The sequence below is a fragment of the Macrotis lagotis genome, chromosome 1 (assembly GCF_037893015.1).
Source record: "Macrotis lagotis isolate mMagLag1 chromosome 1, bilby.v1.9.chrom.fasta, whole genome shotgun sequence".
Taxonomy (NCBI): Eukaryota; Metazoa; Chordata; class Mammalia; order Peramelemorphia; family Peramelidae; genus Macrotis; species Macrotis lagotis.
Window position 1 is genome coordinate 141,469,061 of NC_133658.1, and position 105,561 is coordinate 141,574,621.

The 105,561-nt window shown below is 35.3% G+C and overlaps 1 protein-coding gene across 2 annotated transcripts; it reads left to right on the forward strand.

Annotated features, from left to right (window-relative positions):
• Positions 1-378: 378 nt before the first annotated feature.
• Positions 379-105,261, forward strand: LOC141504149 (disintegrin and metalloproteinase domain-containing protein 32-like). Of its 2 annotated transcripts, XM_074208975.1 has the most exons (21): positions 379-508; positions 5,516-5,592; positions 8,359-8,420; positions 16,855-16,933; positions 21,111-21,187; positions 22,198-22,375; positions 27,245-27,313; positions 40,122-40,193; positions 40,548-40,714; positions 45,941-46,022; positions 54,718-54,851; positions 59,190-59,394; positions 66,901-66,996; positions 78,018-78,213; positions 82,704-82,812; positions 83,275-83,458; positions 85,625-85,711; positions 95,104-95,212; positions 97,082-97,241; positions 104,436-104,477; positions 104,934-105,261. In XM_074208975.1, the coding sequence occupies exons 1-21, from the start codon at positions 451-453 to the stop codon at positions 104,947-104,949; spliced, it is 2,259 nt and encodes a 752-aa protein (XP_074065076.1). In that variant the 5' UTR covers positions 379-450; the 3' UTR covers positions 104,950-105,261. The 2 variants fall into 2 exon arrangements, with proteins under 2 accessions (XP_074065076.1, XP_074065078.1); XM_074208977.1 differs by lacking the exons at positions 27,245-27,313; positions 40,122-40,193; positions 40,548-40,714; positions 45,941-46,022.
• Positions 105,262-105,561: the final 300 nt, after the last annotated feature.

Sequence of the window (105,561 nt, forward strand, 5' to 3'; positions counted from 1 at the left end):
CCCTCCTGGTTTCCAATAGAACAATAGTGTTCCATGACATACATAACACCACAGTTTGCTAAGCCATTCCCCAACTGAAGGACATTCACTTGATTGCAGTTCTTTGCCACCACAGACAGGGCTGCTAGTTTTTTTTTTTTGTACTAGTGATGTTTTTACCCTTTTTCATTCCCCTCCCATCTTTATAGAACGTAAACTCCTTGAAGGTATTTTTGATCTTGAACTCCAGCAGCACACAAGGAGAGACACCAGTGGGAAAAATGAAGTGGCGAGGGAGCTCGGGCCAGGCGACCTCTCCGAGGGGCTCCCGGCCCCGCCCCTCCCCCTTCCGGCCCCTCCCCTCCCGGCCCCGCCCCTCCCACTTCCGGTCCTGCGCGCCTCGCGGACAGGCGTTCGCGCTGAGGCTCTGGGTGGACTGGGCCGTTGGCTGTGTCCGAGGAGGCCTGTGCCATGCTCTACCTCCTGGCCCTGTCGGCGGGGCTCAGCAGGCTGCTCACGTCGGGCTTCGGTGAGTTCCGGAGGAGTCGGGGACTCGGACCGCTTGTGAAGAAAGCGCTTTGCAGAGAGAGACCCGAAGGCCCGCCCGGCGCCCCCCGGGGCCTTGCTTCGAGGGCCTCCACCCTTGGGGGGGGGGGCGGTGAGAGAGGGGCCAGTGCCCGAGCCTCAGGGCCCCGCTTCTGAGCCTCGGTGACCTTCCACCCCTTAGCGCCAAAGTAGAAAACACTTGTGAAGCTGAAAGTGCTTAGTACCAGTACATTAGAATTAAATCAGGGGCCTCGGTCCGAGACGGGAAACGGGCCTTTTCCGCTGTCCCGGGGGGCGCCCTGGAAGAAGACGCAGGGAGAAGCGGGGGGGGGGGGGGGGGGGGGCTAGGCCGCAGCCGGGATTGGACCTTGGCTTTTCAAGCCCTAAGGAAGACTTCTTGCACCCCGTACCCTGAGGGCCAGTTGACAGTGGCCACCCGGGTGTGCCTGTGAGCACTGGACACAGCTGACCTGCCTTCCTCCTCTCTTGTCTCTCTTCAAATCTCACAAGAAGTCTTTACCAGTCTAACTTAATCATCTTTTTTTTTTTTTTTTTGCAAGGTTTGCCAAGACCACACAGCTAGGTAATTATTAAGTGTCTGTTGAGGTCAGGTTTGAACTCAGGTCCTCCTGACTCCAGGGCCGGTGCTCTATCCACTGCACCACCTAGCCGCCCCCAGTCTTCCTTAATCTCAGTGCCTTTCTTATGAGATTATCAATTCATTCTTTATCCTGTTTGTACGTAGCCGTGCACGTTGTTTCCCTTATTAGAGGGAGCTCCTTGAGAGCAAGGATTTTTTGATTTATTTTATTTGAAAAAAAATTTTGTGTCTGATACATTAATAAATGCTTATTGACTGACAGCTTGAAGTTAGATTTTACTAGTGTCTCTTCCACCTTTTCCCTTTCCTCACTTTTCCACCAGGAACCAGTCCAGGTACTTTTATTCATCAATTTTTTTTTTTTTTAGGTTTTTGCAAGGCAAAGGTGTTAAGTGGCTTGCCCAAGGCCACACAGCTAGGTAGTTATTAAGTGTCTGAGGCTGGATTTGACCTCAGGTACTCCTGACTCCAGGGCCGGTGCTTTATCTACTGCACCAGCTAGCTGCCCCCTATCAATTTTTTTTAATCAATGCTTTGTATTGATTCATATATGGCCTGTTTTTCAAATTCACAAATGACATCAAACTGGGAAGAAGAATTAACAAGTAGGATGACAGAGTCGATAGTCAAAACTTTTCTTAACCTTGTAAATGTTTAATAACCACCTTGAGGGAGGGAGAATATATGTATATATACACACATATATATATATACATACATATAATATATGCACAATGCACTTTTAAATTTAGTTTGCATTAATAACATTTTCTCCAAACAGTAAATCATTTCATGATTTGTAGCAATTTCTTGGGGTTTAATTGCACAAACAGAAAATTTAGCAATCAACTTTCTCAAGTTAGTAGGAGCTGTCTCCAGCTAGCAACAGGCTAAAAAAAAGTGGACCAAAAGAAATTATGACATTTATTAAAGAGAAATATTAAGCAATACATTTTGGTTTAAAAAGTCAACTTTAAGGAATTATGGGATACTTTGACCACTTTCATTGGGTAGCAACTTGAGGATGCCACTACCCAGAGAGAGAGAGCCATACCCAGCATTTCCTGCCTACTTGTCAGGTTGGAAGTTCCAACTTGACAAGTCACGTCCATAATCAGGAAGATTGACAAACCAGAAGGTGAATTTGAACATGATGTGGCTCTTCCCAACAAGATACTCTCCTCTCTTCCCCCTCCCTCTCCACACTTCAGTCCCTTTTGGTCCATTGTTTCCATGAATTCATTTCTGTTCTGGAATGCCCAGGAAGTATATTGTCTTTTTATAACCAATTAAATGTTGTTTTTCTCTGTGGAAAATAAAAAAAAGCGAACTTTACAAGTACAAGATGGAAATCCATGTCTAGATAGCAGTTCCTTTGAAAAAAGATATGGGTGTTTTAATAGTTTGCAAGCTCTTCGTGAGTCATAGGTATTGTTGTTTGTCTTTTGTTCTGGAAGACAACCATGACATCAGGGAGGTTATGCCATGATGTGCAAGTGAATTGGATTTGAGTGAGGAGGTTCTGTGCTAAGGCACCAGCTTCACTTTCTCCCCAGGAGCCATCTGGGTCCAGTGGCTAGATTTGTAGGACTGGAGATGGTCCTGGATGCTGTAGGAGACCTTGACCTTTTAGCACTAGATCTTTCGCAGGTCACAGTGACTTAATGCAAGCCCATTCAATAATTGAAGTAAGAGAGAGATGAGGCAAAGAAGTCAAGATTGACTACTCCCCCCAAAAAAAATTTAATCTGGGAAGGCACATATGTATTATAAGGCAGTCAAAAAATTCAATTCTTGCTTTGTCTCCATTAATTAAAATATAGTGTCCAGAAAAAGGATACTGTATCTATTATATTCAATAATGGTTAGACCACATCTGAAATATTATATTCAGACCTATGTACTGCATTAGAGTAAGGACATAGACAAACTGAAACACAAGTAGAAATGAGTGACCATGTTGGTAGTGAGACTATAAAGAACTTATTGGACAAATATTGATTGAAAATAGTGGAGATTATTTAGCCTGGAAAAGAAAAAAATAGATCACATTTGACTATTCTAAGGAAGCTAATTTCTCTTAGTCTCTGGTACCTCAGGAGTATGGATTAAGATGCCTTTCCAGCTTTAAATCCATGCTCCTGTGAACTGTTTCAAGTACTTGGGCTTTTGTGTGGGAAATAACATTTGACTTGTTTTGCTTTTCTGGAGGGCAAAATTGGATCAAAATGGCATCTTTTTGATTGACAATTAAAGCTATCCAAAACTGAATTTGTACTACCTTGAGAGGTTACTGAGTTTCTCATCATTAGAGGTCTTCAGGTAAAGGTTGCGTGGCCATTTGTTGGTGATATTAGGGGATTCCTATTCAGATGTAGGTTGTATTATATAATCTCTGAGGAGTTGAGAGAGACTAGAGTCATTTATACAGAGATGAGAAACACAAGGGAACAAATGATAGCAATAATAGCATTAAGAGAAAGTCAAGGAGAGAGTCTTAGGAGTCTCTGTGGTGAGAGATGATTGCTGAACCAGCAAGAAAAATGAGGAGTGTTCTGAACAAGTTGGAAAAGAATCAGGAGTGAGTAAATATTATAGAAGAGAAGCTGTTAACTGCTATATCACTCTCTTAGTTAAGTGTTATAAGGAAATAAATTTCTATCCTTTGCCTACCTATACCCTTGATTTTAATCACTGATTCACTGGATTATAGAACTATTAGTAACCTTAATAGTACTCAAATTTGTCTTCTGGACATCTTCACCTGAATGTTCCAATGACATTTCAGATTCAAGATACCTAAAACAGAATCTAGTATGTTGAACTGGGAATTCTGTGACTCAACCACATATTTTGTTGTGCATATCTTTAAGACAGGGATTCCTAATATGTTTCATGTTCCCTTTTGGCAGTCTGGTAAATCCTGTTTATCCCTGTTTATTTTAACTGTTATTAAATGCATAAAATAAAATACATAGACCTGTTACATTGAAATACGTTGGGGGGAAAAAGCAGACAAATTACATTGAAATAAAGTTATTAAAATATTTTTTAAAACAAGTTCATGTACCGCAGTTTAAGAAACCCCTGCATTAGGGTCATTCTTGACCTCTCTCATTCTTCCATATCTAATCTATTATTAATTTCTATCCAACTACTGCAAAATCTCCTGAATCTATCACCTTTTTCCTAATAAACTAACCACTACTCTAGTTTGAGAACTCATCATTCAATTATTATTTTTTTATTTTTAGGTGTTTTTTTTTTTTGCAAGGCAATGGGGTTAAAGTGGCTTGCCCGAGGCCGCACAGCTAGGTAATTATTAAGTGTCTAAGGTTGGATTTGAACTTAGGTACCCCTGACTCCAGGGCCGGTGCTCTATCCACTGCGCCACCTAGCCACCCCCTCATCATTCAGTTATTGCTAGAATTATTGTAACATTCTATGTCCAGCCTCAGATGATTTATTCAACCTGTTTCTCATGCTTAGAATATACTTCTCCCTTCTTTATTGTTTTCAAACCATTAGTGCCCCTACTTTCTCCAGTTACCTTGTGTTGTCTTAATCTGTGTACATGCTATGTATATATAACTTCATATTAGAATATAAAGCCCTTGAGAGTAATGACTTTTATTTTTGTTGTACTCCCGTTGTACAATGTTTTGTACATATTAGGTGCTTCTTGTCTAATTAAATTTCAGTATGGGCACATGAAGTTGGATAATTAAGGAAAAAGAAGCTGGAGATGATAGATTTGAAAAGAATAAGGGAGAACAGAGGGAAGGAAACAATGAGAAATGGAAGATGAAAATAAAATTAATAAAGAGTTAAAGGGAAGCAGTGTTAAGGAAAAAAGGATTGGGCAAATGTTGGAATATTTAATAAACATTTTATTGGACGCCACCATTTATGAAGACACGGTAGGTTCTGCTTTCTAACTACTATAGCTGTGAAAGTAGAAAGTAGAAAGCATCCTTTTTCCTGTTTTTTAATTTGTATTTGACTCTTAATAGCTGTATAGTAGCAGGTGGTGAAGATGTATAATTATAAAAAAGATGCAAGAAAAGTTTAGAGGTAAGGGTGAGTGAGGATAGAGAAAGAACTGCTTGTATCATTTGTAAAGAAGTGGAAGATCACAGACATGGAGAGAGTAGTGGGAAGTAGTCAAAATAAGGGGAAATTATAAGAATCTTGCTTTGACAAATTTTTGGCATTAAAAAAAAATCTAATTTCAGAGACAAATGGGGTTGAAATTTAGAAAAAGTTAAACCGGTTGTATAGGGAAGCTTAGAAATAAGGAATCTTTTGAAACTTATAAATGGAAGCCAGAGAACTGGTAGGTCCTGAAGTTAGATTATTTTAGTAATAAAAAACTTTTGCTTTCTCCAGATCATCAACAGTCATTCGTAGAGATCATAGTTCCAGAGAAGATCCCATCAAATTCAAGTGATTCAGACTCAGAATATGTAAGGAGCAGAATTACTCAGAATTCTAAGAATGATATTCTTACATTTTTAATGGTACTAAGAACCCTAACTTCCATAAGTAAGGTTATCAACATTAGCTATTAGCTTCATTGTGGGTCAGTGAGAATAAATTTATAAATTTTCAAAGTCATTTAGTAAGGTCTCTATTTAGCAAGTAATGTAGAGAACTAAGGTATTACATATTATACATCTTAACTCCCTCCTCCAAAAAGCCTAAAACTTTTCACTGGAAAATCCAGATATTTGAGGGGGAACAATGTTTTAACTTGATTTTATACATGGAATTACTTTAATTCTGTATGTTGCTTTCTAGATCAGGACTGACCAAAGTACAGCCCACAGTGTTATTTTGTGTGCCCCCCCATGGGTTTACTAAATGCTTTAGTAAACATAGCTGAGCTGCCAGAACTCTCATTAAAATGGCTAATCAAACTATATTGTCTACTGTTTCAATAAAAACTTTTAAAAGTAAAGCTGAATAGACTTTCATGAATATTGTAGTACTAATATGTTAAAAGTGTTCTGAAACAGTTAATGTATCTTCATCAATTTCTTATAGGGTGTCATGGCTTTTACTATGTAATTTATTTGCTAGGGAAGATGGAAAAAAAATAATTATTGCACGTTAAAAAAAAAACTTTAATTTTTTCCATATTCACTAAAGCATTTATCCTCTTTTATACCAAAAATACTCTTGTGCCTAAATGTAGGTTTGAGTCAGGTTCATGTGACAGACATTGACTTCCTCATTGTTTTTCTCACTCAGCTGTCCATCTATGACTTCAAACATTCTTCTTGGTCCACCTTCCCTCCCATGCTTGGGACTCTCTCCTCACCTCTGAAGTGTTTCTCAGTCCTTGCTAGTATCTTCTTTCTGCTTAATTATCTTCAACTTAACCTGTGTCTTTCCTCTTTTAGATTGTTGTTTGAGCATTGTCTCTTCCATTAGACTGTGAGCTCCTTGAGAGAAAGAACTATTTAAAAATTTTTTGTTTTGTTTTTTTGTTTTTAGGTTTTTTTTTTTTTGCAAGGCAATGGGGTTAAGTGGCTTGCCCAAAGCCACACAGCTAGGTAATTATTAAATGTCTGAAGCTGGATTTGAACTCAGGTGCTCCTGACTCCAGGGCCAGTGCTCTATCCACCTTGCAACCTAGCCGCTCCTATTTAAAATTTTTTTAAAATTATTTTTATCTTTCTTTGAATCTCCAATACTTGGCACATGATTGGTGCTTAATAAATGCTTGCTGATTTGACTTGGCTTAGCTACCCTCCATGGACTAGTCTAGCTAATTGTGGAGAGGCTTATTTTTAGCTAGTTGGCCACTAAGTGATAATTTATCTTTGTGATCTATACAACAGATAGAGATATATAATGACTTTCAAATCTTATGCCATAAAAATATAGATTTTTTTCCACTTCTTTAAAAATATAAAATGTTCTCCTTTTGTCCCTGTATGATGGAGGCAGAAGGTGAGAAAGTGAGAAGATTCTTAGAGTTTTATAGATTATTCATGGACATTAACTTTTAAATCTTCTAATATGAGGTCTTTGGGAATTGTGAAACCCTTTTAGGAAGAATTCTGTCCTTTTCCCATCTTTATTTTGTCTTTTTATTTCTGATATCATTCTCCTTTAGGAGGAGATTTTAATTTTCCTTCCTTTGTTGTATCATCATAAATATTCAAACTCCTGTATGGATTGTGGATTTTACTCAGGTTTTGGATTCCACATTTCATTTTCATTTCTCTTATAATAAATCTAGCTGCATCACAGTCTCATGGACTTTGATGTTGTGTTTGGTTAACAAGTAGAAAAATTACCTAAAGAACCTGAAAAGATCCTCTAAACTAAATATATACCTTAATATTTAGTAATTTTAAAGAAAATTGAAAAACAGAGTTTAGGACTAAGGATTGAAATGAAAGAGCTCACCACAATGATTCATCAGAATGTCATGAAACCTTTTTTCAAGAAGAAAGTAGGAAGATGTTGGTTTTGGCAAGCATTAAAATAGTATACGGACTGGATCTCTGATTTCACTGATATATAGAACTAAATACAGGTCAACCCTGAACAATCACCAAAAATTAGAATTAGCTGTCAAAAAGATAAGAAACAACTAGTTTGCCTGTTTGGAAGCAATAACATTTAAGATCCAACTCTAGGGGCGGCTAGGTGGCAGTGGATAAAGCACCGGCCCTGGAGTCCTGGAGTCGAGGAGTACCTGGGTTCAAATTCGGCCTCAGACACTTGATAATTACCTGTGTGGCCTTGGGCAAGCCACTTAACCCCATTTGCCTTGCAAAAAAACTTAAAAAAAAAAGATCCAACTCTAAAGCCTTTCAAGATTTTGGCTTGGAAGAGTTCAATTTTTTTTCAGAGCATTTTACATAGATCTCTACTAATAATTATTTTTTATGGTTATTGAAAAATCTCTTAGAGCATATAATCATGGATTTAGAACTGGAAGGGATCTCAGATCAAGTCCAGCTCTCTTATTTTACATTTAAAGAAACTGAGACCAAAACAGTTTAAGTAGTCTGACCAGGATCACATAACTACTAATTGTTTTGAGGCAGAATTTGATTATTTTTAATGAATGAAAAAAACAATTATTAAATACTATGTGTAAAGCACTGTTCTAATGAAGAAAGACATTGTAAATATCTCTTGAGTAATAGTAGATGTAAACATTGTTTTATTCTATAAACTGCTTTATTGACTTCTTGTTCTGGATATTCTAGGAAGGGATTTCTTACAATATTTCAATAGAAGGGAGAGTGTATACTTTACACCTCAAAAAAAGGTAAATGTTTATTCCATTAATTAATTTTAATTACTTTTAATTACATATAAGCCAATCCTACTTTACTGTGAAATGAGTGTTAGTAAAGTATTGAAGGTAACACTAAGATTGGAAACCTTGGTGAGTGGAAAGCTACTGAGAGGTCTAATGGAGGAGGCCTGAGAAAATACCTTTACGTTTGACAATTAAAAAAATGATTGGTAACTTTGAAAAGAATAATTTTAGTTGAATGATATGGTTGGAAGCTAAACTAGAAAAGATTTAGAAGAGGGTGAAAGGAGAAACAGCAGCACTAACTCTTACCTAGATTGCTTTCTTGGGGCAGCTAGGTGGCAATAGTGGATAAAGCACCAGCCCTGGAGTCAGGAGTACCCGGGTTCAAATCTGGTCTCAGACACTTAATATTGACCTAGCTGTGTGGCCTTGGGCAAGCCACTTAACCCCATTTGCCTTGGAAAAAACCTTAAAAAAAACTATAAAGTAGATTGCTTTCTCAAGGAGTTTAGCCACAAAAGAGATGATACGATCAAGTGAGAATTTCCTGAGAATCAGGGAGATGTGGGTGTGTTTATAGACAGCAAGAAAGTAACCAATAGAAATTGAAGATTAGTGAGAGAATGATAGAAGGGATTAGCTAATGAAAAAAGTGAAGAAAGGATGAAATCAAATAAAAGATTTCTTTGTGTGAGAGAAGTGAAGGGGCAAGATGGTATAGGAAGGAATCTGAGATAAGGAAGAAGGAGAAGATGGAAACCTAAGCAAATGGCCACAGTTTTTTCAGTGAAATGAGACAAGGCCCTCAAGAAAATGGGAGTAGGGTACACCATGGGAATCCTGAATGAGGAAGAATTTTAGAACAGCCATTGTGTGAGTGAAACAGTGAATGAATTAGGGAGGTATAAAAGGATTGCTTTGGGCAGTGAGAACCCAATTGAGATTATATAGAAATTTATAGTGGATCTGTCACTTTTATAGTGGAGTCATTACAATTTCATGATTTTCTCCAGTTCCATTCATCAACAAATAGGAAAAAAGACAACAAATGTGTGTGTGTGTGCACACACATGCATGCACACATGTCTTTGTGCTTGTACTTTGGATAATCCCTTTCTTTTTTTATGGCAATAGGGTTAAGTGACTTGCCCAAGGTCACCCAGCTAGGCAATTATTAAGTGTTTGAGGCTGGATTTGAACTCAGGTTCTCCTGACTCCAGGGCTGGTGCTCTATTCACTGTGCTACCTAGCTGCCCAGGTAATCGCTTTCTTTTGTGTAGATGAGGTGGGGTGGAGAATAGGCTTGGGAAATAAGTAAACTAAGGAACTAGGAAGTTTGAGAAGTTTCAGAATGATACCATGATAGGAGGCCAAGAGCATTTTCAGTGATACCAGTGGAGTAAAATGCATTTGGTTTAGTCTATAGCAAGAATGTCAAGATTTACAATTCAGCCTCTCCCTGCCCCCCTCCCCCATGTCTGTACATTGATAAATGGACAAGAATTTTATGTTTCTTGATTATCAACAGACAAATTAAAGATTATTGATATTTTAACAACTGTGTGATTCTTAATCCTTCTGTCCTTTTGTCTTCCACTTTGATGCTATCGCAGAAGCAGAAGGGGGCCCACGTGAAACTGAAGGTCATTTAAACTTTTAAGTTTCATGGGTTGTCGTCAAAAAAAAAAACTATCGCTAGATGACCAGTCTACAAATGCGAAACATTTTGATAATCAGCAAAGTTAGTTTCAGAAAATAGATTCAATATGTTTCGGGGCCCAAATTCAATGTCTTTCTAGCATGGTAGAAACTTTCAGAACTTATGGTCTACTGGCATAGCCTTTGAAAATCCATAGTCATGACAATGCTTCAATAAGACATTTGAGTAAGACTTCATAGACATTTTCTCAATGGAGGAAAGTGATCCATAATACTTAGAACCTAATATTACAGACTCAAATGTGCTTGTTGGTTCTCATCCTATGTTATCAAAGAAGACCAAGATGATATCACTATGTTTGAGACAAATTACAGTGTGTCTGACTATGACTGGTCAGACCAATATGAGCTCAGAGTGCTTTACCATGGGGTGGACACAAACAGTTCATGTGAATACCTGGAGTAGGTATTCTAAAATTATGTCACATTTCCTTTGAACCTTCAGTTGTATTTTCCTCGTAGAGTGTGGCACCCTCACCAATGAGGGCATGCCATACTCAGTAAATCTTGTGCCAGTGTCTTCCATGCTGTACTATTAATTCTGAATTTCTTGAGACCTTCAGGGTGACCCAGTATCACTTCTTCTGACCCCCTTGTGAGCGCTTGCCCTGTGTGAGTTCTTTATAAAATAGTCTTTTTGGCAAGTATGCTTCTGACATTCTAGCAATATGTCCAGCCCATTGTAGTTGCACTCTCTGTAATAATATTGGAATGCTAGGCAGTTAAGCTTGAGAAAGGACCTCAGTGGCTGGTATCTTCTCCTGCCAGGTGATTTCAGAATCTGCCTAAGACAATTTAAATGGAAGCAATTCATTTTCCTGATATGGCGCTGGTAGATTGTCCAAGTTTCACAGGCATATCGCAGTGAGGTTAGCACAATGGCTCTGTAGATTGTCAATTTGGTAGTTAGTCTAATATTTTCTTTCTGGAGCCTCCCAAATATTGAGTTAGCTCTGCAATGCATGTGTCAACTTCATTGTCAATGTGTACTTCCCTGGAAAGGACACTGCTCAGGTAAGTGAATTTGTCCACAGTACTCAAAACTTACCCATTTGCTGTAATTGATGGTTCCACATATGGATGGTGTGGTGTTGGTTAATGGAGCAACTGTGTTTTCTTGGTATTATTTCTTAGACCAAAATTAGTACAAGCAGCAGAGAATTGATCCATACTATATTGTATCTCAGTTTGAAAGGCTGCATTGAGTGTACAATCATCTACAAACAGAAAATCATGCTCCAACACTCCCTCCACTTTGGTCTTGGTTTGTAGCCTTTTCAAGTTGAAGAATTTACCATCAGCAATGGCAGCTGACCTTGAGGCCATGTTCATCCTCAGTGAAAGCTTTGATTACTTGGCTGAAAACATGCAAATAAGCATGGGAGTAAGGACACATCCTTATGTCACTCCATTAGTGACTGGAAAATCTTGAGAGCATTGTCCACTATCCAGAACTTGGACAAGCATGCTGTCATGAAACTGATGAACTTCTCCAAGCCCAAATTTTGACATAATTTTCCATAAGCTCTTGTGACTTAACAGCATTAAAGTCTTTGGTTCAGTTTTCCCTCCAAGTTAGCAACAAACTGTTCCTGCTCAGAGAGAGACATTAATCTCTTGAGATTAGTTCTTCTAATATTCATTTTACCTTGGGGTTACCACTTTGTTTGAATGTGAATATTTAGCTTGGAGAGGATGACTCTGTGATCAGTCTAGCACTCTGCCCTACACATTGCCTTTGTCACTCTCATATCCTGTTTGTCTCTTCTTACAACCACATTTCCAATAGATGCAATGTTTGCTATGAGGGTGCATTTTTGAAGTTTTATTGCATTTAGGTAAATGGAAGGCAGTATTTGTGATGAGAAGGATATGAGATGCACAAATGTTCAGTATTACTGTTGCTGTTTCCAACTCCATTCCTCCCAAAGACTCCTTTCCACGTCTGGTAGTCTGAGTCTAGCAGTACCCAGAATTATAAGCTTATTCTCTTCGTACGTTAATAACATGGATCTCTAGGTTTTCATAAAATTTATCTTTGACTTCATCGTGGTTTGTCATGGTGGGAATATAGGCATTGATGCCGGGAGCATGTCATGAACCTGTTATCCACTCCTTTTGGTAGGTATTGAAGAATGTTGACTAGATTAGTTTTGATTGCAAAACCCAAATCTACAGAAAATCTCCAGCTTCAGTGCACTCCCTTTACTGAGACCACTCCAGAAAAATGTGTGTCCAGCTCTGACCTTCATTTGCCAACCTTGTATCACTCAAGGCTGCTATTTGGATGTGATACCTGCTTGAGTTCTCTTGAAGCAAGAACTTTTCAACTTTTAGGTGTAGTGAATCTTGTGTTGTCTGTGATCACACATTCTGTGAACCAGTGGTGAATGGAATTTTTTTTGAAGAAGTTTTTGTACATTTTTTTTTGTTTCAACTGCACTGCAGGATTCTCCACCTGCAACAGTCATCAGCCCAGGGTTATGTAAGCAGAAAACTTTTAGGGCACCTTTTCTAGCCCCTTTCTCACATCAGGAGGTGAGCAGTGTGATCCTTTAAAGGACTGCTCGGTCACCCAGGGGGCTGCTGAATCTCCCTGCTGCTTTCAGTGGGGCAACAACCCTATGACTTGGACCACCTTGTGTGGTACCGTACCTTCTGCTTTGTCACTTACCTGTTGCCACATGACTTTGAGGAATGGTAAAGTATGAGTGATGTCTTTTGTTGCCTGCTAAATTGGATTTAAGTGAAGTAGAGCTGCATGAAGTCATCTGCCTCTCTCTTCCAAAGTCATCATAATCCAGTGCAGCAAGACAGAGTCAAGACAATTGGTGATGGCTCTAGATGGCAGTGGATGGCCTTGGCATCTTTGATGTTTAACCAAGCTCTAAGCTCTCCAACAGCATCTGCTTCAGCTGCCTTCATGGTGGTTGGAATGAATCCACCTATTCCACCAGAGGAAGACTTCACAGGCTTGGGGTAGACATCCCCCACTACTCATCTATGAATTTGAGACTCCTTCAATCTGGTTTAAGCTGACCTGCAGAAATGTTTACCAGGTATGGCAGCTGTGTATGCTACAGCTTCTTGGAGCCACAGATGAGAGATAACAGACATCAAAGAAGGAAAGCAACCTTGAAAAGGGCTTGGCAGTCTTTATCAGTCCTCATACTGCAGGTCCTAGTCTTCCTTGACCATACCCTACACCCCAAATGTGCTTGTGGAGGGGGTAGAAATGACCAAAAGACAGGAAGGTAGCCATATTGGACCAAGTATGTCTCTGCTAAAGGCAATACAGTTGTGAGGGCATTAAGGAACCAATATATAGGGTACCTGAAGGAGGGAAAGATATTAAAGGATAACAATTTTTGTACCTTATTAATAATAAAAAAAAGACAACCAAAAGAAGTACTGAACTGGTGCCAGGCATCCCATCTGTACAGAGAATTCCTATGAGAATCATTTATACAGGATAGATCCCAGATGGCAGAGAAAATATAGGGACTTGACTGACCTCTTGCAAATTTTCCACCAAACAATTTTAAACAACACCTCAAAATAAATTCTGGAGTGGCAGAACCTACAAAAGGAGGAGGTAAAGAAGACAGCTTAGAAGGTTGTCAGGAAAGATCTATCACAACTGTATGAGAATAGAGCCCAGGTAGTACCTTGGCAAACAGGAGCAGGTATTAGGAGCACCCATATCAACAGAGGCAGGGACTGAACCCCAGACAGGAAAGAATTTCAGGGTCCCTTTGCTAGCATTGGGTGCAGGACTGATGGATTGTCCACACTTGGACCTGGGTCGCAGTTATAGAGTAAAGAAGAGCATTAGTACTCCAGAGCCTGAAACAGCAGGGAACACTGCCATAGTTTTTAATGATATGTTATAAGGACTCATGATACTCATGTCTGATCACTTCAGTTAGAGGCACAATTTCTTGCTCCTAAATGAAGTATACAAGAAATCAGGTAATAAAGAGCTATTACCTCCCACATGAGATTTTTTTATTCCATCAAAATTACTTTATATTCATTTATCTGAAACCTACACTAAAAACAGTGTTTCAAGAGAAGGGATTGCTTTAATTTTTGGTTTTGTATATCTAGCTTCTAGCATAGTACCTGGCATATAATCCTCAAATACTCAAATGAGTCAATGAAATCACAGTATGTAAATAATCCATGCCTCCCTAACCTGCTTTTATTGTTCTCCTCCATTTATTTTACCACTGAGGATCTACTCAGATGTCAGGGAACTAACTCGGGTACCCACCACTGGAATACTCTGAATGTCTATTCATCATCCCTCTCTTGCTACAGCCCATCTTTTTTTTTGACATAAAATCTCATATGTATGTAAAGATGGGGGATAGCTAGTTATAAAAGCACCTGCAAGGTGATATTTTGTTCTACTGTGTCAATTTGTTTTTTATTTTTTGCTTATGATCAATAAAGGAGAGGCACAGTGGAGTGTTAAATTCATTGAGTTAATTTTAACTTTCAGACAATTTCAATTCAGTCAATTCAGTTAATTTTGGAATGCTAATTTCTTTTTTACCTTGGTTCATGTGAGTGGGTTTTTCTGAGAGAATCCTGCTCATTTTTTTAATAGCACAACAGTATTCCATCACAATCATTTGCTACAATTTTTTCCAGACATTTCCCTCTTGATGGACACCTACTCAGTTTTCAATTCTGTCACCACAAAAAAGAACTTCCATAAATATTTTTTTGTCCAGATCCTTTTTTTTTAATCTCTTTGAGATAAAGACCTAGAAGTGGTATTTCTGGGTCAGAAGTATGCATGGTTTTGTAGCCTTTTGGGCATAGTTCCTAATCACTTTAAAGATTAGGTGGATAGTTCACAACTCCACAGTCTCTCAATTTTTCCAAATCCTCTCCAATATTTTTCTTTTCTGTCATATTAGCTAATCTGATAAGTGTGAATGGTACTTCAGAATTCTTTTATTTACATTTCTCTAATAGTGATTTAGAGCATTTTTCTTTTCATATGGCATATCCTTAATTCTTTATCTGAGAAATAAGGCCTTTCTCAGAGAAACTTACTATAATTTTTTTTCACTATGATTGCTATTTCCCTCCATTCCGTTTTCCTCTTTTATTTTCCTCTTTCTCTCCTTTTATGCTGTCCATCCTCAAAAGTGTTTTACTTCTGACTATTACCTTTCTCAATCTATTCTGTCTTCTATTATAACAACTTCCTGCACCCTCCTTCTTTTATACTTTTTCTGTAGAATAACATAGATTTCTGAATCTAGTGAAGTATGTATGTTATCCCTCTCTGAGCCAATTCTGATGAGAGTGAGTTTCAAGTCTTCCTTCCCACACACGCACCTCCATCTTTCCCTCCATGGTATTTTTTTAAATTTGCATTTCTCTAATAAATAATGATTTACAGCATTTATAATATAGATAGCTTTGATTTCTTTGTCTGGAAATTGTTCATATCTTTTGATTGTTTATCAATTGGGGAATGATTTGCATTTTTATAAATTTGTGATCCATAACCTGACATTTATCACTTTCCTTTTTTTTTTCGTTACCTTTGTCAAATTGATAGATAAGATATTCTATCTTAGAGTTGTTTTAGTTTTCATTGTTCTAATTTTTAGTACTTTGGATAGTTTTTTCATATAGTGTTTGATCACTTGGATTTCTTCCTCTGAAGATTGCCTGTTCATATCCTTTGACCATATATCTTTTGGGAAATTACTCTTTTATAAATTTAACCCAGTTCTTTCTATGTTCTAGAAATGAGATCTTCAGAGAATTTGCTGCAAAACTATGAGAGTCTTAGGGATCCCATTGGAAAATATATTGATGGTGGGAGAAGGGGAAGCTGGGTTGGAGGTCCTGAAGTAATTCTAGTAGTGATGGATTGGTTGAGTTTGTCTACAATTATTATTTGTAAAAGTTCTAAGTGTCTTTTTCCACTTCTTGTCATTAATGTGCTTTCTGATTTGGGAGCTTCTAATATGAGAGAATATGGGGAATATGGGAAGCTACTCCCAGGAATCATTTCACTCTGTTATTTTTCTTAGTATTCCCTTTCTATTGATTTTTTTAGGAGAAAATAAAAATATCAGTCCTATTTCATTACTTCAGGGAACTTCCAGTTTTAACTTCTTCAGTGATGATAGCTGGTCTTAGAGAGTTACTTGAGTCACTGAGTGGTTAAGTCATGTGCCCAGGATTATACAACCCTGTACTTGGATACCAGAAATCTTCCTGAGTACAACTCAAGGCTTATCTGTGGAATTCTTGATTATCTTTTCATTAATTATGAAATGAATAATAAAGACATCTAGTGGAATATGATAGAGACTTGAGGCAGCAATCAATTCTAAATTGTCATATTTTGCCACCAGTTACTCTGCCTGGTTTTGACTCCACAATCATCATCATCATTTATTCTAATTTATTCTGTTGGGATAAATAATCCTTCATAAGAAGGGAAGTTGGATTGGAGTGGCAGCATGGAGGAATAAATGAACTGAAATGGTGAGAGATGGGGGGATTTTGGAATGGACAGAATAATAACATGTGGAATATGGAGAGACATGTATCAATATCTCCAGCAATATTATTTGATAATGCAATCAGAAATCTTTTTTTCTTTCTTTGGATAATAAAAACAAATGAATAATGCAGCTTTAACAACTCAAATTTTCTTGTTTTTTGTTTTCCTCATAACCAGATTGTTTTTGCCAGATGATTTTGTTGTCTATATGTACAATCGTGAAGGTGCTTTGTATTCTAATTCCAAAAGTACTATGGTAAGATTCATGCTTTATATCTTATGAATTTTTCATTTCTTTTTGTTTTAGTACTTAGAGTGGGTATTTTTCTAAGAGACAGTATGATGTAGTGGATAGTGGGCCAGAACTGAAAACAGGAAAATCTTGCTTTATCCAGACATTGATATATTGTCTGGGTGACTAAGAGAAAGTTATTTTACCTCATTGGATTTTAGTTCAATTTTCATTCATCTGTAATATGAGAAAATCAAATAAGCTCTAAATAAGAGACTAGATTAGTAATGTCAAATCCAAATGGAGTGACCAAAATAAGGGTCACTGTAGTTTCATATCAGTTTACAAAACCACATGTTAATATTATCTGCATCCTATTGTATTTTAATTTATTTTATCAAAAATTTCCCTATTGAATTTTATTTTGGTTTGATTGGACTCAAAAGAGTCCCACAGGAAAGCACTGGACTAGATAATCTCAAAGGTTGTTTCCATCTTCACATGTTCTCAGGGCCCTATGAGCTTTTAGACTGTAAATCACAGATTAATTGTTGATCTGTATTGATGGAGGAAGTTGTTTAAATAGATAAAAAACCAAATCTTGTACAGAACCCACAACATAATATTTTTATGCAAGGACTAAAAGCATTCACTAACACATAGAAATATTTGGAAATACCCACTGTAAAAATGGTGATGGAAAATAGTATTAGAACATCACTAGCCGGTGTGTAGTTTCATCAAAACTCAATCTCTAATCTGATCAACCATAGATTCATTTTCTTAAACTGGCACTAAGAAATGAACTACCAATAGAATTAAATTTCCCAGTTAGTAGTTATAAAGCATTCATTAAAATCTTTTGGTGGAGTGTATGAGTGACATTTCAAAAATTGACCTCAAACACTTGCTAAATGTAGTATGATTCTATAGATGGTCAATATTATTTGACATCTTAGTCACATCTTTGTCTTTGTTAGCACCTCTGCACCTTTTAGGCCTTACAGAATAATAGATAAGAGAGAGAGAGAGAGAGAGAATATGAATGAAAACAATAAACATTCAAAACAAGGTAGGGAGATTTTATAATACTGCATTTCTGCATGTATAAGATGACTTTTTTTGGAGGCCTAAATTTTGAAAAAAAATTATTACATAAAGTTATTGAACTCCTTTAATTAAATAATTTCTTCTTGCCTCCTGCTGAACCATCTTTGTGGACACAGGAATTCCAATGGCTCTTTGCTCTTCAATCTATCCCTTAAATTCCCTTTGTAAATCAGGCAATTTTGCTGACTTGCCTCTAATGACCTTCTTATGTAGTGGCATTTTCAGTAGGGTTTTTTCTTTCTATTGCCAATTTTGAATTATTTTCTCAGTTGGAGGAAGACCAAACTTACGTTCAGCAGCATGATTTCCCATTCACTTTTGCAACTGAAACAGTAATTGTACAAAACAGTATTGTACAAAAACCTTTTCTGAGCCATTTCTGGACAAAATGTGGCAAAATGTAACCTAATATATGGAAACAATGAGTATAAGACAACAAGGGCAAAAAAGCAGGAAATGCAAGTAAAAAATTCTGCAACCACTGTATAAGATGCTCCCAGTTTTTAGACCCCAAATTTTTCGAACAAGGTTATGTATGTCTTATACATGGGGAAATAAAGTAACTTCTTTATTTTTTTAGAGGGATTATCTGAGTTTCAAGAAAATGAATCTAATCAGTTTTCCGTACAAAAAATACAAAACTACATTACCCTAAATTTCAAACAAATATAGCTTTTTTAGTAGAGACTGGCATATAACATGGGATGTGTGATACATATCTCTTTTAAGAGAGAGAGAAATAAATATTTTTTCTCCTTTTTTAATGTTATTTTATTTTATTTTTTTCTATACATGTAAAAATAATTTTCAGCATTCATCATTTTATAAGATTTTGAGTTCCACATTTTTCTACCTGCTTCCCTTCTCTTCCATCCCCCACTCAATGACAGTGAGCATTCTGATAATGGCAATGCATGTACAATCATGTTTAATCATTAATTATTTAATCATGTTGTCAAAAAAGAATAAGGACTAGAGGGGGGATATATGAGAAAGGAAGAAAAGCAACATAAAACAAGTTTGCAAATATGACCCAGTTCTTTATATATTTTACATATGAGTTCTTTATCAGAAATACTAGCTATGAAAATTGTTTCTCAGCTTTCTGTGTTCCTTCTAATCTTGGCTGCATTGGTTTTATTTGTGCAAAAATTTTTGCATTTTATAATATTCTCTATTTCTTGTTTGGTATAAACTTCTCCCCTCTCCATAAATCGAACAGATAAGCTATTGTTTTCCTAATTAGTTCATGGTATCACCCTTTATGTCTAAATCATATACCTATTTTGACTTTATTTTGGCATAGGAAATGAGATGTTGATCTGCATTATTTTTGTCAATTAGTGATTTCTTATCCCAGAAGCTTGAGTCTTTGGGTTTGTTCATCAATCAGTAGATGACTATACTCATTTACTACTGTTTCTTTTGTCCTTAGTCTAGTCCACTGCTCCACCACTCTGTTCCTTAGCCAATGCCAAACTGTTTTGGTGTCTGCTGCTTTATAAAAGTTTTTTAGATTTGGTTTGGCTTATTTTTTCTCCTTTAGGAAAGAAAATTGAGATCTCATAATGGGAACATTTATTATGTATCGGGTGTTATAAGAGATAAAGAATACAAGACTCATAGGTACAATATAAGAATAAAAGAAAAAATGAATCATGATTCAGACATTGTTATGTGACCTTTTAAGCAAATCATATAACTTTAGTTTCTTTGTAATAATATAAAAATATTTATGTCGCCAGTTTCACAGAGTTGTTCATGAAATGAAAAAAATTCCAAAAAGATACTTTATGTTAGATCCTAGACTTAAAGCTAGAAGGGATCTTAGAGGCCATGTAGTCCAGCCTTCTCATTTTATCAATGAAGAAAGTAGCAAGGACTTTGCCTAAAGTCACACAGGTAGTAATAATTAGAGGTGGCATTTAAACTCAGATCCCCTAACTTATAAGCCAAACCTTTATCTGTTACACCATATTACCTCCTTTTTTTAGCCTTGAAAAAAATGTAGGAGACTTGACTGCTATTATTAAATATTGCAAGAATTGACATGTGGAAGAATTGAAATTGTTTTCCTTCTACCTAAGGAGAACCAAGACTAGAAGTTAGAAATTGTAGGGAAAGATTTTCAATATTTTCAGCATTTACATTTTTAAAAAGTGTAAATAGTTCCTTGGCACTGGAAATTTTGAAGCAAAGATGTGATAACTACTTGGGAATGATGTAAATGACTTTAGATTGGAGTAGGGCAAGTCTAATGATATGGTCATCCAATCCTTCCTGATATAACCCTGTGTGTGATATAGGTAATAGAATTATGCTTCCATTTAGAAAATTTTAGGTTATAGATTGTGACTTAGACAATAAATTTCAGAACTCAGACTTGGGAAGTCACTTCTTTGAATTCCAAGTTGAGCACTTTATAAAGTCTAAATACTTTCTAAAGTATCAGTCTGTTCCTAATCAGAACAAATACACTCAGTCATTTTTATCTAGTTCCACCCTGGAGGTGAAGCAGGTTGGAACTGAAAAGACATGTTTATGTGTTAACCTTGCCATGCTGAATTTTGTGAGTAATCCAAACATCTTAAATTATCTATGTAAAAAGTATGCTTAAATTCATTGTACATTAGTGCAAATTATATTTATTCATTGAGGATTGTGAAATGAATGATTTACTCTGGAGGTGGAAAATGGAATAGGAATCTCAAAAATATTTAAAAAAGAATAATTCTTAGGGGTGGCTAGGTGGCACAGTGGATAGAGCACTGGCCCTGGAGTCAGGAGTACTTGAGTTCAAATCTGGTCTCACACAATTAATAATTATCTAGCTGTGTGGCCTCCTTGCAAAAACCTTAAAAATAAAAAAGAATAAGTCTTAATCTCTAAGAAGATAGTATTAATGACCCATGTGAAACTGTGGGAGATTCTTTGGTTTTAGGGAACCATTACTAGATTAGTTATATAAAAATATAAAATATATAAAATGCATATAAAAATGCAAAAGCATTTGTGAAAGACCCTAAGGGACTGTGAAAGAGCTGGTTAGAACTAGTTTCCAAATAACCTATTTGTCTTTTTTTCCTCCCAGAAATATTGTAACTACCAAGGACACATTGCAGGTTTCCCAAATTCAGTTGTCACACTCCACGCCTGTTCTGGACTCAGGTTCTTTTTCTATATGTGGTTGATTATAAAAACCATAGTGAATTTACTATGCTTAAAGTAGATATATGTGCAGAGTTGTGGTAGTAGTTACAGAATGAAAACCTGGATGAGATTTTCTTAATTATCTTCATCTACCAGAGTAATATCTGAATATTATCAGACTTCCAAGGTTCATTCACCCATTCTCTTGATTTTGAGGGCAAAAAGTTTCACTTGACTTCAATGAAACCATTCAAGAATCCATTGAGTGAACAATTCATGCTCCTTTTTTGTAATTTTAGAGAAATGGAAAAATGATTTTTATGAAAAAAGTGTTGCAATTGCCTCTTTGAAATAATTTCTCTGATCTTCTAAGGCAAATGAGGCCATGCTGGATACATTGTCTCTTGTGGAGTTCTTGGCACATTCTGATCCTAGTTTTAGAGGGGTATGATTTTTCTCTATAGTCTAGAGAACAGGAGAGTTGTCTGTACTGAAGGCAGAAATGCATATATTTTTAACTATCATGTGACTTCTTTCCCAATATTTAGCACCACATATTCCTTTGGACACAAACATGTCACAATGGCTTAATCTCTTGAATATGATTTTTCTCAGAATCTTTTCTGTTTTCTAAGATTCCTTTGATAAGATCATAGGTCTGAAGGGACTTCAGAGGGCACCTTGAATTAGAATTCAAACCCTTTATTTGACAGATGAGTAAACTCATCTTTAAGGATGGTTAAGAGACTTGCTAGTACCTCCCCTAACTATCCTGTATTTAACTTACTTTGCTTTCATTTCTATTTGTCTTTTTTTATATATTTATTTTGTATGTACTTATTATGTGTCCTTATTGTAAATCCCCCCCCCCCCATTTAAAATTTAATCTGTATTGCTTTGGGAATTTTTTTATTCATTGTTTTGGTATTCTCTAAGATAGACAAAAGTATTTGCTGAATTCTTGTCATCTGCAAATCTATCAGAATATGTTTAATTCTTTCTGTTTTTAAACTTCTTTTATTTTACAGAGGATTACTGCAGTTTGAAAATGTTACTTATGGAATAGAGCCCCTTGGATCTACAGGTGGATTTGAGCATCTTATTTATCGATTAAGAAGTGAAAACACAGATCTTGCTGTTTTAAAAGATAATAATAAACATATGGAATCAGAGAACCTGGAATATAAAGTTGTCTCTAGTGTTAAAGTGAGTTCTAGAAAGGTATCATTACTTCCAAAGATTCTATTATTTTTTTTTAAGGTTTTTGCAAGGCAAATGGGGTTAAGTGGCTCAAGGCCACACAGCTAGGTAATTATTATTAAGTGTCTGAGGCCAGGTTTGAACCCAGGTACTCCTGACTCCAAGGCCGGTGCTCTATCCACTGCACCACCTAGCCGCCCCTATATTACTCTTTTACTTAAAATGTTTATGAAATAACTAGGGTGTTGTGATATCTCTTTGTGGTAATCATCCTTTCAGCCTTTATTCACTTTTTGGTGACCAATTTGCCTTTATATTCCTCTTTGTTCCCATCTTTAATTCCTAAGGAACCTTTCTTTAAGCATCTCCTTTGTGGGTCTTTCATCCATATGCTCACAGAGGTCAGCATTTTTTGATTCTGTTTTAAATTGGCTACCTAATATAGTACTGTGTTCAATGTGAACTTAAATACAAGTCATTTTTTAAAAGCATAGTACATTCCTCAAAATACAGTTACAAAGAGGATTGTGATAAAGATGATATTGTAGGGAATTATAGGGGATTCCTAGCATATTCAGCAACTACAAACCTCTGTAGTCATTTAAATGATAGCATTATACTCGAGTAATAAAATCAGTATAAAATATTTTAGACATTGTTTATATGAAGATTTCAAAATTCTTGGCATTTTGTAGATCAGGGGTTCTTATAATTTTTTTACGTGTCATGGATCCCTTTGGCAGTAAGGTGAAAACTATAAACTACTCAGAGTTATGTTTTTAAATAATGGAAGGAAATGCTAAATTTCAGTTAGTGAAATTTAGGTTAGTGAAAGTAAGGATGTAAAGTTTTTTCAATTCAAGTTTGCAAATTCCCTGAAAGCTTAGCTCCATACTAAGAACCTTTGTTGTTGGTAGAGGGCTCAAGGGAATTTCTGGGTGATTCAAAATGACATATAATATATATTTAATCCAACTCTATCGGAATCATAAATTGGACTTAAAACTAATATGCTAGTAATCATAAGCATCTAGTTAATATTGCTTGCTTTTTCTAAGCTTTACAGAGAACCTTGTTCATATTATCTCTAATCCTCATAACTCTGGTAAGTAATATAGGTATTACCTCCATTTTACAGATAAGGAAATTAGGACTCAGAGATTGTTCATGGTCATGAAACAAATAATTTGAACTCAGCACTCTTCCTACTATAGTCTGCTGTCTCTCCAATTATTAGAATTGAAAATTCTGGAGGGGGGACGGAAAAGGAGGGGGGAAAAGGAATGGATTAGGGAGAAAGGGTGGGAGGGATGATTGATGGCCCATGTTTCTTAATGTTATCATAAATAGTATAAATGGATGTGATTTTTTTTTTCAGTTGGGGAGTTTCTCCAGCACAAGAAAGGGTCATTTCAATTAATTCATTGAGATAGCTTTATTAAAAGTAGTAATTTATATATTGATTTGTTAATAACAGGACCTAGAAGTCTTAGCTTGACATTTTATTTTTCCAGTTATATGTTTTGAAAGTTTTTCAACACTTATTCACATACATATGCACATTTATCAGTTACATTATTTCCTTGCACCCTCCCTTCCCCCCCCCTCAGTAGTGAACAGTCTGGTGAACATTGTACATGTATACATTTGTGTTTAACATGTTTACAGATTAATCATTTTCTATATGAGGAATTAGGAGTAGGGGAAAAGAAAGAAAACCATGAGATAGGAAGAAAAAAACAGAAATTTTAAAGAACTGACCATAGTGTTCACTCAGATTTTGTAGTTTATTCTTTTGTTTTGTTTTGTTTTTCTTCATCTGGATTTGATCAACATTGTCCTTAATAGGTTTCCCCTAGCTCCCTGAACTGCTGAGAGCAGCTGCATCCATCAAAGTTGATCAACCCACAATGTTGTTGTTAATGTGTACAGTGCTCTCTTGGTTCTTCTCCCTTCACTCCACATAAGTTCTTGTAATTCTTTCTATGCTTCAACCATTCATGGTTTTTTATAGAACAGTAGTACTCCTTATCATTCATATACCATAACTTGTTCAGCCATTCTCCAATTAATGGGTATGCCCTCAATTTCTAATTATTCTTTGCAACTACAAAAAGGGTTGCTGTGAATATTTTGGAATATGTAGGACTTTCCCCATTTTTTTATGATTTCTTCTGGATAGAGGCCTAATTTTAGTGTTACTGAGTCAAAGGCTATGATCAGTTTTATTGCTCTTTGGGTATAGGTCCATATTGCTTTCCAGAATGGTTAGATTAGTTCACAGTTCTATCAACAGTATATTAATGTCCCAAACCTCCCACAACCTCTCCAACATTGATCATTTTCCCTCCATCTTAGCCAATCTGACATTTCTTCATTTGAAATCTGCCTGTTCATATCCTTTGACCATTTATCAATTGGGGAATGACTTGTAAACCTTATAAATTTGATTCAGTCTCTATATATTTTAGAAAGGAGACCTTTATCAGAACCCCTAAGCTGTGAAAAATTTGTTTCCTACCTTTCCTTTTTCTTCAGTTCTTGGCAGTCTATTTTTAAAAATAGTTTAAGTAGAATTGAAATTAATTGTTCCTGGAATGTTTGGTAAAATTAACTTGTAAATTCATCTGGACCTAGACACTTTTTATTGGGTAGTTTATTGATAGTTTCTTATTTAATTTATTGGCATACAGTTGGGCAAAATAGCTCTGAATTGTCTCTTTAATTTTCTCATTCGTAGTGAGTTCACCCTTTTCATTTGTCAATATGGTTTTCTTCTTCCTTTTTTTTTAAATCAGATTTACCAAAGGTTTATCTAATTTATTGATTTTTTCATAAAAACAGCTCTTAGTTTTATTTATTGGATCAGTGATTTTCTTTCAATTTTATTAATTTCTCCTTTGTTTTTCATAATTTCTAATTTGGTATTTAATTGGGGATCTTTAATTTGTTGTTTTTCTACCTTTTTTGAGTTGCATACCCAACTCCTTGATCTCCTCTTTTTCTAGTTTATTCATATAAGCATTTAGAGATATAAAATTTTCCCTAAAAATTGCCTTTGTCTGCATCCCATAAATTTTGATATGATGTGTCATTGTTATTTTCTTGGATGAATGATTATTTCTATGATTTGTTGATTGACCTATTCATTCTTTAAAATTAAATTGTTTAGTTTCCAATTAATTGACCTGGAGTCAAGAAAACCTGAGTTTATAAATTAGCTTATTAAATGACCCTGGGCAAGTTCTATCTTACTCACTCTCTCCATCTGTAAATTGGGAACAATAATGGTAGCTACCTTACCAGTGTAGTTGTAATGATAAAATGAGTTAGGTTTGCTTTACAAACTTTAAAGCATTATTTAAATGAAGATGATGTTGATGATAATGGTGATGGTGATTTTTTTCATTATTCATTCTTTTTTTCATATCATTTTTTATCATTCCTTATAATGCATTCCATTGCATTCATATATCACAATTTTTCCAGCCATTCCTAAAATGATTGTCAACTACTTTGTATCTAGAACATTGTTACAACAAAAATGCTCCCAAATATATATATACCTTTTTGCAAAGTCACAGAATCTGAATTAGAGGGTTCCTAGTGACTATCTAGATATAATTGTAACTATTATCCAAAATATATATACTGATTTTTTGTGTTGCCTCACTAAGACATCCAGTGATCCTTATTGCCTGCCCTTTCAAATGGAAAGTTGATTTGAGGGTTGCGATTAGGAGAGAGAAGGAAAAATCAGCCCATATAATGATTTTTTTTTAATAATTTTAACTTGAATGACAGGATAAATTATATATTATGATATAGATAGCATTTCCCATACTATTTTGCAAACAAAAATAAATCATCTTTCATGTCCTTCTCTTCAAATTAATGCCCCAATCAGACCATTTTCTAATAGGTAAAGTAACTGGAAGCTAGTAGTGATTGAACTTGAGCCTGCTTTAGACTATTAGGGATGAAGTCAGCAGCCCTAACCCATAGAATAGTTTCTTTCAAAGTCTTGATCATCTGATTAAATTGTGGTTCTTGGCCTCTTCCCTGATACTAATGGAGAATTGTTACCACACTAAAAAAGATTTCCTTTATAGAGTCAAAGTTGAAATTCGACTCTTTTGAGCTGTGATGTTCAATCTCTTGTCCTGACAATAGAATCCCAATTATAGAGCAAATGCATTTTGTCTTTCTATTATACAGATAAATATATATTAAAATATGCTTTTAAAAAATTGTGTCATAGAGGATACCTTGAATTCTCAAAATCCATATAAATGAAGCTGAAGCTCTGCTAGTTCTGACCAAGCTAGAAAGGTTTTGAGGATGGGTTCAGCTGACCTTTATCATGAGAAATTAGAGTGTAACCTACATTAGTAGAGGAAATGTTGATGAAACCATGGGTCCTTGAAGTATTGTAAACCTATGCCACAGAACAAGGAACAATTGAGGCTATAAGAAGCAATGAATTTATTAAGAATTCTTCCTAAAAAAAAAAAAGGGGGCGGCTGGGTGGCATAGTGGATAAAGCATTGGCCTTAGAGTCAGGAGTACCTGGGTTCAAATCCGGTCTAAGACACTTAATAATTACCTAGCTGTGTGGCCTTGGGCAAGCCACTTAACCCCATTTGCCTTGCAAAAAAACTAAAAAGAATTCTTAAGAAATTTGGGTATTTATCCGAAAGAACTTGCATGTTAAACATAGCAAAGAACCTTATAGATAGGGTTTTCCCAAAGTTTTAGTTTTAAAATTTATCTCTACTCTTTCCTTCCCATCTCTATCAATGTTGTCAATGTGATGTTGTTAATGTATAGTGAATTATGAAATTTCTTATTATTTCTAATGTTTGTTTTTCCTAGTCAAGATCATTTGCTCCAAAGCTATCACCTCAGTATGTGGAAATACATATTGTCTTGGACAAAGGTTTGGTATGTCTTTATTTCTTTGATCTTAAAATGGATAACTTTATGGCCTGAAACAAATTATACTGTGGACCCCTTCCACTTCTTCTAACTCCCCTAAAATTTTTTTTCCAGCTAAAATTACTGGAAATGAACATAAAGGGTTGAAGTCAAGACTAATCTAGGACTTGTGCTAGAACAGAAAATTTAGAGGGTACAAAATTTAAAGGTCCTACTTATCCTCTTTCAGTAGAGTGGGGGAGGTGAGAAACACAAGCTCTGAGACTAAGGCCAGAAAAGGATAGATTTGGATGTCTCTATTCCACATAGAATCCTTATCTGTCCAATTCTGTTCCAAGGCTTTTCTCTCTTTTTCAGATAAACTATTTTCATTCCAAAAAGGATTCTAAAAATCCTTCCAGGCACTTTTCCTTCCCCCAGCTTAGAGCAAGTGATAAGCTATAGAACTACTATCTACTTCCCAGACCCTGTGGTAGAGTATTTTCAATGCTATCTGTGATCTTGAGTAAACAACTTAAGTGACCTCTTCAAGCTTCTGATATTGTGCTCTTTGGGTTTCTCTAGTAATTAATTCTACTCCCACTCAATGTAATTTGTATCAGTTAACTCTTTTATTGACATGATTTGCTTTTGCATTATCTGCATTTCCCAGTATATATCCCTCCTCCTAGCCCATACAGAAAACCATTCTTCATATTAAAAATATGAAGAAAGAAAGGAGGAAAAAACTGTACATAACTAAACAAGAGATTAAAAAGTCTTAAGTTAAAGGCAGTACCTTCCCTATGGTTTCTCTCCTCTGCAAAGGAGCTGGGGGTAATATATTCTCTTATCCTTTATTTGGGGGCCATGCTTGGTCCTTTTAATTATAGAACCTTCAATTTCAGTAGTTTATACTGTCATCTTGATTCTACTTTCTTTTATATAAATATTTCTACTTCCAGTTTATATAAATATTTCTTCACTTCTTTGTATTTGTTTTGTTCAATGTTTCTTATAGCACACGAATATAGTTACCTTCACAATCTACTTAGCTATTATCTAATTGATGTATTTTATTTTCTGTACTTTGCTCCAAAAACAAGTGTGTCTATAAATATTTTGCGGTATATAGAGCCTTTTTTCTTTCAGGTATATATGCATATTTGCATAGTGTGGAATTATGAACATTTTACTCATGTTTCTTACATAGTTCCAGATTATTTTCAAAAGTAATTTTACCATTTTGCATGTGGCTTTTGTTTTCAAGAATAATCTTACCATTTTGCATATGGCTTTATTTTAACAATTTTGCCATCTCATTCAATTTTGCTGGGCATGAGGGAAAATATCAGGGTTATTTTGGGACTTATTTTTCTTGTTGCTGACTTAGAAGTGTATGATGATTTAATTTAAAGAGTTTTACTAATAATTCATGGAATTTGACTACATTTTTAATAAAGGATTGTTGATTGAAACTTTGTTAGGTTCTTTTTTTCTGGTAGGTTGATCATCTATGTTCCTAATACGGCAGTCAGTTGGCATTTACTTTATCATAAAAATTCACATTTGGATACCAAAAAATCCAACCAATCCTAAAAAATCTTTTATAAACTACAAACTTGGCAGCCTCTATATTTGAATTCTAAAATTCTGTTCAGTGTGATAATGTAAAGACAAACATCAAAACAAACACATCAATCAGAATTTAGAATGAATGTCAGAGGGAGGCATGAGTCAGCTCTATGCTCAGACCTAGCAGTCCCTGTGACTGCTCCAGAAGGATGTCAGTCTAATATAACTTTTTATAATTGCTCTTGTGTCTGTGTGTTTTTCTGATGTGAATGATCAATTTAGAGCTCAAAGGGACCCTAGAAATCCTCTCAACTAATGCATTTGGCAAGTCACTTAACCTCTTTGCTTTATAAAAACTAAAAACAAACAACAACAAAAAAAACCAAATAGAGCTAGAGGAAATTTCAAAACAGAATTGCCTCTGTCCACTAAATATTTTGTGTTAGCTGTTTTCAACAGCACTCAGGTTGCAGCAAGAAGTCTTCTTATATGATCATGATGGTGACTATTTCAGTCCTTTACTTTTCTTCTTAAGCTTCCCATACCATTGCCCCCATTCCTATCAAAATATCCTGCTTCTCTTTTTTCTTCATCTCACCACAATTCCCTAGCATCATCTTCCATTATTTATACTTTAGTTTATAATGAAGAGAGGTTTGCCATTTGTACATGCACTTATAAACTCATTACCTTCCTTTAAACCATGTCTTTCTAATCCTTAAAAAATGCTAACTTTAATATCCTACATATCAATCCCCTTCTAAGTGAAACTCCTTGAAAATTGATTTCACTTAGTTCTTCAACTTTTTCTCATCTCACTTTTTTTTTTAAACTTTCTGAAATTTGACTTCAGATCTCATCTTACCTCACCTGGAATTGCTCTCAGAAAAATTACTTAGCATCTCTTAATTGGTATACTTAAGGATCTTTTCTCACTCTTCATCCTTCCCAGCCTCTCTGCACAATTGATTGGACAGTGTTGACTACCTTTTCCTTTTAGGATAGTCTCTTCTCTCTGGGTCTCTAGGTTTTAATGACATTACTCTTACTTGATTTTCTTCCTACCCGTAACCTGACCATTTGTCATCAGTCTCCTTTGCTATAGTATCATCTACTTTCAGCCTACACAATAGAAATGTCCCCTATTAGTCTTTCATGGCCCCTTTTCTCTTTTCATTTAGTGACCTCATCAGTTTTCTCCATGAATTTAACTCCTAGATCTATATATCCTAGTTAATCTCTAATACTACATGCATCACCATCTTAACTGTTGCATTTTTTGAAGTGTCTTAGACATTTCAAACTCATTATGCACAAAATATAACTCTTTCTCCCCCAAACTTCCCTCTTCAAAACTTCCCCATATATATTCAGAGCACTACAATTCTGACCTCAGTTTGAAACCTCACAAACTCTCTCCACCTCATTTGTCTAATATGGTTTATATTTTCCACAGCATCTTTATATTTATTTATTTGTTTTTTTTTTTTTTGCAAGGCAATTGGGGTTAAGTAGCTTGCCCAAGGCTACACAGCTAGGTAATTATTAAGTATCTGAGATTGGATTTGAACCCAAGTACTCCTGACTCCAAGGCCGGTGCTTTATCTACTACGCCACCTAGCCGCCCCAAGCATCTTTATATTTAAAACTGCTTCTCACTCAAACAGTACATAGGAGGCATTTAATAAATGTTTGTTTGCTTGATTTGACAACCACTACCTTAGTTCATATTATCATTTCTAGGTTTCTAATTGGTCTGTCCCTACTGTAATGCTCCACACCAAAGTGATTTTTTAAAAGCACAGATCTGACTGTGGATTATGTTAAGCATTCACTCAATAAACTACAATAGTTCCTTAATACTTCAAGGATGGAATATTAATTCATGTTTGGAATAGGAATTAATGAACTTGAACCAGAAGTCTTCTGCTACTGTTGATTGCATTTATTCCTACATATCTGTTGAAATAGTCTCTTGAATTAAAGCTTGCCTTCTTGTGGGGGTCCAGCCTCCGTGGGGTCTTTGGAACCTGACAGGAGGGATACAGTCAGCGAAATGAGTTGAGTCAACAAAGGGGTAAAGGCAGGAGCAGGTTGACTGCCTGTCAGCTGCTTGGATTTATTTTTATAGTCTCAGAATCATGTATGATTCCAGCAAGCTGAGATCATTTCCTTGGTTACAAAAGTGTACAATTTTCATCATCACTCATATAATTCATGTGATTACAAGTTTTAATCATATGATTACAAGTTTAATTAATAATCATATAGTTAATTGATTTCTTATCCCTACTCAGACTGTGATGAGCTCAACCTGTTACCTTATTTATTACTACATTGTATAGTTGTTAATTCATTTAAAGTTATTAATTAAGCAATTCTTTTAATAGAAAGTTTTTTATATTTTTTGTGTAATTAATGTTTTTTGATACACTTCCTTAACAATCTATAGTGAAGGTCTTTATGCTTGTCCACCCATCCATTAACTCTTACAATAACCAATTTTTCTTTTAGGCCTTGTTGGTAGAAACCATGGTTTCTGTGACTTTTTTATTCTTTCCCATCAAACTAAGGCTGCTAGAGTTCACATATCAGTCACATGTACTGTTTTCTCACTCTCTTTTTCATATATTCCTGTGTATGATAAGGGGGGCAAAACTATTAATTTCCCTGGAATTCTATCTGACCCATCTTGTATCTGTATTCCCTGTATATATTCTGACATCTCCTTGGAATTCCCAGTGTTTGGTTTTCCAGAGATTTCATAATGTTGAAGCCTCCTCAGGGAGAGGCAGTCCTGTTAAATTTGGACAGAGTTTACAATCTGTTTTATTCAAGGAATTTTTCTGAAATCCTTCCTTTATAGTCATTCCACTATTAGGGTGAATAAATATTGCAATCAATAATAAACCTATAAGGGGTGGCTAGGTGGCATAGTGTATAAAGCACCGGCCCTGGAGTCAGGAGTACCTGGATTCAAATCCGGTCTCAGACACTTAATAATTACCTAGCTGTGTGGCCTTGGACAAGCTACTTTACCCCGTTTGCCTTGCAAAAACCTAAAAAAAACAATAATAAACCTATAAATATTGGTATGCATGGAATCCCTATATATATTGAAGAAGGAACTATTGTTCCATCAGGTAGTGTGATTGCCTTGAGTCTTCTTGCTGCGACTGTGTCAAACAGCTTAGAGACCCTGGCTCCCAACACTTTCTTTTTTAAAAATGTCTTTTAATTTTTATTTTAAATTCTTTTATTTATAAATTTTGAGTTTCAAATTCTCTCCCTCCTTCCACACCCTCCTCACCTACTGTGAAGGCAAGCAATATGCTGTCAGTTATACATGTGAAATCATGTAAAACATATTTTCATATCAGCTTTATTTTTTTTAAAAAAAAGCAGAAAAATAAAGTGATGAAATTAAGCTTCAGCTTATTAGTTCTCTCTCTGGAGTTGGAAAGTTAGAAACATTTTTTTTTGTCATGAGTTCTTTTCCTTTTTTTAATAATTTTTTTGGTTTATTTTATATTATTACAGTAATCTTGTCGTGGGAGTAACAAACCTTTCTCCACCCAAAAAAGACAGAGAAGCCTCAAGGATAGTGAGAAAGAAAGAAAAGTGTGTTCAGATTCCAATGGCTCTTGTCTCTGGAATGAGTTGCTTTCTTTATCATAAGTCCACCAGAGAAGTTTCTTCACGATTTTTCCCACAGTTGCTATTACTAGCTGTATTTCCCTTTATTCTATTCCTTCCCCATTCTCATTTATTCTATTCTCTCTCCTTTTACCCTGTCCCTGCTCAGAAGTATGTTGTATCTGAGTACCCTCCCCCATGATCTTCCCTCTCTTCTGTCACCTACTCCCCCCTCCCTCACCCCATTGCCCTTTATCCCATCCCCTTCCTCCCATTTTTCTCTAGGGTTAAAGATAGATTTCTATACCCTATTAAGTGTGTATGTTATTTCCTCTCTGAGCCATTTCTGATGAGAATGAAGGCTCATTCGTTCCCCCTCACCTTCCCCCATTCCACTCATTTCAAAAGCTTTATTGTGACTCTTATGAGAAATATCTTATCCCCTTCTTCCTCTCCTTCCCTTTTCTCCCAGTACGTTCCACTGATTACATCTTTTTACTATATTATACCTTTATATTCAGCTCCTTCCTGTGCCTTACATAAATGTGTGTGTGTGTGTGTGTATATATATATATATATATATATATATATATATGCCTTCTAACTGCTTTTATAAATGACAGCATTCATATGAGTTATCAGTATCTTCTTCCCATGCAAGAATACAAACAGTTCAATTCAATTCCTCATAGTTAGTCCTCATTCACCTCCTCTATGGTTCACCCGAGTCCTGTACTTGGAGATTAAACTTTCTGTTCAGCTCTGGTTGTTTCAGAAGGAAAGTTTGAAAGTCTCATGTGTCGTTGAAAGTCCATCTTTTCCCCTGAAAGAGGATGTTCAGTTTTTCTGGGTAGTTGATTCTCAGTTGTAAACCGCGATCTTTTGCCTTCTGGAATATCATATTCCAATCCCTTTGAGGCCTTAATGTAGATGCTGCCAGATCCTGTGTAATCCTTATTATAGAGCCATGGTAGTTGAATTATCTGTTTCTGGCAGCTTTTATTATTTTGTCTTTGACTTTGGAGTTTTGGAATGTGGCTAAAATATTCCTGGAAGTTTTTCTTTTGGGATTTCTTTCAGGAGGTGATTGGTGAATTCCCTCAATTTCTATTTTGCCCTCTGCTTCTAGGATCCCGGCAGTTTTGCTGAATTGTTTCTTGAAAAATGAAGTTTAGGCTGTTTTCCTGGTTATGACTTTCAGGTAACCCAGTAATTTTTAAAATATCTCTCCTGGGGGCAGCTAGATGGTACCAGTGGATAGAATACCAGTCCTGGAGTCAGGAGTACCTGAGTTCAAATCCGGTCTCAGACACTTAATAATTCCCTAGCTGTGTGGCCTTGGGCAAGCCAGCCACTTAACCCCATTTGCCTTGCAAAAACCTAAAAAAATAATAATAATAATAATTACCTAACTGTGTGGCCTTGGGCAAACCACTTAACCCTGTTTGCTTTGCAAAAACCTAAAAAAAAAAATTATCTCTCCTGGATCCAGTGAGATATTTCACATTTTCTTCTAATTTTTGATTCATTTGTTAGTTTTATTTCTTCCTGATTTCCTGCAAAGTCATCGGCTTCCTTTACTTCTATTCTACAGTTGAAGGAGTTATTTTCTTCAGAGTGCTTTTTTAATCTCCTTTTCCAGCTGGCAAATTCTGCTTTTTAAGGCATTCTTCTCATTTGCCTTTTTGTGTGGCTTTTTCCATTTGGCCCAAACTGGTTTTTAACATTTTATTTTCTTCAGCATTTTTTTTTTGTTTTTCTTTCACCAAACTTCTGACTTAGTTGTTATGATTTATCTTCATCGCTCTCATTTCTCCTACCAACTTTTCCTCTACTTCCCTTAAATACTTTTCAGAGTCTTTTTTTGAGCTCATCTATTGCCTGAGCCCATTTTTTATTTCTCTTGGAGGTTTTGGATACAGAAGCTTTGACTTTGATTTCTTATGTATTTCTTATGTATTTTGATCCTTCATGGGACCAAAGTAATTTTCTGTGGTCATATTCTTCTCTTTCTGTTGATTACTCATTTCCACAGCCCATGACAGATTTACTGTACTTCCAGGGCTTTGGGGGGGGGGTTGGGACACCCCACTGGGACCTTAATTCCTCCAAGGTTTTATGAGAGGTTCTGACTGCTCTCTTGTCTGTGTTCAGGCCCTCCCCTCTGCCTTGGAGCTGTGAGGAGGGTCCCTGCTGGGCTATGGTAGTATGGGGCCCAGACTGCAACCTAGATCTGAGTGTGGGCAAACAGCAGAGTCCTGTCCCAGGGATAGCAGAGAGATCTTTGCAGTCTCCCCCAACCCCCTTTCTGTTTGTGGACTGGGAACTCTAGAAGTGCTGGGTGGCTTCCTCAATTCCCACTACAGTTTCTCACCTGTTCTGAGGCCAGTGCTCCTTGCTCACTCTGGTGCAGCAGAGTTCTTTCACCACCCCTTCAGGCTGTCTCTGGTGATCCCTAGCCAAGAGGTCTAGAAACTGCCCCCTGTGCCATGGACCCAGGCACCCCCCCACTCTTTTTTGTTTTTTGCAAGGCATTGGAATAAGTGACTTGCCCAAAGTCACACAGCTAAGTAATTATTTAAGTGTCTGAGGCTGGATTTGAGCTCAGGTCCTCCTTACTTCAGGGCTGGTGCTGTATCCACTGCACCACCTAACTGCCCCTCATCACAAATTCTTTAGAATTATCTTGGTTCATTGTATTGATCAGAGTAGCTACACCTTTCATGGTTGATCAACATTGCAACATTCATGTTACTATACACAGTGATCTATCAGTTGTTCTCACTTCACTTTGTGTCAGTTGAATCAGTCCTGCCATGTTTTTTAAAGCTATCTACCTTGTCATTTCCCAGTACAATAGTGTCACAATTTGTTTAGCAATTACTCAAAATGATATATGTTTTTTTCTTTTTGGTATAGCTCCTACAGATATTTTTGTAATTTTAAGTCCTTTTCCTTTTTCTTTGATCTCTGAGATCAAAGGTTCTGCACAGTTTTATAGCCCTTTGGACATAGTTTCAAATTGTTATAAAGAATGATTGGACCAGTTCACTCTTCTACTAATAGTTGATTAGTGTCCCTATTTTTTCCCCCTCATCTCCAGCATTCATCATTTCTGATCTCAACTGTTTTAATTTGCCTTTCTCTAATAGTGATTTAGAGCATTTTTCATATCAATATAGGTAACTTTCGTAGCTTCTTCTGAAAATTGCCTATTTATATCCTTTGTTTATCAGTTGGGGAATGGATCTTATTTTTTATAAATTTCTAAATTCTATATTCAGTTCTATATTCTGTATTTGAGATATGAGGCCTTTATCAGAGAAACCTAATGTAAAAAATTTTGATGTTATTTCTCTGTCTCTGGTACTTTTTAGCAAAATGTAGTTTCCCTGTTTATCTCTTAATTATATTTTTGCTTTTCTTTGCTGAGACCATAAGTGCTACTCCCTGCCTTTTTAAAAAAATCAGTTGTAGTATATTAGCTTCTATTTCAGCCCTTTATTTTAACTTTATATGTGTGTGTGTCTTTCTAATCCATTATGCTATCTGCTTCTGATTTATGGGTGAGCTCATTCCATTCATATTTTCCTCCATCCCATTTTCTTTTTTCTCTTTTTCTCCTATCCTTCCTCAACAGTCAATTAAAAAAAAATATTTCCTGGTCTTTTATAACGAGCTCCTGGATCTTCTTTTCCCGTTTGGTTTACTTTCTCTTCGTAATTGTTTTTCTTGGATTGTTCTTTTCTTTTTTAGTTTTTCCCTCAGTCTTTTAAATTTGATTTTTAAAGTCTTTTTTGAGTTCCTCTATGGATTTTTTTTGAGTAGATAGCCATTCGAAGTTACTTTTTGGGATGAGAGGCTTCTAATTACTTCAATTCTTCCTCCAAAGACGAACCTCACTTTTCTTTTTTTTCCCAGAGTAACTGTTTATGATTGAGTTCTTTCTCCTTTCCCTGCACATCAAAAAAAAAAAAAAATTAGCAATTTTTACTTATATTCACCTCTAGTCCTATGGTATGGGGGATGGTGTCTCTGACCTTAGGAGCTTTGTCCTGGACCCACCTCTATACTCCTTTCTCCCTTTAAGCCACAACTGGACCCCTCAGCACACTTTGATGGAAATGATGTTGCTCTTTGAGAACCCTTCAGTTCTTTCCTCTGACCTGGAATCAAGAAGAATTCAATTCTGTTATAAGTATCCTCAACCAACAGTGTCACCATGCCACTGCCTCTGCATTTACTGGACATTTGCTGGTTCCTTCTAACCCAAGACTGCACCTCACCTGCATAGTTGGACCTGGCATTCCTAATCAGCAGAGGTTTTTTTCCTCTTGCCTTATCAGATCCCAAACTCCCCACACTGTCTGGGAGATGAGGCTACCATCTAAATGACTGACTTTAGGGATTACTTCTTACTGTTTCAGGGAGTTAACCTGGAGGTGTTTGCACTTCACTCAAATGGCAGAACAATTCAGGATCTTTCTTTGGATCTTTTCCAGTTATCCCAGAAGGAACATTGGAACTTCTCCTGCTGTCCCAGAAAGACCATCGTTGTACTGCAACTTTTAGGTTATTGGGCTGCTCTGTTTTCACCCTGAGGTGTTTTTTTTTTTTTGCTTTGTTAGTGGAGAAAATCTGGAGAGTTTGGAAATTTCTGGTCCACTCCACACCATCTTCCTTTTCTCCAAAAGTTAATTTTGCTTCTAATCACAGCCTTCCTTAATTTGTCCCCCTCTTTATTATCTCCCCCCTTTCTCTTATTCCCTTCCTCTCTTATTTCCATATTGTTTAAGTTATTTTTCTATACACAACTGCACATGTCCATGCATGCACACATACATACATGCATACATACATACATACATATATATGTGCACACTCACTTCTTCCCTTTTTTTTTTAAGGTTTGTTTTTTTTTTTTTGCAAGGCAATGGGGTTGAGTGGCTTGCCCAAGGCCACACAGCTAGGTAATTATTAAGTGTCTGAGGCCAGATTTGAACTCAGTTACTCCTAACTCCAGGGCCGGTGCTCTATCCACTGCGCCACCTAGCCACCCCTCTACTTACCTTTTGAACCAATTTTTGATGAGAATGAGGGTCAAGCATTATCCCCCACCCCCACCTCATATTTGATTTCCACTGTAAAAACTCTTCCTTGTGGAATTCTTTATATGAGAAAATTTCCCCATTCTCCCTTTCCCTTTTTCACAGTGCATTCTTTCTTATACCTTCATTTTTTTTTGTCATTCCAGCATAACTGACTCATACCCATGCCCTCTATGTAAAATTTTTTAACTGCTTTAATAATGATAAAGTTCTTAGGAATTACATGCATCCTTTCCCTTATAGGAATGCAAATACCCATACTACTCTTTCACGTTTACCTTTTTAAGTTTCTCTTGAAGCATTCTGTTTGAATGTTATATTTTCTACTCAGCTCCAGTCTTTTCATCAGAAATGCTTTAAAGTCCTCAAATGTCCATTTTCCCTTCTAAATCAGTTTTGTTAGATAGGTTATTTTTTTGTTGTAATTCTAGTTCCTTTACCTTGTGGAGTATCATTTTAAATCATCTGCTTTAATATGGAAACTGTTACATCTTTTATGATCTTGACTGTGACTCCATGATATTTGAATTGTTTCTGGTTTCTTGAAGTATTTTTCTCTTTGACCAGGGAGCTCTAGGATTTCACTGGGAGTTCTTATTTTGGAATTTATTTTCAGGAGATAATCAATGGATTCTTTCAAAGTCTATTTTACTTTCTGAATCAAAGACAGTAATTTCTTGAAATTTGATATCTCTCTCTTTTTTATCATGACTTTCAGGTAGTTCAATAAATTCTTAAATTATTTTGCTTCGATCTATTTCTCAGGTCATTTGTTTTTCTGATACTTGTTTCATATTTTCTTCTATTTTTCATTCTTGTTTCTTAATATCTCATAGAATCATTAACTTCCACTTGCTCAATTCTAATTTTTTTTTCTATTTTCATTGGTGAGCTTTTGTGCATTAGGTCAATTCTATTTTTTAAAGTGGTATTTTTGTACCTTTTTTTCCCCTTACTAAGCTGTAATTGTCTTTTCATCATTTTCTTGTATCACTCTCATGGAATTTTGAATGGACTTGAGTCTATTCAATCCTTTTCTTTGAATTAACCTTAATTTTAAAACTGTTTTCACATTGTTGTCTTCTGAGTTTTTATGTCTTGTTCTTCTTGCCACCAAAGCAGCTTTATAAATGGTCAAATTCCCTTTTTGATTATTCATTTTTCTAGCCTGTTTATTAATTTTTAATTTTATGTTAAGTTGGGTTCAACTCACCTTGGGCTAGGGAGGCCCTGTTCTAAGGTTCAGGGTTTTTTGAGATGCTGTTTTCAGAGTTGAGGGATTACATGTTTTTGGTGCTTCCAGGATGGTGGAAGATTGGAAGAGATGTGGGTACTTATCTCCTAGTCTACACTTTGATCTTTACCAAGGAAGAGGCCTTGGTCCCCTACAACCACAGGTACTTGTCTCTATGCCTTGGAACTGCAACCAGGGCCCTTGCTCCCTGTGACTTGACCCCAGCAGTCTCTCCTCCTTGGAATTGTGACCAGGACAATGTTTGGGTAATAAAGTTGTCAATCAGTTCCAGTTATACTCAGTACCAACAAAGGGCTCCCTTAATCTCTTTTAAGCTCACCCTAGTACTCTTTGGAACACATTATTCTATTCCCTTTCCTTTTACTAATGAGTACAAAATAATCTTTTGTTATTTGAATATCTTTTCCATTGTATTTATTTGAAGGACTCTCTTCTGTTGGCCTTCAGAATTTGTAGCTTCTGAACTAAATTGTTCAGTTTAACCACTCTGTGTCCAGAATGTCAAAGCCTTAGTTCTTATTTTTTACTTCTAGAGGTAATTTATGAATTCTTTGAATTGGAATTTCACTTTTCTGTGTTCAGAAACTGGACACTCCTATTAATTTCTTCTTTGTAGTGTTAAGGTTTTTTTTTTCCATGTTCTTCTGGGAGTGATGTTTAGGTTGTCTCTCCACCTCCTGCCTTTGAAATCCATGTATTTTGCTTCTATAGTATATATATAATATATTTTCTTTTAATTTCTTGTCTTTTGCTTCTTCTGGGTTGGCCTTCACTCCTGTCTATCTGAATTCGTAATCTGTTGTTCTCTTTTTTGTTTCTTTGGTGAGGTTTACCATTTGCAGATTTAAATTCTTCTATACGTTAATTTTGCTGTGTAGGACGAACTGCTCTCATAATTCTTATGTCTCTTTTAAACTGCTCAGGAACAGTATGTTGTGATTCCATGTTCTCAAATTCCACAGGATGCTCAACCTCACCAAATGCTGCATCATTTTTCTTCATCTTGCAATATTTATTCATAGATACCTGAACTTGTTTACTAGATCTAGAAACCATATTTCCTTCTGTTATTGTTTTTTCCTCTTGATTTATCTGTTTATGTTCAAGGTCTTTAGAAATAGTAAGTGATAAAATAATTTGTATGATTTGTGCTTAGGTCTAAAAAATAATTTTTTAATTATTTAAATTTATTGAGTATTTAAACTTACCTAATTTAAATGTATTAAATATTTTATTAATAAAAATCACTTTCATTTTTCAGTATGATTACATGGGCTCTGATATTGAGGCAGTAACAAATAAAGTTATCCAGATTCTTGGTCTTATAAATGCAGTAAGTTTCCTTCCTTTTCATGTTATATGGAAAAAAATTCATTGTTTTGACTTTAGAATTGAACTGATTAACTGTGGCACTGTTGTATAATAAATCATTCTAACAGTCAAATGTAAATGAATTGTATGGCCCCATCAAGATAATCATTTACTAAGCAGCCACTATATGTAGTACCTTAAACTGTGAGTTTCTTTAGAGCAAGCACTGCATTTTGCCTTTCTTGGTATCCTGAGCTTTTAGCACCAGTGCTTAACATATAGTATATAAATAAAAAATGTTTGTCAACTGATCTAGCACATTTCGTAATGCAATCTAAAAAAGTATCTCTGTAGTTGTTATCTTTTCTATTTTTAGATGTTTACCCAATTTAGAATGACAATTGTATTGTCATCTTTGGAATTGTGGACATATAAAAATAAGATTTCCACAACTGGGGAGCCAAATGAAATATTACAAAGATTTTTGGAATGGAAAAATTCTTTTCTGATCCTACGGCCTCATGACATGGCATATTTATTCGTGTAAGTCTAATATTTCTGCTTTGCTAGAAATAAAACAAATACATTGTCGGACATTTTTGTTATGGTCTTTTACTTTTATCTCTGTGTGAATAGGGGGTTTTCAGAAACTCTCATGTGATAGTAGCAACTCTGTGCCATAGTAAATAGAATTCTTTATTTGGAATCGGGAAGGTCCGAACTCAAATCTAACCTTAGATATGTATTACTGATGTGACTCTTGACAGATCATTTTCTTCTTCTGTGAAATGGGACTAGTAATAGCACCTACTTCCCAGGGTTTGTAGAGATTTTTGCAAAACTTAAACACTATATAAATTGTAGGTATTATTTTGGGCTATTATTGGTTGTTAAGAAGTCTGTATAGTTAGATATGGTTGCAGGGTTCCCTATTTTTTTCTATTTTGCCCTTGAGAGACAGACCACTGCAGTTATTTGGAGGCTTCTTGCCTACAGTCTGGGTGAGTAGCAAAAAACTGGAGGAGTCAGACTCCAGAGTTCCTGGCTACAGTGATCTGAGCTTCTACTTCTGTGACTGGTATCAGAGAGCAGTACTGTGAAACAACTAGACACTGATCAAAAACAGGTTTGAGTATTGGGGAAGGTTAGCAATTATGAAACTTGGTGGATGGGGTACTGGTCTGACTTCCCACACTGCCCATCTTTCCTTGATATACAGAAGTGACATTTCAGAGACAAAGATCATCCCCCAGAGTTCCTATTTATAGGTAAGCATAGTTCAGTAATACCTCTAACAAGTGATATGCTGGTAAATGTTTAATAACCAGTTAATTCTCAGAAAAATATAGTATTTATGTTTGTATGACAAGGTGCACTTTTAAGTTGAATCTTCATTAATGCTTTTCCTGTCACTTTCTTAAATCTAGGTAAACAACAAAACAATAAATCAGGCAAGGATTTTTGAGTTATAAATGTTCATATTGAAAATTCCAGAGCTTGACTAGTTAATTCTAGCAGATCACTACCTCTGATTATAATGATATATGGGTTAATAGTCTTCTTCTTTAACCTACTCTCACATAATGAAATAACTTTACACCTTACCAAAGCTAAATCCTCTACCTGTTCAAGTGATTCCATTCCATACTGTCACCCCAACAGATTATTGTGTCTATCAACTTCAATCTTTCACTTGTTTACTGGATCTTTCGCTTATTTTCAATTTCTTCTTGTTTACAGGAACATACCCATGGTTGCCCAGTTTGAAAAAAATCCGCCCATGTTCCATTCTTCAGAACAAACTATCATCCCATATCTCTTCTGACCTTTGGCTAAATTAAAAAAGTACCTCCACTTTATTTCTCTTCTCACTTTCTTCTAAACTTCTGACATTATCCATCTTCTAATCTTATTCCACCAAAATTGTTCTCTCCAAAGTTATTAGTGATATTTTAGTTACTAAATTCAATGACTTTTTTCTTAATCTTCATTCTCCTCGACCTTTCTGAAGTCTGACATTTTGATCATTCTCTCCTCGTTGATATTTTCTTCTAGCTAGGTTTTTGGGACACCACTCTGTACTAGTTCTCATACTAGTCATCTAACCATTCTTTTCTCTTCTTAGCTGAATCCTCCTCCACATTACACTCTTTAACTATAGGTATCCATTCTGTTATGGGCCTCTTCTTTTGTTCTATACAATTTTACTTGTTAATTACCATTTCTATGCTGATCATTCTTAAATCTCTCTTTCTTGTCTCTGTGCTGACCTGCAGTCTTACATCTCCAACTGCCTTTGAGACATCGTGATCTGAAAGTCCATTAGACCACTTCAGTGTGAAACTGATCATCTTTCCCCCAAACCTATACCTCTCCTACCATCTTTATTACTGTAGAACACAGCACCATCTTCCGAGACTCTCAGGGTCACAACCTAGAAGTCCACAACTGTCTTGTGGACCTCCTTTTCTCTGCTGACACTACTATCACTCATATCCTCATACCTAGATTATTGTAATAGCTAGCTGGTGGGTCTGTCTGTCTCAAGTCTCTCCTTAACTCTAATCCATCCTTCATTCAGTCACTAAAGTGATTTTCTTAAAACATTTGCTTCTTACTTCCAATCGAAACCCTCCAAGTCTACAAACTTCAGTGACTCCATTGCTTTCTGGGTTAAATACAAAATGTTGTTTGTCATTTTCATAGCCTAGCCTCCTCCTACCTTTCTAGTCTTCTTTATACTTTACTCCCCAATAGTACTCTTTAATCTAATGAAACTGGCCTTTTAGCTGTTCAGGAACAAGACATTCCATCTCTTGGTTCCAAGGCATATTCTCTGACCAATCCCCAAGTCTGAAATGTTTTCTCTCCTTTGCTCTATTAAATACCCTGATTTCCTTTCATCTTTTACAGAAAGTCTTCCCTAGGCGCCGCCAGGTGGTGCAGTGGATAAAGCACTGGCCCTGGAGTCAGGAGTACCTGGGTTCAAATCTGGCCTCAGACACTTGAGAATTACCTGGCTGTGTGTCCTTGGGCAATCCACTTAACCCCATTTGTCTTAAAAAAAAAGTCTTCCCTAGCCTCTTTTAATTCTAGTGCTTTCTTTCTGTTAATTTTCTTATTCTCTATATAGTTTACTTTAGATAAATGTGTTTGCAGGTTGCCTTTTCAGTTTGATTGTGTGCTTCATGCAGGGACTGTCTCTGGCTCTTTATGTATTCCTAATGGTTAGCCAGTGACTTGCACAGAGGAGGTACTTAATAAATAGTATTCCTTGATAAATAAAAAACCAGCCTAAAACAGACAGAAAACTTATAGTGACAAATTTTGAAGATAGAAACAGAAACAAATTTGATTAGGAGTAAGAATGAAAATTGTTTGGAGTGAGTCAGATGCACAGGAAATTTTAAAAAGGCAGGTAGAGAAAAAAGGAAGGACAATATTTAGAATCAACAGAGTATTAACAAGGAAATATAGTGCCAGAATTGTTAAAGCTTAACATGAAAGCAGTTGGGGGGGGGGGGCAGTGGATAGAAAGCCAAGTCTGTAGTCCAGAAGACTTTTCTTTCTAAGTTCAAAGAAGACCTAAGACACTACTTGTGAGACCCTGGCCAAGTCATTTAACCTCATCTATAAAATGGATTGGAGAAGGAAATGGCAAACTATTCCAGTCTCTTTGTCCAGAAAAACCCCAAAATGGGTCAGGAAGAGTTGAACAGGACTGAAAAATAACTAACAACAAGAAATGAGCTAAGATTGGTGGAAAAAGATAAAGATCACAAAAAGCATTACTATTTATTTTAAGTTGTAGTGAGAAAAAGAAGAAATTCAAAATTTGAAAATGCTGCTTAGAGTAGCTGGAACAATATTAACAGATGTCAGGAAAGGCAGAGCTACTCAAGTCTTATTTTGCTTCTGTTTTCTTTGCCAAGGATATAGACTTTGTATAGGAAAAGAGAAGAAATAATAGCTCATAGGGAGTTGATCCTCAAGATAAGTAAGGAAGAACATAAGAATAACTTAAATGTCCTCAAGTCAACTGTTCCATATGAACTGCATTTTAAGGTACTGAAAAAATAAGTGGATACATTTTCTGGCAATTGCAAGTCATCTTTGTAAGAACATAAAAAACAGAAATGAGGGGCATCTAGGTGGCACAGTGGATAGACCACCAACCCTGGAGTCAGGAGGACCTAAGTTCAAATGTGGCCTCAGACACTTAATAATTACCTAGTTGTATTACCTTGGGCAAGTCACTTAATCCTATTGCCTAGCAAGCCCCCCCCCCAAAAAAAACATCCCCCCCCCCCCCCGAAATGAGAAACATAGAATTGGAGAAAGAAAATGTCTTCTCAAAGAAGAACAGAAAATGGAGTCTGCAGACTATAGGCCAATGAGCTTAACTTGAGCTCCTTGCTTGTTTTCCTTTCAAAAGGAAGTCGTAAAAGCAAAAGCCAGTTCAACTTCACTGAAATTTGATTATGGTGCAATATTTTTATTTATTTTGATAGTTACTTAACTGGTGGAACAGGGAAAGTCAGATATAATAATTTACTTAGATTTTTAGCAAATGATGGAGTACTTAACACTATTTTATAAAAATAAATGGACTAGTCAATAGTATTTCTTCATGAAACTAGTTGAATAGATAAACGCAAAGAGTACCCATAGTGCCATTGATGGGTTTTGCTGACTAGTCTTCATTGGTGTTATAAGGAGTTCCGTACTTGATTCTATGATGCTTAAGATTTTATTGCTTATTTGAATAAAAGTACTGATAACATCATTTGAAATTTATGACAGCTGACAAATTTAGGAGCATTGAGTAGAAACAGAGATATATTTAATATAAGTGAAAGGAAAAACTTATTAACAATTAGACCTTCCAAAAATGGTCTTCAACAAAGTGTGAGTTGCCTTGGTTGGGTATGTTAGAGAGCAATTATTTTTCTTTTTGAAATACCTGACCATTGAAGTCTTTTTCAGCTCTGAAATTCTGGTTTTCTTCCTAGTTGGGGGTCTCAGGAAGTTTTCTTCATTCTTTTTTTAAAACTTCAAATGCTTTTTGATTTGATTTCTTCCATAATACTTTACAAATAAATTTACAAATACTCTATACAAGTATTGCCTTAGGCTGTCTCATGTCCCCACTTGGTAAGATGAGATATTTGCTGGTTTTGGCATTTTGGAGGTTCTTTTTGTCCCCTTTGCTATGTTGGCTACTACATCATTTCACATATTGGATATCATAATAAAGGACCATATCTTTACCCTTTTTCATTTCTCATCCTTTGATATCAAAAACTATTGGAATGGATCATTTCAAAGCTATGGTTTTACATCTTTATTTTTCCTTCTGATTTTCTTTTCATCTTTATTCTAATTTGATATCATTTTGATCTTTGTGTCAGTTAGTTGGAAAAGGAGTCATTTCCTCTGTAGGGAAGTGAATATTTCTCACTGGTCAAAAGATTGTGTCAGAGTAAAAGATTCTTTTCTGTCCTTTCCATTTCTGGTCTCTTGTAAAATTCAATGTCATTGTGAAAGAGGTGGGAAGGTATCAGAGATCTTAATGTTTTGGATAAGTTTCAGAAAATGGGTTTTATCTTAGATTTCTGAAAATCCCTCAAATTTGGGATAAAAGTTGACATAGCAAAATATCTTCCCTGTGTGTTCTAATAAGAGTATTTGTAAATAATCAAGTTAAAATTGTGAAATTTGATATTTTTGTTAATAATCATTGTGAATTAAGATATAATTTTTCTTCAGTTATAGGGAATATCCTACTTCTGTAGGAGCAACTTTTCGTGGGAAGATGTGCATTCTTCATTTTGCTGCAGGAATTGTTCTGGTATGAAGTGACTTAATTAACTTAATTTTAAACTACCTAATACTTGTCATCTGAAAACATATTCAAATGCATATTTGGAGCATTTATATATTGCATTTATAGTGGAAGGACCTAGGTTCAAATTCTTACTTTTCTGCTTACTGTTTGAAATGATCATGGACAAGTCTTTGAGGTTCTCTGTGCCTCAATTTCCTCATCTGTAAAATGAGTGCGTTGGACTAGATTACCTCCAAAGGTAGCCTCTTTTAGTTCTAAATTTTGAACCTATGATTACTGATTGTTTTAATTAATATGAAGAGCAATATTTTCTCATCTATACTATATTGTTATACTAATAATTTGAACATTTTTTAAGGACATCTTTGATGAAAGTTGAGAAAGGAGGGAGCAAGTAATATTCTACAACAGAATATATTTTTACATACACACCATTACCTAAAGTGTATGGAGAATATAAGATTCCACTGCTGATTTGTTAACTATAAAAAAAAAATTGATTCAATAAAGGAAAAACACCATTAATATTTTTTAGCTGATATCTTTGGTTTTTACCTTTTTTATCTTTTTTGGTATTCCCAGCAATTAGCACAGTGCCTGGCATGTTTAGTAAGTGTTTAATAAATGCTTCTTTTTACTGCTTGTTTGAATCACATTTATTTATCAATAAATTCCCCTCAACTTAGAAAGCTATTCCTTATAATAATTTATTTTAAAAAATTGTTTAACTAAACTAAAGAACACTTAAATAAGTTTCAGTATTATATGCAGTTACCCATAACCACATTCCTTCATCTTTGCAAAAAAGAAAGAGAAATAAATTCTTATATTACTTTTTCAGGATTAAGCTTGATCATTATAATTATTTGATTTTTTTGTTGTTTCTACTTACATAGTTATTGTGTATATTAGGGGCAACAAAGTGGCTTAGTGAATAGAGCACTATCTCTGGAGTCAGGAGGACCTGAGTATAAATCTGACCTTAGACACTTGACACTTACTAGCTTTATGTAAGTCACTTAACCCTGATTGTCTCTCATCCAGGGCCCTTTCCAGTGATTCATATCTGGCCATTGGACCCAGATGGCTCCAGAGAAGAAAGTGAGACTGGTGATTTTGCATAACATATTCTCAATCAAATCTGATTTATTTCTGTGTCATGGCATCACCTCCTTGATCGTCATGATCTTTGAGAATGAAGGATAAACAACAGCAATATTGTGTATATGGTTTTTCTAAGTTTTCTTCATTTTATATCAGTTTGTCGTGATATTCCCATATTTCCATATACTTCTCATATTCATTATTTCTTTTTTTTTTAAGGTTTTTGCAGGGCAAATGGGGTTAAGTGGCTTGCCCAAGGCCACACAGCTAGGTAATTATTAAGTGTCTGAGACCGGATTTGAACCCAGGTACCCTGACTCCAGGGCCGGTGCTTTATCCACTGCGCCACCTAGCCGCCCCTAATATTCATTATTTCTTACAGAAAAATTATATTCATTACATCCACATCCCACAGTTTGTTTAATCAGTCCTTATTTCCAGTTCTTTGTTACCATAAAAATGCTGCATCTTTCTATGATCTTTTTGTAGTATAAAACTTGCAGTGACATTTTTTAGGTCATATGAGATGTATATTTTAGTCACTTTATAAGCACGATTCTTTTCTAATCCTTTTTACAGCTTCTACAACCCAATTTTGACTTTTCTCATTTTTTTTATCATCTTTGACAGTTTATCAGGTGAAACCCATTAGAGTTTTCAAAACACCATTTTAAAGGTTCTCTTGCAACCATGTTTCTTCCATGTATGTAAAAATTATATAAGATTTATTAAATGATATAATAAGAACTAACTTTGTTCCATAATCTTCTGTTATTCTCAAACAAGACAGACATAATTTATCAAAGGTATTTATTAGCCACTGCCATTGAAGTTCTATCATATAGTACAGAATCTAAATTGAAGATAGAGTTCCTGTAGATGATGAGGTCTTTCAAATCTTCCTATTTATGGGTAACATTGTGCTGACTGCATCAGTTATTAAAACACTGCAAGCTTCCTAATAAGATCCTTAAATGCAGTAAAGTTTCATTTACTATAGCCATACATATTGGAAAAATCAAGTGGTTGAAAAATAATTATTATTATACTTGATAGGCTATGATATGTTGGTATATTATGATATATACAATGTATGAGCACATTACATTTATGTAAATGCCCACATGTGTATGCATGTTTTGTTTAATTATATATAAAAATATGTAGTTAGATACATAACCTATAATACTTGCCCTTCAATATGCATATTTTGGAAAGATAGTGATAAGAGTCCGTGATTGAATGGGAGTAGCAAGTAGGCTAGATTGCTTTTGGAAAATTTTGCAGTTTTTTTCAATGTCTAAACTTCTTCCTGAAACAGTCTATGTTTTTAATACAAAATTCTTCCAGTGACAATGTATGGTTGAAAACATAGAATACCACAGTCTCTGAAGAAATGATTAAAGCCATTGGAGAGACTTTAAGATTTTTATAGAAGTAGTATAAAGGATGTTATAGGAGAAATGTATGACTAGAAATTAAGATGCTTCAGTCACATAACAAGAGTGAGAAATAATTAATGTGAAGATGTTAGATTCTCTTGGTAGCTATACAATTTTAAATGTTCCAAGGGAAGACCCTTAACATGTTGAGTAGACTTCTTTTGGTAGATGTACTGAAGCACATGGACAAGAGTTAAATAGTATAGGCAAAACATGAAAGGATTAGATTTTCATCATTGGAAGTTGTGCCAACATTGACTTTATAAATATAAAATATCCTTTAATTCAGGTATGCTGGTTAGTGCTGTGCCAGTGTCTCCCATGTCTCACAAAGATCTAGGTACATGAAATATGATATTCTGAATAGTAAAAGAACTAGGATTACAACCTAGAATTACCTGTCTGGTGAAACTGAATATGATTCTTCAAGAGAAAAAAAGGATATTTGATGAAATAGAGGACTTTCAAGGTTTTCTGATGAAAAGACCAGTGCTGAACAGATAGTTTTTCTTTCAAATATAAGATACAAAAGAAGCATAAAGGTAAACAGGAAAGAGAAATCGTAAGTGATTCAATAAAGTTAAACTGTTTATATTTCTGTCTGGTAAAATGATATTTTTAACTCTTAAAAACTTTCTCATTATTAGGGCAGTTAGAAGGAATATACATATAAGCAGAGGTATGAGATGAAATAATGGTATGATTAACAAAAATTAAAATTAAGAGATGAGAAAGAAGGAACTGGGAGAAGTTAAAAGGGAGGAGAATGGGATAAGTTATCTGACTTAAAAGAGGACTGAAAGAGATTTTATAGTGGAGGGAAAAACAGGAAAAGTGGGGAGGGGAGCACATGAACTTTCTTTCATCTGAATTGGCTCAAAGAGGAAATAATATGCACACTCATTTGGATGTAGAAATGTGTCTTATCTGCATGAAAGTTGGAAAACAAGATAAGAAAAGAAGGGGTGGGGCTAATAGAAGGATGGGGAAAGTTTGGAGAAGATAAAAGAAGCAAAACACTTGAAAATGGCAGGGTAAAAGAAGAGGTGAGAGTAGAATAAACAGGAAAAATAGGTTGTAGGGAAATACATAATTAATGACTGAAAAAATTTTTACAATGATTAAAGACTTCATTTCTCAAATGTATAGAAAACTGAGTCAACTTTAAAGAAGTAGGAGCAATTTCTCAATTGATATTCAAAGAATATGAACAGATAATTTTTAGGTAATCAAAATTATCTTTAGTCCTATAAAACTACTCTAAATCACTATTGATGAGATAAATTCAGATCCAAAAGGTTTTACCTCAGATTAGCTAATAAGACAGAAAAAGAAAATTACAAATGTAATACAATGTACTGTTGGTGAAGTTGTATACTGATTTAGCCATTCTGGAGAACAATTTGGAACTGTCCAAAGAGCTGTAAAACCATGTATTCTTTGATCAAGATACTTGACATAAAACAACTAGAGATAATTACTACTCTAGTAGTTCTTATTTACTAGTGATAAAAAACAAAAAGAAAAAAGTATCTATGTATATAAAAATATTTATAGCAGCCCTTTTAGTGGACAAGGAATTGGAAATTGAAATGATCATATATATTATGAAATGTCTGAGCAAGTTGTATATGACTGTGATGGAATGTTTGTGCTTGGAGAAATGATGGAGCAGGATGTTCTCAGAAAAAAATGGATATAATTGTGATGGAATGCTTGTGCTTGAAGAAATGATGAGCAAGATATTCTCAGAAAAAAAATGGAATGATTTACATGAACTGATGCACAGTGAAATGAGCAGAACCTGGAAAACTTTGGAACAGCAATATTGTATGATGACCTACTATGAATAACTTCTCAGCAATTTGATGTTCCAACACAATTGTGAAGGACTTATGATAAAAGGTGCTACCCATCTCCAGTGAAAGAACTGGTAAAGCCTGGATGCAAATCAAAGATACTTTTTCTTTATTTTTCTTGTTTTTTGTCTGTTTTCTTTCACAGAATGATTCAACATGGAAATATATTTTGCCATAACTAAATGTATAACCTATGTCAGAATGAGGGGGGGAGGAGGGAAGGGAGGAAGAAAATTTAGAAAAAGGCATTAGAAGTGTTTTTATATGTAATTGGGGAAAATAAAATATTAAATAAGATTTTTTAAAAAAGTATAAATATGCATATAAAAATAAGCACATCATAACTTTCCTCTGAACTGTTAATTTTCATTTCCAATTTCCTGTGGGCTTAATCCCTAAAATCCAAGAAGTCTAAGACTAAACTCATCTCACTTCAGCCCCCAAACCTGTATTCAGTCCTAAATAACTTTTTCTGAAAATAGCACCATGAGCCTCACAGGTATGCAACTTTATAGTCATCTTTGATTCTTCTTTCTCCTTCCATTCATACATCTTGTTAATTGACAAATCTTAACAATCTCAACTCTGCAGTATTTTCCCTCTTCGGTTTATCCTATTTCATGATCTTCTTAACTCTCATATGGACGATTTTAAGTCTCAGAACTAATCCAGCCTCTAGTTTCTTCCTTCTCAAGCACTCTTCAGTATACTACCTAACATGTTTTTTTGATCAAAATGGTGAAAACATCTATGGAATTCCTGTTCTAATATTGCCCTCTGGGTTTTCAGTTTGGGAACCCCACCTATGCCTTTTGTTTTTTCCCCAAATAATCTCTTGTAGAGTTAAGTCTAAATGTCAGAATTACTCTGGTTATGGGAAATAGTGTCCAGACTAAATATTGAATTCATGAATCATTATTAAGCACCTACTAGACCATGTGCTAAGTACTTGGTATTCAGTTAAGAAAGTCAGTAACAGGGGCAGCTAGGTGACCCAGTGGATAAAGCACCGGCCCTGGAGTCAGGAGTACCTGGGTTCAAATCTGGTCTCAGACACTTACTAATTACCTAGCTGTGTGGCCTTGGTCAAGTCACTTAACCCCATTTTCCTTGCAAAAAAAAACCTAATAAAAAAGTAACCAACCTTATGGAGTTTACAACGGGATTACAGTACATACACAAAACAAGAAGCCAGAAAATTTGGGGGGGTAGGGTCAGGGAAAGGGGGAGAAGGGAATTGAGATTTGGGATGGTGATGAGATTTCAGGTGATCACCTTCTGAATAGGGCATCTTGTTCTTTGGAGTTCAGACCAAGTAGAACTGAAGATGAAAAATGGAGATCTAAGTATACCTCCAAAAAATGGATTATATCTTTTAGCCAAATTGGGGCAATGGAGATATCTGGTGTAACAATATTCTTTTGTCTCTGCTTTCCCTGCCATTCCAGTTTTATTTCACACTATTATCATTCATATTGCTTTGCTCCAACTAAGTTGGAGGATTCAACTAAGTTAGATGATTCAACTAAGTTGGATGATTCATATTTCCCTGCTCTTGTCTTGCCTAACCCTGTCAAACTTGTTTGGAAAGGAGTCTCCCAATGACTCTACCCTTTAATATCCCTTTTCTTAAAGTATCAGCTCAGGTGCCATGTCATTCAAGAAGCTTCCATTTATCCACCATAAAGCCTACTAACTGGTCAAGTTTAACCTCTTCAAGTCTCTAATGATGCTTTGATCTATCTCAGATACTGAATTAGCAATATTATTATGGTAAAATTATAGAATCTCAGAACTGCAATTTCCTTGTATTTTATTAACACAGAAGATAGTATTTGCACCATCAATCTGACGTTTTATAAAAAAACCTTTTTTTGCAAATCTTTGCACTATATGAATATCAATTATTATCAACTAATCTCCATCTCTACTTACTATCTCTAAATTTTGTTCAACAAAGTAGACAAAATACCTTGGATAATGTAACCTGTGTATACTGTTCAGTCATCAACTCTTAATGATCCAGTTTTGAGGTTTTCTTGTTAAAGACAATGGAGTGATTTGCCCTTTTTTTCCCAGCTTATTTTACAGTTGAGGAAGTGACATAAAAAGGTTTAAGTGATTTGCCTGGGGGGTGGTGGTGGTCATTCAGCTGGTGTCTGAAGCCAGATTTGAACTAGTAATGATGAGTGAGTCCAACTTCACGCCTAGCACTGTATCTACTACACCACTTAACAGCCCCAACTTGTATATTGTTAGGTATTATAGTTCTTTTTTTTAATCCTATCTACTATGTTCCTGAAGGATATCTGTGTCTTATTTCATCCTTTTTTAATTTCCATGGTCTAGTTGAGTTTAATCAATATAATCAATCAACTGACAGCATTTATTAAGCACTTTCTATGTACCAGGCATTGTGCTAGGTCCCAAAGATAAAGATAAAAAGAACAGAATAATTCCTATCCTCAAGAGCTTATATTCTAAGAAGGGAGTCCAGCCCTTGTATAAATGTGTGCAGAACAAATATAAGAGGAATCAATAAAACTCTGCTTAAGTAAATAAGGAAGCCCAGTTTGCAAAAAATAAAAATGTCTCATCACCAGTGAGTAATTAGATCTCCAAACTATCCCACTTCAGTATGAAATAGCTTGGTCAAACTTTCAAGTTCCTGAAAATGATGGGTGCACAAGACCTTTTTCTCATTGTAAAACTTTCCCAGGGAGTGTCTCATAATTTGATTTTATTAGACTTTTTGCTCCTATAGGGAACTTAAAATATGAACTAGTTTCTGTCATATCATACTGAACTATTGGTACCCAAATGCAAGTAAATGGAAAAACCCTTTTCTAAAGAAGCTTACCTGGAGATCATTTGGAATGGACCAAAAACATTTGCAGAAGCTCACAAATAATGATCATCTGTATTATGGTAAAAAAGAAATTGATGTAATTTCAGGCTTCCACATAGTCTTGGATAACTCTTTGGAAGTTTGAAACTTTTTCAGAATCCTTTGGTAGCTTCAACATTTCAAGTAGAAGTTTGTTTTTGTACTTATTTATTGCATTAAATTGTTAATTGAAGGAAGTAATTCCAAAAAGTTAGAAATTTAAAAAATGGGTTGCCTTTAGGAAAAAAGTATGGAATTGAGTGTCAAGACCAGAATTTTTGTTTTCTTTCAAGGAATACTTAATGGAGAAAATTAGTATTTTTACATTAGTTCTTTGGCAACTAGAAATTTTTCAAGTAGAATTATATGATTATAGAAGGAATTTGTGTTTTGGATCATTGGTTGGACTAAATGACCTTTAAGGTTATATCTAACTCTGATCATGATTCTCTTAGCTCAGTTGTCTTGATCTAAAATTGCCTAACATTCAGAAGTCATAAGAACATACATTAGAACTGGAAAGGATCTGGAAAGTCTAGCTCCTTATTTTTTGAGATGAAGGAAATGCAGTGTAAAAAATATATGTTTAGAAAAAGCCTACAGGTAAAAATGCCTCTATTGGACACCTTCTGAACTTGAGTTAAAGCAAACTAAATAAATCCATACGGAGAGGCAGCGTGGTATAGCAGATAGTCTTGAAGCCAGTAAGACCTGGGTTCACTTCCCAACACTGACACATATTGGATACATGACTGGGTTTAGTTATTTTCTTATAAATTACAGAGAAGATGCTGATCTTAATTGGTAGAATTTTCTCACCTTGAAGTTCCCTCTAACCAATTATATCACTTCTCCCCTACCTATCCTTATATTCAAAATACAGGTTACTTTTAACATGGAGAATCAGGGAAGGCTTCATATAGGAAATAGATTCCTGACTGAACTTTTGAAGGAAACTAGGGGTTCTATAAAGCATTGATAAGGAAGGACAACTTCTCTAATTCACAAAAAGAATTATACTTTTGACTTCAAAATAGCAAAGGGAAAAAATAATGAATGTAAGGAGAAGATTGTGTCCTCAAAGGACCAAAGGTTAACATAAGTCATGTTCTCATATTACTTTTGTGAATTTATACTACCTATCCTAAAATTAAGCCAAATATTCAAGGTGTACTTTAAACTAGAATCCTGAGAACTGATTATGGCTTCCATGTACATAGACCAAACTGTTAGGCATTACCAGCTCTGAGTACATCTTAAGAATAGGTGATCAACTTCCAACAATCTACCTCTTGTCAAATGTCTATTACAGCAATAAGATTCATAATTTTGATAATTTAATTTGCTCTCTCAAATTTTTTGCTAACAATTCCTCCTCCCCCCTTACTTTTTTTTCCCAATATTAGTATCCCAAGGGAATAACTATTGAGGCATTTTCTGTTATTATTGCACAATTGCTGGGGCTTAGTCTGGGAATAAGATACGACGACAAGAGATGCCACTGTTTACAATCTACCTGCATAATGAGCCCAGAAGCAGTGTAAGATTATGATATTTTTATTGTAGATATATTATGTATTAAATCCAAGTTATTCTTAATGATCATATCAGAAAAAACAAACTGACTCTCTCCTTATGAAATATACACTTGATTTAGACATGTTTATAAAAAAGAATGACAGATGGGACCTGCTTTTTGGCAATTTAAGATAAAACATTTTAATTTAGGAGACAGATTAGGAAAGTTATTCCAGTTAGACTATTTGAATTACAGAATGCATTTATCAGGATTTCTTTAAGACTGTACTGGATTTTTTTCCCCCACTTAATCAGAATAGTTCATCAGATAGGTTAGAAGAAGGTATAATGATCTGTTTTAGCTTGGGATCACTATAAGTCTATGAGGAAATAATGGCAAATAGGAATAACATGAGTTGCCTTCTCCAAGTTTTTTTTTTTTTTTTCTAATAATCTGCTTCTTTTAGTTAGGAACCCAGGCACAAATCCCTGGGAACTAACTCTCATCTTTAAAAAAAAAAGTTTTATAACAAATACACATTCTATTTCAATCATAAAAGAACTTAAAATTGCAATACTGTGTCAAATAAGTAGCTAATAATTCCAAGAGTGACTCCAAGAAATAATTTGTGCCTCCTGGAAGGACAGTAATTATTTGACAATAATCTTAAAAGATTAAATACTTGCAAATATTACAGAGTCACACAAAATCATATAGAATTTAAGAGTTTAAAGGGATAGTTCAACCCCTACACAAATGAATCTCTAGTATAAGCCAGCCAACAGTTTTCCTGGAGATTGGAAAAGATTACAAAGAAGGGGGAAACAGTATATCCTAGCTCTCTCTCTCTCCCTCTCAATTACTCCTATAAAGATCAAAAAATGTCATTAGATTGAGTGAATGGCCTTTGGTTAATCTGAGGAAGACCCACAGTAGTTAATTTTTCTTTCCCAGGTCATTACAGGGAGATATAAACCTAGGAACACTGGAGGAGGAGAATCTTCCAATTCCTGAATTGCCAGGAGAAAGAGGTTTGAATCGGCAATTACTTGTTGCTGTGAATCTTGAGCAGAGAATTGGGCCTTCCAAGTATGACCTGGGGTTAGAGGCTGTGACTTTTCAGATATTGGGGCAGAGAGAAGACCTGGGGCTAAGTCTGTATGTCATTCTGACCTCAGAACAGGGTCAAAGATGTAACTCAGAGGGGCCTATGGCTAGCTAGAAGGGCAGGAGCTGCTACTAAGGACAATTCTACTTTTCTGTGTCTCTGACACTGTTGCATAGACATTTCAGTCTTGGTTGACTCTTATGACCCTATTTAGGACTTCTTTCTTAAAGAGATTGGAGTGGTTTGCCATTTCCTCCTTCAGCTCATTTTATAAATAAGGAAACAGAGGCAAATATGGTTAAGTGACTTGTCCAGGATTTTAACTCAGAAAGCTTGAGTCTTACTGACTCTAGGCCTGGTGCTTTATCTACTATATCATCCAGTTGACTCTAGAACAGAATTTTAGATTCAGCTCAATATTTGGGCTGCAGCTGTAGCTAAGTAATTCAGAGATCATAGACCAGGTATAAGTCCTGAAGTTTTTAAAATGCAAATAGGAGTGGTACAGCACAGATGTCACACATGGCCCAAACCAGATTATAATGCAATTGGAAAATTACAACAAAATGAGTAGAAATGTGATACATTAATATGTGGCTCAAAGGAATAAGATTTCTATTTTGAGTTTGACTCTTGCTCTAGAGGAAAGTTTTGGAAGGAAATTTAGCAAATGTACTTGTAACAAGATTCCTAATGGCTAATTACATAAAGCTAAAGTTAATTATAGAAGTTAATTACTAAAATAACAACAAGAATATTAAAGAGAAAATTCTGGGAAAAAATAGAAGTAACTATAAAGAATCTCATATAAAAACCTGACCTGATAGAGGAAAAAATGATTTATTTTTAGGTTTTTGCAAGGCAAATGGGGTTAAGTGGCTTGCCCAAGGTCACACAGCTAGGTAATTATTAAGTGTCTGAGACCGGATTTTTTGAACCCAGGTACTCCTGACTCCAGGGCTGGTGCTTTATTCACTGTGCCATGTAGCTGCCCCGGAAAAAATGATTTAAAAAAAAAGGAGTCAAGATATCATGTCATCAAATAACTGCCAAAAGGCAGCCAGAGGGCAAAATGAAAATAAAAATAAGTCTTCTGGTCACCCCCTGAAACTCCCAAATGAAAACTCCCATGAATTTTATGGCCAAGATCTAGAGCTACCTTGTAGAAAATACATATAATTTACTAAGGAGACACAAATCAGCATCACACAATGAGAGGAGAGAGAACTTGGAATAAAATCCAAAAAGTAGCAATAATAATAATTAATAAAGAAAGCAAAAACCATAAAACTAAGAATGACTTGCCCAGAAAAATGAATAAAATCCTACAGGGGGAAAAAATAGACCTTTAATCTAAGAGGACATCAAAACATTCCTGATGAAAAGACCAAAAATGAGTAGAAACTTTGACATACAAATAAATACAGGAATCAATTGAAGCCTAAAGAGGAAAATACATACGTAAGTAAATGTTGGTAATTAAAAGGAAATAGGTAATTTACATTCTATTAGGAAAAGAAACTCCTCTTGGAATCATGACCTTAAAAAAAAAGAAAAGGGAGGGAAGCTAATGCAAGGAAGATTGTTCAAGAACAAAACTATACAAACAAGGTCTATAGCAAGGATGCACTAATAATTACAAAAGCTTACAGCAAAACCTACCCCCACACACACACACTTCAAGCCCCTTCTTTACAGTGTCTTGAGACTGTGGGAGTTTGCCTAGGCCAAGTCAGATAGCCAGTGTTGTTGTAAAAGTCAGGCATGAATCCCATGATACTATTATGACCAAGTCTGAACTTTTAGTGCTGGGGCAGAGAATGAGAGGGAATAGGATAGGATAACCAGGACATGACACTGAGGGGGAATGATTTGGAGTTTTTCAGCAGTCCATCAAGCCTGAGGGAAAGAGCATCTAGCTAGGGCCAGTTGTGATCAAAATTATTTAGTTAAGAGAACTAGTCGTGGTCTTTGGGAAATAAAACAACAAAACTGCCCAACATTGGAGATCTTCAAAGAAATCACCGTCATAGGATTAAGAGTAAAAAAAAATGAATAGGGGAAAATCATGAAGAAGAAAAAATGATTGAATTTATCAAAGATCTCAGGAAGAAGAAAACTAAGGCCTTCAAAATAAGCAAATGAATCAACGAGGAATATGTTAAGACCAGAAGGAAATATGTTTTTTTTCCATATCTGAAGTAAATAATGAACAAGGGTTCATTGTAGGAGAGGAGAAAAAATGAGAATCTATTTGACTAAGGGGAAAATAGGGTGAATAAGTGTATAACTAGATAAAAAAGTGAGAAGGAACTAATTAAACCTCAAAAAGGAAAGGAAAAGGGAACAAAGGAATCAGGGGAAAGAGGAAGAGAGCCAATGGGAATAGGACCATCTTTTTAAAAAATAAGGTAAAGGAATATAATATTGTGTTTATAGCACTAAAGGGGCAGCTAGGAGGCACAGTAGATAGAGCACTGGCCCTAGAGTTAGGAAGACCTGTATTCAAATCTGACCTCAGACAATAATTACCTGTGTGACTTTGGGCAAGTCACTTAACCTCATTGCCTTGGAAAAACAAAAACAAAATCAAAGGAATCTAAAAAGCAAGAATTGTCTCATATTATCAAACAAAAACACTGAGAAGATAGAGTAATTAGCAAAGAAAATATAATGTGCCAAAAGAACCACAAGCAACAAATCATTATCAGTAATAAACTTAATAATAATCAATGCTTTAGTATCCAAATTCACAATGGAATTGCAAAAGAATGTCTTTCTCAGCTTTGAACTTTAGTTAGTCTGAAGGGCTCAGACTAGATGACCTCTATAGTCCATTTTGGCATTTTAGATCTATGATCCTATGATCTTAAGAGCATATACAAATACCCCATGGTATTTGAGCATAATTAGTGACTGCAGTAAGTTTCAGCCTTCCTCACACTACGGTTTCCCTGTGACGGTGTTCTCACATTCAAACACAGATAAAGAACTTGAAAAGTTATGGTCATAATAGCCTATCATTGGCAAGCCAACAGCATATTTTAATGATCTTTTCTTTTGAGAGAAATAGAATTGTCTCATGTCTCAGTCATTTTTTGAATTATTAAAATTTCTATTGTGAAATATTTATTTTTATTTTCAGCCTATTTAAGGCATTTAAACTCAATACTCAGAGTTTTTTCATAGATTGAGAAATGTATGTGCATTTAGAAATAATATTTCTGACAAGCTATTCAATTTATTTTTAGGCTTTCCAGTGGCATTAAGGTCTTTAGCCATTGCAGCTTGAATGACCTTCAAAATTTCATTTCAAAGACTGGAGCCAAATGTCTTAAAAATCAACCGACTCTTAAATTTTTCGTCTCTCACTTCTCTCAAACCTCTGCAACTGCTTCCACCTGTGGGAATTATATAGTGTCTGATGATGAAGACTGTGACTGTGGTCCTCCATCGGTAAATATTATCACAAACTTTACTGTGAATATTCCTTATTTTGAATTGCTATGAGTAAATAATATCTCCTTTAAAATATGAATATTTAGCAAAATAAAAAGCAAAGTCAAACTAAAAAGCAATTATTTAAGTCTTATTGTGGTACATAGGAGAGTTAACTAGACTGTGGAGTTTTGAGTAAGTCTAAAAAGTGCCACCAAAAAATATCTGTTGTTGAAAAAACTGGGCATGGAGTTCTTTCTCCCCTCATCCCTATGTAATATTTTTGAATTGAAGTTTTACTAATGCTTTTGTTTTTTAGGTCACGATCATTTCCAGATTTATCCCTTCTCTCCCCTCCCCACCACCTGTTGAATTATTCTTCACTTGTTAAAAAGAAAAACTGTTAAACAAAATCAACCGATACAGCTACCATTTCTGGCAATCTGACCAACATTTTATACTCTTATCACCCATTCCTCCAAAATAAAAGAGGAATGATTTCTTCCATTTATTTCTTTTGTATTTTTTTTAAAAACTACCATCTGTTGGTTCTTGACCTTTGTTATTGAAGAAGACCAAAATGACATCATTCTGTTTGAGACAGATTGCAGTGTGTCCTCCTGTGGCTGATCAGACCAAAACAAACTATGAATGCTCTACCACAGTTTGGGCACAAATAGTCTATGTGAGCATCTGGGGTGGGTACTCTAAACTTACACATATGTTTAATTACCATCCTCTTTTAAATCAGAACTATGTCTCTATATTTAGTTTTGCTTATTCCTAAGTTCTCTTTCCTACCTTACTTTAATTGTTTTTCCCCAAGTTCTCTGAATTCATTTAAATGTTATTTATTTATTATTTCTTAGTTTGATAATTTCCTCTTCTTATGTAGAAAAGAATGTGATTTAAAACTCTCTAAGCTCTCCCTTACACAACCTTTTTTTTATTTTTTTAGGTTTTTACAAGGCAAATGGGGTCAAGTGGCTTGCCCAAGGCCACATAGCTAGCTAATTAGTAAGTGTCTGAGGCAGATTTGAACTCAGGTACTCCTGACTCCAGGGTGAGTGCACTATCCACTGCACTACCTAGCTGCCCCTCTACTTCCCTTTCAAATGAAATGAAATGAGAGAAAATGAAAGCAGGCCCAGAGAGCTGCCAAGCAGGGACACCACCTTCCCCCTGCCCCGGCAACTGCTTCCAGAGCCCTCATGTAATTTTTATTGTATTATCATCTAAAAAGAATGCATTTAATATTTCTGCCTTTCTACATTTGATTATGGCCTAATACTTAGTCAATTTTTGTGTAGGTGACATGCACCACTAAGAAAAAGATATGTTCTTTTCTATCCCTATTCAATTTTTCCAGAGATGTCATATGTAACTTTTCTAAAATTCTATTTTACTATTTTATTTACCTAATTTACCTCTTTTACTTCTTTCTTGCTTATTTTGGGATTAGATTGATCTAAGTCTGACAAGAGGAGGTTGAGGCCCCCCACTAGTATAGTTTGCTATCTATTTTTTTTCCTGTAACTTAGCTTATCTAAGAATTTGAATGCTATATCACTTGTTTAGTATTGATTTTGTAGTTTCTTTTCTTATCCCTTTTAATTAAATCTGTTTTTGCTTTTACTTTGTCTGAGGTCAAGATTGCTATCTCCTGTTTTTTTTATTTCAGCTAAAACATAAAATTTTCTGCTCCATACTTTTAACTTTACTCTGTGTGTCTATCTCTCTTCTTCAAGTTTGTACCTTATAAACAACAATATATTGTAGGATTCTGGTTTTTAATCCACTCTGCTATGTGCTTCCTTTTTATGGGAGAGTTTATCCCATTTCTATTCACAGTTAAGATTACTAAAGTGTATTTCCTTCCATCCTACTTTCTCCCATGTTTATATTTTTTCCTCCCTTTTTATCTTGTCCCTCCTCACCAGTGTTTTTCTTCTGACCGCTACTTCCCTCAATCTGTCCTCCCTTCTATTAGCCCTTGCCCTTCTTTCCCATTTCTCTCTTACTTTTGCCCTCCCTTCAATCAGTCCCTCTTCCCTCCTTTTCCTCCAAATTCTACATAAGGCAAGATAAATTTCTAAACCAGACTGAGTGTGTATACCATTTCCTTTTTGAGTCAAATCCATTGAAAGTAAGGTTCAAACAATGCTCATTCTCTCCCTCTTCATGTGATGTAATTTACCCTATTCTGCCTTTTTTTCCTAGTACAACCCTTTCTTCCCCCACCACATAATTTTTTTAATCTCACATCAATTCAACTTATGCCCACACCCTCTATCTTTGTATACTCCTTTTAATTGCCATAATAGGGATATTATTCTCAAGAGTTACAAGTATCATCTTCCCATGTAGGGTAATATTACTGAATAACAATTTCTTTCCTTTCCTGTTTTCTTTTTTATACTTCTCTTGAGTCTTATATTTTGATTTTGGCTCTGGTCTTTTCCCATTAAGTCTATTTGGTGAGTCTAGTTCTTCTAGAAGTTTGTGATGATGTGGAATAAAGAGCTCTAGCTCTCCACTTCTGAACATTCTCTATTTCCTGTCTCATTCTTGAGTGATAAAGAAAAGCAATTTAATTTTAACTTAGTGTACATACAAAATGTCCTGATTGACCAAATCATCCTCTTTCTAGAAGAGGGTATATAACATTTGGCAAGATGATAAATTGAGAAAACCATTCCCCCAATTATGTCCTTAGATTGCCAGAACCTGTAGCCCCAAGCAGAAATAAAGTGACAATCCTCTGAGGAGTCATCCTATCAGTGTCACATTTGGAAAAATTGTCTACAGAGCTTATGCCACTTATATATACTTTTATCTAAAGAAAAAAATCCTTTTTAGTTGGTTTGAAAATTGAATATTAATGAATTCAGCTAAGTTTTTAAAAAATTGATTACTTTGGGGGTGGAGCCAAGATGGTGGCATGAGAATAGCCTTTTCTAGGAGCTCTCTCCAAAATATTTCAAAAACCTTAAAATTATGACTCTAACTAAATTTTTGAGAGACAGAACCCACAGTGAGGCAATTCTCCAGCCCAAGGTAACCTGGAAGATCATGGGAAGGCTCTGTTCCGTGGGGTTGGGGGGGGTACAGCTCAACCAGGATCACTGTGCCAGAGTAAAGGAGCTCCAGCCTTCTGGAAACTGCAAATGGGGTGCCTGGGTCCCTGGGAGCACCAGATCCTGGCAGCAGTAGTAGTTTCTGACCTGCCAACTCAGGGAATACCAAGTACAACTTGGAAGATCATCAGGGAAGCTTCTGCCAGAGCAAGCAGGAAGCCCACACCAACTTAGTCCTCAGCATAGCAGAGTAGTCCAGATCTCAGAAAATGAAAGCAGGCCCAGAGAGCTACCAAGCAGGGACCCTGCCTTAATGCCTGCCTTGGCAGCTGCTTCCAGAACCCTCAGCTCACAGAAGGTAAGGGGGTGGAGGGAGACTGTCCCTGGGACAGGACTCTGGTACTTTGTCTATATCCAGATCCTGGTTGCAGTCTAGGGCCCCCCATTGCTATAGAGCAGGGATCCTCCTCACAGCTCCAGGGCAGAGCTGTGGTTATCCATAGACCAAAACACAGGTCAGGAGAGCAGTCAAAGTGTCTCATAAGACCTTGAAGGAACTGAGGTCCTTGCCCCAATAATACTCAAAAGCTCAGGAAGCACCCCAAAACCAGGACTCAGATTGGGGAAATTAGTAAACATAAAAAAAAGGAACCTGACCATAGACAATTACTTTGGTCCCATGGAGGATCAAAGCACACACTCAGAGGATGACAAAGTAAAAGCTTCTGTATTCAAAGTCTCCAAGGGATATAGGAATTGGCCTCAGGCTATGATAGAGCTCACAAAAGATTTTGAAAATCAAGTAAGGGAAGTAGAGAAAAATTGGGAAGAGAAATGAGAGAGATGCAGGGAAAAACATGAAAACCAAGTCATAAGCTAGTCAAGGAGATCCAAAATATGTGAAGAAACTAATGTGTTAAAAACCAGTTTAGGACAAATGGAAAAAAACAGTCCAAAAATTTAATGAGGAGAATAATGTCTTAAAAAGCAGAATTGGTTAGATGGAAAAGGAGATAAGAAAACTCTCTGAAGAAAACAACTCCTTCAAATGTAGAATGGAGCTAAAGGAAGCCAATGACTTAGTGAGGAATCAAGAAACAATAATACAATACCAAAAGAATGAAAAATTAGAAGAAAATGTGAAATATCTCCTTGGAAAAACAACTGATCTGGAAAACAGATCCAGAAGAGACAATTTAAAAATTATTGGGCTACCTGAAAGACATGATCAGGAAAAGAGCCTTGACTTCATTTTTAAAGCATTTCTAGGGGTGGCTAGGTGGCGCAGTGGATAGAGTACTGGTTCTGGAGTCAGGAGTACCTGAGTTCAAATCTGGTCTCAGACACTTAATAATTACCTAGCTGTGTGGCCTTGGGCAAGCCACTTAACCCCATTGCCTTGAAAAAAAATCTAAAAAAAAAGAATTTCTACAGTAAAATTGCTCTGATAGTCTAGAAGCAGAGGGCAAAATAGAAATTGAGAGATCTACCAATCTCCTCCTGAAAGAGATAAAAAAAAACCCAGTAATATTATAGCCAAGTTCCAGAACTCCCAATTCAAAGAGATAATATTGTGAGCAGCCAGAAGGAAACAATTTGAATATTTAGGAGCTACAGTAAGGATTACACAGGATTTGGCGCCATCCACCTTAAGGGTTCATAGAGCTTGGAATATGATATTCTGGAAAGCAAAAGATCTTAGAATGCAACTGAGAATTTACCCAGCAAAAAAGAATATCCTCTTCCAGGGAAAAAGTTGTACAGTCAACGAAATAGGGTTATTTCAAATATTCCTGTTGAAATGGCCAGAGCTGAACAGCAAGTTTGATCTCTAAGTACAGGACCCAGGTGAAGCATAGAAAGGGCAGACAAGGGTAACTTAATTATGATGGATTTAATGATGATGAACTGCATATATTCCTTCATGGGAAGATGATACAGATAATACTCATGAATCTTTTCATTTATTAGAGTAGTTAGAAGGAGCTTTTATAAATAAGGCATAGGAGGAAGCCAAATTGGAAGATATAATATATTGTAAAAATGGAGTCAGTGGGTGAAAAGGAAATGTACTGGGATAAAGGGAAAAGAGAGGTAGAATAGGCTAAGATATTTCATGTAAAAGAGTTAAGACATAGCTTTTGCAATGGTATGGAAGCGGGGAAGGTGAGGGGGAATAAGGGAGCCTTCATTCTCATTCGGAAATGTCCCAGAGAGGAAACAACATACATATTTAATAGGGTTTAGAAATCCAGAAGAAAAAGGAGAAAAAGAGGATGGGAGAAAGGGGACAGGGAAAGGGAAGGAGGTATGTAGATGACAGAGGGTAGACCATGGGAGAGGATAGTTAGATAAAACACATTTTCTTATTTTACTTTTTGCAAGGTGATGGGATTGAATGCCTTGTCCAGGACCACAAGGGCTGGGTGGTTGCTGGGTCTCTGGGGTGGGATGTAAGCTTAGGGCCTCTTAACCCTAGGGCTGGTGCTCTGTCCACTGTGCCACTTGGCTGCTCCACAGCACATTTTTGAATAGGGACAGATTGAAAGGAGAGAGAAAATATAATAAATAATAGTGGGGAAGAATGGATGGAGGGTATTACAATCAGTAACAGCACCTGTGGAAAAATATGGAAGCAACTTCTCTGATGATAAAGAATGCAGTCCACCTAAGAGACAGAGCTAATGGTATAAGAACACAGACTGAAGCACAGTTTTTTTTCCTCTTCCACTTTATTTCTCATGAAGTTTTTTTTTTATTTTTGTGGGGAGAGGGAGGATTATGTTTACTCTTACAACAAGACTATTTTAGTAATGTATAAATAAATAAAAATGTAAAGTTAACCAAAAAAAAGAAAGGAATAAAGGCATGAGATTAAACTGTCAAAAAAAAAAGAACTTATAGCCCCTGTATGAACTCCTCTAGTGAGATCATTCTCTTCTGACTTTCCAGTCACTATAGGATAACTCATTTTTATCCTTTTGTCTACTCTAATCTATATAATTTCCATTTCCAGTTTAGTTGGCTAAATGAATTTATTCATCTGAGTTTTTTTTTTTGTATTGTGTATTTGTGTGTGTGTGTGTGTGTGTGTATGTGTGTGTGTGTGTGGTGTGTGACAGATATTTGGGAAGTGCTGTATCACTTTAAGAGTGATTTTAGAAAGTGATTGTTATTCTGAACTTCTAAAAGTTTTAAAAGAACACTATATCCCTAAACTACAAATATTTGAGGTTTAGTAAATAAATATATTTTTATCCCAATATCCATTTTGGAGATAGGGCAAATGGAGAAGTGAATTCTTAGTCAAGGTCCTTCTCTTGCTCTCTGCAAAGGCAAAAATCTTATTCTTCCTTGGGGAATAGGTGGGCAAGATCCCAGCCCAAATACCTTAATTTCAAGATGACATGTAGGCCAGTCATAGGTATAATTAACTGATTATCTAATTAAAATACTATGGGAACTTCTCTGGGAGTATACTTTGACACTAGTTATTTTTTGGTCATATCTCATAAGAATTTTTAAAAATCATTGGAAATTTAATAATTCTGAGTTTATACAGGATATTGACTACTAATTGCTTTCCTACTGATTTTTCTAAAAGCCATTTAACTCTGGCATGGACTCTAGGTTCTGGATGCCTCGTAGCCATCCTGATCATTTGATGCTCTGTTGGATCTAGAGCTACTCTATTTTGAGAATCATTCCATTTTGTTCACACATATATTTCTATACTCTCTAATTAGTGTTATGCCATGGTATTCTGTTCTGAGGAACAGCCTCCCCACTTCTCCTTATCTATTCTATTACACAGAAACTCCTAAACCTGAAACTGGGTAAAAGGATATTGCTAGATCAGACTCAAGCCCTAACAAAAGGAGCTCTGACCAGTCAACTTTTGTTTCATTCATGGAGATACTGAGGGAAATATCAGTATGAGTCATGGTAGCGCAGAGTCTGGAGAATCAAAAACACCTCTGGGAAGAGAATAAGGTCCATTTGCCTTGATTTTTCCTCAAACTCAAATATACAGGATTGTTCTAAATGATCTCTAAAGATCTTCAAACTTTAATATTCTGTCATTTTATAATTCAGTTCATTTTAGTGGCTTAAAGATGAGAAAATACAATGAAAAAATTTAGACTTAACAAAACTTTATTTCACTTTGGTAAGCTTTTCATATTCAAAGATTCATAACATCCTTTTGGACAACTCTGAAGGAGATTTTAAATTGATTGGCATAGTTCCTTATATTTAATCTGGCATATATATATATATATATATATATATATATATATATATATATATATATATATGGCTTTTGTGTAAAACATTTGTACGTGGTAGCTTTGGGAGTAGAAAAGGCCTTAAAACTTAGATACAAAGATACGATCAATATATATCGATCCTATATGGTTCATTTAATTTTCTACATTTTTATTAACAGGTATGTGGTTTTTCAACTTGCTGTAATCCAAGTTATTGTAGAAAAAGCCATTTTGCGAACTGTATTTCTGGGGTTTGCTGCCAGCCAAATTGTCAGGTAAGATCTTCATTTAGTAACATCTAAGAAGTTTTGAAACTTTTAGTGAAATTCTATAAAATAGGGATATAAAACCAAAAAAGTACAAGGGACTGCTTTCAGTCTTTCCCACCCCCACTTTTATGTATGCTTCACAGTTCTTATCCCCTTCTTTGGAAGAATGTGTAAAAAGATGAACAAATCTTTGTGAAGAGAGACAAAGATTCAGGTTGCAGTGGTACAGATCCATAAGTCCTTTAAACTTAAACTGAAATTTGAGTTTCAGACTAATGATGTAAAATATTCGATCTTGAGGTCATTAGTCAAAAGAAGTTATTTTGTTTTCCTTTCCTTTCCTTTTCACTGCAATTACTTGCTAACACTCCTTTCTGATCTAAAATCTCTCTCTCTTTTCCATATTATTCTTTTAATTCCATCTCCCCTTTAGATTATCATTATTTTTAACATGGACTAATGTAATCTCTTTGCACACAGTATGTTTCTGGCTGTTCACCAGTACCTAGGGGCAGCTAGGTGGTACAGAAGATAGAGCAAGACAGCTTCAGATACTTGATATGCACTAGCGGTGTGACCTTGGGCAAGTCACTTAACCCTCATTGCCTCACATCTAGTCATCCTGATTCATGTCTGGCCACTGAACCCAGATGACTCTGGAGGAGAAAGTGAGGCTTGTGACTTAGCACAGCTACCCCCTCACTCAAATCCAATTCATGTACTTGTGGAATCACCTCCCTGATAAATGAAGGACAAACATTATTATTACCTGTAGCTATCAAATAATCTTCTTGGTGCAAAACTGTGGTCATACTTTTATCCTGATCAAAAAACTTCAATGATACCCTAAAAGTTTTGCTACCAAAAGCCTTCCTATTAAAGCCCCTAATTTTTCTCTCCACTGTTACTCCACTGATTTCTGCCTCATCTCCTTGTGTATGTGTAGAAAGAAGTTTTTTCTATTGTTTCTTTGTTGCTGTGACTGTAGCATTCTTTTATCTTTCCTACAATTCTGTTGCCTGGGAAGAAATTCAGGAAGAAAATAATTTTTTTTTCTTAAGGATGTTTCAAATGCTTCTTTGTTATTGAATGTTCTTCTTTGTTGCTGTATGTCTAAACTCAGGATAAGGCACTCTAGGCTGTATCCTTAGACTCACTACTCTTCACAATGCATTATTCTATGCTTTTCAGTATTTTCTGATAGATCCAAATAATTTTTGAATTATTCAGATTTACTTTCCTTTATGCTAGAAAGTCTTTCTCCTGGTTGATTGAAGACTTATTAAATTTAACCACTATGTATCTTGGTGTTTGCATCCTTTTTTTCCCCCTTGACAACTATCTGGGAATTCTTTCACTTGGTATTTATTTGTGTTCAGAAATTCTGAGGAGTCTTCTTGCATGATTTTAGGGGTTTTTTGACTTGTTCTTTTGGGATGCTTAAAATCCTTAGGTTATTTGTATGTAACGTGTCTTCTAAATTGTTATGTAATACTTGAACTAAGAGCATAATTTGTTTTCTTTTTGCTTCATTTATTCTAGACTGTCCTTCACCTCTTTTTAGTTGTATTCCTGGTCAGTTGTCCTTTATTTTGTTTCTTTATTGAAACTTGCCTTTGAAAATTCAAGTCTTTCCATTCTACCAATGTAGCCTGTTCTGCCACATTATATATATATATATACTGTAATAATTCTCATTTCTTTTTCAAACCACTCTACAACATCATGTTGTGGTTCCATGTTCTTCTCAAAATCCATATGGTTTTCTATGTTATCAAGTATTAAATTGTATTCTTTTGTTTTACAGTGAAGCAGGGAATTCTGGACACAGAAAAATATTGTAATTTTCTTTTTGTATTGGAAACAAATCTTGTTATTGTTTCTGTATTGTTAAAGCGTTTTTTCCCTTCTGTGTTGACTTTTCTAAACCCCAATTACATCCCTATTAAATCCACTGTGGATTTAATAGTAGTTGCTCTTAGTCACATATGTATGCCCTTGTGGCAGGCACAGTAGATGCTGTCTTATACCAGGTGTTAATTAAAATCTACCCTTAGAGTATATACCTAGGTGCTATCTCACATTAGGTGCCATCTCACAACAGGAACTCCTGTTAAACACTGCCCCCTCTTCCCACCACAGAAGTGTATTTAAAGAGGGTCTGATCTTTTTTTCTCTAGTTCAACTCTCTGTCTTCTACATGATTCGACCAGGCATTAGGCTACCCAGTTTCTTTTCCCCTTCCTTTCTCCATACAGGACCCATGTTGACCCAGCTCCATTGTAACTGGATCCATGACAATCTAAACCCATCCACTATCTTGGGTCAGGTTCCCTTTCTTAATTGTCTTTGCTATTCTCCTCCAATCCCACTTGTTACTCTTTTCTTTGCTTAATCTTACTATCTTCTTAAAAACTTATTTTCTTTAACTTGTTATGAACCCAATGTGAATTTTTTGAAGTAAACTTTGAACCTTTTGTAGTAACCTGTACAACTGGTGAATTAAAGTCTATGCATTTTTTTTTATCCTCCTGAGGCAATCTGGTGATTTCATCACCCCCTTCAGCTCTCTCTCAGATCCCTCCACCTCAGATGTTCTGGCAGCATTTTTGGCATCCCTGGGTGGGCTTGATCAATGATCTCAGTCTTTGGAAGGTGAGAAACACCCCCTTTTTATAGCCTACTCCTCTCCACATGAACTAAACATATATATGTATATATATATGTATATATATATATATATATATATATATATATATATATATATATATATATATCACCTTTGGTTTTTTTGAGTTGCTCCTCTCTTGACTCCAGGGTTTAGCAGATGGTGTGAATTTCAGAGAATCTCTCATACTTGTGGGACAGGCTAAAGTGGACTGGACACTGTTCCTGGGGGGGTCATTCCCTTTTCCCTTTTCCTTCCAGTCAGGAAATTCCTGAAAGGCAGTGTTTGGGTTTTGGTGACATGTTTTATTCTCAAGGGAGCCTTAAGTAAGCTCAAAGGAACCACCTTTGCTCTATAGGTTTTGTGCTTTTGTGCTTTTGTGCTTTTGTGTGTGTGTGTGTGTGTGTGTGTGTGTGTGTGTGTGTGTGTGTGTGTTTGAAGGCTTATTTTTCAGGACTTTGGTGGTATTGCACAGTCTCCAGTTAAAGGTCTCTACCACTACTTAAATAAGGGCAGAAAGTTCAGAAAGAAAAAAAAATGAGGGGACCATGCCCTCAATAGCCTAAGGGTTTTTTTTTTCAAACCCTTTTTCTCAGTCTCTTTATCAACTTATCTAGGCATTCCTAGGTTCTTTTGATGGAATCCCAATTAAGGAGCCCCTTCTCTAACATTCAGATCTCCTCTGAGTGTCCTTCCTGGGTCCTTGCTAAAACTGGTAATTCTAATTATGACTGGTCCTATAACCCCTATCTCTAACCTCTTGCCCAAAGTCTTTAATCTCCTGTGTCTTTGTTATTAGTACACTAATTAGGTTATCTTTTAACCTTTATGCAAAGATCAGTCAAGAGCTTCCAGCACCTAGAATATTCTTTGATATGCAAAAATCATTTTTTTTTTAGGTTTTTGCAAGGCAAATGGGGTTAAATGGTTTGCCCAAGGCCATACAGCTAGGTAATTATTAAGTGCCTGAGACTGGATTTGAACTCTATCCACTCTAGCTGCCCCTACAAAATCACTTTTACAAACATGTGTTATAACTCTATTAGAATGTCTACCCTTCTGGTGGCAAGAACTTCTGACCTCCAGAACTTCATTTTATCTGAGATCATTTCTTCTCTCTTCCTTCCTTCCTTCTCTTTTCTTATACAAAGGAGGGTATGTCACATGCCTCTTTGCTAGAGTATCTCCCAACTCTCAGTCCACTGTGCCAGCACACTGCCTATTAAATGCCAACTTGCCTAGGAGAGAGCTCGTGCCTCATGAATTTCTTCTCAAACCAGTGGCACCCCAATATTATGGTGGTGTGAACCCCAACACTTTGAGCTTGGAGACTAGTTTGCAAACTCTGCTCTGCAGTTACTTCTGTAGTTTCCTCCTCCTTTTCTGAACTAAAAGCATCAACCTTCTGTTTCTTTCTGGGACACTGGGGAGACTTGATTCAAATGCCTCCCCTGTTGTATGGTTTTGGGAGTTGTGCCTTTGGCACCCCAAAATGTGAAAATTTTTTTTAGGTAATCCTTTGTATGTATATGTATTCAGGTACCTGTGTACAATTGTTGCTCTCCTTAATACTGGTATTTTTGCTATCAACTATTACTAGAGTTTAGAAAAAGAGCTTAAAGATGAATTTTTTTTTTTTAGGATTTTTGCAAGGCAAATGGAGTTCAGTGGCTTGCCCAAGGCCACAAAACTAGGTAATTATTAAATGTCTGAAGTTGGATTTGAAATCAGGTACTCTTGACTCCAGGGCCAGTGCTCTATCCACTGCACCACCTAGCCGCTCTTAAAGATGGGATTTCTTCACTTAGACTCAGACCATTTGCCTCCTCTCCCTTCACATAAGACCAGCAAGTGGGGTATCCCAGGAAGGCTCATGGGAACCCTGCCTTTTTTTTTCCCTTGGAGATATTGGTGGATGGTGAATGATGAGTTTTTTAAAAAAAGTTCTTTTACCCTCTCTTCAAAAATCTGTTTCTATGCAGTTTGTTTTTGTGTTTTCTTTGTGCCTTAATTAGTTATGGTAGTTGCCTATTTTCTCTGTCCTGATTTGATCAAATCTGTTTTTGCTTTTATTTTCCCTCCCCTGCCAGGGAAGTGACTTCTAGCCACCTGTCATTTCTCTTCTAAGGCTTTTTTTCAGTTGTAAAATGGACAGATTTAGGTTTCTGTCCTAAAATCTGCAATTTAGTGCCATGGATTATATTAATTCAGAAATTACTGTTTTGAGGAGAGAGAGAGAGAGAGACAGAGGCAGAGAGACAGAGAGAGGAGAGAGAGAGAGAGAGAGAGAGAGAGAGAGAGAGAGAGAGAGATCGATCCTGTTTTTCCTATTCCTAGCTTGGGTCAAAATGTCCATTCATTTTGACTCTGGCAATCACACTAAATGGATTTCTCTTCTTTCATTCACTTGAAGTTCCTCCTCCTCCTCCTCCTTCTCCTCCTCCTCCTCCTCCTCTCTATAACAGACTTTTATAAAGTAAAGTTTGTTTTAGGAAAATGGGACTTAAAATAACAGAAATAGTTATCCAAGTTACAAATTAAGGATTGTTTAACATAAAATGTACTGTGAATTTTGAAAGATATTGATGGAAAGTTTTGTTCCTGTGATAACTCACAAATCAACCAGGGATACAGGTATAAAAAGAAAAAAGAGATTTATTAAGAAGTCATTTCAACACAAAGAAAGAAAGAGTGGTCTTTAAAGACCCCACGTGGGTTTTAGGTATTGCAGTTTAACCAGGCAGTCCAACTGCTGATTAACTTGCTCATAGGAGATCAGAAGAGAGCTCAGCACCTTTAAAAGTATCCCTAAATATCCCCATCAGGATCCAGGCTGTGTTTTGGGAGTGGTCTAGGTCCTGAATTGGAGAGTTTGCCTTTTGGGAGTGGTTAGAGGTCTTGTATTGGCGAGATTGTTTCTAGTCAGGGTGGTCAGGGTTGTTATAGGAGGTTGCTTAAGGTGACTGTCACCACTACCTGCTTAATCTAGCATTTTGCTTGACCCGCTGGTGAAAGCATGGTCAAGGTCAAAGTAAAAGTCAAGAGGAAATGTTTTAACAGTGTAGAGAAGGTTTCAAGGATCAGTTCCCAATATATTAGGTTACAGGATTTTTTTAAAAAGGTTTTTGCAAGGCAAATGGGGTTAAATGGCTTGCCCAAGACCACACAGCTAGGTAATTATTAAGTGTCTGAGACGGGATTTGAACCCAGTTACTCCTGACTCCAAGGCCAGTGCTTCATCCACTACACCACCCCTGATTACAGGATTTTAATGGTGCAAAAAGATTACAAAATTTGTTTCCAATTACAGTATATTCTAGGCCCATAATTCCCTATGGGAACTCACTATGAAAAACTGGAAAAATTTGATGAAAACTATGGTTCTTATTTCTGCAGTTTAATTTTTAAAGAAATATCTTATTCTGGGGCAGCTAGTTGACATAGTGGATAGAGCATTGGCCCTGAACTCAGGAAGATCTGAGTTCAAATATTGAAATCCCATCTCAGACAATAATTACCTAGCTCTGTGACTTTGAGCAAGTTACTTAACCCCACTGCCTTCCAAAAAACAAACAAACAAAAAAAAGAAATATCTTATTCCTTGTTTTATAAGACACGAAGTAATGTGAAAATATTCTGGGAATAGTTTATCAGAATTTGACCAAAATATGAATAGATTCAGAAGGGTTTTGTAATTTGATTTTAAGGTAACTATACATATATATATATGTATATTATATATTATATAATATGTTATATATTACATATATATGGATATGTATTAGAACTATAAATCAAAAGATAAGTTATGGAATCTTTCTGGGAGTGTATACCCCAGATTAGAAGTAGTTTAGGATGTTTGAGATAGACTGAATCTTAGAATCATGGAAATGTTGGTTTGGAGAACTCTTAGGAAGCAATCAAGCTTTTGTTTTCAGTTTAATAAAGGATGGAAATTGAAAAATTCTATTCTGATGTTAGCTGTTTAAAATATATATATGCATGATATAGTTATAATGCTAATTATTCATCTAGAATTCTATTTGACAACATTTGGGATAAATCCATAAGTAACTGAATTCATTTCTAGTCTTAGTCTAAATGAAACAGAAATTCTAAAATGAGAATTACTCCTTTTATTTGTTGGAGTTTGGGATTTAGTTATTTAGAAAGGAGTAATTTAAGATTGTTAAGAAATAGAAGATTATCATCTAATTTAAGATTTCATCATTTTAAGATTTCAGGGCTTAGCTCCGTAGTAAAGAATTTTAATTTAAAAGTGTAATTGTCTACATTTGCAATTATGAGGGTGATTGGTTTGTGTGTAAAATCCTATTTTAACCTTGTACAACATAACAGAAGTGTTTGAAGAACTTTTTTGGTATACATCTGTGGTATTTTAAAAGAAAAATAGCCACATTCTATCAACAATTTCCCTAGGTCTCTTTGGGCCAGAAAAGCAGTTAATCTTACCATGTGTTTATAAAAGAGATTAGTTTATATGAGGATTCAAAACATGAACAGTGTGTTGACAAGAAACCTAATTTTACATTCATTTAATTATATTGGAACTACCTTATAATGCATTTGTTATTCATAGATACCTAAATTTGTTTACTTCTATCATTGTTTTTCCCTATTGATTTATTTGCTTATGCTCAGACTTTTCCCTTTACTTTTCCTCCACTGTTTATTTTTTTTGACTCTCTTCCCTCTGATGGTGATTGCTCTAAGGAGGTTAGATATTTAAGATACTCAGTAATAAAAGACTCTTCCCAAGTTAGACAATCATAGTCCACCAACCTAAGTTTCAGTCCTAAGTCACTTTTTAGGGAGCATCCAACTTCAGGGTTGGAGCACATAGCCCCTCTAACACACATAATGTCCTAACCTAATCCCTCTACTTTGAACTGGTGCTGTTGCAGCTTGGGATGATTTCTGTCATTTGAAGTTTGAATCTCTTAAGACTCTGGGAGGAAGGGGAGCATGACATGGGGTTAGGGGTGGTTCTGGGGAAGTGGGATTGAATTTGAACTTTATTTCAGGCCCGGACACATATCCTCATTCTTTCCTTCTGTTCTGCCACCTTGCTTTGGAGATCTCTTAAAGCACATAATGCTGTCATGGTGCTGGTTATTGAAACTGACAAATTTCTGCATTTTGGAACTTGGACCTCCATGGAACTGGGAAGAGGGATATGTAGGATAAAGGGTTTGCATTATGTTGCAAACCTGCGGATTGAATTAGCTAGTAGAGCCTTGCTACCAGTAGAGTGGTGGGGGAGCTGTTACAAAGTGGAATTTTCCTTTTTGGTTTCTGATGTCTTAGACCATAGAGACAGCTGACATTTCTGTCATTTGGTGCGTAGTTTCTGATTTGGAGAGGTCTTTTGTGGATGAGAGAAAATTGTCTGTAGTTATTTTGAATGAAATTTCTGTCTCCTCTGTGTTTTTTTAAAACTACACAAAATATTGATGCAGACTTATTTTATATCTTTAGCTTTGATGAATTTATTGTTTCATTTAATTTTTTAGTTGACTTTAGTTTTCTCTAGATAGACTATACATCATCTTCAAAAAGTGATTCCCGCCCCTTTTTTGTCTAGTTTTATTCCCTTGATTTCCCTTTTGTTTTATTGCTATGTCTGGCATTTCTATCATTATATCAAATTATAATGGTGATAATAGTTTACCCCTCATTTTACTGAAAAGGACAGTAAGGTTTATTTCCATTTTATATAAAAACAACTCTTGATTTTAGATATATGCAACATGATATGTATTTGTATGATATATACATATATAGTGAAAAATTCATTTATTCCTATATTTTCTTCTGTTTTAAAGAGGAAATGAGTTTTAGATATTGTCATATCTTTTAGACATTTTGTTTTTTTATTTTATTAATATGGTTATTATTTTATTATTTCCCTTATATTAAACTAACCTTTTATTCCTGGTCTGAATCTGAACTTTTTACCATGTTCTTTGAGTCTATTTAGTAATAAAACTGTATTTAAAATTTTTGCATTAATTTTCATTAGAGAGAATGGTCTATAACATGAGTGTTAGTTAAACCTTTTAACTTTTCTGGCCCACATTACCCAACAAAAACTTATCAAGGGCTGCATATGGAATTTATAGACTTTAATTTTTATTTATGACTACAATGTAACTCATGTTACTAATGAATATTATAATAATAAAATGTAATAATGTAATAAAGAATGGGTTTTGAGGGCTGCATCTGACCCATGGATCTGCAGATTGAGCACACCTGCTTTGTCTATTCATTATTTAGGTTTCAAGATAGTTTTTATATCATAAAAGAGATTGAAAAGATAATTTCATTCCTTTATTTATTTTTACTTTTGCTAATATAGTTAACTGTTCTTTGAATGTTTGATAGCATAACCCTGCAGTTTTGTTCTTGGGAGTTTATAGCTTGCTTAATTTCTTTTTCTCATATTGGATTATTTAAATAATCTGTAACTTTAAAAATCTGGATATTTAAATTATGTTAGTGATCCAATAGTCTTATTTTATTTCTTCAATTTTCATAAATTCTCCTTTTCCTTTTTTGAAATAACCAAATTAATTTCCCTTATTTAAAAAAAGTTAAATTAGCTGTTTTTATATTTGTTAGATTTTTAAAACTAGTCCTAATTTCATTGATCAGTTAAGTGTGATGTTTTTAAACTTCCAGTTTCACTAATCTCTCTTTTTAGTTTCAGAACTTCTCCTTTGTGATTTAGTTGAAAGTTTTTGATCAGTTATTCTAGGTTTATTAGTTTCATTCTCATTTCATTGATCTGATATTTTTTTCTGTTTTGTTGAAATGATTTTATCTCTAGATGAAAGCATATAGAATTATAACTTTCTCCCCAAAGGACTTTGTTAGTTGCATCTCTTAAATTTTGGTATATTGTCTCACGGTTGTCATTTTCTTCAATGAAATTTTTTATTGCTTCTATGTTGATTTTTTTCTTGACCTACTAGTTACTTAAGATTATTTCATATTCATTTAATTGTTGATTCTCTCTTCTAAGTCTTGCTATCTAAAAGGATATTTAATAACATTTTCATCAGTAAATGATGTCTTAAATATTTCTGATTTCATTTATTTTTGGTGAGGATTTTTATATCATAATATGGTCAATTTATTAAAGGTACAAAGAAAATCTTGCAAGTATGTAAATTCCTTTCTTTCTCTATTGAGTAATTTTCAGAGCTCTGTCACATCTAAGTGATCCAGAGTTTTATATAAGTTCTTTAATTCTTTCTTGATTATCTTCAAATGGAGTTTTCTAGATTTGAAAGTGGTACATTGAGGTGCTCTACTATTGTAGCTTTAAAATCTATTTCTCCCCACAATTTGAATAATTTCTTTAATTATTTAAATGTTATGATATTTTGTCTATTTTAAGTATTAGCGTTGATTCCTTATCTATGGTGCCTTTAAATCATAGTGTTGCTCCTAAAAGAGCTCAAAGATAAGGGCTCATTCTTAAGTGAAGAACTCACAACTGTCCCTAGAGGTGTAAAAGCTTAGATTTTTTCATTCAGTCCTACAAAGTACCCAGTTTAAACTTCTTCTGGAGAGGGAATTCCTTAAGGACAGACTGAATAACTAAGATTGAGGCAAGAATGCCTGAGGGAAAGAGGAAAGAAAAACAACCATAAGAAATGACTGGACTTAAACCCCAGTGAGTGAGTCAGCATGGAAGGGAATGTGGGCCAAACTTTTATAATCTTGCTCACTTCCTGTGCAGACAAGAGTCAGGGGTGGGGGGTGGGGGGGATAAAGGAGTTAAAGGGTGACCCTCTCACCCTCCATCTGACTGGGGTCAGATACCCACTTTGGAAGATTTGAGAGGCTGGAAACTGGAGGAGGAGGCAAAGCCATAGACTGAAGTTGCTCTTATTTTGGTGAATTTACATTTAACAATGAAGTTACATTGAACAATTGGCGGGAATTTACATCTGAGAGTGACTTTTGCTGAACAATCCGGGTCAGAGGAAGCCCTCAGAAAATATTAGACAGATACAAATGATATTTTCTTAACATAAAGAACTAGACAGATATTTCTTCTTCAACAAAACCTTGGGAGGTGGATAAGATTAGTGCAAAAAGGTATCTATAAAAAAGAAAAGTGTGCTAAAACTAAACTGTTAGACAATATTTATATTTAGGAAGTGAGGTAATTCTTGCCTTTTTTGGCCTCCTATCCCTAATCCTCTCATTTCAAAACTTAATTATGAAACTATTCAACTTCTTTTCAAGGTGTGATTTCAAACATTCATTTTGGGAATGTTTATAAATTTTAATTTTTTTCCTATTTTTTTATACTATCTACCAGTATAATACAGCGAGTTTATGTAGGCCTGCATATGATATACTTTGTGACTTTCCTGAGCAATGTAATGGCAGCTCTGCAGTATGCCCAAGGGATTTAAAGGCAAAGGATGGAAGTATCTGTGCCAACTTTGGTAGTATATGTTATGGTGGAAAATGCCAGAACCCTGATAGACAATGTCAGCGTCTATATGGAAAAGGTAGGATATTTATGTATACTTAGATTAATGCCATCATCATTAGTAGGTTAAAAGAAGAACTTGATTTAAAAATTGTAGTAAATTAAAAAAAAATTTAATCATATCTTCCAGAGTGAAAATATTTTCTAACCTTCATTTTATGTTTTTATCACTAACCTATAAAATGCCCCAAATTACAGCTTCAGTAAATATCCTTCTACAAATTATAGAGATGATAGAATTAGCAGATTTAGGGCTAAGTGGTAGATATGGTCATCCAGTTTCTTGATTCTATATTACATAAGGTGTAATGAAATGCTGCTTGAAGGGATATATTCTTTAGAGAATTATGTGAACAATGAAATGTATACCAGAGATGTAGATCTAGATTTCACTAGGATCATAGTACTATTCTAGACTTAAATGACTTGTTATGGAACTGAGTTTTCCTTAGTTAATAGAATCTTAAGAAATCCTGGTTATCTCAGGTCTCATGAGGGACCTTGTGTTTTGATGTCTTCCAGCAAAAGGGAGTTCCTCCTGGGAGGGCATAGGGTTCCCCTATTGACTCTTGCTTTCTACAGTTGAGTTCAGAGTGTCATACTCCCTAGTCATTAAAGTCCTTCTCTGGGTACCCAGTTTATGTCAAAGGAAAAAACCTGTGAGTCAGTCAGAAACAGACACTCAGAATTACATGTAAAACAATAGTCAATTCAATTCAAAGCTTTACTTTAAGCAATGGGGAAGAAGGGCAAGGGAAGAAAGGAAGAGGGGATCTGACATTCAACTCAAATATAACTCATGTAAGGGCAATGCTGTATTGGGCAGAAAGTGGATACTTTGGATAGAAAGCCCAAGAAGCATTGTTCTTACTGGAAGGAATGGTTTGGTCCTGGTGGAGAGGACAGATTGCTTCAATGAGAAGGAATGCTTTTGCTGGAGAGGAGGGTTTGCTGCAGTGGAAGAAGTGCTTCTGCTGGAGAAGAAGGTATGTTCTAAAATGTTCTTCTCTGAGTGAGATTCTTATGTTATAATTTTTAGATGGCCTCCCTGGAACTGGATGAATTGTGTATCAGGGTTCAGGGCAAGATATTTTAGAGATATTTATTATCATAGATAAAAATAGGTTTTAGACAAAATATTATTTTGGAAGTTGGTATATCGGGGAGATAGAAAAACTGGCATTAGACAGGTATTCAAAAATATTATTGTCAGTATTTTCTCATATTATATTAGCATTTGAGCACTACCTTCTTCAAAGCCCTCCCTTCTATTAATCCCCCTCCCTTTTCTTTCCCCTTTCCCTTCCTAATTCCCTGTACGGTTAGATAAAATTTAAATCCCATGGAATGCATGTTATTTCTTCTTTGAGCCAAATCTGATGAGAGTAAGATTCAAACAATTCTTACCCACTCCCTTCTTTCTCTCTACTGTAAATTGGTGCTTTATGTCACTTCATGTGATGTAATTTACCCTATTTTGCCTCATATTTCCTCTTTTGCAGTATAATTCTTTTTTTATGTCTTAATTTTTTTATAGCATCACATCAAAATCAACTTATACCCATACCCTCTATCTATGTATATTCCTTCTAATAGAATAGTACAATTCTCAAGAGTAACAAGTATCATCTTCACATGTAGGGTTGAAAACAGTTTAGTCTAATTGAATAACTATTTTTTTCTTTTTCTGTTCGCTTTTTATGCATTTCTTAAGTCTTGTATTTGAAGATTGAATTTTCTGTTCAGTTGTTTTTTTCATTAGGAAAGTTTGAAATCCACCTATTTCATTGAATGTCTTATCTTTTGCCCTCAAAAAATGTCCATTTTTGCTGCTTAGTTGATTCTTGGTTGAAATACAATCTCCTTTGCCCTTTGGAATGTCATATTATAGACACTTCAAACCTTTAATGTTGAAGCCTTCAAGTCCATCATAAGACTGACTTGGTATTAGAATTGTTTCTTTCTGCATGTCTGTAGCATTTTCTCCTTGGCCTGATAACTCTAGAATTTGGCTACAGTATTCCTTGCAATTTTCATTTTGGAATTACTTTCAGGAGGTGATGAGTGTATTCTTTCAATGACTATCTTGCCTTCTGGTTCTAGGACATCATGGTAGTTTTACTTGACAATTTCTTTAAAGATGTTGTTTAAGTTCTCTTTTTGATAATCACTTTCAAGTAGTCTAATAATTCTTCAACTGTTTCTCCTGGATTTATTTTCCAAGTCAGTTGCTTTTTCATTGAGACAATTTCTTCTATTTTTTTCATTTTTTAAAACTTTTGTTTGACTGATTCTTGATGTTCCTAAAGTCATTGAATTCTACTTGCCAAATTCTAATTTTTAAGGAATTATTTTCTTCAGTTAGTTTTTGTATTTCCTTTTCCATTTGACTGTTTCTTTTTAAAGGAGTTGTTTTCTGCAGTGGATTCCACCCTTTCCCCACCACCACTTTGATCAATCCTTTTTTTTTTTAGGTTTTTGCAAGGCAAATGGGGTTAAGGGGCTTGCCCAAAGCCACACAGCTAGGTAATTATTAAGTGTCTGAGACTGGATTTGAACCCAGGTACTCCTGACTCCAAGGCCAGTGCTACGCCACCTAGCCACTCAATCCTTTTTTAAAAAAAAATTGCTTTTTTTTTCTATTTAGCCAATTGTATTTTTGAAGGACTTGTTTTCTTCCATCAATTTTTGTGCTTCTTTTCCAACCTGTTGACTCTCACATACCTCTTATTTCTTTTACTAATTTCCCTACTTGATTTTTCAAATCCCTTTTTGAGGACTTCTTGGGTTTCAGATCAATTCACATTCCCCACTAGGGCTTCACATGCAGGCCCTTTCACTGTGATGTTCTGAGATGGTGTTCTGATTTTTCCTTATAGCTATAGAGGCATTCTATTGTCAGGGATTTTTCTGCTTCTTACTCATTTTTAGCCTAGTTTGTGGTTTTTAAAGTTGCACTCTACTCTTGAGCTCAGGGGCACTGTCACAAATTTTTTGTGCAGGAGGTTGGGGACTGGCTCACAGACTTCCTGTACCACGATCTCAGGTACTAGTGGCTTCTCCATTGCACAGGGGTTGCCCAGCCTCATTGTGCTGGCTGTGCAGGGGCTCACAATTTGCCTTCTGCAGTGGAGCTGGAAGCTTCACAGTTGGCCTGCTGTGCTGCTGACTTGCTGAGATGGAACCCAGAGGCCTAAGTTGCTGATCTGTCCTGTGGCTGAGAGGCTCCCACTGTCTTCCTCTGAACCACACCTGTGTTGGGCCATGTTCCCCCTAGACCTGCGTGAAACAGATCTTTCCTGAAGTCTTTCCAAGATAGCTTAAGCTGGAAAATGCTCCACTCTGTCTTTTTCTGTTTTGTTCGAGGCTTGATTTAATGTTGTCTCTGAGGGAAGCTGGGAAGAGCTTAGGGAAGTATAAATAAAACAAATTTGAAAGATTTAAGATCTCTGATTAATGCAATTATCAATCATGATTCCAGAGATTTTATGATGAACTAACAGAGTAGTGATGGTTTAATATATAGAATGAAAGTTTTTTGACATGGTGAATATAGGAATTTGTTTTACTTTATTGTACAATATTTGTTTTCATTTTTTTTTCCTCATGGGGGTAGAAAAGAGGTAGACTTTAGGTATGTGACCTTGGGCAAGTCACTTCCATTGCCTTGGAAAAAACAAAAAAAAGAGGGAGACAAATGTAATTGCTAATTCACTGAGAAGAGTTACAGAGAGTATCCTATTGCACATATATGTTGGTATGATTAGTAGTAGACTATAGTCAAAAGCAGAGAAGATAGAACAACAATAGAACCATTCCAGAATGGTTCAGAGAGAAATGAAATCCATAAGAAACTAGGAGAGAACAAATGCCAAAATTTATAACTTTCAAATCAAAAACAATTCCTATATAATATAATGATTAATTATATATAGAAATTATGTATATGTGTACACATATGCACACATGCACATATACATGCATACACACATATATATCTATATCTATCTATCTATATATCTATATATAATATTTATGTAAGTGTTTATATTTATATATTTTAAGCCAAATCAGCAACTGCTTCTGCTTGACTGACAAATTTTCCCAACATGGTCCATCTACTGCATTTTCTAGTGCCTTAAAACATTCAGAGTTACTATTTGAAGCTTTAAGAAGATATTCTCAATTTCATGCAACTCAATCTAGGTGCCTTATTATTTTAGGACCAAAACTGAATTATCACCAAACAATGGACTTTGAGATGTAGTAGAATCATCAATGCAGTCAAGTACCTACAATCCAGCAGAGATGGAGAAGTATAATATTTATGCAATGGGAGTTTTATAATAATTATTCCATTCACTGTCTCTTCCTATTTAAATTTCCATAAAACTCCTTAGCTATGCCAGTCATGGAGTTTATATCATACATATGTATAAATAAATGGTAAATATAGTAAATGTGAGAAAGAAATGCTTTGGTTATCCAACTTTATTTCTTAATTCTCAGATTCCAGAAATGCTCCCTTTTCCTGCTATGAAGAAATCAATAGTCAGCAAGATAGGTTTGGGAATTGTGGCCGGAGAGGAGAAAATGCATTTAAATTCTGTAGTTGGAGGTATGTTTTGAAAATATTTACTTTGATAGCTAGAAGAATCAATAATTTCTTCAGTGGGAATAATGTAGCCTAAGATTTTGGAGAATATATTTTATAGGTACTATTCTTATGATGTCAACTCAGTAAAGGTCTGTTTCAAGCTAATTGTGTCTACTGTCTGACCATTAAAGATAAGTACACTGGTGGAAGCTTGTGAACTATAGATTTAGAAAGGTGAACCCACAGGTTCTTCCTTATGTCCTTCCTTCTTCCTTTTCCCAGAGGTCACACTCCTTAGAGTTGTCTATTTCCTATCAAGCTTTATTGAAGACTTCTTTAAATATTATTAAAGGGTAACAAAGCCACCTTCTAATTCAGTGAGGATTGACTGTTTTTACAACTTTACACTTCATTTAATACCTTATTGCCTCTGTTGCCTGTCTTTCTCACTGTGTTTAACAATTTCTTTTGTCATATTTGTAGGAATCTTCTGTGTGGAAAGTTAATTTGTACATACCCACTTCGAAAACCATATGTTCGAGAAAATGTTGCTGTGATATATTCTTTTGTGCTAAACACTGTATGTATAAGTTTAGATCACAAATTTAAAGGCAATACTCCAGATCCAATGTTGCTAGCAGATGGAAGTCCATGTGATGTGAGGAAGGTAAATGATTAGCATTTCCTTAGGAAAATATTGGACATGTTTCCTGTTAAAACATAACATTTATTTTTTTCCCAGTATAAAATATGAGGAAATTACAAATAGAATAATTCCTCAATGAATACATAGAAATTCTGCCAGCAGTCTTTTGGCCATAGAGGTTTTGTTTCCTCTGTAGCCTTTTACCCAATTCTGTTGAAGAGCAGCTTTTTCTGAGCCACAGTTTAAAACTTAGAATTGCATTATACGTCAAGGGTCCCTAGAATGATATACCAGGTACGTTTGCAGTTTGAAAGTCACTTCTTCACAACAATCCTGCTATTATCCTTATTTATAAGAATTTACACATGTAAATATAAAATACAGTTTAAATCATAGCAGGCCAGATATTGTTAAAATGAAATGTAATTCTGCCTTTGATGTTAGTATATGGAAGGATTTAAAATGTATTTATTTTAGGGTTTGTTTTTTTTTTGCAAGGCAAATGGGGTTAAGTGGCTTGCCCAAGGCCACACAGCTAGGTAATTAGTAAGTGTCTGAGGCGGGATTTGAACTCAGGTACTCCTGACTCCAGGGCTGGTGCTCTATCCACTGCACCACCTAGCCACCCTAAAATGTATGTATTAAATTAAACTCTTGACCATAACTTTGTTGAGAAGCAAGATAACTCAAAGCTGCTCTGGATTTAGGGATCACAGATCATAACTCTCAGATACTACATGTAGATACTGAGCTTATTAAAAAAACTCACAAATCCAACTTGTGCATACTGTGGTTGAATTGAAAATTATGGTAATTATGAAAACATGGTTCTTTAAAGAACCTTTTATTTGATAATTGAGGGCTATAGTTTCTATATACATATTTTTTTTTTTAGCTTTTTGCAAGGCAAATGGGGCTAAGTGGCTTGCCCAAGACCATGCAGCTAGGTAATTATTAAGTGTCTGAGACTGGATTTGAACCCAGGTACTCCTGACTGCAGGGCCGGTGCTTTATCCGCTGTGCCACCTAGCAGCCCATATATATATATATATTTTTTTTTTTTCTAAAAGAATGTAAGAAAGCAAATTTACCCAATAATTATGATGAAGGTTAATTTAAAAAATGGTAAAATCTATTTGGAAATTTTATGTTTGTACCCTTGCTTCAAAGATACCAAATAAAGAATACTTTATATTTTTATAATGCTTTATAGTTTTAAAAGTACCTTTGTATGCATTTCCCTTTAATCCTTATCAAGTCTTAATGAGGCATTATTATTAGACAGGTATTATTATCCCCATTTTTTACCAAATAGGGATAGGAAAAGAGCAGAAGAAGTGAATAAGCATTTCTGTAGGGCCTCCGATGTATCTAGTATTGTTCTAAACACTTTATAAATCTCATTTGATTCTCACAACAATTCTGCAAAGTAGGTTTATTATTATCTGCATTTTCCAGTTGAGAAAACTGGAACAATCAGGTTAGGTGACTTGCCCAGAGTCACATAATAAGTATCTGAGATCATATTTGAACCCGTCTTTCTTCTTGAACCCAGGCCTATTGCTTTGTCCACTGTACCATCTGCTCAATGGTGATAGAAATGGGATGTGTGTAGGAATAGAAATTGAGTATTAAGAGAGATAAATTGTCTTGTACACAGTCACAAAGTTAATAAATGACAGTGCAAGTACTAGAATTCAGGTCCTTGGATGATATTTTAGTTCTCTTTTCAGGTCATCATTCCAAAGACAATCTAAACTTAATGTTCAATATTAGAAGATTTTCAAGTCTTAAAATCTCTGACTTCATTGACTAGACATAGGGATTTTATTATTGCCAAAATAGTATTTTATAAGTGTATTAATACTGTCTCTATAATAATTAATTGATCATGTCCACATAAATTTCCATTTCAGGGACAGCTAGGTGTCATAGTAGAGTACCAGTCCTGGAGTCAGGAGGACCTAAGTTCAAATCCAGCCTCAAACACTGAATACTTACTAGTTGTGTGGCCTTGGGCAAGTCACTTAATCTCATTGCCTTGCAAAAACCAAAAACTAAAAATAAAAACAAATTTCTATTTCATCCCAAATTATGCTAATTCTTTAATTATTGGTTTTTGCTGAAGTTGAATGGAAAATTCAAATGACTTGGTCAACCTGATAATGAACTTTTTTTTTTTTTTAGTATTGTATGAAAGCTGAATGTGTATATATAAATAAAGTCTTAGAAGAAGCAAAAGCTTGTTCAAAGAAGAATTGTCATGAGCATGGAGTAAGTAACACCATTTTCATTTAGAAATATCATTTGGCATACTATAATTTATTCTTTAGGTACTTCCTTTAATCACCATCATTTTCTATACTTACAGATATAATTTTAGAACTTAACAGTTGTGTCAAAATGTTAAGCAGTTAGTTTAGAGTGAAAGTTTTAGGATAATCAAGCAATCTATAACAATAAATGTACCTGTATAAATATACAATAAATTGTATAAATTTACTGCTACAATTCAGTGATTTCTAAGGGGCATAGAATCTGCCTGCATATACTTGCATTAGTTCTGGTGATCTGCTTGGTCAGATGGTCTCTATAAGTTAATGGTAAATCCCTGAGAATATTTTCTGTCATTTTATGTTAGTCCTATATTTTAAAGTTTATGGCTTTAGGCTTCACAATTTACACCTCAGAAATTGGCAAATGCTACAAATTAAGACTGTCATTTCTAGACTTTAAATGGTGATGGAAAAAATATTAACAATGCAGTTTAGTTTTTTTTTTTTTGCAAGGCAAATGGGGTTAAATGGCTTGCCCAAGACCACACAGCTAGGTAATTATTAAGTGTCTGAGACTGGATTTGAACCCAGGTACTCCTGACTCCAAGGCCAGTGCTTTATCCACTATGCCACCTAGCCACCCCTTCAATGCAGTTTAAATTTAAATGTGTCATGCTTATTTTTTGGGTTGAGGAGGGCTTGTTGTTAAAAGTTGGGAGCTTAGGGAGAAAGGAGGAATTCAGAAAATGGAGTGATAGTTTCAACTCTCATGTCATCAGATTATTTCCACATAGCTGTAGAATTAGCCATAGGCTTGGAAATGATAACCTGTTTTCAATGACCATGTTCTACCTCTATTCCTGTACCTAGACCCTCCAAAGAAACTGTCCTTTTGTTAGGGTTTAAAACACCATGATCCTAATTTTTTCCTTTGGGAGAGCCATTACAGAACCAACATAGGATACGATTTCAATAAAGTTGATATGTCAATCTGCTTTGCCATAGGCTTCTTTCTTGAATAATCAGTAGCTAAACCTACTTTCTTTTGCACCTCAGTATGTGTTTCCTTCTGAGCTCATTAGAATGGAATTTTTTGCAGGTCTCTGTTGCAATATGTATTTGTGTAGGGCTAAAGAGACTGAAAAATGGGTCCTAAGTTGGGCAATTTACTAAGGGTTCATAGGATCACAGACCCATAGATTTCTTATTTGAAGGGAATTGAGAGACATGGAAATAAAATTCACTTCTAGGAAGGAGTAGCACTTTTATTAACTTTAAGAGGGAGGGGAGACGATTCCAAGGTTCATCACTCTTTTAATTTCCTTGCTGACTAAGGTATAAAAGGCACCGCCCAAGGTTTAGCAATATTCCATTGGCCTGCCGTTGAATTCCTTACATTGTCTACTGCCTCCAAATCTATCAAACTTGATTAAATAATTTTTTAAACCTTATAAAAGGGTTCAAAGAGTTTATGTATTTGTTGCTGTCATTGTGACTAGAGAAAAATGGAAGTAATATTTTTATCTGAAATAGTATACTTTTAACTTTATGAATTTTATCCTTTTTAAACTCAAATCTAAGTAAAGTTGTTTTTACTGCATTTCTTTTGTTTTTGGTCAAGGAATATTTTAATGCAATCTAAATCTGAGTTCAGTTAGTTGATTGGACTGAGCAAGAACACATCGTGCACAGGCCTTATTTTCATTCAGTTTGAAGCCATGCCTTTTGCTGTTCCATAGAAAAGAACATCTCTATGGAGTCAGTGGATTTCTAAAAAGAAGTCATTTCCTATGGGTACTATTATATATAGAAAATACATAAGCATTCTGAATTTACATCCCATGAGTCTGCCCTTGAGGGCAGTTTACAGTGCTTCCTAGAGGGAAAAGGGACTAGACAATCTTCTCTTCTTTCACTGACCACAAGATACTGGTTTTTATAAAAGGAATGAGGTTGAATAAAACCAAAATATTTGACTGCCCTTTTTCTCTTAAATGGAGGCTTATTATAAAATGATATTACTCAAGTTGAAAAAGGGTAAGGTTCTCTCATTACAGATACAGCAATCATTAGCTATATCTTTATATGATTGAAAAACTGAGCTGAAATTATGTATTGTTTAAGGGTACACACATACTAAGTTGCAAAGTTAAAATCTAACTGTTCTGACTTCAAATTGAGTAGATTTCAAGAACTGCCAATCATTTGCCTAACTATTCTTTCAACAAATAGTAAAAAATCATCAGGCACCGGGAATATAAAAGGCAAAAGTGAAACACTCCTTCTTGAAGGAACACTCCTATTGAAGGAAACAACAAGATCATATAAGAACAAAACATAACCAAATTAAACACAAACCAGTTGGGGAAGGGGTGGTACTAGACTTGAAGGGTCAGGAAAGGTCTCTTATAGGAGATGACATTTGGGCTATCTTTTGAAGGGAGGTAAAGGAAGTTTTAAAAAGTGCTGTGCTATTAATTCAGACTCCATGGTTTTTTCTCTGGGTGTGGATGGCATTTTTCCTCACATGTCTTTTAGGATTGTTCTTGATCACTGAACTGCTGAGGGTAACTTGAGTCCATTATAATTGATCATCTCACAATGTTACTGTTAATGTGTAATTCTCCTGGTTCTGCCCACTTCACTCAGCATTAATTCATGTAAGTCTTTCCAGGCTTTTCTGAAGTCTGCTGATCATGATTTCCTGTACAACAGTAATTACATTCATATACCATAACTTGTTCAGCCATTCTCCAATTGATCGTCATCTTCTCAGTTTCCAATTCTTTGTCACTACAAAAAGAGCTGCTAAAATATTTATATACATATGCATCTTTTCTCCATGTTTATTATCTCTTTTTGATACAGATCTTGTAGTGGTCTTATTCGATCAAAGGTTATATACAATTTTTTTAATCTTTGGACATAGTTCCAAATTATTTTCCAGAAAGATTGGATTCATTCACAACTCTACCAACAGTACATTGATGTCTCTGTTTTCCCACATAATCTCTAACACTGATCATTTTTCTTTTCTTTTTTTTTTTGGTCATTTTAGCTAATCTGAAGGGTGGTAGTTTTAATTTGCATTTCTTTAAATAAAGAATTAGAGCATTTTTTTATATGACTATAGATAACTTTAATTTCTCCAACTGAAAACTGTTCATATCTTTTGATTATTATCAATTGGAGAATGTTCTATATTCTTACAAATTTGACACAGTTTTCTTCATATTTTAGAAATGTGTCATTTATCAGAAACACTAGCTGTGAAAATTGTTTCCCAGTTTTCTGCATTCCTTCTAATCTGGGTTGTATTGGTTAAATTTGTGTAAAAACTTTTTCATTTTATGCAATCAAAATTATCTTTTTTGTAATTTATAATGTTCTGTATTTCTCATTTGATTATAAACTACTCCCCACTCCATAGATCTGACCGATAAACTAATCCTTGTTCTTTTAATTGGCTTATGGTAACTACCCTTTATGTCTAAAATCATGTACCCATTTCAAGCTTATCTTGGTATAGGGTGTGAGATATTGGTTGTTAGCTAGTTTCTGACATAATATTTTCTAATTTTCCCAGCAATTGTTGTCAAAGAATGAGTTTTTATTCAGAGCTCCAATCTTTGGGTTTATCAAACAGTAGATTACTATAGTCATTTACTACTATTTCTTTTATACCTATTCTAATCCTATCTTTCCCATTTGGACTTTTTTCTCTCCTTTCATCTTCTCTCTTTATCACTGTTTTACTTCTGACCACAGCCTCCTTCCATCTACCCTCCCTTCTATCAGTTTCCTGATACCCTCTCCTTCTTCCATTTTCTTCCCTTTTTCTTTTATTTTTTTCCACTCTTTCCCCCCTCCCTTCTGTCAGCCCCACTGCCCCCTTTTTTCCCCCTTTCCCCTCCTACTTCTTGTGAGAGTAAGATTTACTTATTGCTCACACCCTTCCTTCTTTCCTGTACAATAATATGTACTTTGTGCCTCTTCATGTGGTTTACCTCTTCTGTCTCTACCTTCTTCTCCCGGTATAATCTGTTTTTTTCATGTTTTAATTGTTTTATACCTATCTTATATTCACATGCTCTAAGTATGCTCTTTTCAGTTGTCCTAATAGAAAGCCAGTCATAGTCAATTAATATTCATACCCTGTGTCTGAGTCCTTTCTACTTTCTAGAAATCCATTTCTCAAGAGTTATAAGAATTATCTTCCCTGTAGTGATATAAACAGTTTAGTCTTATTGATTAATATTTTTTCTTTCCTTTTACTTTTTTATGCATCTCACGAGTCTTATATTTGAATGTCAAATTTTCTGTTTGGTTGTGTTCCTTTTATCAAGTAAGTTTGAAAGTTCTCTATTTGTTGAAAATCTTTTCCCCCTGAAAGAATTTTGCAGGGTAGTTAATTCTTGGTTGTAATCAAAGCTTCTTTACCCTCTTAAATATCATATTCCAGGTCCTCTGATCCTTTAAGGTTGAAACTGATATATCAAATATAATCCTGTCTGTGACTCCCTTGTATTTAAATTGTCTCTCTCTCTTTTTTTTTTTTTTTTTTGCTATTTGCAGTATTTTTCTTTAGCTGATAATTCTGAAATTGGGCTACAATATTTCTTGGTGTTTTTATTTTGGAAGGAGAACAATGGAGTCTTTCAAGGACTATTTTATCTTCTTCTTCTAAGACATTAAGGCAGTTTTTCTTGATAATTTCCTGAAAGATTTCAACAATCCAGGCTTTTTTTCTTTTTTGTTTGTGACTTTCAGGTAGACCAATAATTCATAAATGGTATCTTCGGGATCTATCTTCCAGGCCAGTCAGTTTTTCGAAGAGGTACTTACATTTTCTCCTATTTCCCCTCATCTTTTGATTTTGTTTGATAGAATCTCGATTTTTGATAGTCATTGGTTCATACTTGTCCAATTCTAGTTTTTAGGATTTTATTTTCTTCAGTTTGTTTTTGTGTTTCCTTTTCCACTTGGTTAATTTTACTTTTTTTTTTAGGTTTTTTTTGCAAGGTAAATGGGGGTTGAGTGGCTTGCCCAAGGCCACACAGCTAAGTAATTATGAATTGTCTGAGACCAGATTTGAACCCAGGTACTCCTGACTACAAGGCCGGTGCTTTATCCACTACTCCACCGAGCTGCCCCTAATTTTACTTTTAAAGGAGTTGTTTTCTTTTTCCATTTGGCCAATTTTCCTTTTAAAGATATTTTCTTCAGTCCATTTTTGTTTTACTTTTTTCCAATTTTTCATAATTCTCCACATGGCTCTCATTTTGTTTCTCAATTTTTCTTCTTTCTCACTTCTTTGGTTTTTTAAAACCTTTTTGAGCTCTTCCAAGAGGATTTTTTTGGATTTGAGACCAATTCATAATCCCCTTTGAGGGCTTTCCTCTTTTGAGATAGTGTTTTGATTTTTCCTGTCACCATAATAACCATAATAGCTTTCTATAGTTAGAGTTCTCTTTTTGTTTTGCTTATTTTGAAAGTTGAGCTCTACTCCTGGGGCACAGGGGATAAAAAGTCATAAATATTTTGTGCTGGGAGATGGGGTTCCCACTCCTGGCTTTCTGCTTCAGAGTCTCAGATGTTTACAGTTTGCTTCCTACTTAGTCCTGCCTGTTGCACAAGCATTCTGAGGCTCAAACTTCACCTCCTAAGCTAGGGTTGAAGCCCTTATGCTGACCTGCTCTACTGCTGCCCAAAAACTGAGCTACATTATAGCTGACTTCTGCTGGCTTCCTCCTATGATGGACTGCACTCTCCTTTACTCATGAGAGACAGACCTTTCTTGAAGTTCCTCCAAGATGTCTTGAACTGAAAAATTATTTTTGTGAGTTCTTTTGCTTTAGGATCTGTTTAGATATTTGTTATTTCAGGAAAAACTCTGGGAGCTTTCTAATTTCTTGCCACCATCTTGGTTCTACCTAGGCATTTCTTAAAGGAAGATCAATAGCTATATGAAAAAATACATAACTAATGATCAAAGCTATGAAAATTAAAACAATTTTAAGCTTCTGTCTCATGCCTATCAATGACAAAAATGGAAAATGATAATTATAGGGACACTGAGAAAATGACATATTTTTGGTGAGATTGTGAATTGGTCTAACCATTTTAGAAATCAATTTGGAACTGTGCTTAAAATATTATTAAATTGCACATGACCCAGGAATACTTTTGCTAAACCTATACTCTAGAAAGAACAGAAACAGAGAAAAAAGACCAATTTGTACAAATATATTGCAGCATTTTTTGTTTTTATTAGAGCAAAGAACCAGAAATAAGGTAGGTTCATGTTACTTGGGGGAGGACTGAACAAATTATGGTATTTAATTGTAATGTAATAATTTGTTGTAAGAAATGATGAAAAGAATGGATTAAAAAAAACTTAGGAGGCAGCTAGGTGGTGCAGTGGATAGAGTACTGGCCCTGGAGTCAGGAGTACCTGAGTTCAAATCTGGCCTCTGACACTTAATAATTACCTAGCTTTGTGACCTTGGGCAAGCCACTTAACCCCATTTGCCTTGCAAAAAAAAAAAAACTTAAGATAATTTGTATGGAATATATAGACTAAAGTGAGCAGATCTGGGAGGACAATTTGCTTAACAGAACATGAATCCAGAGAACTGATAGTTGGAACATAGTATTTGGCTCCTGAAAGAGAGTATAGATTTAGAAACATTCTCATATATTGCCTATTGCCAATATGTTGGTTTGTTTACTTAATTATACTTGTTTCAAGGTTTTTTGATATTTGGTAAAAATTGTAATTTAGGGAGATCCCATGATGAGTAGGAGAGACTTGAAGCAGAACATACCAACCAAGAGGCTATTGCAATAGTGCAGGTTTGAGGTGGTTAAGGTAGAGACAAAGGTCCATATTCTAAAAGGGTTTCAAAGGTAAAATTGGCAAGTTTGGCAAGAGAAAAGTTGAGGGTGACACTTAGGTTGCAACCCTAAATGACTTGAAGGATGGTGGCATCCTCAACTCTAAATAGGGAAGATAAGATGAAAAGCAGATTTGAGAGGAATGATAATGAATTTAGTTTTGGACATGTTGCACTTAAGGTGTCTATGGAACATTCATTTTAAGGTGTCCAAAAGGTCGTCTTATTCTCTCTATACAAGAAGCAAATAATATGAAAACAAGCAAAATTTAATATTATGAGAATATTTTACTTTACCACTGTGTTTCTTCCTTGAATGATTTAACATACTTCAATTGTCTAGGTGAATTAGAAGCCATCTAAAAGGAAATGGAATAGACTATGCATTTGTGAATTTGTAAGTATACAAATTAGATAGTTGGGAGTTGCAAAGATTAGGTTTGTTCCTGTGAGGCAGAAGTTCTCTTAAGATACAGGAGACTCCTTCAAGAGAGACTCAGTGAGCTTATCTTAAAGTTGAATCAAATACAGAGTGAAAAATCAATCTTTACTTAAAAACAACAGCTTGCAACTGTTTCTTTGACCTCTAAGGTTAGTTTTCTAGGGAAAAGATGTTTTCATTTTAGTTTCATTTTGATCAGAGAAAAGAATTTTTTTTATAATTAATTGGGATTGTATTAGGAAACTTGCTAATTGGAAAAGGAGTCATTCAATGAAGAAACTAGTTCTCTTGGTAGATTTGGGGTCAGATTGAGAAATAAAGAGGTGAGATATTAAGAAAGTAGTGAAAGAAAGTGAAAAATAAAATCTGCAGAATGATCAATTGTATCATCAGAAGATTAGCTCTTCTTGATTGGAAGGTTGTAAAGTTATAAATTTGATTAATCACTTAGAGAATTTTAATTTATGGTTAAAAACGGTTTCCTTGCATATATTTTGCTTTAAAATTGATGATGATGATGATAATAATAATTATAAATGTTTGACAAAAATACAAACAACTTTATAAATTTTCATTATCTATCAAGTTCTTTGGGTATTCACTAGATCTTCAATCCTTTGAGTCTTCAGCCATAAATCGTATCAGTTCTTTGTAAGAAGGAGTTATAAGAATGTAAGTGAGCCTTATAAATTCTAAAAGAGTAAATTGGTTTATTGAGGAACTGAGATCTCCTCTAACACCTATACCTATGGCCAAAGTGAGGAACAATTTAATTTACAAGTTCACTTTTAGAATAGAAGTGATTTTTAGGATAAATTCTCTGATTATTGATCATGAAAATTATGAAATTTTTTGCCTTAGGGATTAACATACAGTAAGATAGACTAACAGAAGTCAGTGGGTTTTTTTTATTATGAATTATATCATTCACTTTATGTGTAAAATTCTAGAATTAGTTTAATATTTAGTGACTGATTAAAAAAATTATAAGTAAATATTTTTGGAAAAACAGTATGTATTTCAAAACTATTGAAGATTTTTAATATGTATTTATTGTTTTTGTTTTGCAACATGAAAAAAACTGTACCCTGTAAGCAGTGGAATTTTCTGCTTGAAATGGAATTGAAATGGAAATTTTGAATTCAGGAATAATTGTTTGATTGTTAAACAACTGTAAAGCGTTCTACAGAAATGCCAAAAGCAACTCAAGGGCTTACCTCTTCAAAAAATATTACCAATGAATGTAAATGTCTGGGAAAATAAGATCCTCTGTTTGGCAATCAAAACCTTTCATAACATGTCCCCCTCCTCTACCTTTCCAGTTATCCTTACACTACCCCCTGCCCTTCACATATTCTGTGACCTTATCATATATTCAGTGACCTTATCACCCCTGACTTTTGGTTTCCCCTGCATCTTTTCAAGTCTCTGCTGAAATCTTACCTTTTTTTTTTTTTTGCAAGGCAATGGGGTTAAATGGCTTGCCCAAGTCCACACAGCTAGGCAATTATTAAGTGTCTGAGGTCAGATTTGAGCTCAGGTACTTCTGACTCCAGGATTGGTGCTCTATCCACTGTGCCACCTAGCTGTCCCTGAAATCGTACCTTTTGAAAGATGCCTTTCCTGGACTCCCTTAATGTTAATGCTTACCCTCTGTAGTTCCTTCCAATTTACCCTATATTTAATTCATATGAAGAGTTATTTGGATATTGTCCCCTTCTTTGGAATGTGATCTTTTTTTGAGGGCAGAGACTATTTTTGTCTTTAGCACAATTTCTGATGCTTAATAAGAGCTTGTTGACTTGTTGAATATTGGTGGGATTTAAGTAACTACTGTTTAGACTGTTTAGAAAAATATTGGTAATCATTAAATGACATTGAAGAAATCTTTTAGCTTTTTTTCAGTTTTCCTATGTGGTATACATACATACATACATTAAACCACTGTTTAAATTAAATATATAAAAGAAAATATGTATGCAGAAAGGCTATCTAAATAATCATTTATGCATATCACTAAGAAAATTTTAATTTTTTTTTTTGTTTTCTTAGGCATGCACTGATGATCCGAGCATATGTGTATGTGAATTAGACTTCCATCCCCCAAACTGCAGGATTAAGAAAAGTAAAGCTCTCAATGAATTTATGCTATCGGTATCAGGTTAGTATCCATAATACAGCCTATAAACAAATGAGTAGAGGCATAGCATAGAATTAAATGAATTTTGTGAACAACAGGAATAGAATATAAGGTTCTCAGACTCTCATGTACTTAAACAAAAGAGAAGAAAAGTACATAGTTGATTGCTTTAAGAAAAGATACCTGAATCTTCCTGGTTGGGGATAGGATCAGCTTTAGTATATTAGCAGCATAGAATGATGGAGGTCATTCATTGATGCCAGAGTGCAATAGAGCAATTCAAGAGAAAGAGGTCTGATGCATATAGGAAACCCAGAATCTTGGTATTTCTATGGAACTCTGGACTCTGAGAGTTGAGCTTTTACTTTATCCTGCCTAGAACCAGTCCATCAGTAACTTCTGTGGGGCATTTCACACTATTCCACATGTATCTTGACCATCTTCCTCATCTGTCTCCCATCAGACCTGGGACTCTATCCCCTGAAATCTTGGGCTTTTATTAGGAAGAATTCACCTTATATTTGCTGGAACCAGTCACCCTCCCACCCATATAACAGTCCAGACCTTATTTTTGTTGGGGGTAAGATTCTGGAGAATGGGAGAACCATGGTTAGTGATGTCAAGAAAAGAACAAAAGATCAAAGAAAAGAAAGTTATTGCAGCATGAACAGAAGAAAAAAGAAGGAACATTGAAGGGAGAAACAAGGAGGACAACTTTGAAACTTTGAAACATGTTGAATTTATTGCATAGTTTGAAAAAATGTACAAATATTGTATACTCTAGGCATGGGCACTAGCCTATGCAGAGGTCCAGAGTTGGAAGATGTTGTATACAAGGAATAGAAAGTTGATTTATAATAAGCATGAAAAAGGCAGTTAGAGCCAGTTTAGAATGACTTTAAATGTCAAAGAGTAGAATTTTTATTTTGCTATTGAGGCAGCAGGTAGCCACTGGAGCTTTTTGAGCAGGGGACGAAAAGGTTCAAACTTTTTTTATGAATACTACAAAAGGACAAAGGATGGATAATCTTTTTAGTGAACTTATTGTGCAAAAGATTTTTGGTACTTTTTGTGTGATTAATTATTGCTGTTAATCACTAATCAATGATATAAAGATAGAGACTGCAATTTATTACACATGAGAGTAGTTAGCACTGATCATATACAAGGATCAGAAAGCCCATAACATCAGTTTTAATACCCTTATGTAAAATGTGAATTTATAGACAAGATGGGAACAGTGGAATTTTACAGAAAAACAGGTGCTAAAGTTTATATATCTGGAAATAATAGAAGGGGAAGATAAGGATATCCACCTTTGTAACTAATCAAAATTGGATCTATGTTTTGTGACCTGTCTGATTTTTGCAGACTTCAGAAGGAAATATGATCTTATTTCAGGCAAGTAAAGTTAGGAAACTCAAGATAGAGACTGGGACTTTTTAAAAATTCTTATCACATTGGTACCAGAAAACCTGATCTAGAAATTATCTTTGGTTGTAGATCCCTTTCATGAATCTCACACCATAGACTTATTGGGACACTTTCATGAACGTTTTATGTCAGGCATTTCCATAAGCAGATACAAGAAGCACTGAACACAGCAATAAAGCAAAAATGAATACATTATCTATTATTATTGCTATTATATAGCACGGAGTTTTCAAACAACTTACTTAGTCTAGTCTGTTGCTTGCAAGCAATCACAGTGAGTAAATGTTTATTGACTGACTTGTTGACTATTACTTTTAAATCTGTCCAACTAATTTGAAAAAAAAATACTATATATATTTTCCTTGAAGTCTTTTTTTTTTTGTCATTCATAGTTAAAGGAAGAAAGCCTAGTTTATTATTACTCTGAATTTCTTGCTATGGTTTTTTTACTCTTAGGTGATTACTACTCCAACAGGATTGCAGAATATTCTAGGAAGAACTGGATGCTTATAAGTATCTGTATTTCTATACCTATTTTTTTCATTATAATCATAATAATTTTCAATTGGAAATCTCTGAAAGAATGCTTTTTCCCAGAGGAATCACCAATTACTGAGTAAGTTGCATTTGTGTATTTACCCTGAGTGTAAACAAGACCTAGAGCACTTCCACTGAATCAATCACTCATTTGTAGCCTTTAGATCAATTTAAGTCTTTAAAAATCATTGGATGGAGTGATGTTGTGAAGGAAGTCTACTTGAATTAGTGAAAGTGCTTGGTTATATTTTTCCCTGTTGGGTATGGTTATAAAACTCCTGGGACTGGTACAAAACTTCAGATATTATAACAAAAAAAAGAATGTATAAAATACCTTATATAAAAGTCTCAGATAACATTACTCCTCCCACCCCTCAAATAAACAAACAAACAAAAAAACAACTAGTTAGAACAGAGAGTAGAATAGCTTCTGGAAGCTTATTGGTAGGCCTCTAATGAGCTCCAGACTAAAAAATGCTCCTGAAGGGAAGACAGCTGCTCAGCCTTACAAATAAGAAAACAGATTACATTTTATTGGACTAAAAAGATTGGTTATTGATGTGAAGTCATTTCTGAATTAGTATTCAGCATAAAATTGAATCATTTGTTAGAATAAAGATTTTAAATTTAGTACAAACTAGAAGAAAGAATAAAAATGTGACAATAGGGGTGGAGCCAAGATGGTGACATGAAGGGATCTAGTCTTAGGAGCTCTCTGATAAAAACTCATAAACTAAGGACTCTAACTAAACTTTCGAGAGACAGAACCCACAAAGGGATCCAGTGAGGCAATTCTCCTACTCAAGGTAACCTGGAAAAGAGCAGAAAGGGGTCGGAGGGGCGGCCCGCCAGAGGGGTGACCCACCAGAGCAAAAGAACTTCTGCCTCCTGGAGGCAGCCCCAGGGCGCTGGGAGCCAGGGCTCACAGCAGCGGGGGAGTCTCCTGAGCTGCACCCCGGGGAGCACCGGGCACAAAGTGGGGGAACAGCGGGGGACCTCTGCCAGAGCAAGCACGTGGAGCCCAGCCCTTAAGGCACACAACAAGCAGCTTGGTCTTTTGGCAGCCCAGACCTGGAAACAGAAGCAGGAAGAGCTGGTAAGCAGGAGCCCCCAGGGCATGAGCCCATTGAGCTGAGGGAGGGGAGTGAAGAGAGAGAGACTGCTGAGCTCTGTCCTCTGCCCCTAGAATAGGACTCTGGGGCTCTGACCACATTCAGATCCTGATCCCAGTCTAGGCCCCCCCATAGAACAACAGGGCACCCCAACCTTGGCCCATGGCAGAGGGGGGCACTTATTATGGTCATTCACAGACCAGGAAGGAGGACAGAACCTCTCACACTGAGACCCATGTGGGAGTGTCCCAAAAGCTCAGGAAGCACCCCAAAAAACAGGCTTAGGCTGGGAAAATGAACAAGCAAAGAAACAAGAGGAAGACCATTGAGAAATATTTTGCAAATGAGCCCAAGAAGGATCAAAATACTCAGTCTGAAGATGAGGAAGCACAAGCTCCTGCATCTAAAGACTCCAAGAAAAACAGAAATTGGGCTCAGGCTATGATAGAGCTCAAAAAAGACTTTGAAAATCAAATGAGGGAGTTGGAAGAAAAACTGGGAAAAGAAAGGAGAGAGATGCAGGAAAAACATGAAAATGAAGTCAGCAGCTTAGTCAAGGAAATCCAAAAAAAATGCTGAAGAAAATAGCATGCTAAAAACCAGCTTAGGTCAAATGGATAAAACAGTTCAAAAAGTTATTGAGGAGAAGAATGCTTTAAAAAGCAAAATTGGCCAGATGGAAAAAGAGATAAGAAAACTCTCTGAGGAGAACAAATACTTCAGACAAAGAATAGAATTCAGGGAGATTGATGAATTTACCAGAAATCAGGAATCAATACTTCAAAAGCAAAAAAATGAAAAATTAGAAGAAAATGTGAAATATCTCATTGAAAAAACAACTGATATGGAAAACAGACTTAGGAAAGATAATTTAAAAATTATTGGAATACCTGAAAGTCATGATCAGGAAAAGAGCCTTGACATCATTTTCAAAGAATTACCACAGCAAAATTGCCCTGATATTCTAGAAGCAGAGGGCAAAATAGAAATGGAGAGAATCCACCGATCCCCCCAAGAAAGAGATCCCAAAAAACCAACCCCTAGGAATATTATAGCCAAGTTCCAGAACTCCCAAGTCAAAGAGAAAATATTACAAGCAGCCAGAAGGACACAGTTCAAATATTATGGAGCTGCAGTCAGGATCACACAGGACTTAGCAGCAACTACATTGGTAGCTCTTAGGGCTTGGAATACAATATACCAGAAGGCAAAAGAGCTTAGAATGCAGCCAAGCATGAACTACCCAGCAAGGCTGAATGTCCTCTTCCAGGGAAAAAGATGGACTTTCAATGAACCAGGGGAATTTCAAATGTTCCTTTTGGAATGGCCAGAGCTGAACAGAAGGTTTGATCTTCAGATACAGGACTCAGGTGAAGCATGGAGATTGGAGGAGAAGGGGAAAATATGAGGGACTTAATGAAGATGAACTGCTTGTATAGAAAAATGATCCTGATAATATTCATATGAACCATCTCAGTTAATAGAGCAGGTAGAGGGAGCTTTTATAGTTGAAGCACAGGAGAAAGCTGAATTCGAAGATAAAATATAGTGTAAAAATGGAGTCAATAGGAAAAAAAGGGAAATAGAATGGGAGAAAGAAAAAGGAGAGGGGGAATAGTCCAAGATATTTCACATAATAAGATTTTTTTTATTACAATGAGCTATTGCAATGATATGGAAGGGGGGAGGCAAGGGAGAATGAGGGAACCTTTGCTCTCATCAGAAATGGCTAGGAGAGGAAACATCAAATATACTCAATGGGGTATAGACATCAGGAGTAAGAAGGAGGGGGAAGCAGGGGGAAGGGGTGGGGATGTGAATAAAGGAGGAGAAGATGGACCATGGGGGGAGAGTGGTCAGATATAACACATTTTCTTTTTTACTTCTTGCAAGGGGCTGGGATTGAATGGCCTGTACAGGACCATAGGGCCAGGTGGATTCTGGGCCTAAGGGGTGGTATGGGGGCTCAGGGCTTCTTGGCCCCAGGACCAGGGATCTGTCTGCTGTGCCACTCAGCGACCCTACAGCAGAGTCAGAGTGAAAGGAGAGAGAAAATATAGTACATGGTAGTGGAGAAATAAGAAAGGAGGGAGTTGCCATCAGCAATGGCAACGTTAGAAAAATATGGAAGTAACTTTTGTGATGGACTTATCATAAAGAATGTGATCCACCCATGACAGAGTTGTTGGTGTTGGAGCAAAAACTGAAGCACATTTTTCGTTATTATTATTTGGGGGAGGGTGCAGGGCAAGTGGGGCTGGGTGGCCTGCCTTGGGCCACATAGCAGGGTGATCTTTGGGTGTCTGGGGCCAGATTTGGACCCAGGTGCTCCTGGCTCAAGGGCCAATGCTTTGTCTGCCACCCAGCCACCCCTACTATTATTACTATTTTATTTTATTTTGGGTCTTTTTTTTCCCCTTCTTTTTGGTTTTTGCAGGGCAGTGGGATCGGGTGGCTTGCATGTCACATGGCTGGGTGCTTATTGGGTTTACGAGGCTGGATATGGACTCGCGTGCTCGTGGCTCCAGGGCTGGTGCTTCGTCCATTGCGCCACCTGGCCATACCTACAATTATTACTATTATTTTTTTTAATTTTAATTATTTTTCTCTCCCCTTTACTTTTTTTCACCCAAGCAAGTCTATCCATATTCATGGGGGGAGGGGTATTTTGTTTACTTGTAAACAAGAATATTTTATTAATGTAAAAAAAACATTTGTACAAAATGAGAATAAAAATAAATTTAAAAAAGTGACAATATATGAAGTACAATTGAGGCAACTTCAAATTGATTTACTTAAATAAAGTATTGATACTGAAAAATGAGAAAAGTATAAAAGAGCAGATATTAGCACATTTCCTGAGGAAGTTTACCTGATAGAATGAAAAGACTAGAGAAAACTAGAAACCATTTTATCTATCAATGATTCTCCTTACCAGGTTAGAGGTACGCTAAAAGAAACAAAAAACAGGATTTAAAATATAAACTCACTTGTGAAATACTATATAAAGTAGTGTATGAGCAATTTCACCTCATAAAATAATAACAATGGAGAGAAACTCATATTTGTAGAAAGCTTTTTGAGTGACTTAATCAAGCAAAATTATCCTAAGGACAGTAAAGCAAAAAGTTGGAAAGGTAATAAATGGGATAAAACTATAAGTTTTCTCTCCCTTAATTTCAGTGGAGCCGCCAAAATCACAGTTTGCTATATGAGAAATGGAAGTGGCTCTAAAAGATATGAATGATAGCTAAATGAAGTCAAGAATAGCCAGAGGAGGTCCAAACTGGAACTGTTAAAGTTACTGAAAAGATTAATTTTCAATGTATCTGTAAACAGATAACAAAAGATAACAAAGGTTTGGAAAAATCCTATACATATTACCCCCCAAATGACCAAAAAATATCAGGAATGATCCCTGTGTTTAAAAATATTTTTGCGAACTTTGTGAAATTTATGAGCATTTTGATTTTTTGAATTATTTAAGTGTGAGGAGTCAACAGTAAAGATTATAAAAATTATATTCTACAGAATACATTTTTGATGGTTACAAAATTGACTGAAATTTATAGAGTTCATAAGATTCCTATGTAATTTTTTTTGTGGACTATAAAAAGGTATTTTATTTCATAGCACAAATTGGTGCCTTAAAGGCTGTTCTCCACTGTGTCTTCCATGAAGATCCCCCAATCATAATATATTACTTGAACAGTATTATTACTGGAATAGTTTAGCTGATTCTCTGATTATAATCAACATAGAAAAAGACACAAAATAGAAATATGCTCATCAAATATATTTGCTATCAACACAAATTAAAGGATTCCTTATGAAGGTGAAGTCTATCAGGTTTTTCTGTTTATAGATGACATTGTCCTGATTGCATCAAATGATAGAATTTTGTAGTGCTTCCTAAGAGAATTTTGATGACCCCAAAGAATTCAAACTAACTAGCTAACTGGAAAATCCAATATGCATTATCCAGACTTTAATATGCTGTTGTATAGACAATCCATAGTGCCTATATCTTGGATAGATACTTTGAATTGCACGAGAGAAGGGAATTTACCAGAATTAACTTTGGAAAAGTTTACAGTGCAATAGGAATCAGTGTTTCACAATGGATAGAATGATAGGGAAGACCTGATTTAAAAATCTCTTCTCAGACACTTATTGTGTGATCATGGCCAAGTCACAGCCTTTCTTAACCTCACATTCCTCATCTGTAAAAGGAAAATAATAATAGCACTTACCTCATCAGTTCATGAGGATCAATTGAAATGATATATGTAAAGCACTTTATAAACTTCAAAGTTACTATATAAATAAATAAAAAGCAATTATTCTTCCAGAAAAAAGCCCATCTTTTAAATATCAGCATTCTTTTGACAGTGTGTGGTTGTGAGTCTTGGTAAATACTACATTGTCCAAAGACCATCCAAAGACAAGTGCCTGATATGAGAATGCTGCAGAATTTCTAACAAAAAATTACATTGAAGATGTGGCATAAAAGATGCCATCAGAGAAATGTATGGATAGAAAAGAAGACAGAAATTAGTCATGTAGCAAGAACAAAGATAAGTGATGGATAGCCTCTGAACTCCATTAGTATCCAAGAAATAACAGAAGAATTAGAGGAAAGTCTTTCAGAAAGTTGGGTAGACAATCTGGGGAGAAATTATGAGCAAGAATTGCAAGTTGCCAGTCACAAATATAAGGAGACATTGAATAGGTTGTAGTTTGTACCTTTGTAAGATGTATACACAACAATGAAAACATTTAAATATTAGGTACTTCTAGAGACACTTCTAGAATGGTTAATGAATTGACATAATATGGAGGAGCAAAATTATATCAATAGTGAAATTCTAACTACAAATGTAACCAAAAGAAGAATGAAAATTGGAAATAAAGAGAAGGATGGATCTTTGGTTGTTTCTGTGCAAGCAAATAAAGGAGTTTGATGGAACTGATTTCATTGTGCACCAAGAAAAACAAGAAACTTCATTTCATGATATAGTTGGTCATCTGATTCACATTACTTCTGAAAAGCACAAGCAAAAAGACAATAATAAAGATGATTATTGTGGCTTATATGCCAATATTTTGCAGAGAATGAAGAAACAGAGAAATATTATGAAGAACTTGATTTTATAAACTAAATCACTAATGGTACTTAGTTACTTCCATGAAATAGTAGTGAAGAATGATGGAAAAATATATTTGAAAGGGGAATGGATTTTTGATTTTAGGGTTTGTTTTTTTTTGCAAGGCAATGGGGTTAAGTGACTTGCCCAAGTCCACACAACTAGGTAATTATTAAATGTCTGCCGCCAGATTTGAGCTCAGGTGCTCCTGACTCTAGGGCTGGTACTCTATTCACAGCACCACCTAGCCACTCCTGGAAATGGCTTTTTGAATTGGAATATATATGAGCATAATAAAATATTATATAACACCAATAAATGTGAAGAATTCAGAGAAACTTGGGAAGAACCAAGTTTGATTTTGCTAATAGGATGAAGTCCCATAAACAGATACCAGAGAATAAAAAAAGTATTTGCAATGATGCAAAAGAAAACACTGTTTTTTTGTAAAGCATATACTGGTAAAGATGTTGATGAAAACAAATATAGGTTATGTACTAAGTGAGGATGGATAAATTGAGCAATTTTTAGATATTTGGAATCTTGAGATACTTTTCTTATACACTGAGTCTGAGTGTTAAAAGAACCACACTTCTGATACTAAAATATATACAATATTGTGAGAGCTGTATAGCCTTCCTTTTTAAAATTGTATGTCATTAGGAAAATTTATAGCCTTAATCTTTTGTTGAGCTCTGTGCAACCATTTCTAAAGATTCCAGAAAGTGGCAGGGAAGAAAGATTGATTAATCTGGGTTTGTCACAAATTGTTTAAGAAAGTTGGCTAGACAACCTGAGGAGAGATTATGAGCAAGAATCACAGGTTGCATGGCACAAGTATAAGTAGACATGGTTGGGGAGAAAATTGTTTGGAAGTTGGACTTAACAGCAGTGTGTTTTAAATAAAAAATAGAGTTAGATATTTGGAGAAACTGATCTTCTAAGGAAAATATTCTATAATATATATACTTGGCATAATTGCTAATTTAAAACAATATTTTTATTTTTACCTAGATCTGGATCTGAATTCAGTTCATATTCATATAGTAGTGGCAAGTAAGTACATCTATGAAGTTTAATATGGTTTTACAAAAATTATGAAATGCATTATTCTATCCCATCATTCTCTAACATTCCCACCATTAGATGAAATTGTTCTCTCAAATTTAATTAGAAGGATTTTGTCCTTTGCCCCACATTGTTTTTCTGTATATGGTTTTATCCATCCCAGTAGAATGTAAATTCATTGACAATGTTTATCTGTTTTTCTTTTTTTGGTCCAAAGGTATGGTACATGATAGTTACTAAATGCATTCACAAATATATGTTTGAAAAAGTTGATTCAGCTTTAGATGTTTCTAAAATAATTCTTTTATAGATGAAGGACAGGGAGTCACCTCTAATAGGATACTTAATTAATTGTACAGTCTACATTATTTGTCTAGCAGTTCATAATAATCACAGTGGAAAACTGGCTGCTACTAATGTTGAACATTATCTTTTGTTTTGCAGTGACCATAGTACCTAAGATGCCAAAAGCAAAAGTCTGGAGAAAAAAAATTACAATTCACTGCATCAGAAATCAGACTAATAGAACAAAGGAAAAATCTTTCACTCCCACACTTCCCTTTCCCCTTGCCAGTCTATGGTTTGTCACTTTTGAAAGTATTTATATTCATTATAGTAAACTGAATTTTTGGAACCATTATAAATTCTGTCTACCATTTCTTTCTTTTCCATGGAAATTTATTAGGTTTGTAATAATCATGTTGGGCAGGGATTCAGTGTAAAGAAGATAGGTTGACACTATGTACTGTGTCCTAAGTATTTGCTGGGGATAATTATGAGACTCAGAGTAGAAAACTACCCTATTTTCACACTTTACCCAGTTCAAGTCAAAGAGCCTGACCTCTCAAGAGGAGAAGTAAACCTTAACTTTTTTTATTATATAAACATTTTTTCTGTTTTCTAATAAAATAGAATGGCAGTTTCTACCAATCATTTTTTTTGTAAGGTTTTGAGTTTTATGATTTTTCTCCCTCCCTCCTACCTCCCCCACAACAGAAGGCAACCAGATATAGTCTTTTTTTTTAAAGTTTTTTTGCAAGGCAATGGGGTTAAGTGGCTTGCCCAAGGCCAC

Bases quoted from the DNA above. Each gene is read 5' to 3' on its own strand.
- LOC141504149 (XM_074208975.1), top strand. From the start codon at position 451: ATGCTCTACCTCCTGGCCCTGTCGGCGGGGCTCAGCAGGCTGCTCACG. The intron at 59,395-66,900 runs GTAAATATTATC...TTTTATTAACAG, and splicing joins GTGACTGTGGTCCTCCATCG to GTATGTGGTTTTTCAACTTG. The intron at 85,712-95,103 runs GTAAGTAACACC...TTGTTTTCTTAG, and splicing joins AGAATTGTCATGAGCATGGA to GCATGCACTGATGATCCGAG.